At 39.0% G+C, this 102029-nt stretch overlaps 1 protein-coding gene across 17 annotated transcripts; it reads right to left on the bottom strand.

Moving 5' to 3' along the window:
• Positions 1-4139: 4139 nt before the first annotated feature.
• Positions 4140-100276, bottom strand: Mga (MAX dimerization protein MGA). Of its 17 annotated transcripts, none has more exons than XM_008762120.4 (24): positions 95527-100276; positions 65596-66723; positions 52333-53272; positions 50342-50420; positions 50144-50239; positions 48318-48449; positions 47983-48087; positions 45952-46619; positions 43663-44008; positions 38031-38257; positions 37282-37464; positions 36696-36765; positions 34116-34633; positions 30894-31188; positions 28744-29367; positions 23974-24264; positions 22320-23782; positions 19293-19420; positions 17508-17559; positions 13024-13230; positions 11195-11306; positions 10689-10919; positions 9251-9427; positions 4140-8285 (listed from the first exon to the last, which is right to left on the bottom strand). In XM_008762120.4, the coding sequence occupies exons 2-24, from the start codon at positions 66654-66656 to the stop codon at positions 7009-7011; spliced, it is 9282 nt and encodes a 3093-aa protein (XP_008760342.1). In that variant the 5' UTR covers positions 66657-66723; positions 95527-100276; the 3' UTR covers positions 4140-7008. The 17 variants fall into 17 exon arrangements, with proteins under 17 accessions (XP_008760342.1, XP_063141032.1, XP_006234861.1 ...); XM_063284962.1 differs by lacking the exon at positions 95527-100276 and adding an exon at positions 95240-95459 and having other exon boundaries at positions 28744-29364; XM_006234799.5 differs by lacking the exon at positions 95527-100276 and adding an exon at positions 95240-95458.
• Positions 100277-102029: the final 1753 nt, after the last annotated feature.

Below are 102029 nucleotides of genomic sequence, written 5' to 3'. Positions count from 1 at the left end.
TTTGATAACCACGCCCCCAGACCTAAGGTTGATATTTGGTAGGCCTAAGAGATTACGGCTGAAATTTAATTCCCAACTCATAAAAAAAGGTTTGGGATGCTGCCAAAAGAACTCCTTTCCACTCCAAGTGCTGGGGTTTAACGCGGTTGGAATAGTTTCTGATTACAGCCAGCCTAACACAATGACTCACGCGTAATAACTCAATTCACACACTTTTGAACTTAATTTAAGTTAATGGTGAAAGATTCAAGCCTCCAAATAGAGCCTTAGGTGGGTTGTGAACAGAGAAAACAATTGAGTGCACCTATGATATAATCCATCATTTCCTTAGCCGTCAACGTCCTTATAGCACTTTATTAACAGCGTTAACACTATTTTGCTACTCCAGATCTTTTCTGTCTTTTCAAAAATTGCAAACACCCCTAGGGCTGAAACCGATATCAAAGCTTGTTGCTATCAGGTTTTTTGTTTGTTTTTGTTTTGCTTTTTCTTCTAGTTCATGGAGACAGGGGAAATAACACACACTCATGCTTCATAGATATGTAAGTTGGCTAGAATTTTTCATTTAATTACTACTTCAAGAAATTACCTTGGGGTTTGGGGAGCGCTGGACAGATGGATTGGTGATCAAGAGTGCTGGTTTCTTTTGCAGAAGACTCAGATTTAATTACCATCACCCTCTTGGCATATCACAACAGTTCCCAGGGATTTGTCTCCCTCTTTTGGCCTACCTCAAAAGCACCTAGCAAAACACCCATACACATATAATTTCTTTTAAAAACAAAACAAAACAAAACAAAACATGTTGACAGGGGAATCAGGGTTGTTAACATCTGGCACCTGGAGGCCTAAAGCCTTTGCCCTTTCAGCCACACATTATAGATTTTAGGAAACTAAAATGGGACTTCCATTTTTTTTTTTTTTTTTTTTTTTGCCTAGTCCTGAAGACAGGAATGATAACCTCCAACTGTAGAAACAGGTAATTCTCTAACTCAGAATTGTGATTTGACATATTCAGAAAAGCTGCTGTACATTGCTAACAAATGCCACCACCTGGTGTTTTAATTTGTGTACTACAGATCCTGGTCTTCTCTGCCGGAATTTACCGAATTTTCTTTAATCTGTTTTAACACTTCTCAATCAATGCTAGTAAATGGGTTTGCAAAGTGTCTCTCCTATCTCACCCAAGCTGCTCTGGTTTAGCTCCTTAAAGACATCTCCATTCCTCAAACACCTCCATCTGGTTTTGAGCTCAACAAGCAATTCTAAGCACTTGCTTTCCAAATCTAAAGATGAGAGTCATCTAAGTTGTGAAAATTTAATGAGGGAACAAAACTCTTGAAATTGGGTGTTTTCAGGCTAAGGCAAAAACATCACTTTAAAAATTCTTCCCAATCCAAGCAAACCCCAGTCAAAGTACCATACTGCCTTTGAGATGCTAGTATGGGAATAGACAGAAAGTGTTCTTGTTCCTCAAAGATTCCAAGTGCAGTGTGAAGAGAAGCAATCTCTTTAGTCTCAAATATGTCATCCTGCTCTCCAAAATGCAGTTGACCTTTCTGGAAGCATTTTGATTGTGTATGCCTAAAGCTAGTATGCATGGTGTTTATCAGATTCTAAAATTCATCCTAGGTAAACAAGTTATGGAGATCCTGGGAAACTAACATGCTAGAATAAACAATTGCTTGTCAATTCAAGTATTTATTAAGCACTTTTACATGCAAGGCACTGTGAGATAGCTGAGATCAAGGAGTGTAGATGCAAACAAAATGGATTTCAAGTCAATGCTTCAAAGGCTGTTTGCCCGTTGTGTGTGTGTGGGGGGGGGACCCGTTTTATGAGTTTATTTAATAGTTTAGGATTTGTCTCGAAATTTCCATCTTCTTTGGGTTAGCCTTCTTTTTTATTTTTTTTAAATTTATTTATTTATTATATATGAGTACAGTTTAGCTGTCTTCAGACACACCAGAAGAGGGCATCGGATCCCATTTACAGATGGTTGTGAGCCACCATGTGGTTGCTGGGATTTGAACTCAGGACCTCTGGAAGAGCAGTCAGTGCTCTTAACCACTGAGCCATCTCTCCAGCCCCCTGGGTTAGCCTTCTAACACATCTTCATTGCTGTCATTTAACAGTCTCTGTAAAGCAGTTTCAAATATGCTAAAATTAGCTTTAAAAATTGTGTATATGAAATTTTATTTCTAGTATGCATTTAGATCACTTTCTTCAATAGGCAATAACCCTACCTTCCTTAGCTTCACTATGTAGCTCTGGCTAGCCTGAAACTATATATATCAGGCCATCCTTGAACTTACCTGCCTCCATTCTCCCCAACTGCAGGAATTAAAGGCATGCACCAATTTTTTTTTTTTAAGATTTATTTATTTTATTTATAGATGGTTGCAAGCCACCATGTGGTTGCTGGGATTTGAACTCAGGACCTCTGGAAGAGCAGTCAGTGCTCTTAACCACTGAGCCATCTCTCCAGCGGCATGCACCAATTTTATTTTTCCTTTCTTGAGGCAGGGTCTAACTCTGCGGTTCTGGTTAGCCTGAACTATGTAGAGCAGATTACGTGGAGGTTTGTGTGTGTGTGCACAAGTCAGTTCTCTTCTACTGTATGGCTTTTGAGGATTCGACTTTGGCCATCAGGGATGACAAGCACCTTTACAGGTCATCTTACCAACCCTAGCTTTAATTTTCTGTCCAAAGTCATTGATCAATGTGTTAATTTGTTTGAAGTTCAGGTCCATCTGAACTATGTGGGTATGGAGACTAGAGGACCACTGCTAGTGAATCCTAATGTTACCAAGTTGCTGAGGTCTCTGATAGGTCTGGAGCTCACCCATTAGGCTAGACTGGCTGGCCAGGGGACACCAGGGATCTCCTGTGTCTGCACCCTTTCAGTCCTGAGATTACACAACTAGCACTTTTACATAGGTTCTAAGAATTCAACTCTAGTCATACTTGGGAGGGAAGAACTTTTAATTAGCAATGATACAACGTTAAGTTATTAAAGGACCCTTAAAGCACTTTCTTCAAATCCAACAATTTTGTGCAACTAGTTTATTCTGATTAAGTACCGGTTATTCTCCATGAAATAAATCCTAAGTTCCTGAAAATGAGCTGCCCACACTGTCCATGGCTTAATTCTAGAAGAGACAGGTGGTATTGCTATTTTGAAGACTTGTCTTCAAGATGCACTGATCACACAATTCCACTATAATTAACTGGTAGTGAGGAAAAATGTATGGGATTTTATAAAATGTGTACATGTGCTTGATAGTATATGCCTTCAATCCCAGCAGTCAGAGAGAGGTGGATCTTGATGAGTTCAAAGCCATGTTTGGTCCCCACAGAATTCCAGGTCACAGGCTGCATAGTGAGACCATCTTAAAAAACAAACAAGCAAACAGATGTATAACTGTCTACTGTTTTCTCTGTTTAAAACATTTTCAAACTGTAAGAAAGGGCTACTATCAATTTCATCCATAATTCTGGGGGCACAAAAACTTTTATCATAAAAGTATACAAAGTGAATACTTTTTAAATAGACTTGATCTGTCAATTATATTAAATAAGTCAGAACAGTTCAGTGGTTAAAAGACTCCCATAAGAACACTTTTGTTAAGTATGAAACCCCTTAACATCTTGTCTTAAGAACATGTAATAAGCTGTCAAGTTGGTTCAGTGAGCTAAAAGTGTTTGCTGTGAATGCTTGACAACGTGAGTTGGATCCCTGGTAGGAGAGAAGTGATTCCTCAAAGTTGTCCTTTGAGCTCTACACATCCAATATATACATACACAAATTAAAAAAGAACACCTACTGTCTCTAGACACTAAAATTGTATTTCTGTCCTGTTGTTCCCCAAGGCAACAGACAGATATTGCACACAGTGGTAGTATGAAACTCTTCTCACTACAGAACGGCAAATATTTGCCATCAAATTGTACATAATCTTGAAGTCCCAAATAAAACATGCTACAAGGACTAGAATACCAAAGGTCTTCCCAAATGACAGATCAAAAGCTTTCAAATCAAGAAGCTTCTGAAAAGATCACTTCAATGGGATCCTCTCTCAAATATGTCTGAGGGCATAAAGAATTCTCCAACCAAGCACAAACCTCCCAACACCAAATTCTGCTTTAATTAGTATAACTGGTTTATTTCAGGTTCACATGTCTTGCCTTTCAACTGCCAAACTTGTTATATCTAAAAAAATAATCACTTTCAAAAGCAGAAATGAAAGATATATATTTAATATATAAAAGAAAATGCTAAATCTGACATAATTATATTCTTAAAAACATTCCATTTATTTACAGGTGTATAAAAAGGCGAGTTATTGGTCTACTGAGATCATGCTTCTTAGTTAGGGTGGGAGCTTTTTTCCAGGTTCTTCCAATGTTCTCACTTAACTTCGCTTTTCGTACTCATACATGTAATTTTAATAGATCAGTTTCTCCTAATGTAAGGTTAAAGGGTAAGAGTTTGGGGGAGATTTTGGATTTCTGTCAAGGCTACAAGATTGTTCTAAAGACTAAACCCTCCTCAAACTAGCCCTGATAGCTCCTAAATCTGTCTTAAGAACAATGTATTGTGGGGGGTTGTAATGACACCTGCAGCTTTCCCTGAACACCTAGAACCAAACTTCATCTCTATCCTTGTACATCTTTCATAAACACAACCGAGGATCTTCCAATCAAGAATAAATCCTGACCTGTTTTGTCTATGCTTTTTCAAATTAAAAAAAAAAAAAGAAAAGAAAAAGAAAAAGAAAGGAGGGAGAGGGAGAGGGAGAGGGAGGGAGGGAGGGAGAGAGAGAGGGGGAGAGAGAGAGGGGGAGGGAGAGAGAGAGAGAGAGAGAGAGAGAGAGAGAGAGAGAGAATTCATAAGCTACAATGGTCTTTTTTTTTTTCCTGAGGATTATTCACTCCCTTGTCGTGTTTCTTGTCTGACTCTCAAAACCCAAAAGGGCTCTAGGAAGCCAGAAGGAAACACGGGAAAGAAACAGGCAATAAAACCACTGGAAACTGCTATACCTGGGCTAAAGAACTAGCGTCTCTGAGGACAGCTATTAGCAAGGGCGACAGGTGCTGCATTCCTTGGCTAAGGCATTGGATAAAATCAGTTGGGTAAAGGACAGAGGACAAAGGAGAAGCTGAGGAATACTGTTTTCACTCTATCAGGCTTCTATAGTAAACAGGGAAGGTTAAGTGCTGATGACCTTTCTAGAGCAAGCAGCACAAAACCAATGAAGAATTTCCTACCACTGCATTCTGCAGTGTAAAGTTTTTCATCATTCCAATCTGATGATTATCAGAGTTAATGTAAAAAGGGAATCAAACATGGAAGTAATTCACTGGCTAGATTCATTCCAAAGTTGGTCTCACAACCTAGGTCTGAAGATACAGAGTGGGACTTAGGGTAAAGACGCAGTAGTGTAAAAGAAATACAATCACCCAGGCACAGCCCAGGCACCGGAAGCACTTGTGTTAAAGTGTTTTACAACACAAGCAAATCCTGTCATTGCAGACAGAACGGGTTACATTCCAAAATATAATTATTTAAGAAAGGCAAAATGCAGCAGCTAAATCTCAGTCTATACATTTTCAGAACAGTGATTCTTGCCCCAGGAGTTCCCGAGAGACCCCTCAAATGCACCATGATTATTTACAAACTATATAGGAAACATTTCTATACTCAATACAAATCTCTTCTAGATCGAAAACTTCATCCTTTGAGAAATCTATGAAAACAACTATACAAAAATATAAATATCTTCATCTTTACAGGTTGTCAGTCCTTCATACCCTGACAGTTAATGAGTGAAAAAGCTCTACAGATCATTGATGCCATGGTAGCAGATAAAAAATATATTCTGTGACTCAAATACTGCTTTACTTCCCTGGTAAAGATTGCTCACTCTGACTCGCCTTTTCTTTACATCCTGTGCAGGTGACAGTGAACAAAACCTTCAAGCACCTAGAGGCTGGTTTCATTTGGGTAATAATCCAGCCTCACAAATTTTTATTTTGGCTAGTCTCTGGTTAGGGGAGAAACTGCTTTTCATTTTAGCTGTTTCTTGAGTTACATGATTTAGGAAAGAAAATGGCTGCCTCTATGTCTACCTCCAAAAAACAAATGAGTAGAAATCCCTGGCACTATGAATGAATCTTTGTAATACCACAAAAGAAATAAGGGACACGTATCTCTTTTTTAGTCTCTAAAAATAAGTATGTTAATAGTAAAAGTAAAACGTATATTCCTACTTTACCAGAAAGTTTAAGCTTTTAATTATGACTGAAAGGGAACAGCTATTCTGGATATGAAACAACAGTCTGCTGAATGACAAATCCCTCCACTTTGGTATTCTATAGTATTCATCCTATCTACTGTAACATTCTCCCTTCCTTCTCCCTCCACAATTTTGTGTGTGTGTGTGTGTGTTTGTTACAGATCAAGTAGACACAAACTTGCAATCCTTCTGCTTTAGTCTTCTAAGAGCTGGAATTACAAGTGTGCACTACCATTCCCAGCTCTATCATGCTCTACTATCAAAATAATAACTAAAAGTTTTTTCTAGGTCCCTTCACACAACTGCATCACAATTCTCAGATTTTAGAGCCAAAAACTATCAATTATAGTTTAGTCCATAGTAATTCCAAGTCTCAAGCATTTTCTCAGGGGAAAAAATAAGGTAGTTGATGGAGCCAGAATCTTGTTATGAATTCCTTGGGCAAGAGGGAATCACACCTTCTTAGAGAAGATGAGGGAACCCAGCACCACAAGTGAGGTAACACATTTTTAACATGATCAGAATTTCAAACACCAGGACCAGCACCCTACATCCCCCTTTCTCCATTAATAGCCACACATAATTAAGTCAAGGATAATAGTTCCATAATACAAACAAACAAACAAACAAACAAACAGATGCCTACAGAGAAAGGAGGTGAAATTCAATTTCCCCTCATAGCCTGGCTTCTGCATGAGGATGAACAAGTTCATTTCCCTGATGAGCTTGATGGAACCCCAGAGTTGCCCAATTTAGTTACAACAGGTGCCAATGTAGGCATCATCTTGCTCCCCCGGCCTTCCTGGTCACTTCCTGTTGTGTTCATTTTGTGTCCAACTGACCCAACTTTGGCAGCTATAGGTGCCAAGGCAGGCATCACCTTGAGACTCTGACCATCAGCATCACTGGGGGGATTAGCTACTTTTAAACCTAAAGGGGCCAACTTTGGCATAGGCCTCCACAAAGTGTCTGTACTGCTGTTCTCCGGGCCAGTCTTCATGTGCAGGATGGGAGGTGAAGATACGCTTTCAGGCTCTGCAGGGAGACCAGAAGTACTCTGCCCTCCATCACTAGATTTCCTATGGGAAACAAGAGAATCCTTTATCTCAGAGTCAATAACAATCTTAAGGACATCTGGCTCAGAGGCTGTGTCCCCAAGCTGTTTTTCGTTCTCAGAAAAGTCATCATCTTCCAAGTGCAAGAGGAGAGGGCTGATGGATTCACTTTCCTCTTGGACATCAGGCAACTCTTTCACACCTGTTCCCAAGTGTCCAACTTGGAAAGCTGATCTGTTCCCAGGAGCAAGTTTACTGATAAAAGCTTGCTGAGCATCCCCTGGGAATTCTGTATCCAAAGAACCAGAGAGTTCAGCCAGGCCAGAGTCATCATTTAGTTGTTGATTAAGAAAAGCAATTTCGTTGAGCAGTGAAGTCAGCGTCTCGTCAGTGTCGTCCTCATCCTCCATGTTAGTCAGCAGCTCACTGGGATCAAGTGCTGCTTCCTCAATAGCTGAGGCTACTTTTCTCAGTTCCATCTCTATGCTTGAGTCCTTGAGATCCTTCATCTTTAATTTATGAAACTGAGACTCCTTTGACTTCAGTCTCTCTCCTCTCAACTCACACTCCTTCCATTTATGCCGATGCCCTCTCAGATCACCAGACATTTTTTTAGGTATAAACTCCTGTGCTGCCTGCATAGTAGAAACATCAGGTACATGTGGAAATCCAGAATCTTTATTTGCCAAAAACACTTGTGTTGGACCCAGTGCCATTCTGCTGTCTCTATGGTTTCCCCTGGAAGAGATTCTCTCTGTATCCTTTAAGGAGCTAGCTTCATTCCCAGAAACGTCTCTCAGGTGGTCAAGTGCTGGTTTGCCATCAGGAACTTCATGAAGGTATTTGTTGCCACTCATACCTCCCAAATCTTCCTCTGCAGCCAATGATGTTACATTAACAATTCGTGGCATCATAAATAAGTCATCGTTCTCTGAAAATCAAAAATTAAAAGAGTTCATTGGATTTACAGTAATAAAAATCTTTTCTCTCTCCTTCCCCAGTCATTCTTCCTAAGTTCACTTTTGTCAGAATAACAGCTGAAATAGCAATAGTCAAGTAAAATCTAGTCAAGACATTTATTTCATTATTCATAGTTCCACGTAATTATTTTTTAGAAAATCTCCACAAAATAAATCTTTTCTTTTTCTGGATTGGAAGAGCAGTGGGGGGAAGACTGAATTCAGGAACTTGCCTATTCTAGGAAGGTATATTTCCAGCCCTAGGTTTGAACAGAATCAGGATCTTCCTATGAAGTCCAGGGCTAGCCTCCAACTCACAAAAATCTTGTCTTGTGTCTCCTAAGTGCTGGGATTATGGCCACAGGCCACCATCAAAAATCCAGTTTGCTAAACTAATTCTTATACTGAGGCAGAAACACATCTTGCTTTTGTTCACCCAATTAATTTCTAGTTAGAAAGGGAGGGGGAGTTGCAATGGCAACAACAATAATAACAAAAACCATGTAAGTATACCCTCCTACCTTAACAGAGATTTAGATGTCTAGAACCCAAACCACCAAATAATACTTTAGCAAAAAGGAATGGTTCTTAAAACAATGCATTAAGCCAGTAACATAGGAGTGCCCCCATTCCAAGTATAACCCAAAACAATGATCAACACCAAGAACTTAAATATTGACCCTTCTACAGCAATCATTTCACTTGGACACCATTTTAATTCTTCCTCTGTTGAGAAATTTCACTAGAGTTCACAAAACAGTTTCCTATCCCAGGTAAACCACCAATCAAACCAAGCTAGGGCCATTTCTTAACAAGGCAAATGCCAAAAGAACAGCTCTGAGTAACTACAGATCAAATTTAAAGGCTTCCTGTATTGTTGGACAGTTCTTTACTAACCATAGTATATAATTACGAACCATAGAATACCATCACATACCTGACTGAGCCATAGTACTGCTTGCAACTTGAGGCTTTAGACCAGCTTCTAAGAGAGCAGGAGAAACTGCTACCACTGGTGCTGAGAATAGGGGGCCTTTTAGGGTAAGCAACTGCCCTTGTGGTGTCATCACCAGGTTGGCAGAAGAGTGTGGAGTGTCAGAAGGTGAAGCATTTTCTGCAAAGAAAACAAATGTCAATTAATGTTAGTGTACTCCAGAGAGAGGCTGACTTGAAGGGTATAATGTAAGTTTACATGAGGGCATGCACAAGTCTATTCACAGGCTTCCTATCCTATACACTCCTTTTTTTCATTTTTTTAAAATAATTTTTATTTTATTTGAGTACACTGTAGCTGTCTTCAGACACACCAGGAGAAGGTATCAGATCTCATTACAGATGGTTGTGGGCCACCATGTGGTTGCTGGGAATTGAACTCAGGACCTCTGGAAGAGCAGCCAGTGCTCTTACCACTGAGCCATCTCTCCAGTCCCTCCTATACATTCCTAACAAAGTTTTAAGTTTCTAAGCCATAGTTTCTTTTCATTGTGAATTCAGGTCATTTATTTTATTCTGTAATGTTAAAACAAAGTCTTCTGGTCTATACACTGAGCTGTCAGAAGAATTAAAACAAAAAACAAAAAAACAAAAAACAAAACAAACAAACAAACAAACAAAAAAACCCACACCTTTCTCTAAAACATGAGCCTACCAAGTAACATTAAATTAGTATAGCTACTTCCAAAAACAAGGTAAAAAACAACTTAAGCAAGTTTACTTTGTTCCTTAATTAAGACAATGAAAAATGGACAAGTTCAAAGAAATTACACTATTCCTTTGTAAATTTTTACAAACACTATAACACTATAACACTCTGACTCTGTTACCTAGACCAAACTCAATTCTGAGCCTCAAGCAATTGTCTGTCTTAGTCTTCCAAGTGGCTGAGACTATATATAGATACACACCACTATGCCGACCTTAACTTTAAAAAAAAAAAACCCTTAAAAAGTTCCAATTTATTTTTCAACCTGTAATAAATTTAAGAATATCAAGAATTCGGGGCTGGGGATTTAGCTCAGCGGTAGAGTGCTTGCCTAAGAAGCGCAAGGCCCTGGGTTCGGTCCCCAGCTCCGAAAAAAAGAACCAAAAAAAAAAAAAAAAAAAAAAAAAAAAAGAATATCAAGAATTCACATATAATAGCAGTTATGTACTTACTAGAAACATGTTACATGTAGACTGTTATCAGAACTAGGATTTACACAAGCTCTTAGGAGTTATTTGTGCAAAACCAAAAGTTCAAAGTTACTACTTAAAGTTAGGTTTCTTAAAAATCATCTGTAATTCATTTAACTAGAACTATAGCCAAGAGATGTTCAGTCCACTAAAATAAATTGATGTTTAGCTACATTAAGAAAAGCAAAAAATGTTTCTCTTACCTGTAGCCTGGTCTCTTCTTCTGGAAAGAATCAAAGGTTTCCCCCTTCTATTACTCATAAACATCTGTCCAAGATCTACAGATGATGAAGATCCCTCCAGCTGTGTACTAATTCTGGGAGACAGACCAAACTCATCTGACCCCATCTTCTTTTTTCTTTTTTGCGCCTCTAGTGCTTGTTGTTTTGCATAAATATACTCTAGCTTCTTCAGGACCACTTCTTCTGTTTTCCCTGCAGGTAAATAGGAGTAAAGCATCACTCTGTGCATGATACCACAAAACAATGAGAAATACAGTTAGTTGAAATCTAGTTGATTTAATTATATTCCCCCAAACTCTGAGAGGCAAGTGATTACAATTCAGAAACTATGATAGGCTCAGTCAAAGCTAATCCTGCTGTAAGCCTGAGATGCCAATCCTAAACCTCAACAGAGTCTGAAAGGCTTGGAGTCCTTGCTAATGCTGTCACTGTACTCTTTCTTTCCCAGAGATGCTTATGTAGCTTACCTGAAAGAGATGATACTTTCCGGATTAAAATACTTCGTTTTCGACTCAGGAGATTTTTCTGCCCTATCAATTTATCTGCCTGGTCTGTTAGTCCTTGAATTTCACTGAATGCCTAGAATAAAAACAGTAACGTCAATGGACCATTTACTTGTACTCCAAAAAGTACAGGAGGCCTACACAATTTATTTAATGAAAGTATTTTAACGTAGTATTTTAGAGAACATTATAAAACAACTAATCATGTTTCAGAAATTGAATAATACATTGAGCCACTGGTTCTGGTGCTGGGAATAGAACCTCAGGGCCTTGTGCATGCTATGTAAAGAGTTCTATCTCTGAGCTACACCCCCAACTCAACAGTACTTGCTAAATTATTTTCTAGCTTATATTTTTAGGGAATGTAGAGAATGATTATTTCCAAAGATCATCACTGAGTGGTGAACAAGTTTTCCACTACTGCAAGGAAAAATATAAAATACTCATGTTCTGCTTAGATTTTAATCAAATTTAAAAATGTTCACAAAATCTGTTTCATTTCAATAAATATAAATGCTAGATGTATACTTCCCCAACTTCTTAAAAGTAATGAAATGATGTTGCTTTTGATGGCCTATATGCAAAGTTAAAACTTTACTAAGCTGAGTAGTTCATTTTCTTTTTAAATATCTTTATTAGATATCAAGAAGTGTTACGGATTATGGATGCAATTATTTGGTGGTAAAGTGCTTGCCTCACATGCATCAAACCATGTTCCATCTCTACTGGAAAAAAATGTGTGCACTAAATTATTTTTGTACTATGCACTTTACACTATGATAAACTGTACTAAATACTTTAAGGAATAATATAGAGACTAGCACACAGACTTAGTCTAAGTTTAAGACATGTATTATTCCTCAGCACCATCTTCCTTTTCTTGACATGATCTCTCACTGCCCTGGAGCTCACCAAATAGGCTAAGCTGGCTGGCCAGTGAGACTAGAGAATCTGCCCAGCCAAAGCTGAAATTAAAAGTATGTGCCACCACATCTCCCTCTCTTTTTTTAATGTAGACTCTGGAGTTATGGAAATCAAGTCTTCATGCTTGCAAGGTAAGCACTTTGTTAACTGAGCTATCCTACCACTCCTCGGCTTCTAACTTAAGACTTAAATATTTGGGGCTAGGGAGATGGCTCACCGGGTAAGACAACAGCACAGCACTTACCTTACAGGCATGAGAACCTGAGTTTGAATGCCCAGCACTCATGTAAAAAGCTAAGCATGGCTGCACAATCCTATACAACCCAAGCACTGAAGATCCCAAGAGTTCCATGGCCACCCAGCCTAGCCATAGAGTCAAGTTGCCAGTTCTATGAGAGACCCTGTTCAAAGTAATAAAAAAGATGCCCAACATCCTGCTCTCATTTCTGCATACACACACATGGGAACATGTACCCATGAGCTTGCTTGCTTACCATCACCACTACCACCACCACCACCTCCACCAACCCCCATCAATCTTCCCTGTTCCCCTGCCTCCATACTTAACAGTAAACGTGAAGTTATTTTGACTTAATTTTTTTTCTCTGTAGTATTTATTGCTTATTTACTAGTCCTGTTTGTGATACAGCATCACTCTGTAGCTCATGGCAATCTTTCTGTTCAGCCTCTCAAGTGCTGCCATACCAGGTATAAGCTGCCATGACCAGCCACTAACTTCACTCAACTGTTAAATAGAAGTAACTCTGCTTCCATTTCTCTCATATGATAATGAATTTTCTTTCTCATCGTATCTGTAAGTTTCTCTTAACTGAACTTACATTTGTGTATGCGATTTCCACAATACTTACCCGATTAAGAATGAGACTTTTGGAAACTTTGGAAGAATGAAGTAATCCTAATGTAATCTTCAATTTTTCAAAGAGATCCCTCATTTCACCACGCCGCCGCCGCTCATTAGCAGTGTGTGTCCGCCGGTAATATGCAAAAGCTTCTGTTTCTTTGTGTGGCTTATCACTCCAACAATCATCTTTCAATTTTGAAGAAATTAATGAAACCTGTCCAAAAAGAAAGTTTCCTCAGAACCTTCCTCCATCCCAAAGGATACTGTTCTAAATACATACACTTTGTCTGGACTTTTGTAAGGCTTCTCAATTGCTCATCGTCCCAATCTATCTTTCCTTATTTCAACAATACCAACAGTATGAATTCTGATAAACACTAATATAGTCATATTACTTCACAGCTCAAGTTTTGGTGATTCTCAAATGAGGGAGCATCTGGAGTTACAGGAAATATCTGGAATAGTTTTTTAAATCTAATTTATCATTAAAACTAGTTTTTAGGACTTAACAATAACAAACCCCCACAATCTTTTTTCTTTAAAAAAGAGGTCTTACTTTTTAAATTTTCATTCTTTATCTACATTACATTCTGACTGCAGTTTCCCTTGCTCCCACCCCTCCCTCATACCTCCTCCTCCCCCCTAGATCTACAACTCCTCAGTTTCCCTTTAAAAGGAAAAAAAAAAAACAAAAAAACTTCCCAAGGATATTAACTAAACATGGATAACAAGTGACACAAACCCTCATATCAAGGCTGGACAAGGCAACCCAATAGGAGGAAAAGGGTCCCAAGAGCAGGCAAGAGTCAGACACACTCCCCACTGCCACTGTTAAGAGGAGTCCCACAAAAACACCAACTATGCAACCATTTGCAATTTATGTGCAGAGGACCTAGCTCAGGCCCAAACAGGATCCATGACCGTTCCTTCAGTCTTTGTGTGCCCCTATGAACCATGCTCAATTGAAAAATCACAATCTTGATTGGCAGAAAAAAATATAAAACAAAACATTTTTTGAGACAGAATTTCTCTGTTTTACAGCCCTGGCTATCCTAGAACTCACTTTGTATACCAGGCTGGCCTCAAACTCACAGAGATTCACCTGCCTCTATCTACTGAGTGCTAGGAATAAATGTGTGTGCCACCACTGCTGACAGAAATGCATTGGAAAAATGTAGACAGGCAAATTTTGGGGGCGTATAGGCCAGTCAGCTAGCCAAGCTCCAATAGAGATTTCCACACTTAGTGAGAGAGTCTATCTCAAATGACATTTGACATCCACCCATGGCCCCAATATCTGGTAAGCACGAGCTCCCGAACATATCCCTCCCCATACAAAATTTTAATATGGGTAAGACCTTTCCCATTTTGTGAAAGGATCAACTGCCACTCTCTTATAAATAAACTTTCTCTCCAAACCTTTTTTTCTTAAATAGACTTAATTGTGCAGGTGGTGGTGGAGAGGGCAAGCATGACACACTGTACATGTGGAAGTCAGCTCTGTCCTTCCACCATGTGGATCACAGGGTTAAACTCAGATTACCAAGTTTAAAGCTAAGCCATCTCACCAGCTCCTTTAGTCAGGAAGATTTGAAAGTACAGTAAAACATGTATTTTTGGCAAACAGTTGCTATTTTGGTAAATAAAGAAGCTGATGGACCTATCATTTTCTTGTGTTGTGGTGACTTTCCTGTATGAAGGTGTGTTCCTGTACCTGGAAGAGAGCTAAGTGCCAGGCGATTTTGGTACTGTCATTTCTATGGATCATCTACCAGCCCATAGTATTCCCCTGAATTTGTTATAAAGAAGAAACTGAGGAAATTGAGAATGTTAACCAATTTAACAGCTGTGAAAGAAACTGACCAAATAGTAATAGGAAATATGTTAGAAGCTTCAAAATCAGATTAAAAAAAAACAAAAACACCATGTTAACAATATAGGTTTAAAGAAAAATTTCTCTATCACCTGGCAACAAGCCGAGAAAATTATAAAAAAAATGTTCAACTTGTTCTTTGTATAACCAAACTCCATTAACCTCTGGAAGTTACCCTAAGGGTAACGGATTATTTCATTGTGTAGAATTTGAAAAACTAAAATTTATACACCTTACCATTGATATATACTCTGGGTTTCAATGGGCAACTGCTTTTAGTTCTGAAAAAGTTGATTCTGTAATTACACATTTACTGGAAGTAATGGCTATTATGGGGATACCTGTATAAAATTAAAACTAACAATACTCCACATGTTTCCAGTAAGATGGAGTAATTCTTTGCAGACAATACAAAGCACATTACAAGTATAACACACAATCCTAGGACAAGCAAGTGTAGAAAGAGCTAATAAAGGAAGTGCTTATAAAACAAAAAAGAATAATAAAGACCCCCTGGGATAGACTAAATAGTACTCCATTAACCTTAAATTTTCTGAACGCTAATGAGAAAGGAACAATAGCAGCTAAAAGACAACAGGTTATATAAAAAATTAAATCAGCCTAAAATCTATAAGGATATGTTAACATCAGAATGGAATTCTCTGTGTTGAGGATACAGATTTGTTTCTATTTCCACAAGAAATGAAAAGCTGTGGATCCCATCAAAACTGACAAAGCTTAAAGGTAAGCAGGGGAGGTCTCCTGAAAGCCTTGTCCACTGACCAGTTACTGTCTTCCCCTGACAGCCAGAGAAACCTGGACAAGAAACATTCAGCACCTCTAACCACTGGCAGGCCTATGAGTAGGACTTTGGCCTGCTGCAATACAGAACCTTTACAATGCAGAGAAACAACAGGTTTAGGAGCAGGACTTTAAGACAGACTATATATACTGAATACTGCATCCTACATGCTCAAGTCAGGTTCACATAGCTGGGGGTAGAAATTAAGAGAATTCAGCAAGGAACTCCAGAATACAAGATGCTAGAAGATAAGACAGTCCAGGAGTATAAAAGGTACAGGAAGCCGTACCCAAGTTAAAGGAAAGAGAATCCTTGTTGTCAGGTGTTTATCTCAGTTGTGGATGTGCTGAGAAAAATATCGGACACCTGAGAACCCTGGGAAAGACATTGGGAAAAGTGGAGACACAAAAAACAAACCACAACAGTAGCATGGCTACAGAAAGCATCCAGAGCAGCTTCAAAACTGGATTAATAACTAAACAAATGGGGAGAAACGTAGTATGATTTATCTTATACACCTGGCTCTGTTTAATGATCTCCAGTTGCTAGTCAACTTGTCCTTTAAGAATTCTTAGCTGTTAGAAATGTTTAACACTTCAGTGTTGGTTGCTTTTTGGATTTCTGGGAATAGGACAGGAAATATATATATATATCTCCAGCTGATCCTGAGAAGGGGAGGGAGGTTAGGGCTAGCAGAATGAAAGCAAAGGCAGTTGGTGATAAGACATTAGGAGACAGTTGAGGCAGGAAAAGCTACGCTGAAGAGATAGGCTAGAACAGGTGTTACAGTTTGGAGCTGCTAGTATTGGGAAAACTGGGAGAATGGATTGTTTAAGCAGACTGCTGCAGACCTGAGGAAGGAACGGTTGGGAGAAATTTAAAGGGGCTAGGCTGGAAAGGACTAGTAAAGAGAACTAGTTACTATTCTAAAATAGTCTTTTTACATGTGTGTCTTTACATGTGTGTAGGCGTGTATACCCGAGTGTGGATGCCAGTAGAGGCCAGAATTATCAGATCCCGATGGAGCTGGAGCAGGTGACTGTAAGCCTACTGTGGATGCTGGGAACCAAATTTGGGTCTTGTAGAAGAACAGTATATGTTATAAACTGCTGAGGCAACTCCCTAGCCCTAAAATAAAATACATTTCCTAAAAAGAAGTTATTGGCATGTATTGAGCTGTAAACATATGCCAACCTTTTACTAAATTGAAAATATGGCTATTACCTCTAGCAGAGTCCTCAGAAACGATGTGCTATTTGTGTGTAGCTTCTTTTGATTCCTAATAATATAAACTTATTTATGCTGTTGCTGACTTCTTGAGATCACAAGAGGATTCTGCTCACTTTACTCTTGTGTATCTTAGCACTCTATCTAAATGTAATTTAGTTTTTCTGCTGATCCGTGACTAACGTGAATATAACTTGTCTATTTTCTTTATAAAATAATTATCAATGTATTCTTCCTTTTTGCAGTTTTGAAAATTTGATTAAATCTTTCATATTTTACTCTTGGGTTGTAAATACCTTAATTTTTAAGTTTACTACTATTACTTTACCTTATGTATATAGGTATTTTGCTTTCAAATAAACAAATCTATTTTCATAAACTATATTTTAACTCCTCTAAATTTATTCTATTCTCCAAGAGGACTAAAATTAACACACACACACACACGGTACCAAATTTGTAAAGAGAAGGCAAATAAAATGACCTAAAATAAGTCCTTAAAAAATTAGTGAGTAAATCTTATATTTTTAATCATAAAACAAATGTCACCAATTTTAGTAAATAATTTCATTACATTCATTCTAAATACCTTTCGACTCTTTTCAGAAGCTTTTTCATCCGCAGAGATAAGGCTATGACACCTAGATTTAAAAAAAAAAGTACTTTTAATATTTTACTGAAATTCAGTAATATCAGATCTATTTCATTTCACAACAATTAGGAAACTACACCATCTCAAACTTCCTAAATTACAGTTTCTTTTCTCTAAGGTATACTAGAAGGCCACAATTTATTCAACAGTAGTTTATTTATAGTGTTTAAATAATTTCTAAAATTACAAATAAATCCATTCATTCATTCATTCATAGGCAGGGCCTCAGTGTAAAGTTCTGGCTGTTCTGAACTTGCTACGTAGATCAAGGTACCTCAAACTCAGATCTGTCTGTTTTCTGCCTTTAAATTTAATTTCTGTTCTTTAGTAGTTTGTGCTTTGTATATAGTGGTTATTCTTGGCTCTTTTATTATCCCAACCTAATAACATGGTATCTACTTATTTTCCAATGTCTCTTAATACAATTTTCTTCAAGCTTTGCACATTTGTTAGCTATATTATATTATATGAGAAATATATACACAGTTGTAATCATTTCAAAAGTAACACCATGTAGCCCTGACTGGCCTGGAACAAGTAATGATCCTCTTGCCTTAACATCTCCAGTACTGGGATTACAATTAGGAGCCACCAGGGCAGCCCCAAACCAATTTTTGATATGAGAATATTTAGACACATCAAAATTCACTTAATGAATCACAATATCAGAATAGTATATTCATTCAGTGATTTCTTTTTAAGCATTCATAGCCTATGGGGCCATATTAATTCCAGAAAGCTTTTATTCCTGTCGCTGACTATTTTTAAAAGGAAAATTTATTTTTAAAATTACATTTTTCTTTGTTGTTGTTTAGGAACTTGAGTTTAAAATACAGGACTTCCCATCTGTCTTCAATACTACTGAACTTTAGTAAATATAACTAAGTTTTAAGGGATTTAAACTCTCACCTTAGTAGGTGACTGAAGGAGCCTGTAAACAGCCCTGGAGTGAAGATAGTCACTTAAGAAACTATCTCAGGAAACAAGACAAAAACAGTTGCCAATTTCCTTCTTGACTCTCTCACATGCCAATTCCTAATCCCTACAGATCTTCCTACACAGGGGTAAGACAACACACCTGAGTTTTCTCAGTGGAATAGGTAAAGTATCTCATATTTGTGCCTCACCTGTTCAGCCTACACAATAACTACATCTATAATGCTTTTAAACTGAAATATAAAGGCGCTAACTCTGTTAAACAGTCAGTTCTTATTAGCGACTATGGACAGTATGTACACTATTTCACCTTACACTCTCAATGGGGAGCATACAGACTTGTCCAAGGTTATTTAAATTATCACAACTAGCATTTACTTATTATTTTAGACAGAGTCTTACTACATAGCTCTAGTTGGCCTAGAACTCATCATACAGACCAGTTTGACCTCAACTCAAGAGAGCGCCTGGCTCTACCTCTGCTTCCCAGGTGCTCCAGCCAAAACTAGTATTTTAATACAAGTGTATCAGTCTCTAAAAGCTTCTTAACTCATATTTATATACTACTTGTTAGCAAAGGCCAAACCAAGTAAATTATTAAATTTACCAAGTAAAATATTAAATTATTTCAAAGTCTCATCTATACTACCTCGGAGAAAAGAAAAACAGAAAAATCAACAATCCCTACAGGAATAATGAAGTTAGTCTGTTACCCGGAGCTTTTAAACAAAACGTTTGGTCTTGTTTCTGTTTCTGAGCAACAACCCAAAGGTAAATACGACTTACTGCTGTCTGAAGGACTGTGTGTGAGCTGCTGTGGTCTTCTTGTAGGTGAAGTTAATTTCCTCTGAGAGCTCTTCTACTGTCTCAACGTCCACCTGCTCATCATCCTCAATGTAGTCTACATAGTTGTTCTGAAATAGATGATTAGGACAGTAGATAATGTACTGGGTGACACATAAACCTAAACTTTTCAATCACATGCTGCCTTATTAAACCAACTAGTGATCTACCCTGAGTACTAATAATGCTGTTTGTTAATTACACAAAGAAACTAAGTTAGAAAGACAACATGATTAGAATTAATATCAACAGCTACATTATTAAGTCATAGATGTACACTAAACAGGTACCACTAACTTTAGGCTGGACAAAGTTTCTATAGGCAGGCTATATTTGATGCTCTGATGTTATTTCTAGAGGACAGCATTTGGGAATGATGCCTTAAAGCTTTAAAAAATATCTTGACTATACATGCTGAGGCCTTGGGTTTAGTACCAATCCCTAATCCCACAAACCCACAGAAAATTGTTTTGAACAGGACTTAATAGCTATTATCTGATCAAATGTCCATAAATCAATACACATTAACTAATATAAGGCAGACATGGAAACGGGATACAACTCCATACAATAAAAGCTTTTGAAAAATTTGTTTTCAAAAGTAATCTCAATTATAGTTCCTTACAATACAATAACAAAAGCAACTGAGTAAACACTGAGCACTGAATCCTTTTACAAAGTTGCATGTGTGATGTGGGATAAACAGGTATTTCCAAGTCCATCTTTAAAAGTAGTGTTCATTATGTCAGAAACTTAAAAAGGCTAATAGACACTAAATAGAAGGTGTCATTTATGGTGCCCACTTTAACTTAGGCATAAATTAAGCAATATACATTAAATTTAGATAAGCTATATTAATCCTAAGGAACAAAAATTAATAGACTCTAAAGTTACTAATGTAGATTTGATTTATAATACTTGAATTGAAAGGGGTATGCTTCCTTCATAGATTTATGACACAGGGTATGTTATGTATTCCAGGACAGCTCAAACCTGCAATCCTCCTTCCTCTACCTCCTTACACCCATCTATTGCATGATCTTTTTTTCTTTAAGATTTATTTTATTATTTATTTTATATATGTGAGTTCATTGTCACTCTCTTCAGACACACCAGAAGAGGGCATACAGATCCCATTAGAGATGGTCATGAGCCACTATGTGGATGCTGGGAATTGAACTCAGGACCTCTGGAAGAGCAGTCAGTGTTCCTAACTGCTGAGCCATCTCTTCAGCCCCACTACTGCATGATCTTAACTGTAGACTTTGTAATTGTATCCAATAATCTCAAGAGAAGACAAATTAATTATTCATAAATTTCCTCATATAATTCAAATACAAGTCTAGCAATAAGTGTAAAGATAATTTTGGCACGGAGCATGAATGTAAACATGATACAGAATTTATATTTTAGAGATCATTCACATAATGCTTTGAATTTTTTTTAGAAGTCAGATTAGTATATCCAAGCAAGAGTAAGAGTAAGGCATTCCACAGGCTCTGCAAAAGCAACTTCACTGAGAGTTGAAAGTCCTCACTAGTTTTAGAGTTAGACTGTTTTGTTTTTGTTTGCTTGTTGATGTAATGTTTACTCAGACTGATTACAAAAAAGTAGACTGTAAAAGTACAATAAGTTGTATAATACAACCATACACACTCCATATTTTTAGATTTATGTTCCTAAAAAGGATTAACCTACAGAGAAAGCATTAGGCAAATGCATATATAAATTATTCAATGTTAGAGTGGTATCCTTACTTGTAAGTCAAACAATTGAGGCACTGGTATAATACAAGGTTAAAATGTTTTAGAAGACTTTTTGAGGGAACCATTTTTTGAGACAGGTTCTCAATGTTGAGCAGGCCAGCCTCAAATTCAAAAGATCTGATATGCACCACCATGCTCAGATATTTAGTTTTAAACTACTACCTTTTTATTTTAAGTAATAAAGCAGTTAGTTATTAACAAGGAAATACCAGTCAATATAGGAGCTAAATATATCTCAAGAAAGAGAGATTCTAAAATATAGCTGGTACAAAGGCTTCTATCATTTGCTCCTGAAGAAGAGTTGACAATTTAATTTCTGTGTTCCTGAAGCAGCTGTCTATGAGCTCATGTTTTGTATCTGACCTTATGCTGTAGTTAGGAAACCACAGCCCACCGCTTACTTTGTAATTTTATTAGAATCCACCCTCATTCTTTCACTCAGGTGTTTGTGGTTGCTTCCATACTACCTCAGCAATGGAATCATTTAACCTGCAATGTGTAAAATGTTTACGATCTGGCCCCTTATAGAAGAAAAATGTAATCTAACTCTTGCCCTATATCACGTCTGGTCCTCAATTCCTTAATTCAGATAATAGTTCCATAAATAGGAAACCTATTAAGAGAAATCTCAAGAAAATTAAAACATAAAACTATAAAGGCTATATTATAAAAGACAATGATCAAAGTCTAGAATATATAAAAAATATATAGAAAAAAACAGAGAATGTATAGTTCCAACACAATACTAACAGATACAAAGCAACTTTCAGGTAAGATTAAACAAAGTATTAGGTGGAACTTTGCAGGTTTTCTCCAAGAAGAAAAATTTTCCTCTAGATGGAGACAACTCCTCTAATTTTAAAGACAAACTTTCATTGTTTACTTTATCTATATCAGATAAGTGTCAATCATATCACAGACAATGTGACAGAAACCACTGGGATCAAATGACTGTAGGGCTTTCAAGGTATCCTTAAAAATTCAACTTAGTAGGCGCTTTACAGCATCTATACTTGAAAGGATCAAACTACCTTTACAAGAGTAATGAGCAAGACACAAAGTGTTGCCTTAAACACTAGTCATTTAATGGGATGAACCTAGGCACCCAAATGAATACATTAGGTATTAGTGATGCTCTGGAAAAGCTATCTCTAGTCATTTAAATCCACAAGGTTTCAGTCACAACAAAAAACGGGCTCACCACCTTTTCTACATCAACCTCCTCACTCTGGTAGCCAGAAACAACATCCACAATCTCATCAATAGAATCATCGGTTTTCTCATTCTCATCTTCCTCATCCTCATCTTCCAAATCCAAAACTGTGAAGTCAGCACTGCTTCTCCCACCATTTGCCTGTTGCTTTGGTTTCATGTGTTCTTTTGAGAGCAGGAAATGACCCTGAAAACGTCTGCTCCCTCTTCTTCCTTTTGTTGCTCTCCTAGGAATAATAGAGAAGGCCGCAGAACTAGAAATGCCACTCCAAGAACCATCCTCAGTTTTAAAAATTCCACCACTCTCAATAGTTCCACTTTTTCCAAGTAATTCAGAGATGTCCCGTTCAGAATTGTCTTGACATGGCTTCATTTCTGTAAACAACTGAACGTCTGCCTCTTTCTTAAAGTCTTGTGAAATTCCAACGTACTTGTGAGTTAAGGGGCCCTTCAGGTGTTTTCTCCATCTCTCCCTAAGACTGTCCTTGCCCAGAGAATCCTCACAATCCTTCTTGGCCTCTGTCTGTGAGTTAGATTTCTGTTCCTTAACTTGGCTCCCCGATAATTCAAATTTACTTTCCTCCTTAGAGAGGACTAGAAAATCATCTGGGTTCTCTGACCCCTGCTGCTGTTCAACCTTCACCTCAACATACTTTTGAGGGCGTACTTTTCTGACGTTTTGGAGTGTCATAATATTGATGTTTTCAGAGCCAGCCCTAACTTCTGGAACAGTCTGTTTCTCTTTTGGACTGTTCTCATTCTTGTTCCCAGATTCTTCATCACCATCTTTGTCTTCATCTGTGTGAGACCCAGTGCTATAAGAGTATTCATAAGGTCTGGTATCTTCCCTAAGACTTTCTTCATCCAAAAGATCACCTCTATCATCCAATGAATTATTGAAGGTATCTTCTGAGGCAATAATTCCTGAGTTCTGCTTCATTATATTAGCCTCAGGATCTACAACTTCATCTTTTGATGATAGAGCTTTCTTAGTTTCCTTCTCTCTTTTGATAGAGTTTGATTCATCTTTCTGGTCTGTATTCTGAGATTCCTTTTTTATCTGAAGGGAAGCAACATGCTGAAGAACAGAGTTAGGAACAGGCTTTTGTCCTGGGAGCTGCAGCAAGGCAAAGCTACCTGACTGCAGAGGAATGAGGCTAGCAGTGCCCACAGGTTGTCCTCCAGTGCTAGGTGTTATTTTGCTTTCAGAGGCTGTTTTACTTGCAAGGTTTTGAGTTTCAGGAGGAGAAATCCGCAGAGTCAGTGTACCAGCCTGAGAGACAAAACTAGATCCAGAGGAAAGCAATGAAGGTGCCTGAGAAATGACATTTACTGTTGGAGAAGACCCAACAGCCTGAATTACAGGACTCATGACAGAGAAGGCAGAGGATGAAGAAGATGATGGAGTCTCCGAAGATTTGCAAGGAGTTGGTAATCGGATTCCCACCACAGATCCTGGTAAAAAAAAAGAAAGAGCTTAAATCATCAGAAGATCAGAATGATCAGAAGATGCTCATACCATCAAGTCTTTCAAGGAATGTCTCCCAGTTTAGGAGACTAAGAAAGAAAAATTCTGGTGTTCCAAACACATCACATAGACAAGAATTTAATATCAAAACTCATCAGAAAGATCTCAAACTTTATACCTGGGTTTCGAAACACCACAGGCTGTAAGCTGGGCTGGGTATTAGAGCCTCGAATCTGATGTAAAGGTAGGAGTTGGACAATCTGCCCATTGGGGTGCCTGAATAGGTTCATTCCACTTGGACTCCTAACCGGTTGTAAGACCATCCGCTGTCCCTGAAGCTGGGGGTTTGGGATTGGTCTAAGCGTAGGAGAACCCTGCTGCACTGGGATCAACAACAATCGAGGTCCAGTACGTTTCACGTTGTTAGGAGAGATCTGTGGGGTAGTCACTGGAATTTGAGGGGCATTTTCTGGAAAACAGAAAAATGAGACGCAATTGTAAGAATTATCTTTAAAAATACATGGATTAAAAAATAATATAAGATCTAATAATGCTGCAAGTAACAGCTTACTTGAATTGTGAAATTAGTGAAATTCTTTCCCACTATCGTATACTACTTATAGCTAAGAATAATCTATAATTTGTTTTATTTTTTTTGAGACAAGATTTCTCTATATAGCTAGCCCCTGACTATCCTGGAACTCACTATGGAAAACAGGTTGGCCTCAGACTGAAAAGAAAATCCCTGGCTGTTCTGAGAGTTAGGATTTAAGATGCGAACCAATACACTTGACTCCTCCTCATCTTCCTCCTCCTCATCATCATAAATTTGGTGGTGATGATCCACACTTTTAATTCCAAAATACGGGAGGCAAGGCAAATCTCTGAGTTTAGAGGATAGTCTGGTCTACAAAGCGACTTTTAGGACAGCTAGACCTATACAGAGAAAGCCCTGTCTCAACAAACAAATAAATCACATTTATTTGTGTGTATATCTGTAATTGCATATGAATCAGAGAACAACTTGTAGGAGACAGTTCTCTTCTTCAACCATGTAGGTCCTAGGAATAGAACTCAGATCGTGAGGCTTAGAGGCAAGTATATTTTTTTTAAAGATTTATTCATTTATTATATATAAGTACACTGTAGCTGTCTTCAGAAACACCAGAAGAGGGCATTGGATCTCTTTACAGATGGTTGTGAGCCACCATGTGGTTGGTGGGAATTGAACTCAGGACCTCTAGAAGAGTAGTCGGGTGCTCTTAACCGCTGAGCCATCTCTCCAGCCCCGGCAAGTATCTTTTATCTACAGAGGTATCTTGCTGGCCAAAGAATAATGCATTTTAAACTTGAGTAATTGCCCAGACATTGTAGAACTTTAGATTCAAAGTAGTTTAAAGGGAAAAGCATCACTTTTTCAAGAAGTACATTTCAAAACATTATATCTAATGAAAAGCAAAGGCGGAACTCTAAATCTGAGTTCACATTTAACCTCAAGAGATTATAATCTAATACTCTTCTTTACAATTAGTCCTATGATTTTTGTTTCACAGCTTGTACTACAGAAAGGAATAGGGTTAGGAGTAAATATCATGAAGTGTATGCAAGTGTTCTTTGGTTTTTAAGTAACAAATAAAGAGTTTAACTTGAGGCTGCAAAGATGTTTCACTGGTTAAGAGCATTGGGTTTTCTTTCAGGACTCAGGTTCAATTCCTAGCACCTTACAGCCGGCTGTAACTCTAGTTCCAGGGAATATGATCTCTGTTCTGGCTTCCGTAGGCATTGCACACATGTGGCACACAAACACACATGCAAACAATAACCGTACACATGAAATTAAAACAATTTTTTCTTAAAAACTACAAAGAAAAGCTTAAACATTTGTGGAAATAATCTTTAAAAAAAAAACAAACAAACCTCCTAGTCCAATGGTATGAAACTAAAAGATATCAAAGAAGCAGAGAAATAAAGCCTGCTTAGAGAGAAGCAAAAAGGTTGGTTTTTTGTTTTTTGTTTTTGATTTTTTTTTAAAAAGTAAAAAATTAATTCAGAAAATGTGAATTAAAAGACATTTCAAGCTGGGTGGTGGTTGAGCCTAAGGCAGGATGATATGAGTTTGAGGCCAACCTGGTCTACAGAGCAAGTTCCAGGGCAGCCAGAGACACAAAGAAAAACCTGTCTTGAAAAACAAGAACAGTAAAGACATTTCAAACCATTATTAGTAGTAAATGAGGCTTATTGTTTAGAAGAGCTATTTGGAAATAGAAGATAAGAAAAGACTATTTTTTAGTGTTAGTTCTGGGGTAAAGAAATAGGTATAATACTCATAGTAAGTACAAATAAAACTGATCTAATTAGTTCGCTTATCTGATATTGGCAATAAAATATGTTAAGTTTGCCAATTTACTACCTGTAAAAATAATACTTTGCAATTTGAACAAAAATATGCATCTGGGGGCTAGAGAGATGGCTCAAAAATTGCTGCTCTTGTAGAAGACAGGATTTCCTGGAAATCATATTGAGAAGCTCAAAAGAAATCCAGGGAATCTAAAGGCCCTCCTACCCTCCAAGAACATAAACATAAAGGGAGATAGACACCCCCTACACACACACACACACACACACACACACACACACACACACACACACACACACTTTTAAAAAAAAACATGCATATAGTGGCTAAAGAGACTGCTCGTGTTTAGAGCACTAGCTGCTCTTCTAGAGGTAGCTGAACTGAAATATAAAAGATCAGGAGATAGAGACAGCTCAGCACTTGTTGCTTTTGCAGAAGACCTGGGTTCAGAGGATCTCACACCCTCTTTTGAATTCTGAGGGTAAGAATGCGGTCCACTAACATGCACAGATACATCAAATATATGCATAAAATAAAAAATTTAAAAACTAGCAAAATAAGCTGGTATTATGGTACATACCTTTAATTCCAGCACTCAGGAGGCAAAGGCAGGCAAAATCTCTGTGAGTTTGAGGCCTGCCTGGTCTAAAAAGCCAGAGCTCTGTTACATAGATAAACCCTGCCTCAAAAAACAAACCAAAACAAAAGCCAAAATAAAGTTTATCAAAATAAGTTAAGTATATTACGCTAAATTCTTTTAACCTAATCCCACTTAAATCTGGGGTTGGTGAGATGGCTAAGTGGTCAAGAACACTGGCTTCTCTTCCAGAGGACCCAGGTTCAGTTCTCAGCCCCTCCAAGGTAGTTCATAACCAGTTGTTTGTAATTTAATTCTCAGGGATCTGATAACTTCTGGTCGCTGTGGGTACTGCAAGAAAATGATGTACATGCAGGTAACACTCATAACGTTAAAACAATTTTTATTTTGTTTGAGACGGGGTTTCTCAGTGTATGTAGCACTGGTGTCCTGAAGTCACTCTGTAGACCAGGGTGGCCTCAAACTCAAGAGATCCACCTCTGCCTCCTAAGTGCTGGGCTTAAAGGCCTGCACAACCACTGCCAGGCTAAAATAAATTTTTAAAAAAGAGAAAGAAAATATAAATTTATTTAAAAAGTTGATGAATACAAAATATAAGTACTAAACATAGAAATGTGTCTCCTCATCTCTTATTAGTTACATCTGTATCAGTTTATGTGGACTGTCAACTTGATGGGATTTAGAAATACCTCGGATAACGACAGCCTTATGGCCATGTCTGTGAGGTTATTCCTTGGGAAGTTTAACCAAGGAGGGAAAATCCATCATGAATGTGGATGACACCACCCCGCAGGTTTGGGTCCTGGATAGTATAAAAGGCATTAAGTTCCAGACACACAGTGACATAGTGACTCATACTCCTGTTGCCATGGTTTTCCTGACTACTAAAGACTGTACTTTTGGTTGGGGATTTAGCTCAGTGGTAGAGCGCTTGCCTAGCAAGTGCAAGGCCCTGGGTTCGGTCCTCAGCTCCGGGGGGGAAAAAAATAAAAAGACTGTACTTTTAAAACCATGAGCCCAAATAAGCCCTCTATTACTTGCTTTTTTGGTCAGGTTGTTTTATCAACTAAGTATAATAATGAGAGCTAGAAATGAACCTGACACCTTTTAGGAAAGCAGGCAAGCAGGTCAGCCGGCCTCCAGTGACACACAAACAGGCAAAAGACTATATACATAAAATAAAAATTTAGAAAAACATCAAAATATAACACTATGGGAAAATGTCACTTGCTGTACATTTTCTTTTTTTTCTTTTTTTTTTTTTGGGGGGGGGGGTTCTTTTTTTCGGAGCTGGGGACTGAACCCAGGGCCTTGCGTTTCCTAGGCAAGTGCTCTACCACTGAGCTAAATCCCCAACCCCGCTGTACATTTTCTTATAATTGCAGAAACATTTTCTTAGAAAGGGAGGGAAGGAGAGAGGGGCAAAGAAAAAAGTAACTCACCCAGCAGCTGTAGATGAAGTTCCCTCCTTAGAGATGTATAACTGTAGCTCTCATCATATAGCCTTTTATTTGCTCTTTCTCCCATGTCTCTTTAAAGACTGTTCTTTTAAATGGCTCAGAGCTCTGGTCCTATTTACATCATTTTGTGCCCTTCAGCCACCATCTCCACTTTGTTTTTGAGTGTTAGTATTCCCTGGATTAAACTTTAGTCTTATTAACCTATCAATTAGATAATCTCCTGAAGACAGTTGATTTCCTGTACTAAGGAATCTGGCTACAGAACTGTATAGACAATGGTCATTGCTAATCCTACAACTAGCCATATGCTCTGGTATTGTTAGGGTTCGGTTTTGTAGAATTTTAAAGTTTTAGGAATGTTAACATGTCATACTATCACTGAAACTTGAAAATGTATCAGGCTATCTAAACTGTAGCCTGAATGCATCTCAAGATAGTTATGAATACAGCTCAATGCAGTTAAAAATGACAAACATCCAAACTAGAAACTCCTAATTTTATTATAACTGGAAAATTCTAAGAACTAGTCCTTACCTGGTCTCTGGCTCACTGGTGGACTTCCATTAATTCCTGAGAGTATAATAGGTACAGAACTCAGTGATGAAGTAGGTGTGGTTACCACGGAGGAAGATGCAGCTGTGGTCACCATGACTATGGAAGTAGAGGCAGTGGAAGCAACAGGAAGAGTTATGGTTGGAGATGCTACCAATGGTTTAGGAAACGAAACTGAAGCCACAGGGCTAGTAGTTATCCCAGTCGTTTTGGTAAGGTTCACAGTGGCTGTAGACTGGGTAGATGTTACAGGGGTAGTGTTATTAGTTTCAGAGATCTCAACAACCCCAGCAGTGGAGGCACTAGAAGAATAAGTAGCTTCTTTAGCTCCCATATCAGAATTAGCAGTCAGAGACGGCACAGCAGTAACATTTTCTAAAACCACTTGAGGGGAAGTAGTGACAGCAGCAGTTACAGTGCTGCACACCTGAACTTGCTCAGAAGAAACCACAGGTGCGACGACCATTACTGGAGATGGCCTGATACTGAACTTCTGTGGCCCTGTAAGGGGTTGAGGTGTGCGAACTCCAGGTATCTTCTGCTGTAAGGCGCCAACTTTGCTCATCACAAATTGTGTGAACACACCACCAGGAGAGGGCCGAGCTGCTGCAAATAAAAATTTGCAGGTCAAAATCTTCATTTTCTCTTATTGTGCCCTCCTACTAAGTGATTGTGCTTATAACATTAGTTGTGTCCTCTGGGTCAATTTCTTAAAGGTAAAACCCACTTCTAAGTACCAATTACTACCCACAAAAATCAAACACTGTCCTCCACCAAAAACAAAGCTTTAAAATTCTATTTTTGATTTTTGTATTCTGAGACAGGGTCTCTCTATAGACCTGGCTGTCCTGAACTCACTCCGTAAATCAGGCTGCCCTCAAACTCAAGAGATCTACCTGCCCCCAACTCCTGAGTGCTGGAATTAAAGGCATGAGATACCACTGCCCAGCTATAATTCTAATTTTTAAACAAACAAACAAAAAACAAACTAATTAAATAATTAAAATTGAATGCTCTGACTAAAACTTCTTTAGGCTATACAATATATCTCAATTCTTAGGACACTTAAAAAAAATGAGAGCAAACTGAACCCAGTGGATCACACATGTAGTCTTAGCACCAGGGAAGCAGAGGCAGAGGCAGAGGCAAGTAGATCTCTGTGAGTTTGGGGTCAGCCTGGTGTACAATAATGAGTTTCTGGACAGCCAGGGCCACATAGAAACCATGTCACAAAACACACACACAAAACAAGTTACTAACCTTATCACCTAAAACAGATGAAAAGGGGAAGGACAAGATTCCCAGCACACACCCTTACTTTCCCCATTGAAAATTTAAAGTATGTTTCTAACATTTCCCTCTTGCCTCAGCAGCTCCTTCTTTTACAAGATAGTTAAGTACTATATAATTTTTAAAATATAAACACATTTTTAAAAGAAGAGTAAGGCTGCTTTGTTTTAAATTCTAACTAAAGCTGCATTCTAAAGAGGCATAAATAGGTCTCTTAAGAGCATTAACTGCCCATCTTCACTCCAGCCTTCAGTCATATTTCAATTTCCTGTTAGAAGAATAAAAATGAAGACAAATTGACACCTTTACTTAACATTCCTAAAGGTATTTGAAACAAGAAAAGAGAATTCCATAAACTAGCCATACAACTTTCAACTAAAACAATGTTTCACGATTTAATACAGACCACACTACTAAACTGTTAGGCAAAAGTTTTCATACACAAGACAGAAACATACAGAATGCTGCATTATTTTAAAATTTTTGTTTTACAAGAGCTTTTTATTTCTAGCTTATACTAACCCATTCTACTAGCTCTTGTTTGCTTCTTAGATGTTTAAGTATAGGGAATATGCATATGACTAATATTAAAAACCTCAACCATCTGGAAAAATAAAGAAAATATTTTAAAGCAAAACCTTGGTTTTTCTATGTTAATATAGTCTCAAACTAAAATTTAATTCATATCATAAGTCATCAGAAGAATTATTTTTAAAATATTTAAGGGTATTAATAGTAACACCAAATTCTGTATTTTGCTACTTTTATAACCTTCCTATTATATTCACTGGCCAAGACTAAATTACAGGCCTTTCCAAATCATATGCATTCTCTTAACTTACCAATTGGCCTTTTTGCTGGAACAAATGCCTTCAGATTCTTCCCAGAGCGATTTGTTGTTGGGCCAGAGGATGCCATTTTGGAATTGGATGTTGAAGGCAACAGGGTGCGTGGTTTCCTGGATGCAGCCACCTTGGCATTGGATGCTACCTTGGAGATGACAGTACTGAGGGTTGAGAGGTCCAGGACTGAGGGTCGCAACCTGCCTGTGATATAAGCAGCTAGCCTATTGGCTGGATGCAATGCCCCCATCTGTCCCAATAGCAACTTAGCCTGCGGGTAACTCTTACCATTAACCTGAAACAAGTGGCAAAGAGAAATTCTGTAAAGATAAAATTCTCTTGCTAGCTCCTCTCCCTTGACAGGGGTTTCATTTTTATAAGGTGTTTTAAAGTCTATGCTTTAGATGTAAATGGGAAAAAGAAATGAAGCTTTTCTATTCAGGAGTCTCAATAACTAGATGTTGTCATCTGATAGCTGAACTAACTTCAACTGCACTTATAGTTGGGAATAGAGAATTCTTAGAGACTAAACTCATTTCTGCATTATAGATATGTAAAAGATTAACTATATCTAACAATTCATCTAATTATTTTACTTTAATAAGCAACTATGGTTATTAATGAATCAGCAAAAAGATTAACCATGATCCACAGAATCTCTGAGACCAGAGAAGTACAAAAGCCATAACATGAGGTCTTTTTATGTATCCTTCATATTTTAAAAAAATAAAATCTGCTTTTGAAGTTACAGGACACTGACTGTTATAAGAACCTACGCTATTAAAGTCACACCAGTTTTTGTTTTTCTATAATCTTAAGATTTTATTTTTTATTTTATGTGTATGAGTGTTTGTCTGTGTACCATGTACATGCCTGGTGCCCACAAGGCCATAAGGGGACACTAAAATTACAGACCACTCACTGTAAGCCACCGTTCTAAGTGCTGATAATTGAACCAGGGTCCTCTGGAAGAGCAGTCAGTGCATTTTTTTTTTGTTGTTGTTGTTGTTCTTTTTTTCGGAGCTGGGGACCGAACCCAGGGCCTTGCGCTTCCTAGGTAAGCGCTCTACCACTGAGCTAAATCCCCAGCCCCTCAGTCAGTGCTTATAATTGCAAAGTCCTACCTGTTGCCCCAGTTTTTGGTTTTCAAAAGGGGGCAACTCTAAAGATATTTTAAACAGAACATGCTCAAAATAAAATGTTGGCACAAACTCAGACTATTTCTGCATGCAGTCACTAAATAAAAGAATAAATGAGGTATACATTTTTTGTGCTGTCTGAGTTGATAACTGCTCATTTTAGGCAGCAACTTACAAATGCGTGTGTGTGAACACAGAGGCCTCCATAGTCTCTCACTCATGTTTTCTAGTCATATACTAACAGGTAGCATTTGGAGAACATAACCTTTTTTGTCTCCTCATCATTTACAAATAGTAGATAGAAAATGGAGCTATCTAGTATTCAAATTTATAGGGGAAGAGTAAAGAAACTATCTATAGTAACCCACTCCAAAACTTAAAATTATTCTTTGCTACTTAATTTTGATTATTCTCAGGAAGATTAGCAACCTCAATCCTTCATATTAGATATCAAAAAGAAAAAAGGGGGGAGGATTTTTTTCATCCAAAAGTAAATAATACTAGTTTTTTTAGCTGTACAGACTCTACCTGTTATAGAAGATTATTTATTATCTTCCCTATAGTCTACACAGGTTAAGCATTTCTTATCCCAAATTCCTGGGATAAAAAAGAACCATTTCAAATTCTCAGACATACATAGTAAGCTGTCTTGAAGACAAGATCCAAGTCAAGCACAAAAGTTATTTAGGTTATATATAATTATATATACATAAGAACCATAGGTAACTTTACATAATAGTATTTAGTGTGCTAGCATTCTGATTATAACCCATCACAAGAAGGCAGTTGTGGAATTTTCTATTTGCTGGCGATCATAATGTCAAATTTAGGTATGGGGATTAACAATGTTCAAAATGAGACTGGAGAGATGGCTCAGCAGTTAAGAGCACTGACTGCTCTTCCAGAGGTCCTGAGTTCAATTCCCAGCAACCACATGGTGGCTCACAACTATCTGTAATGGGATCCAATGCTCTCTTCTGGTGTGTCTGAAGACAGCTACAGTGTACTCATATACATAAAATAATCTTTAAAAAAAACAATGTTCAACATGTATTACAAACTGACTGTGCATTCAAGTTATACAGTTGATTTTGTTTCTTTTAGTTTTTTAAGACAGGGTTCCTCTGTGTAGCCAAAGCTATCCTGAAACTTACTCTGTAGACCAAGCTAGCCATGACCTCAGAAATCTACCTGCCTCTACCTCCTGTGCTGGGATTAAAGGCATGTGCTACTGGGCTTGCATATAGCTAACATTCAATTCACAACTTCTTTCTTCAGAGAAAATTCTACAAGCCAATTTACTACTTAACTTACTAACAGCAAGGAGTTATTTTTATCTCACAAAATTTCAAATAAGAAAATAACTACAGTTCACTAGAAAACAACAACAAAAAGCCTTTATGTGTTTAGATAACATCTTACTGAATTACATTTTTCCCTGAGGTATCAATGTAGCTTAGTGATAAGAGTACCTAGGTTCAACCCATTATTGTAAAACATGCAAATGAAAATAAGCAACTCCCCTCCCTATTACTACTCATATATAGTACCTGACTTGGTTGGTTTTCTTTTTTAAAGGCAAGGTTTCACACTGTATCCCTGGATGTCCTGAACTCAAGAGATCCATCTCTCTGCCTCCCAAGTGTGGGTAGGATTAAAGGCATGCACCATCACCACCTGACTTATAAAGCCAACTTCTCTCTACTATACTTGGTAATCTATATATTTCTGTTTTGAAAATTTTATGCCAGTAAGATATTCTAAGACCCAAGCTAAATGCCTAATTTTGCTTAGTTAGGATCACTAGAGCTTATAAAAAGAAACTTTCTGAAAAGAATAGAAAGAAAACCATAAGCTATGTAAGGCTCCATATCTGTTTATATAACAGTGTATAAACTTTGCCTTATGTATTTATCTAACCTACACTTATCACAGTAAGAAATAATGATTTTATTAGCCAGTTCCCAGAAAAATTGAAGAAATATGACCTAAGGTCAACAAAGGGCTTGAGTATTAAAAAAAAAAATCAAGATATCGGCTAAGTATAAAAAGGAACTATGCCCAGATTAAATATAATTCTCACCTGGATAAGCCCAGATGTAGTTGAACTGGGTTTACGTTTATAGGCCACAAGCTTCCCCGAAGGAGAAAGCCCTGCATAAAAAGGCAGACCTTTGCCTCCATGTAATCTCTCCCTCACTGAATCCAGGGCATCTGTCTGCACAGGAGAGATATCATCCATTTTCCCCGGGGACAATGGACCATCAGGAGTCTCTGATCCAGATTTCTCAGCCATATCATCTTGGTCTTGACTTGATGGCATAGAGATTTTCACACGGGAAGAATAAACAGGAGGGGTCTTCTCACCCCGACACTTCCGCTGAGAAGCCAACTCAATGATGAAGCTGCCCACCTTAAGTGACTGTGGCATGTTGCTATTGATGTGCTGAGATAAAATGCTCAAAATCTTGTTTCGATCTTCTTCCCAGTTGCAGTCTGAGATGATCTCTATCAATTTGGTGGGACCACCAGGTGATCTCTGATGTACATAAGAGGTAGAAGAGGACTCTCCTTCATTGCAAGAGGATTTCCAAGTCTTTTCTGTTTAAAAATTAAATAGAAAAACCCTCTACAACACAGATCACAGACATTCTGTACTAAACTTTGATAAGGGTTGTAGGAAAATCCTTTTTTTTTTTTTTTTTTTTGGTTTTCCAAAACAAGTTTCTCTGAATAAAAGCCCTGGCTGTCCTGGAACTCACTATGCAGATCAAGTTGGCCTCAAACTCCCAGTGACCCATCTGCCTCTGCTCCTTGAGTGCTGGGATTAAAGGCATGCTACTGAACTTTGAAAGAAATTCAAGTTTCTCACTTGATCATTTCAGTGTTAACATTAGTGTATAAACTCAACATTCTGCAGTTTTCCAGGAAAAAAAAAACTCACAGAACTAGACACTTGTCTTCACTATCCATAGACTAAATTATCTCATAAAAAGGAAATTTCCTAAGCATTTCTCTAAAAGGCCACAAACATAAAAAATACTGCCTTGCAAAGTATGACCTATAAATAAGGTAAAGTTTCCTTAATAGAAGTTATTGTTCTGGGCTGGAGAGATGGCTCAGCAGTTAAGAGCACTAGTTGATCTTCCTGAGATCCTGAGTTCAATTCCCAGCAACCACATGGTGGCTCACAACCATCTATGTGATCTGATGATGTCTTATTCTGGCATGCAGGTGTACATGCAGATAGATCATTCATATACATGAAAGAAAAAGAGAGGAGGGAAGAGGGGAGGGAGGAAAGGGGAGGGAGAGGGGAAGGGACAGGGAGAGAAAGAAGAGGGAGGGTGTGTGTGTGTGTGTGTGTGTGTGTGTGTGTGTGTGAGAGAGAGAGAGAGAGAGAGAGAGAGAGAGAGAGAGAGAGAGAGAGAGAGAGACTGACAGTCCTGATATCCAAACAGGCCAAACACAGATCCTTGATAAGCCTGCTCTGAAACATGTACACTAAATAGTTAAAAGGTACGTTTCTGTTTACAAAACAAAAGTGACAGTGAGATAGCACTGTGACTAGGCCTGCTGATCTGAGTTCAATCCCTGGACCTGTATGATGAAATGTGAGAACACACTCCTGCAAGCTGTTCTCTGACGTGTGTGCCACGACAAGCATGTACTTGCCTCACACACATAAACAAATGTAGTTAAAAAAGAAAAAACAATTTTTAAGGCATATCCTTTGACTAGTTTCTACTACAACTCTGCTATGTCTCTAAATATGGTTGTTCCACTGTATACAGTTGATTCATGTTCTTAATGTATCCCAAATCATAGTGACATGCTGACAAGATACATATTTCATAAGACACCAAATTTCTACAGTGGAGCTTCTCAACCAATGTGCTAGAGTCGTGTCAAGGATTTAGCCTCCAGCTCATCCACAGAATGCACATGGTCGCAAGCAGCCTCCTCCACTTTCTTAAATGCAAAACAAAAACCATTTTATTTACTGCATACTATGTTATTATAAGAAGAGTGCTGCTGCTCTCTTGTTCTTTGTTCTCTTCTCTTCCCTGCTCTTTCCCTCTTCCCTGTACCTTCTCTCTACCCACCCCCCACCTCCCTCCACATGCTCATGGCCGGCCTTTCGTCTCCTCTACTCTTCTTCTCTCATTAAACCTCTCCACATGGGTGGGGGAGGCGGGTGTGGGGTGCTGCTGCGTAGGTGCTGCATACCCAAAAACAAAGAGCTAACTTTCTATTTGTTAAGGTTATAATCTCTTCATAGAAATTCTGGCAGTTGAGACTTCTAGATCATCAGTGATAGTTATTCTTCTTTTCTCTCCCTTTACAAATGCCCAATGGTGGTGGCTATGGAAAACCTAAGGTAAATTTTAATAGCTAATGATCCCCTTATCCTTGAGGCTTGAAAAGAGAAAATTTTTCAGAGATGATTCTTTTATGTTCTCTGAAATAAAATACCCAATCAACACAGGCAGACCTTCTATGGCTATTAAAGCAAATGATGAGGAAATACTTCTGCTTGTGCAGAGGTTAGAAAAAGCACAGTGTCATATTAGGGATTAGTGGTTTAAGAATTTTTGCCACTAAATAATTCATAATTACATAATAATTACTATAACTGTTAATATCTAGTTTTTATTCTGACCTTGGGATTTATCAGAATCATCCTCCAAGTCACAAATAAGCTGCTTTAAGGTCTGTTCAGAATCAAGTTCCTAAAGAGGGAAGCAATACAGAAATACTTTCATTAAAAAAAAATTTATTATCTATAGAGTGGACATAAATTAGCAAAATAATCCATAACTTCACATCTGCCCAGTTGTATTATCATATTATAAAATCCTGCCCCCCAAAGTAGATAAATAAAATATAGTTTTATTATCTTCAACATTCTTTTTTTTTTCTTTTTTTTTCTTTTTTTCAGAGCTGGGGACCGAACCCAGGGCCTTGTGCTTGCTAGGCAAGCGCTCTACCACTGAGCTAAATCCCCAACCCCTATCTTCAACATTCTTAATAATGACTGAGTTATTTAGAAAATAATTTAATTATTCATTATCAGGATTTTAGTAGTAAACACAGAAAGATAGATTACTTAAGTAAATGTGAGGAGAAATGGGTTTATTTATACATTATAGGAAACACAAAGAAGATTATGAAGATAGTAATAAAAATTTTAATACCAGCGACAGGGAACTAGAAATTAAAAGGTTATTGTGAAACAAGCAATTCACCTTTGTAGCATGGTTCTCAGGACTAGAGTAACAGGAACTCTGCTGTTGAAATGATGAGGATGGAGACAGGGGTGGAGACAGTTGTCTCTGTTCATCTTTCTTTCGTTCATACACTCGAACTCGGGCACAAGTCATCATACTTTCAAAGTACAAATAGACTGGATCTTTGTCCTCTTCTCGGATCTGTAAGTTTCAAGTAACAAAACAGACCATTTTAATGATAGAAGGAAAAACCTTATCCTTGAATCCAAAGAAAGAATTTAATTTTTGTTTCCATTACAAAAGTTGGGTTTTTGGTTTTGTTTTTGATATAGGATCTCTCTGTGTAGCCCTTGCTATCCTGGAATTCCCAATAGTAGCCAGGCTAGAACTCTTGAATTCAGAAATCTACCTCTGCCTCTGCCCCACAACTGTGTCTGACTCAAGCTCCAGGGGATCCCATAACCATATCTGAGCTCTAAGGGCACCTATATACATACACATACACAAAAATAAAGAACAAATTATAAAAAAGTTCACTTTCTATGAACTTCAAGAAAAACTTGGCTATCTTCAATTATTACTACTCACCTCCATTTTATCCATTTTATCACATTGTTAAAGTGAGAGCAAATTAACTGAGCCAGAGAGAAAAGGTCTTTCAAATACACTACCTAAATTCTTAGCAGAATATTAACAAAAGCTCTACTTGGAATCTATCACCTTTACAAATGACTTATGGAACTTACGACAACAACAAACATGCTTACCACAGGATTGGGCTTGGGAGTATATGCTCGAGTTGGTTTAATTCCTGGGGTTAGTTTGCCCTTTATGGTAGTAGAAGATGCATCCGGCTGAGGCAGCACCAGTGGTTTTATAGGTTCAATGACAGAAGGGGTTGGGATATAAACCGGCTCTGGATCTACCTCACCGTCTACTTTCACCCACAGTGGGTAATGTCGGACAGGCTGCTCAGGTTCTGCCTCACACACGGCTGAACAGAAGACAAGGTAAGATATTTAAGGTACTTTTGGCAATATGTAAGTTCAGCACAGAGCAAGGCCAAAACAATATATGCTCCCTCACAAAAGACAGTAACTTGTATCAAACAGATGCTCCCTAAAAGCCATTGATTTATTCATCTATTAATCAAATATTTGTAGAGTACCTACTCTCCAACCAAGAGGATAGCTAAGATTAAAACAAAGTGTGTGTATGTATACACAGATACATACATCTTAGTATCTTCTGCTAAGTGTATCATGCCTCATCTCTTTAGCTATGATTTCAGAACTGGGGGTGGAGGCAGACCTGCATAAAACGAACATGTGTAAAAGTCAGAGGGTAACTTTTGGGAGTAGGTTCTCTCTCCACCATGTGGATTCCAGGGATCAAACTCTGATCATCAGGCTTGACAGCAAGTTACTGGCTAAGCCATCCCACCAATCCTTAAATGTTATTTTAAACAATAATTTTTATTTCAATTTCCAACTGTCTGATGCTTTTATTACTTATGCTAATGATATATTCTGTGGTCTGACTAAATTAATTCATACTTCTAGCAGCTTGCTGTAGCTGACCTAGGATTTTTCTCTCTATAGAAAAAGTTCGTTTTACTTCTTCCTTTCCCATCTGGATACCTTACATACCTTAATACACCAGCTAGGAGGATCTTCAGTGTGTAGTTTTCTAGAAAAAGGTTGTGGCTGTTACCCAGGCTGGTCTTTAGTAACACTCCCACCTTAAGCTCCTGAGTGCTGAGACTGCAGGCCATGGCAGTACACTTGCCTGTTCAGTGCAATGTTATGCAGATGTGACTTTTTTTTTTTTAAATGATAGGGTTTCTCTGTGTAGCCCTGGCTGTCTTGTAACTTGCTGTGTAGACCACAAGCTAGCCTCAAACTCAGAGTTTGCCTGCTTCTGCCTTATGAGTTCTAGGGTTAAAGACATGAACCATAACTGCCCAGCAGAAGTAACAGTACATACATCCTAATTCTGTCTTTGGGGGAAAATGAGTAGCAGCTTGGTCTTTCATGATTACTACACATTGTAAAGTGTTTCATAGATCTCATTATTAAAAAGATAAAAGGGCTGGTTTCTAGTGTTCCCAAAATAAATTTTGCCAATTCTTTTTTTAATCTATATTTTTGAGATAGGTCTCACTACATATCTCTGGCTGTGGTGGAACTCACTATGTAGACCAGACTAATTTCAAATTCACAGAGGTCCATATGCTTATACAGGTGTGTGCCACTATGTCAAGCTGGCTTTTGTCAATTTTTTTTTTATTTTAAAAATACTTATTAAAAAAAAATAAAATAAAATAAAAAAAAAGAACACTGATGGGTGTACCAAATAAAATGGAAGATGAAAAATATTAAAAGAGAAATGTAATATTAAAAAAAAAAAATACTTATTGTGGTAGAGCACTTGCCTAGCAAGCGCAAGGCCCTGGGTTCGGTCCCCAGCTCCGAAAAAAAGAAAAAAGAAAAAATGGAAAAAAAAAGAAAAAGAAAAATAAATAAAAATAAAAATACTTATTGAGAGGATTATATGCTTAAAAGTCTATTCTGGTCATGGAAAACTATGTTAAATTGATAAATTGATATCTCTCTCTCTCTCTCTCTCTCTCTCTCTCTCTCTCTCTCTCTCTCTCTCTCTCTCTCTCTCTCTCTCTCTCTCTCCACTCTTACTGTGTAGCCTGGAGATCTACCTGCCTCTACCTCCTAAATGCCAATGTGCATTGCCATGCCATGCCTGACTGTTGATTGGTTTTCAAATGTTAATCCAAATTCAGATTCCTGGGATGCAACCCTGTCCTTGTACTCTACTCAGTCATGATACATAAGCCTTTCAATACATAGTTAGATTTATTCTGCTAAATTGTGTTTAGAATCTATACTCACAAGAGATACTGGTATATATTTTCTTGTAAGATCAATGTGTAGGTTAATCATGAGTGTAGCCTCCTAGAATGAGACAATTTTACAGGACAGTTTTACATGTGGGTGCTATTTATTATCTCTGTATGTACAGGATTTCAGAGTAAAGTAATGTAAACCTGATGGTTATTACAGGTGCTTTTACTAATTCTTTAACAAGATGAAATTATACTTTTCTGAGACAGGTTTGGGTCTCACTATGTAGCCCATATTGGCCGTGAACTCTAGATATTCAACCTTAGCCTACTGAGTGCCAGGATTACTGGCATACACAATTGTTCCCATTGGTTCTTCTACTTATGAGTTTCATGTCTCCCAATGAATTGGACTGTTGTCTTCTGAATTGTCCAGTTATCAGCATGGAATTGTTTATAACAATCTGTTGCTATCCTTTGGATGCCTATAGTTTAAGTCACCTCTGTTCCTAAAGCTTTTTTTTCCCTTAATCAGAATGAATATAAGGATCAATTATTTTAATCTTCACTACAGATTCACTACTTAAGTAAGTGTTCTGTCTCCAAGAAAATTTTAAGAGGGCTTGAGAAACAAGAATGCCAGGTTTTATCCTTTTATGTTTGATATTGCCCACAGCAAATAGCCACATGGTCTTTACACAGGCAGCCATACTTTTTGATAAACCAAAGGATAAACAGGTGACAGAGAAAGCCAAAAGATAATGTAAAGAGGTAGAAATAAAAACTCAAAAAACCATACTTTAGATATCACAATAGAAAACACATGGAGCCTTGTCAGAAAAACTATATCAACTTGGATAGTAAACTGAGATTAAGCATCTATTTGCAAAATGAAAAGGCATCCTTAGCATATATAAGATTAACTAAATTTATATTGTATCCCACAGTGTCCGAAAATGTTAGTTTTCCTCCACATGCATGGACTAATGAGTTTTTTAACTATATAAATCCTTTAAGTCTATCATAATTTCAAAAAGAAATGAGTAATAATGGTCTAGATTTCATGCAGGGAGAATAGAAAGATTTCATTTATATTTTAGCTATAACATATAAACATGTAAAAATTAAAATCGTACAAAGAAACGAGCAAAAGTAAATAAGTTTTCTACTGGAGATCCACTGTCATAGTCCCTACTGGTAACTAATTTTTGGGGGGCTGGAGAGATGGCTCAGTGGTTAAGAGCATTGACTGCTCTTCCAGAGGTCCTGAGCTCAAGTCCCAGCAACCACAGGGTGGTTCACAGCCATCTGTAATGAGATCTGATGCCCTCTTCTGGTGTCTCAGAAGACAGCTACAGTGTGTGTGTGTGTGTGTGTGTGTGTGTGTGTGTGTGTGTGTGTGTGTGTGTGTGTGTGTGTGTGTGTGTGTTTGTGTGTGTGTGTGTGTGTGTGTGTGTGTGTGTGTTTGTGTGTGTAAAATCAATCAATCTATCTTTTAAAAAAAAAAACTAATTTTTGTTTTGTCTTTTGGGACAGTTTCTCTGTATAGCCCTGATTATCTTGGAACTCACTCTATAGACCAGGCTGACTTTGAAATCAAATCCAATAATTAATTTTAACTATTTGTAATTTTAATGATGACTTAAATTTAGTCATGATTTAGTGGAAACTAAGTCACCAGGATGGAAGAAGGTGGGGATCTTAACTTTGCCCCTTCTACCTTGTCAGCTCTAATATTCTCACACAGCCATTGGGTTTATGCTACTGATTCCTGTTCTATAATCATGTTTAAGTATTCAGTCATTTGTATATAAGCCACTATATTCCAAAAACCATAAAGCCTATCAACTCATCGTCAAAGTCATGCTTATGTGATTAATCCTTATAGAACGTATACAAATAACCATTTAAAGAGGAAATGTAACTGTGCATCACTACATCTATTCCAACTGTTCAGATGGATTATCTTTACTTTTACTAATTGCTCAAGTTTTTACCACAATGCTTACTGATTCAGTTACTGAATTTCCTTGTACCAAGATCTTCGCCTTCTTAGTCTTCTTGGTTTTCATTGCCTGTGGTTTACATCTTCTACTCTTGAACATCACCTAACTTCCAAAACATGGTCTTTTTTAAAATAAATCTAATACATTTAAAAATATATTTGTATCAATAACTTGTAATTTCTACTTTAAAGATATTATTTTCTAGTCTAGCAATGTAACTGATATCCAGAGATGTTTTCCTACCTTGTTGGTAAAGTCTACTTTCTATTAGATGGCATTTTATGCTTTTCTTTGGTGGAGAGGCAACTGAGACAGAGTAACTAGCTCTATTAACTAGGCTAGACTTGAACTCAGCCATCCTACCTCAGCATCTTAAATGCTGAGGTTACTGGGAGCCAGCATGTTTGGGGAGATGTACAGTGAATACACAACACAGGGCTCAGGAGACGACTCATAAGCGCTGCCATTCAAGCATTTAAGACCAGAGTTTGAGTCCTTAGAGCCTAGAGAAGTTGAGACTGGGAATCCCTGGGACCAGCTGCTAAACTCAACAAGAGACCCTGCCTCCACAAATAAACCAAACCTGGGTTCAGATCCCAGCACCCACATGATGTTTCAATCATTTGTAACTCTAGTTCAAGAGGATCCAATGTCTCTTCTGACCTCTGAGAGCTCCTGCATACAGATGGCATAAACATTCAGGCGCACACACACACACGCACGCACACACACATTTAAAAAAAAACATTTTAGAGGGGATTAAAGATTTAGTTCGTAGACCACCAACCAAGGAGTGTAGAGGGAGGGATCCAAGGCCCCAAATACATATGTAGCAGAGGATGGCCTTGCCTGACAGCAATAGGAGGAGAGGTCCTTGGTCCTGTGGAGGTTTGATGCCCCAGCGTAAGGGGATGCTGAAGCAGTGGAGCAGGAGAGGGTGGGTGGGTGGGCACACTCATAGAGGCAAAGGGGAGAGGGTTTGTGGAGGACGTAACTGGGAAGTGGGATATCATTTATTTGAGATGTAAATGAATGAAATGATTAATTTAAAAAAAGAAAAAAGGAAAAAAGATTTAATTCAACTGTAGAGTGCTTTAGCTAGCAAGCAGAGTCTTGGTCCTTAGTGCTAAGAAAATGGACAAACAGCCCACCCACCCATCCCCCCCACACACCCTAGAGATTTGTTGGCCAACCAGTCTACTACATTAGTGAGCTCCAGTTTCAGTGAAATACTCTCAGCACATCAGGAACTTGCCATCAAACCTGACAGCATAAGTTCAATCCCCAGGACCCACATGGTAAAGAGAGAGAACCGACTTCTTCAGGTTGTTCTCTGATCTCTACATTCACACACATATAAAATAAGTTAAGTGTAATGTTAAAACTTATTTCAATCAAGTGGAAATCAACTAAGAAAAATACATGACTTCAACTGGCCCCTCTACATATATTCACAGAAACAAGTACATACACATATAAAAAGTAAACTTTTACCAAAAAAAAAAAAAGTCAAGTTTTAAGTCAACTAATACTCACTGTATTCAAGCTTCTTTCTCTTCTTTTTCTCCTTCAATTGTTCCTCATCTTCTCTGACTCCTCCTCCTCCTTCCCTTCCTCCTTCTCCCAGTGTGTCATAAAATAATGGATCCCGATTAGCAGCCTTCTTATGTAAATGCTTTGTTTTAGATCCCCCTTTAACCAACACAACTTTTCTTTTCAAACAAGTGCAACCAAACATGCAGTCTGGTCGGCGGCAGTGAGCAGGTTGGCGCTTCTCTAAAGCTAGGCTGGAGCATACACAACCCAGGCGGCAGAAGTCATTGTTGCATGGAGGAGCTCGTTTCCTTATGATTGTGTGGATAGGTTTAGTTTTGAGAGATGCCTAAAGTTAAAGAAGAACATTAAAATTTACTAAATCATTCCAATACTACCACCAACTTAAGAGTCACATACAGATCTACCTTCTGATTATAAGCACTAATAACACAAGACTAACAGAGAGTCAAAGGTCAGACAACACATATAATTAGGGCTCTGAATAAACAAGTTGCCATTCTAATGCATTAGCAAAGGAGACTTCTCATTAACTGACATCAAAAATACCAAATACAGATTATTTACTCAACAGAAACCACATATAATGTTCTTCTGCAGGAACTGAGAAGTCTAAGGTGCATAGGTCAAACAACGTTTCATATGGTTTTCCTGGAGCACAAGCAAGCTCATATTGCTTAGAGTAGAACAGCCTAGCAATAACTCTCCAAGAGCATATATGGTCTGCAAAATACAAAATTATTACTACTATTTATACAAAATGCCCTAGTAAACAATAAAAATTAAAAAAATCATACATGCTTGACTCTTTATAATGACTAGAAAATACAGGACACGGGCTAGCGAGTTGACTCAGTGGATAAAGTGCTGACACTTAAGCATTTAAGACAGAGTATGGATCCCTAGAACTTACATAAAAGCTTGGGCAGGCAAGACAGCCACATAGGATCCCTAGGATCCCAGTACTTTGGGGGCAGAGATGAGGGATCCCTGGGGTCAGCTGGCTAGCTAAACTAGCTTGATCCTGCTTCCACAGATTACAGAGAGGGGCATGTGACATATGAACTTTTACCTACAAACACATATGCATGCACAGATGTATATACAACTGTACACGTGTATGTATGATAATGCATAGAAACACACTATACATGCACATACCACATAAACACAATTACAGGAAAGCATTTACTACCAACATCTCATGATATTCAGCTCTAGAATTCAGTATAGAATTTTATTTTATTTTTACTTATTGTGTGTATATGATATATGAGGGTGCACGTGCCACAGCACAGAAGGCAGTCAGAAGACAAGATTATGCATTATGCATTGTTTCTGGGAATTAAACTCAAGTCACAAGGTTTATACACAAAGCAAGTTTACGCGCAAAGCCAGCTTGCTAGCTCCAGAATTTTCCCCCCTTCAGTATTTATTTATTTGTGGCACATGTACAGTATAGGCATGTACAAATGTAGAACTATGCTACCCCATGGATATATATGTGAAGTCTAGTGATCAGAGTCAGGCACCTGTATGACTTTCCATCTTTTTTTGTCTCACGATGTAGCTTGGCTACCCTGGCGTTCACTATGTAGATCAGGATGGCCCCAAACAGGCTCTGTCTCCTGAGTACTGGGATTAAAGACATATGCCAAGCCAAGTGTTGTATCCCACACCCTTAATCCCAGCACTTGAGAGAAGAGGCAGGCAGATGTCTCTGAATTCAAGGAGAACAAGTTCTATAGTACAAGTTCCAGGACAACAACATAGTGAGACTGTCACCGTCACCACCACCACCACCACAACAACGAAACTAAAGGCATATACTACCATGCCTAGCTTACCTTGTTTTTTGATATAGTCTCTCATCGAACCTGAACCTCAACATTTGGGATAGACTGGCTAGCCAATAAGATCCACCTATCTCTGTCCCCAACTCCCAAGTGTTTGAGTTACAAGCAGCCACACCTGGTTTGTGTGCAGTGCTAGGAATTTAAACTCCTCATACTTAGACAGCAAGCAGTTCAGTACAGAATCAATCTTTCTGTCTGTCTTTCTCCCTTCCTCCTTCCCGCCCTCTACTGGCAGAAGAGAGCTAGACTCAAAAGATTAGCTCATAGAGAATAAGTGAAGACATCCCCTGAAGATATCCCCTTAATTGTTACCTAGGTAATTAAAATGCTAAACCCTAACTTATCTGCTTCCTAAAGTACCAATGTCTAATTTTTAGCTAAGTACCAATGTTGACAGAAAATAGCAAATACTTACTTGAGCAGTAAGCAGAGTTGTCAAGGAGACATCTGCTCGCTCTTCAGTAATATAGGTCCTGGGTTTTCCTTCCCAGAGTGCACAGTCTTCCAGGTCCATAAGCTTTACTTGAGATTTAGACAAGCCTGGAGGGCGAGTTCCCTGCTGCTGAATGTGCTGCTGCTGGGCCTGCCGCAAACTAATCTGCTTTGGAAATGCACTTTCATCTATAGATGGCACAACCAAGTTAGTCACCTGATTATCTGAAGCCGAACTTAAGGAATTCTTGGTAATTTTATCTCCTGGGCTTACATGAGAGTTTTTCTGCTTTGGTGAAACAGGGTATGGTAAAATAGACTTATAAGATGATTTAGTTCGGCCACTGACTGTTGTCTGTTTGTTCTGAGCCTTTGTTTTTCGAGAAGCAGTGGTTACAGAATGAGGCTTCACGGAGTGAGAGGTAGAAGGGGAAATGGTAGATTGCTTCTTTAGTACACTATCAAGAGTTCGAACATAGCTGGTACTCTTGGTGGGTAACTGGTACACTACTGGAGATGTGGGAGCCGTGGGAGCATTTGAAGAGAAACCCATGCTTGTTTCCATCAATTTGCCTTCATTTTCCAAGTACTCATCTAGCTTATCACTACAGAAAGCAGAACGGTTTTTCAGTGAAGTCTCTGAATTTCCACCTAGAAAGGAGATACAAGACATTTAAACCTTCAAGGGTCTCAGCTCTCTAAGAACTTTCTACAGGGTTAGGAGTACTGAGCTATATGCTATTGAAACTTCTGTAAACTGTTCCTACTCAAGAAAGAAGAAAAAACAGAAAACCAAGCAAAATAAAACAATGTCTCAGATACAAGTCATCAAACCTTTTCACTTAACTACAGTAATCAGTGAGGAGTAAAAACATAACAGCAAGAGAAAAAAGGAAAAAAAAAAATCAACAGAATGCCAAGGAATTATTTAAGAGTCCCTAGAGTCTGAAAAATGATGGAAGGAAAGAAAGTAGGCCATAAAAAAGAGAGCATAACCTTTAAGGGTTTTTATTTATTTGGTTTTGTTTTATTTTGAAACATGTTCTCACTAAGTAGCCCTGGATGCCTTGAATCTGGCTATATAGGAACTAGGCCAGGCTTCTTACAATCCTCCTTTATTTGACTGTTTGCCTCCCAAGTGACTGAACTACAATGGTATATCACCATACTTAGCAACATCCTATTTTTAGGAAAGAAAAGTATCAGTAAAGATTTAAATATATTGTTGTAAGACTATATACAAACTCAAAGGTAAAGATGACTTCATTTGGACAAATGATAAACTAAGTTGGTTAGGGTAGGAGCAAACAAATCCAGTGAGAAAGGAAAAGCAGGCAAACAGTTCATACTGCCAATCAAAAGCTTTGGGTTACAAGTTTATTGTGAGGCACCAGACTATCAGAACTATTAGACAGCTCTGAAGGTATATAGTCCTGAAATGATGCTTTTTGTAACTAAGTACAAGGATTATTTAGGAGTGGAACTCCAGGGTGTGGCTAGGGAGAAAACAAACACCAGCAAGACACTGTTTTTAGTTCAGTTTAGAGAGATGAAAAGGGTAAGTGGTTCTATGAGAGTGACTTGATTTGAAAGAGGGTCTCAGCTTACTATGTAACTCTGGCTGGCCTGGAACTTGCCATGTACTCAGAATGGACTAAAACTCACAGAAATATACCTGCCTCTGCCTCCCAAGTGTTGGGATTAAAGGCAAGTGCTTCTACCCCAGGCCAAGACCACATTTTTCAAAACATACATAGAATTTAAAAGTAAAACAAACACTAATGCCCAGCCAGGCTTGCTGGCATATGCTTGTAACTCCAACACTTTGGGAGGCTGAGCAGAAGGACTGGAAGCTCAAGTCCAGCATTCTACACTCATTGAGACTGCATTTTAAAACAGAAAAGAAGCTGGGCTTAAGCTGAGTAGGAAAGTACTGGAGAAGCTGTTTGAACTTTCTGAATCTGTGATACTAAAAAAAAAAAAAAAAAAACCAACAATCAAAGCATCTGGTTACCTTCATTCCTAGATGCAGAAGCATTATGAAATTTTCCTCTCCATCCCTTAATCTTAGTAAAGTCATTAGTCTTCCCTGTCCTAGAAACAAAAGGAAATCCAGCATCTATAAAAGAAAAAGCAAAAGAAATGACCAAAGTTCTAGCCAGCCAATATGTCTCTTTCTCTATTATGAATATATCTATGTATTAATTCTATGCCAAGAAATGAAAGATTCACTCTAAAATATCCTAAACTGGAAAATAAAAGTAATGTTTCAAATTTACACTACAAATAACCTAAACATTAAAGAAGAAAAACAATGTTCACTTATACAAATGCTACCTACATACTTACCAGGTGAGGCAGGGTTGGTTCCTGTAACATTCCATAGGGGAAAGCTGGTGGCTGGCGCCAAAGGCAGTTGTACTCCCAAGTATTTAAGATCAATGCTCATTGTTGGATCCACTGAATTCAGTTTTAAGCCCACTATGAGAAAAAAGGACCACAGCCCATATTATTTCCCTTCTTTCTTTAAAAAAAAGAAAAGACAAGAAAAAGAAAAAACTTAAGAGTTATTAAAGAAATGGTAAAAAGCAAAAATTATTCAGTAAACACTAGCAGCTTCACTTAAATCCTTATGCTATGGTATTACATATTGCCTACCTCTGAATGAGGACAAAATACAAAAGCTGCATGGAAATAAATTCTGTCAATAAGCTAAGCTAAGGGGAAATAGGAGCAAAACTGCTCTGAAGCAAACAATGACGAGAAAAGCATGTCTTGCCAACTGCTTCATCAAAATCTTGATAACAGCCTTGTGAGACCCTAACACAATTAAGAACACAATTAAGTCATGCTGAGACTATAAATACATAGAAAATATAATAAGTTTTAGGGGTTGGGGATTTAGCTCAGTGGTAGAGCGCTTGCCTAGCAAGCTCAAGGCCCTGGGTCCGGTCCCCAGCTCCGAAAAAAAAGAACAAAAAAAAAAAAAGTTTTAGGTTACCAAATTTGTAGTAATTCCTTAAGCAGCATAAATAAATAAAGCAAAATCCAAATTTTTTTTTTTTTTTTTTTTTTTGGAGCTGGGGACCGAACCCAGGGCCTTGCGCTTCCTAGGTAAGCGCTCTACCACTGAGCTAAATCCCCAGCCCCCAAAATTTTTATTATTTAGCCCAAGGTTCAGAGGGCTTCTAGGGTCTCTAATAAAAATTTGCCACAGATGGGAGTTTCTAACCTGATTATAGTCACTAATTGTCCAGTTATTATCAATGAACCTAAAATGAAAATTACTTATAAATTAAGAGACAACATTTTGGGAAAATATTTCACTAAATTAAAAAAAAAATTCCAAAGAGAGTTTAAAAGTTATACACAGCAATACTTTAATGAATAAGTTACCACTAAAAACAAAAAAGGTCATATATTAAAGCAGGCATGAAAGCACTGGAGAAATCAAGAGATCTTTCACTGAACCTAGAACATCCCAATTTGACTAAACTCACTGGACAGCAAGAACCAGGGATCCTGTCTCTTTTTTTTCAAGCACTGAGACTGCAGTTATGTACTGCCATACCTGGCATTTTTATGTATGTGCTGATATTCACACTTCATAGCAAGCACACTTCTATTAAGCCATCTCTTCAGCCCCAAGAAAAGTGTATGTGTGTGTGTGTATCCTTAAATATGTTATTTAAGAAATAAAAGTAGTGCCCAACTCCCAAAGGAAAAAAATCTCATAAATGTAGCCATTGTTTTAAAAGGTGTGAAATATTCCCACTTTGAAGAGAAAATACTTTTTACTGATACATATTCTTTGTATACAAACTACTAGAATAAAGACCTAGATGTGTTTTTAAAACTGAAAAGAACTTTAGAAGTGGAAAAAATAATAAACTGCTAATTGACAGGTACTGAAATGAAATCAAGGATGAAAGTGAAAGAGAAAATAAAGGGAGAAATAAGCAAAAAGAGCTAGAAAAGAGGGGCTGGGGATTTAGCTCAGTGGTAGAGCGCTTACCTAGGAAGCGCAAGGCCCTGGGTTCGGTCCCCAGCTCCGAAAAAAAAAAAAAAAAAGAACCAAAAAAAAAAAAAAAAAAAAAAAAAGAGCTAGAAAAGAAAAGGGGAAGACAAAAATGGACAAAAGACAAATTGGCTTGTCCACATATTGAATCTAGTACCTTCTTGAAGAGCAGGATGTATCACCTGCTTATGCCTCAAAGACTTCAAATCTTCTATTAATTCTTTTTCCAACTGGGAAATTCTTGTTCTGGAACCTACTCACAAAACAATGATGAAATAAAATATGTACATCAGAGAGAATAAATATTCCATACGCCACTACTACAGTCCCAACAGCAAATACTGTTATGTAATACCTGAATCATTTGTGGTTGTAGTCTGAACACTAGAAGGTTCTTCTGTTGTCCCATCAACTGCATGGATATCAAGAGCCTCCTATACATTAAAAATAAAACCCAGTTATGTTGCTTCTACAATTTTTTAAAAGAAATTAAATTTTTTTAAAAAAAGATGACAATGACAAGTGGCTGGCAGGGGTGTTCAGTAGCTACAGTGCATGCTATGTAATCACAAGAAGCTGTTTTGACCCCAGTATCTATGTAATAGCTGGATATGGTATCACTTTTCTGTAACTCCTGGTGGTGTTTAGGATGAAGGAGAGACTCTCTGAAGCCCATTGGTTAGCTTAACCAATCAGTGAGCTCCAGGTTCAGTGAAGATACTCTGTCTCAAAGAACAAGACTGAAGAGAACAAAGAAGAAGGTGCCTACCTCTGGCCTCTGCACACACTCACACTGGTATACAAACTGACACCCAAGTATATGCATATATCCACCAATTACACAAAGAATATTTTAAAATTAATAATAAAGGACTAAGTGTGTGAAATACCATGTTTTAGCAATTGTTCCAAACTCAAAGAACAGGAGTAAATGTCCTCATAATTTCTGGGGTTTCTTGTCTTTTTGTTTTGTTGGTACTGCTTCATGTTACCCAAGGTGGCCTCAAACTCATTAAGAAGCTGGGAGTGGCAGTCATTTCCTGATCATGCAGCCTCTCTACCTCCTAAATACTACAATTGCAGGCACGCATCACCACATCCAATATAATGTACATTATTTTCTGCAGTATTAGCAATTACTTTAATCATCAGAGTCTAAATAAGAAAGGTAGTCTAGTGGTAGAACACTTGCCTTAATATTATTACATAAGGCCCTGGGTTTGATCTCCAATGCTGTTCTCCCCATTCAGGGTGGAAATAGGAGGGTCAGAGAAGATGAAGAGGAGAAAAAAGAGAAGGAAGAGGAGAAAGAAATATCACCACCATCAGGCAAACCAGTCATGGTGGCACACACCTGTTATCTCAGCACGTGGCAGCTGAGGCAAGAGAATTCTAAGTTCAAGGCCATCCTGGGCATATAATGAGAGTATATCAAAAGACAAACACCCTAAACATGAATATAATCTTATACTCAACCAACATTAAATTGTATTTACATACAATCTGCATGCTTATGTCTCAGAGCCTACATAAAGCAGCTTTCTCAGTAGCAGAGAAGGAAAAAGACCAGGTAGAAAAAGACACATCTAATATCTACAGTCAACTTAGAAAAGATTCTTTTAAAAAAAATCTGCATGAAAAGTAATATGCATGTAGAGTCAGAAGGGCAAAAACCAAAACGATCTATGGGTAAGGATGCTAGGTGGCATATGCCTTTAGCCCAGCTTTCAAAAGAAACAGCAGATGGATCCTGAGTTCAAAGCTAGTTTAATCTACAGAGCACATATACTAGGGCTATGTAAAGAGACCTTATCTCAAAAATATGCTAGTATATTGGTTCTCCAATACTCTACTATTACTTATTACTAACTAACTAGTATTGGAGAAATGAAGTTATCTCAGAAAAAAAAAATCGGTGAACTTTTCGTGTATTGTTAAGCTTTGGAGACTGCAACAATGAAAATTTCAAGTTCAATTTGCCAACACTGATGCTGTAGCTCACAAGTGACTACAACTCTAGTAGCTCCATGGCAACCTGACACCTCTGGCCTCCACAGGCACCTGCATTCACATACAGACACACATAAATCTTTTTTAATCAGATAAATATATTGAACAAATTATAGAGTGAGATCTACATAAAGGTACATTTTTAAAGTCTATTTCAAAGCAAGTATCTTAAGAGGAGATTATTATTAACTAAACCAAATGTTAACACTCATTCCATGTCCCCAAACACACTCACAAATAGATACATTAATAAAAGTAGATCCTAAATTTTAATCCAACTTTCAATTCAAAACTGATAACAGACTTTAAAAAGAAAGCTGGTCATTACAATCATACCTTTGACTCAAAGGAAACAAAGAGCACACCATCCACATCTTCTAGATCAGGCTTCACATCAGGGAAGGTATTTCCAGGGCCTACAGGAATATTCTTTGAAGCGGTTAAAGATTTCCCTGTGTTTTTAGGTGGTCGTCCTGCCTTAGAGAGTCTCAACTTTCTCGGCCTTCCTCTTTTCCCAGGAGTATTTGGAGAGGCACTCTGACTAGCATTCACAGTCTTTGAAGGTATTGCCATTTTAAGCATCGTTGTTCGCTTTTTGCCTAAGTCCTCTTTTCCTGAAAATGAGTCTTCAGTTGATCCTTTTGAACTGTCATGTGTTTTTTCCGTGCTACTGCTGTCAAATATGTCAGGGTATTTCCAATGAGGCTCTTTAAGTAAAGTATACTTTTGTACCATTCTGAGATCTGATGAATGTTTTCTGAGACTATTTTCTGAATCCTTGCTTAAGCAAAAGCCAGTCTCATCAGAATTTTCAATATACGCAGGCAAATATTCTAATTCTGCCAACATAGATTTATCTTTTCGAGATGTGGAGAGCATATTATCAGGCAATTCAGAAATTTTTACTGTGCTTTTAGTGACTGCACAGGGCTCCAGGTAAACTACTGGCATTTTCCCAGCATCTAATTTAAACATTTTAGCTTTTGCAACACCTGGGCTATTTGGTAGCCATTTATAAGATGAATGGTCAGCTTCCAAGTTATCAACTTTATTATGCCTCTTTAGTTGTTTCTCTAGTATAGGGTCGTCATCGCTGTTTGAGTATACATCTGTTTCCTCATCTGTCTCTTCTTGTTTCACCGTAATCCCTTCTGGGCATTCACCAAGTTCATAGTCATAATCATCTAGAGGCTCCTCTTTAATGACAACATTAAAGTTTCCATTCGGGTTTAATGGTGAGGAAATCTGGGAATTTTCTTCAAAACTGCTCACATGACTAGAGAGGTAGAAGAAGATAAAAAGTACAGAACTATCCATAAACAAGACTCAAGGAAAAACAATTCTTAAAACCAATTAATCCATCAGATTTCATGAGTCATTACTTAAAAATCCTCTGTAACTTAAAGTGCTCAAAAGTAAATTATCAACATCACACCTTTATCAATTTTTCACACAAAAAATACAATTCAAGAGCAAAGTTTCAGGGCTGGGAATGTAGTTCAACTGGTAGAATGCTTGCCTAGAACACAAAAGTCCTAATTTCAATCCCATCACTACATAAACTAACCCTGCTTATATAAATAAAACATGGAAAAAGAATATAGCTTACCCTTATCATTAAATCAAAATACAGAGGACCTTATACAATCTGTTTGCCTTTAGATACTGATCACATATACAGAACTCCATACTAAAAAAGTCAGCTAAAATCAACCAAATATCAAACTCTTAAAAATTCATGCATCGGGGCTGGGGATTTAGCTCAGTGGTAGAGCGCTTACCTAGGAAGCGCAAGGCCCTGGGTTCGATCCCCAGCTCCGAAAAAAAGAACCAAAAAAAAAAAAAAAAAAAATTCATGCATCATCAAATGCCAACAAGAGGGAAATGACGTCTATTACAGCTGAGCAGTGGTGGTGCACGCCTTTAGTCCCAGCTCAGAGAGGTAGGTTTCAGAGTTCAAGGCCAACCTGATCTACAGAGTTCCAGGTCAGCTAGGGCTACACAGAAAAAAACCCTGTTTCTAGAAACCAAAATAAACAAGCAATCTATCATAACTAGGAATTACAATAAATTAATGTGCTTTAAACCGCTAGTCCATTTCTGTATGTCAGATAAAATACCTAATACAAAACTTAACATCTTAACCAATTCATTATAGTAGCCTTCTTAGCATATTCACATTACTACCAAAACATTTTTAATTTTTCAAATTAAAAAAGTCACTTTCAAGGAATAAAGTATGTGACTCCGTAGCAGAATGCCTGCCCATTAAGTGTTAAGTCCTAGGTTCAATTCCAGCACCCTTCTTATCCCCCAAAAAGACATGTTTTCAATGTGAAGAATTTGCCAGCATCGTGGGTGTAATGATGGCATATCTTTTACCCCAGCACTCAGAGGCAGGTGGACCTGAGGTGAGGCCTGCATGGTCTTCAGAAAAATCTCCATACCAGCCTGGCCTACACAGTGAGACTCTGAGGGGAGGTGGGGAGGTGGGGAGGTGGGGAGGGAGGGAGGGAGGGAGGGAGGGATAGATGAAAGATTTTGTCACAAACTTCCAAAATCAAAGGCTAGGTTACAGCTGGGGATGCTCCGTCATCTGTAAAGCACTTGCCCAGCATGTGCAAAGCCCTAGGTCAATCCTTAGTACCACATAAATCAAACATAATAGTACATATGGGTCATCTCAGCACTTACAAAGTGAAGACAAAGAGGACAAGAAATTTAAAGTCAGGCCTTTGAGTTGGCTCAGTGGTAAAAGTACCTGAGGTTAAAATCTGATAGCTTGGGTGGATCTGATCCCTGGGATCAATATAGTGGAAAAACAAAAAAACCAAAAAAAAACCCAAAAAACAACTCCCATTAGTCCTCTGAACCACACACACACACACACACACACACACACACACACACACACACACACACCAACAACCAAATAAAATGTGAAAATAAAACAATTCAAAAAAGGTTTGTGAAACTAAAAGTCTCAAAAGGAATTCATTTCTAACTCTAATATATCTCAATGAAACACTAATTTTTCAAAACTTGCTAGCTTAATATACATTGTCTTTATAAAATCCAAATATATCAAATATGCACAACTATGTGAACAATAGTTACTTGCTCCTACAGAACTTATTCAAAAATCCTTCAAAGAGTAACTTTGATAACAGATAGCTAAGGAAGAACCCTGACTTCAGATTCTCTTGTTTTTACCTCCCTAATGTAGGTCAATCATCACCAGTCCTGGCTTTGTGCAGCACTGGGGATGGAAGCCAAGGCTCTGTACATGCTAGTAGAACAGGCTACCGGCTGATATACTTTAAATAGGCAGATTTTATGGTATACGAACATCTTAAAACATGAAAAAAAAATCCATTATATGTATGTGTATGCTTATATGTAATAGAGAATGTGTATGCTTATATGTAAACAAGAACAAGTGGTAGAAGTTAAACTTTTTCTTTCAAGATGTGGAGCTCTGGGGATCAAATTCAAATTAAGTGTCAGACTTAGCATCATGTGCCTCCATCATGCTGGGCCACAACATATTCTACTGTTGTTTCATTTAAATCAGGCTCTTACTATGCATTCCTGGCTGGCCTGAAACCTGTTATGTAGAGCAGACTAGCCTAGAACTCAGAGAGATCTGCCTGCCTTTGCCTCCAGAGCAGAGAATTAAAGTTGTATGCCCCCGCACCTGGGTATCTTAAACTTTCTAAAGTTGAAGAAAAAGAAGTAGAGGAGGAGGGGGAGGGGGAGGAGGAAGCAGCAGCAGCAGCAGCAACTACTAGGTTTGGTGGTTCATACTTATAATCCTAGCACTCAAGATGCTTAAGCAAGAGGATTGTCTCTTGAGTTTCAGGCCATCCTGGGCTATAATGGTAAGTTCCAGGCCAGCCTGGACTGTCTCAAAGAAAAAGGAGAAAAGAAAAGAAAAGGATGCTAGATTTAACAATTCATCAAGGTTAAACGCCTGTAAATAAATACACACACACACACACACACACACACACACACACACACACACACACTCACTCACTGACTAGCTACCCAATTTTATATAGAGAAACAAATAAACCCAGATACAATAATGAGTAAAATCTTCAGTGCTGTAGTCTCACCAGTAAATATAATCCAAACAAAATAATTAAAGGAACTTCAGTTAAACTACCACAGAGAACTGAATTTAACACATATATATGAATATTCCACCTAATAGCTCAGAAATACACCTGAAACTTTCTCAAAAGATCACATTTTAGGGCATACACATATCTTAACCATTTTTTAACTTCTCGTTTTTCCATATCAAACAAAATAAAACTAAGCAGCAATACCAAAGGAATCTACAGAAACTACTCCACTATTCAAATACCAGGAGAATGAGCAATACAAGTTTCAGTGATTTGGAAGGTCACTAAAGAAAAAAAAAAGGAAACTTTTAAAATTCATAGAACCAGGGGTTGGGGATTTAGCTCAGTGGTAGAGCGCTTGCCTAGAAAGCGCAAGGCCCTGGGTTCCGTCCCCAGCTCCGAAAAAAAGAACCAAAAAAAAAAAAAAAAATTCATAGAACCAAATAAAAATGAAAACCCAGTTTTATCAAAATCTTTGGGATACAATAAAGGAAGTTCTAAGAAGAAAGTTTATTGTTACAAGTGTTTATTACTTAGAAAATAATAGTAATTCAAACAGGACATAGTGTTGCATGCCTTTTATACCAGCAGAGTCAGGTGGATCTCTGTGATTTCTAGGCACCCTAGTCTACACAGTGAGTTCCAGGACAGCCAGTGCTATATAGAGAAAAATCCCTGTCATAAAACAAGACAAAACAAAACAAAATAAAATTCAATAAGGACAGTCCTCAAGCTCTTAAAAAAAAAACAAGAGAAACCCCTAAATCAATAGGCGGCGGGGGGGGGGGGAAGATCGGGGAGCAATTAATGATATAAAGATGAAAAGAATTAAAAAAAAAATCAATTAACCCTTTGCCTACTAACCATAAAGAAGATTCAAACTAAAAACAAACAAATAGGGTTGGGGATTTAGCTCAGTGGTAGAGCGCTTGCCTAGGAAGCGCAAGGTTCGGTCCCCAGCTCCAAAAAAAAGAACCAAAAAAAAAAAAAAAACCAAACAAACAAATAATGGGTAGCAATGAAATCTTAAAATTATTAGAAAGTATTATGAAAATTGGAAAATCTAGAAGAAAAGGGTAAAATCCTAGACACATACAGCCTTACAAAATTACAAAAGGATAGCTCAACTCCAATAGATCTATAGTGAGCAAAAAACTTAAGCCATATAAAAAGTAACAAGAAAGATGAGACTAACATAGTACCTGTGGATTTCTAGCAAGCTTGTAAAGAAAAACCAAAGTACTTCAAAGTGTTCTGCGAAAATAGGAAAAAAGGGAAGTAACTAGTGATACCAAAGCCATTCTACAAATCCAGTATTACCTTGATTAACAAAATAACAAAAACAGGTAAGGATATAATAAAAACAGGAAACTAAACCAATTTCCCTGCTATACGAAGATTCAAAAATTCTCAATAAAAAGTTCAACATCACCAGGCATGACGGCACAGTCCTTTAATTCTAGCACTTGGGAGGCAGGAGCAGGTGAATCTCTGTGAGTTCAAGGCCAGCCTGGTCTACAGTGTGAATTCCAGGACAGCCAAGGATACACAGAGAAACCCCATCACAAAAAACAAAACAAACATCTATTCATAAAAAGACCTACAGAAACTAGAAACAGAAGTAACACCTCAATATCATAAAGCAACATACAATTTGCCTGTGCTAAATGGGAAGAAAAGCAAAACATTGCCTCTAAAATAAAAAATTAGACAAGTGTCTACTCTGTTTGTTTTTGTCCAAGGTAGTGCTTGAAGTCTCAGACAATAACAAAACAAGAAATAAAAGGGATACAAATAAGAAAGAACAGAGTCAAATTACCCCGATTTGCAGAGTATGATGTGAAACATAAACATTTTACAAAGATGAGTAGACCTTCTATTTAGTTATTGTCCCCTTCCTCACCCTCCACCCCCATCCTCACCCCTCAGTCCCACTCCACAAGTTCTCACTATGTAGCTCTAGTTGTCCTAGAACTCACTATGTAGACCAGGCTGGCTTCACAGAGATCGGCCTGCCTCTTCCTCACAAATGCTGGAATTAAAGATATGTGCTACCATACCCAGTCTGAATCAGTGGATTCTCTATCTTCAAATGTGGTGAAAAAGAAATCAAGAAAACAACTCCAATCACTGTGGATTTTTCTTTCTTTTTTTTTTTTTTTTCAGAAAAAAAAAAAAGGGAATAAACCTAACCATGGATGTAAAGCCTTCTATAATGAAAACTATGACACTTAGAAATAAAATTGAAGAAAACATGAGAATATGGGAAAACTTTCCATGCTTATGAATTGGGAAAAATGATATTGTAAAAAATGGTTTTCTGAAAGCTACCTACAGATTTCAATGCAAGTGCATCAAAATTCCAATGACTTTCTTCACTGAACTAGAAAAAAAACAACAATCCTAAGATTCATATGGAAGCACTCAAACCTCCAGACACGCAAAGCAATCCTAAGCAGAAAGAACAATGCAGGAGATACCATGATTTCAAATAAATAACAAAGCAGTATTAAGAAAAACAACATGGGGGGTTGGGGATTTAGCTCAGTGGTAGAGCGCTTGCCTAGGAAGCGCAAGGCCCTGGGTTCGGTCCCCAGCTCCGAAAAAAGGAACCAAAAAAGAAAGAAAAAGAAAAACAACATGGTAGGTACTCACAAAAGACAGATGTATAAAGCAGTAAAATAGAACAGAGGATCCAGAAATAAACCACGCAATTACAAGTACCCAACCTTCAACAAAGGTACCAAAAACATAAATCACATGCGTACATTCATTCATGCACATGTACACACACGTACACACACATACACACACACACACACACACACACACACACACACACACACACGCAGCCTAAATAACCTCTTCAACAAAATATGGCCAAGGGAAACTGGATATTTACACACAGAGAACTATGAAGGAAATCACTGTAAGGGTTAATTTTCATTATCAATTTAATAACATTTTGAATCACCATGGAAATACATTTCTGATGTGTTTATGAGGTTATTTTCCAGAAATAGGAAATTGGTAATGAGGAGAGTGAGAACACTCATTCCAATTTGATGACATTCACAATCTCACGGGCTAGGGTACCAGGCTAGATAAATATTGAAAGAGAGAGGGGTTGGGGATTTAGCTCAGTGGAGTGGGTTAGGTCCCCAGCTCCGGGAAAAAAAAAAAAAATATTGAAAGAGAGTCAGAGGAGCACCAGTATTCACTTTCATGTACCTCCTGATAGGGGAGACAATGTGAGCAGCTGCCTCACACTACTGCCGTTATGCCTTTCATATCATGATGAACTGCATCCTCAAACTGTTAAATATTATACTAATCCTACACAAAAATCTATTCAAAATGAATCAAAGACCTTAATATCAGTCCTAAAACTCAAACAGCTAGCAGTTCTCAACCTTCCTAATGCTGTGATCCTTTAGGTTGTGCTGACCCCCAACCATAAAATTATTTCGTTCTACTTTGTAACTATAATTTTGCTGCTATGAATTGCAATGTAAATATCTAATATGCTGGATATCTGAAATACGACCCCCAAAGAGTCTCAATCCACAGGTTGAAAGCCTGTGGGCTAGACAAAAACACAGGCATTAAGTAAAGATTTTTTGTAAAGAACTATTACAGATTGAAAAATAGCAAGAATTGACAACTTGAATAAAGTTTAAAAGGCCTACACCACAAAAAGGAACAAAATAAAGAAATAGCCTAAAACAGCAGGGGCTATAGCTCTTTGGTAAAGCACTTAACTTGGTACTACCTAGCCAAAGGAAAAAGCCTAAATATAGAGTAGGAAAAAAAAATCAATATCAAAGGGAAGGAATGGAAAGGAAACTGAGAAATAAAAATAATGAGTCCAGGAATTCACAACCAGCCAGAATAAGAGTCGATCCCAGGTTTTTTTTTTTTTAAATGGGGGGAGTGTGTGTTAGGGTGGGAGTGAGGGGGAGATTTGACCAGATAGATGACTTAATAGTTAAAAGCATAGTTAAGGGGTTGGGGATTTAGCTCAGTGGTAGAGCGCTTGCCTAGGAAGCTCAAGGCCCTGGGTTCGGTCCCCAGCTCTGGAAAAAAAGATAAAAAGCATAGTTAAAAGCACTGGCAATTCTTATAAAGGACCCATGTTTGATTCCTAGCGCCTACATTCCAGCTCAAAACCTTCTGTAACTCCAGTTCAAATGCTCTCTTCTGGCGTCTGTGGGTACCGGACATGCATGTGGCACACAAACAGACATTTGTATAGGCAAAATATTCACACACATAAAATACTTTAATTAAAAAAATTAATCCCGGGGTTGGGGATTTAGCTCAGCGGTAGAGCGCTTGCCTAGCACGCACAAGGCCCTGGGTTCGGTCCCCAGCTCCGAAAAAAAGAAAAAAAAAATTAATCCCAGAGACAATTTTTAAAAGAGAATGAGACATGTATATACAAAGTGGCAGATGCCTTTAAATCTCAACACTCAGAGACAGAGAAAGGAGAATCTCTGGAAGTTTGGGGTAAGCCTACTATTCTATACAAGTTCTGGAACAGCCAGGACTACAAAGTAAGATCCTATCTCAAACAGACAGAGTAATAGAACCAAATTCTGTAATTATAGTATAGATTTTAGCCTACTTTTTTCAGTGAGAATCTACTAGACGATACATACCTTAGTGTTTGCATATATGCCAAGAATGTAAGAGGACCAAAATTCAATCCCCAGTTCTACTATCACCACCCTCTCCCATAAAAATCAGTGAGGTGGGTACAGTGATGTGCACCTTTAATCCTAATACTTGAGAGACAAAAGAAGGTAGATATATCTATGAGTTCCAGGCCAGCCAAAGCTACAAAAATACAGAAACAAAAAACAAAAACCGTGTAAAATTATTTTAAGAGTTAGGCATAGCAGTGCAGCACCTATAATTACAGCTCTTGACACACAGAAGCAAAAGAACAAGAATCAGAAGTGCCAACCCAGCCTCCACTGAGCTAACTTCTATCTCAATAAAAACAGGTCAGGTATGCATGCCTTTAGTTCGAGTCAAGTAGACCTACTGAATTCCAAACTAGGACTACACAGTAAGACCCTGTCTTTAAAAAACAAAAACAGGGGCTGCAGAAATGGCTCATCATCAGTTAGGAGCACTGGCTTCTCTACAGGACCCAGGTTCAACTCCCAGGACCCATACAGTAGCTAACGCCTGTTTGTAACTCCAGATTCAGGCAAACCATGGGCACCTGGCATACACACAGTGCACACACACACACAGGCAAAATACCCATACACATAAAATGTGAATGGAATGTGTTTATGCATACTTATATATAAAGAATTTAGACTTTAAGATTTATGGCACTGAGCTTCTTAAATATTTGACATTTTCTGATAATTAATCAAAGTAGTTTCCTAATCAAAGTATTTCATGAGCATACTGCTCACACTTAAGTTTATGCTAGACTTCATAGTGCCCCTCACCCCCAACATCCCTCCCCCCACCCCCACACACATACACACAGCTTCAATGTCAGGCTACCAAAAAGGTGAATACTGGTTAGAGAATCAGTTCAGCCTCTGGGGAGAGCAAAGCCAACAGGAGATCATTCTACTCAGGTAGAACATTTCCTGAGTTCTGTGAGTGAGTTTAGCAAGTTAAGTGAACCTAAGGGAGATTGGAATCTCCTGATTACTATCAAAAAAGGTGGCCTGGGCCAGTTTCTGAAATAAGCACAACCTTTTTTTATAGGCTCAAACCTGTAGGCCTAACAATAAAAGTTGTTTTAAAAAATGAACATTTTCAGTTGCTTGGTGGTTAGCCAAGGTACAGAAATAAGTTGTTAATAAGTTTAAAATTATAATTTTATTTTTTATTACTGTTAATCTCTTACTCTGATAATTAACTTGTACACAGAGAAAAAAAGAACATAGCAGACATGAAGCTAATTTAGCACCATCTGCAGTTTCACAAATCCTCTAGGTCTTGAATTTATCCTCTAGAATAGTGAGATCCTGTCTTTAAAGGGGTCAGAGGAGAGGCAATAGGAAATACAAACTAGTTGGGAGCCAACAATGACAAAGTTTAAAAAATGACCCTACAACAAAGGTGGACTATGTAATAGGACCATATTCTGGAAGTTGGGACTATAGAGCTCTATTAAAACAATGTAGTTTTGACCTTAATGTAGTGTTGACACAAACAACAGAAGAAAACAACAACCAAGGAAAGACTCTCCCACATATAATCTCCTGAGTGGCCAAAAGTTCTGAGTCATCAGAAAAATAAAAACTAGCGCTTGCCTAGCAAGCGCAAGACCCTGGGTTCGGTCCCCAGCTCCGAAAAAAAAAAAAAAAAAAAAAAGAAAAGAAAAAAAAAAAAACTGAAATCATAATGCTCCTGCCTTTAACAAACAGTTCCACACAATATAACATGGGAAGCTAGACCCAGAGTAACTTGGCAAGGGGGTGGGGAGATGGGGAGAGAGGGAGAAAGGGAGGAAGAGAGAACACTTAAAACAATTTTTCTTAAAGACAAGGTCTCACTTCTTTCAGGCTGACCTCAAATTTGATATATAAGTAAAAATTGCCTTGAACTTCTGATCTTTTTTCCTTCTTTCCCTCCCCAAGTGCTGGGATTACAAGCATGCTACTATGAGCAGTTTTTATGTGATATCGGAAATCAAATCTACTGCATGGCCTATGGGAGGCAGGCACTCTACTAAAGAGGTACATCTAAAGTCCTAAAATACAGTTAAATTATCCACAAGAGGGGTTGGGGATTTAGCTCAGTGGTAGAGCGCTTGCCTAGGAAGCGCAAGGCCCTGGGTTCGGTCCCTAGCTCCGGAAAAAAAAAAAAAAAAAAAAAAAAAAAAGAACCAAAAAGAATTATCCACAAGAAGCGTTGCAACACCTGTATGTTCTTAAATTAGGCGTGACAGTAGGTTAAAATAAAAAACTATACAAAAGAATTATAACAGACTGTAACAAAGGTGAATGAATTCTCCCATTCTCTAAAAGTATTTTGTTATACGGAACTCACCTTTCTTGTGATGAAGGACAAAACGCCTATATGATGATAGACATGAGATAAATAATGTAGGCACTATGCCAATAGCATGAGATAATTTATAAAGACTAACCAAATGCAACAACTATAAAACTTCCACAATGCCTTTTCTTATTTGACAGGGATATTAAGTGACTAGTGGGGAGAGACCATACACAGCATGGATATCCTAGACACAAGAATGCAAATCTCATACCAAAAAAAAGGACCACAAGGAATTTTATCCTGCTACTCAGAAGTATATACCTTAAAATCTTACAGATCGGGGCTGGGGATTTAGCTCAGTGGTAGAGCGCTTACCTAGGAAGCGCAAGGCCCGGGGTTCGGTCCCCAGCTCCGAAAAAAAGAACCAAAAAAAAAAAAAAAAAAATCTTACAGATCTTTTTAGGAAAGAAGGGCAGTACTACCTACTACTTAGAACTCTGAACATGTTAAAGTAGGCATTGTACCATTGAGCTACAATCTTCACCAGAGAACTTTCTAATAAATGCTTTAAAGTCTTTTTTCTTTAATGGTTATATAAAGGGGTGATAAGAAAAAACTGTGTTTTGTTTTGTTTTTTTAAAACAAGTCTGGGCTGGGCAGTGGTAATGGCACAAGCTTTCAAACCCAGTACTTGGGAGGCAAAGACAGGAGGCTATCTGAGAGTTCAAAGCCAGGCTGGTCTACAGAATGAGTATCAGGACAGCCACAGCTACACAGAGAAACTGTCTTGCAAAAAAAAAGGTCTGGGTGGCTAGAGAAATGGTTCAGTAGTTACAAGCCCTTGCTGCTTTTCCGAAGAACCCACATCATGTGCTCAAAAAATACCTGTGACTCCAGTTCAGGGGATCTGCCCTCTATTGGCCTCCACAAGGACCTCCACACGCATATAAAATACAGACATACATGCATACATATTAAAAAGAATAAAAATCTTTAAGTCAAGCATGGTGGTGCACATCTTTAATACCAGCACTCAAGAAGGGAGAGGCAGGCAAGATCTCTGTCAGTTCAAAGCAGCTTGCCTACATAGCAAATTCCAGGCCAGTCAAGATAGTGAGATCCTCTCTCAAAAAAAGCAAATAAAAAAACTGAGAATAAAAAGACAGATGGAAAGACGGACGGACAGACGGAAGGAAGGAAGCAAGCCAGCCAGTCAACCTGGGCTAGAGAGATGGCTCAGGGGTTAAGAGCACTGACTGCTCTTCCAGAGGTCCTGAGTTCAATTCCCAGCAACCACATGGTGGCTCACAACCATCTGTAATGGGATCTGATGACTCTTCTGGTGTGTCTGAAGACAGCTACAGTTGAAGACAGCTACAGTGTACTCACACACATAAATAAATCTGAGAGAAGATAGAAGAGAGAAAGAGGGGGGGGGGGAGCGTGCGCACTAACCATGGGTGCACATCTGTAATCCCAGTGGCCAGGAGGAGACAAAGGGATCCCGAGTTGGCCAACCTGGGCTAAACAGAGCAAGCTCTAAGCAAGTTAGGCTATATACTAAAACCTTGACCAAAAAGTTTGGAATGGAAGTATGTGCACGCATGTGCTCGCGCTCTTGCTCTCTCATGCTCTCTTTCTCTCTCAGTGGATATTACTTAATCTCTTTTTCAGCTGCACATACAAAAAGTATTAAAATGAAGTATCAGTAAATAATATAAAATATACAAAAGTTGAGTACTTCTTACCTGAACTGTTTGGTATTAGAAGTATTTCAGGTTTTGGAGTTTGTTTGTTTTTTTCCACTAAGGTTCAATTATATAAAATGAATTTATTTTTAGAAAATACACTAGGACATTTTCATAGATAATTTTCAAATTATATTTTATTGGACCATTTATGAGTTAGGATATACTTACAGCAGTAAATTCAGCTTATGAGTACATCTTATGCCTTAATTGGATAAACTTTCAGTTATAATTTAGTTTTTCCTTCTTTTCCACAAATAATCATGAGTTGTCTACATATGCTAACAAGGATCAAGTCACAAGTAAATAAAAGCTTCCTGGTTTGACAAATTATCCAATCTGCCTGCAATTCTAGATCCTGAACCCAGTGTACATTCATCACAAAAAAATAAGCTGTAACAACAAAAAATTAAAAGCGGGTATGGTTTACTTTATAGTAACTGATATTAATCAACATCTATAGCATTCCACAGAACCAACAAATCATTTCCAAAATCTGGCCTATCTCAATCTTTTTATCTCTAAGAACAGAAAAATTCCCCAGCTCAGAAAAAAAGAAAAAAAAAAAAAAAAAGAACAGAGAAATTATTATCCAACCAGTGAGATGATCAGTGGGTAAAGGTGTAGAATTGGATGTTCCAGATGCACATGAATATCAATTCTCTAAAGTTGTCCTTTAACCTACACAAATGCACACACACCAAATAAATATAAGTTTTTAAAAAATTACAACTTACCTTTCAGAAATCTCACGTTTCAACTGAGGAACTTCATGTGTAGAATCAGTATTCATGAATCCAAGAAAGTCTTGTTTTACATTATTGGGAGCCTTCTCTAAACCTAGGCTTGATGTTTCATGACCCCTTAACACAGGATCAAAATCACCTGAATGTATCTCTGACCCCTCACCTTCTGTAAGACGAACACGATGACCAGGAGAACTAGAAACACTATTCCCTTCTTGATCAGAGCTATTCCTTTGTTTTCCATCTCTCTGAGGCTTACTGCTCAACCCATCATCCCGAAAGCCTTTGGCAAATGGATTGTAATCTATTTTCAACTGGGTAATCTGAATATTCTGATAAGCTGTTACTGCAAAGAATTCAGTCTGGGGGAAAGTAAAAGTATGAACACCAGGGCCATTTAACTGTATCACTTCTGTAGCCTTTTCTGCAGGCACCAAATGAAGCCTTGGCAGGTAACGATGCATAGAGTGCAAGATAATATGTCCTTCCTGGTCCAGTGTATTGTTGGTAAGTTTGAGTTTATAGAAAGATACTGGTTGATGCATCCAATAATGACCTGTGGAAGGAGATTCTGGATGAATGAAAACTCTCCCCAAAATATGGGGTTCAGCCTTCCCACTGGGTTCCCACCAACGACCATTCCACTTATACCGATGACTATCCACGGGAGATATGTCCATTACAAGGATATACTTTAAATTTGAATCTAAGCCTGTTATCCAATATCGACAATAAGGAAACATACGTCTTCCCTGTTTGGTCAGAATCATTTCTGTGCTTCGATTATGGAACTCATTCCACATACTATTGTTATCAAGGGTAACAGTGATTTTTCCCACAGTACAATCAGCCGGAAGGCAAATTTTCTCTTTAGATTTTCCTGGTGATGACTCCCGACTCAACAGAGCACGGGCATCTCGATTAGTAACCAAAATTCCTTGATCAGTTTTGCCATTTCCTGGCTGTTTCAGAATGACAAAGAAGGTAGGTGCTGCTCCTGTCACTGTCCCTCCATCTTGATTGGCCAATATGATTTGTTGTTTCTCTTCCATGATTCCAGTGAGAAATTCAGTAGTAAGAAAACTGTAGTCAATACATAATTACAAATGCTTTTTCATCCTAAAAACAAAACAAAACAAAAAACTTTTAGTCAACTCAGAATTTTTCTAACAAAAAATACAACTGTTAGGGCTGGAATTATAACTCATCTGGTAGAGATTTGTCTAGCACACACAAAGCCCTGGGTCCAATTTCCAGTCCTGCATAAGACAGGAGTAGTGACATAGATCTGTACTTTAAGCACTTGGGAGATGGAGAAAGAGCACAAGTTCAAAATCAGTCAGCTGTATAGCCACAGATAAACTTGCTCATGCTCCAGTAAATAATCACCTACCCATAGCTCATGAAAGCAACTCTACTCAAACTTAGTAGAGGCCAGAGAGATATCTCAGCAGGTCAGGCAAGCTAGTTGATCTGAGTTCAATCCCTGAACCTTACAAAAAAGTGAATAAAGAGAATTGATTTTAAAAAAAAAAAACCTGTCCTTTGACTTGAATGTTCATTAGGTGACATGCAGATCCACACAAGCACATACTAAAAAATTATCTAAAACCTTTAAACTCACTGAGACATACACAAAGAACATTAATATTAATATACTGAAAAAAAATAGGTTTCGGTTGGAGAGGGAGAGAAGAAATGAGGGTAATAAGAAGTAGGGATGAAGGGGCTGGGGATTTAGCTCAGTGGTAGAGCGCTTACCTAGGAAGCGCAAGGCCCTGGGTTCGGTCCCCAGCTCCGAAAAAAAGAATCAAAAAAAAAAATAAATAAATAAATAAATAAATAAAAAAAGAAGTAGGGATGAAATTACTAAAAGTCATACAATTTGATGCAAGATACAAGTATGAAATTGCCAAAAAAAAAAAAAAAAAAAAAAAAGGAAGTTCAAGGGAATTCAGGATCACCCTGGGATACATGAAAGCCTGTCACAAAAAAAGAAAAGTAACTGATCATGTTATCCAAAAACATTCCTAATTCTCTTAAAACACAGCTTATAGCCTTCTTTCAATCACTGTAACATTATTTGTACTGTAATCCCTAATCACTGTTTTTAAAAAAAATTAGGGACTAGAGGTGGGGAGATGGTTTAAGACAGTCATAGTCTCACTATGCAGATCAAGCTAGCCTCAGACTTATAGCAATCTTCTCATATCTGACTCTCAAATACTGGGGTTATAGGCATGGGTCACTACACCCAATTACTCTAATCCTTTCTTTCATCTTTAATTTTAATCTAATCTAACTAGCTAAAAATTACTCACACTCTCCAAACAAAACATTAGTAACAATCCTATAATCTTACACAAACTAAAATTATGTATTTATTTTAGAAAACTATATAAACTGGGTATGGTTCTCAAGATATTATCCAATAGATTTAAAGGCTAAGACAGGAAGATTACTTAAAGATCAAGACCAGTTTAGGCTACATAGTCAGAGGCGTGCTTGGGTACTAGGACAAAAATTCCAGTGCTTGCACTTAAGTGCTTTATCCACTGAGTCATCTCACCAAGTTCTGGTGCACTTAAACTACAAATTTTATGTTAGGTGAAGTATAGCTCAAAAAATTATAAATAGCAGGTATGGCAGCACATGCCTTTAATCGCAGAACTTGGGAAGCAGAAGCAGGAGAATCTCTGTGAGTTTGAACCCATCCTGATCTGCACAACAAATTAGTTCCAAGACAGTCAAGATAGACCCTTGTCTTACAATAATAACAATAACAATAACATAATAATAATAATAGTAATAATAATAATAATAATAATAATAATAATAGCCAGGCTTGATGGCTCATACCCATTAAGCTATCAAGAAAGCTCCAGAGGCAAGAGGATTGCTCTGGGTTGAGACTGTGAGTAAAGGGGTGGTGAAGTGTTAACTGCTCTGAAGGGAGAGGTATCTGCTGTAGGGAGCCAAGAAATACCACAAAGTCACACCACACAACAAACCTCACCTAAGAGATTTATTGGGAAAAACACAGTAAGATGGCTGCCTTGGCTTAGATGAGAAACTGTAAAAAACTGAGCAGGAAACAGGTTTTATATAGGGTTTCTTGGGGGTAAGCTTTCCAGGGTGGCCCATAAAGGGACTGGGTCCAGCCATTGCTGTGCTCTGTGGGCAGAGTCTGGCAGTTGGAAGTCCTCAGGGGTGGGGCCTGGACACTCTTGTGTTAAAGGGCTTACAGGGAGGGGATCTAGTCCTTAATACTAGGGCCCTAACATCCATGACCATAAGCTCCTCTGGGTTGGAGTATTTTTTGTTTATCTTGATATCTGTTTGTTTTGAAAAAATGTCTATTAGCCAGGCTAACATAGGATGCATTCTTCAGAAATACACTGGGCTCTGGTTAAGTATGTGGATGTCTGCTTTGCAGTGCTGGGAATTAAACAGAAGGCCTAAGGTAGGTAAGGTTTAAAATAATTATTTTCTAAAGCTGCCTTAGGACTTTATCCATAAAGATGACTAGTTTTCTAAACTAGTCAATACATATCACACATGGACAAAAAAATATTTCCACAAGTCACCTGGTAACTCTAATATGTTTAAGCTTAGAGAACTCAAAAAAAGTTATATACCATGGTAGAGGTATACAATATTAGTTTTTCCTTTACCTAAACAAGGTTAAGTGCTGAAAACTCAAATTGGGGAGGGAGACGTAGCTCAGCAGAGTGCTTATCTAGAACACACACAGTCCAAGGCCCAGCACCACATTAAAAAAAAAAAAAAAAAGAAGAAGAATCAGACAAGGTGGCGCATGCCTATAACACCAAACACTGAGGCAGGAAATTTAGAAGTTCATAACTACATATCAAATTCAAAGCCAGCCTGGGCCATTTCTTCCCCCAAAGGGGGGTGGGGGAGATAGCTTTATTTCAACTTTGTATATAGGCATCTAATAAAAATGTGAAAATACATTTGAGAAACAAGGTCAGAACTTATAGACTTGCATAAAGTCTTTTCAAAAACTAAACCAAAAAACTTAAACCAAGTAATTTATTGCACCAGGTAACCAATATACATAACAAAGAGCCAATTTATGGCCCCAAGCTATCATAACCTTGAGATACACGGCTATAATTAAAAGATACACACCACCACCGCCAGAGCCACCACCTCCTCTCCCAGTCCCAGCCCCCCGCCAGTCCCCTGCCACCAATAGTGTTGAACCAGACAGGGAGTCTCACATGATATTCAAATGGGTTACCACTGAACTATATCCCCAGCTCTGTTTGATTTTTCTCATCTACAGCTTGTCACTTGGTGAATATGTTGTTTCACACATATAAATACCACTCTAAACTCTAAGGTAACCATAATGTACATTGCAATAATCAGATGTACTTTAGAAGTGCTAGGCTACTCCCAGAAAGAAAGAAGAAATCCATTCTGGCAATATTCTAAAGTACTCTGTATTTTGCTCTCTTAGGTTTTAACAAAGAACATAGGCCAGTGGTGCAAACCTTTAATCCCAGCACTGGGGAGGCTGAGGCAGAAGGATCTCTAAGAATTTTAAGCCAGCGTAGTTTTTCATTCAGCCTTTCCTCATCAAACAGTCACCTAAATTAAAGTAAGGGTTGGAAAGGCCTTAGGTTTAGTTGTAATGGGAGAAACTCTCAGTACCCTCACTACACATAGGCACAATCTCTTGAGAGATCGTTTAAAACAGTGTAGCAATTTGCATCAATTCAGAGTACCTATTTTTCTTCATCCAGTGGTCTTTGGGAAATTTTTACTATAATGGTGAGCCTGACATAACCCATAAAACATACTACGTGGCAACCCAATTAAATGATTTACATACTTAGCTACACCAAGTCAAAATTCCAAGTCAATATATTACTTTTCAAACACAAATTTCAGGGCTGGAGAGATGGCTCTGCAGTTAAGAGCACTGACTGCTCTTCCAGAGGTCCTGAGTTCAATTTCCAGCAACCTCATGGTGGCTCACAACCATCTGTAATGGGATCCGATGCCCTCTTCTGGTGTGCCTGAAGGCAGCGACAGGGTATTCATACAAATTAAATCTTTAAAAAAACAAAAAATCAAAAACAAAACACAAATTTCAAATGATGGTCAACACATTCTAAATGTTGCCCATGCTGACCATGCCCTTTCAAACAATTAATGTGTTACTGCATAGGAGACTCACTATAATGTTTGTCTTTTGGTTAAATTAAATCGCATTTTGAAACTCAAATTTTTTATGTATCTTCATTTGTAGGTATCAATTCAAGCTGACAAGCTTTTAGGTGCCCATGGGTAAAACCTGAAAAACTAACCTTTACAGCAGAAATGAACAGAAAATTTGAAATAAATATGCCAAAGCACCCAGAGAACGAAATTTCAAGTCTTTCACTTGTGTTACAACAGTTAAGTGGTCCCAACTTACTATGTATTAAAAAAAAAAAAAAAAAAAAAGCCTCGTTACTCGTTTTTCAACTACAGAAGACAGCTGGCCACAAACCAGAAAAAAAAAAAAATGTCGCAAAGAAAACTCTTCCAGGGTAGAGTCCCAAGGATCACGTGCAGCCAGGCGGAACCCTGTGTTCCTAGGGCTGTTCAGCTGCTTTCGGTTACCTTGGAGACTACACAAGTAGCCACCCCGCCAGCCCATTTCCCAGCAGCCCTCTCGCTACTCTCCTGCACCTTAACTGCAGCAGCGTCGTGCCCAAAAAGCAAGCAAGACAGGCAGGGTTGACTAGGCACTTGGCAACTAAAGCTTGGCAAACTCAATAACACCCACAGGCTGAGCATAAGTGAGCCCTAACTTCTCAAGATCCACGTGTCGGCTTCGGCGACGTGAACAAGAGTGGGTCTCCTGAGTCGGAGATTTTTCCGTTCTACCAATCAAACCACCCTTCTTTGCAAGCACTTTTCACCCATCCCTGCTTCCATCCTTTTGCCAGAGAAAAAGAGACATTCTCGGGGAACGAAAGTGAAGGCAAAAGGCTTCACTCTGCCACCAATTTCGCCAGTTTGAAAAATACTCCCAACTTCTCTATAATCTTCGAACACAGATTCCCCAACTTATAATGATAATAAGCTTCTCAAAGACCTACTTGAAAATTCAACAGAAACGGGAAGTCCTAAGAACAGAAAACCAGTCAAGGCTACCCCACAAAGAGAAAAAGAAAACACCACCTGTTCCCTACCTGTTTTCTCCGCCTTCGATTTTGCACTTAAAAATCACAGCTCCTTTGTTTACAAAGTTCTCATTCTCATTCAACTCACTCACCGTCCCCTCATTAAATTCAGGGCCTTGCCTCAATTTGACCAGAAATTACACGATAGTAAACGTTTGAAAAGGTGTCAAAACACGGCACCCAGTTCCTTGGAGAAACAGACTTTGGCTGTTTCCCTCGGAGAGTTGAAACCCCGAGAGCTGAACTCTAAAACCTGCGCTTATTCAGCACAGGTTTCGACAGCCTAGAAACCGTCACGCAGAACGTGCCATGCTGTTCCAACACCCCACGCACGCGAGGGCAGGGCCGTGCCATGGGCACTTCTCACCCCGCCCGCCTCGTGGTCACGGTCTCCGGCGTCGATGTTCCTAGTTAGTTCTCGGAGCGACACGGAAGTGAGGTCGGGGAGGCGCGCGAGATGACATGCGCAACTCGCTCAAGGGACCAAAGGCTGCACAGCCTAAGGCCCAGCCAGGCACAGGCGTGCGAAGCTCTCTCTCTGCGGAACGCTGGTCAAGCCGTTCAAATACACAAGTGGTTTAAACTCAAAAAAAAACTCCAATCGGGCCACTATTGAAGCGACGCCCTCCACCCAGGCCCGAGAGTTACCGTGCGGGGCGTGGCCGGCCTCACCCCGAGTCCTTCATATCCCTCTAGGGGAGGGTTATTCTGAAGGGTTCGCACACCGTGTGTCCGCTTCAGCAGAACAGCCTGCGCACGCACCGGATGTCCACGTCACTGCGCACGCGCTCCTACCCACTTGGAGCCGGCTGCGCAGGCGCAAAGGGAGGCGCGAGCAGCACCTCTTTGCCCCTCCCCCAACATCAGAAGGCCAAACGGCCCAGAGCAGCGTCAGGACCCTTGGGTTCCGCCCACGGAGCCGAAGCCGCAGCCTGTACACGTTTTAGTAAACGCGAAAGAACTACTGAAGCTTCCAGAATCAAGAAAGGAGAGACAGGAGAGAGGTATCCAATACCCTCAATCCTGTATTCGAAGCCTTCGTGAAAATTCTGAAGCCACTGCCCACCGGGCCTTTCTCAACAACTCTTCAGCCTTTCCCAGGGACTTCTCACCGGCCCCGCCCCTGCCGTACCCGGCCCCACCCACATGAAGATTCATAGACCGCCTGGCTTCGCAAGTCCATCAAAAAAAAAAAAAAAAAAAAAATTGAGGACCTCCTGTACAAAGTGCTGTAGGGTTAGAAAGCGCCAGAGCACTGGAAAACCTTGAAGCAAACACCATGAAAGAAGAGTAAAGCAATTTTCCAATATTCACCAACAAAAAACACGAGGAAAATTCGAGAAAGCACTGCTGAAAGCAGAGAATGGAAGTTAATGCCTATATTCTCAACACGGAGGCTAAAGCAGAAGAATTGTTGCGAGTTCGAGGCTATCCTGAATTCTACAGTGAGTTCAAGTTCCAGGCTGCCAAGATACCATGCCGAAATGAAAAGCAAAGCAAAGAAAGGTTCGATAAAGGAAAAAGAGCTGCCACTAAACTGCCTAATACCAAGATAAAAGATGTCTTAAAAAGAAGTGGTCAGGGGCTGGGGATTTAGCTCAGCGGTAGAGCGCTTGCCTAGGAAGCGCAAGGCCCTGGGTTCGGTCCCCAGCTCCGAAAAAAAGAACCAAAAAAAAAAAAAAAAAAAAAAAAGAAGTGGTCAAGGGGCTGGGGATTTAGCTCAGTGGTAGAGCGCTTATCTAGGAAGCGCAAGGCCCTGGGTTCGGTCCCCAGCTCCGAAAAAAAAAAAAAAAAAAAAAAAAAAAAAAAAAAACCAAAAAAAAAAAAAAAGAAGTGGTCAAGAAGTTTACCTGAGAATTTTATCTGAATTTATCTGAAATGCCTTGAGCCTGTATATTTTTTTGTTGTTTTTTCTTCAAGACAATGAGGCTTTATAATTTAAAGAAAACATTAACCAACAAGTATATCAGGCAATTGCCAAACTAAGGCAAAGAACAATATTTCTCAACCAAACATCAAAAAATAATTTAGTTTTTTTCTCTACCACTTACTATTTTCATGCTGCTAATCTACCAGTAAATAATGTTTAAAGTGAAAAGGAGTAAAAAGAAATAATTGAGTAGAAAAACATAAAATTCAGTTCATATTCCCATACTTTTCACTCTCAAGAGATAATAGGAAAACATTCTGTGCTGGGTGACAATACAAACACTTTGAAGGAAAACAAGATTGTAAGGATGGAGCCAAGAGGAAGGACAGGGATAGCCAACAGGGATGATCTGACTTGCTTCTTTTCACTTAGCTATTTATTACTGAGGAGATAAACAAACATAACACATAGGCAGAAACTGCCTATTCTAATTAAGCCCAGAACTAAAGTTGACAGACTTCTGAAATCATTTTGAAACCCATGATTCGGGAAGAGCATTCAAGATCTTAGACAAAACTGAAAACCATTTCTTTAACATGCTCCTCTTCTCTGACTCCAAGAACCTTTGTTATTAAACCAAGATGCCTTCTCAAAGGTTGTAATGGTTTCTCAAAAATCCCATTTTTCTGAGATGAAATTTTGAGTTTTATTTAGTATAAAAAGGTCTGCCCCTAAGATATGAATGACTCAGTAGCATCTCAAAACAGACAACTCAAATAGCATCTCTAATTGGAATATATATGAGAACAACTTGCATGGACAAGGGCAATAGAAATACTCTGGTGCTCTTTCCCTACTCCAGGCAAACATGAAATACCAGGTTTCAATTTTCACCAATTACGGATTTTCATTCCTGATTTGCCAGTTTCCTGAGTATAACTTCATTCACTTTCCCAAAATCCTAAAAATGTTTGCCGTGACATTCTGGGCTTTCTCATTGTTTTTCTGAAGACCTCTCTTCATGATTTCTAGACCTTCTTGCAGACCTCCATTGCTGACCCTGACTCAAAAGGCATGACTTTCTTACAACTCCATCTCCTTCCAGGTGACAAGATTTACAGCTTGCCCACCCTGCTTGCTGCTTTTTCTCAACTACTGAAATGGTCCTTCAGATTAATTTTTTTTTTAGGTAACAAAACAAAATTTTAAGATGCAGCACTAGATCCCCTTAATAGGTATAATACCCATAAGTTTTCAGAGTGGAGTCTACTTAACCTATACTTGGAAAGTAAGAATCAGAGTTTTTTGAGCATTTGTGTTTTTACATGCTAATCTATAATTAATAATATAGCTATACCTATTTCAGGAATTCCGTTTAGATCTACCAAGTAATCGTTTTTGCTTATAATAGAGTTTTATGTATCTCTTGCTGCTTCAAATTTACATAGCCAAAGATGGCTGAACTTCTGTTCTGGTCCTCCGGCTCCACCTCCAGATACAAACAGCCACTGCTAAACCTGGTTTTATGCATGTTAGGCAGCACCCTATCAATAGTGCTATATCCCCAGGGACCAAGTGACTGGGTTTTGTTTTGTTTTTTTAATTGCTTTTTTCAAGTAATTGTATAAATGGTTACACTATTTTCAATGGAGTGTTCCTCAAATTGTACTTAGTTGTATTATCTTTTCATTAGCCAGATGCCATGGTACATACCTTTAATCTTGCACTATGAGACACAGGCAAATGGATCGATGTTAGTTTGAAGCCAACCTGGTCTACATATTGACAACCAGAGGTACATAAATAAACCTTGTCCCAAAAAACAAAGGGAGGAGAGGGGAAAGTTATTCTTAACCAGAAATGATGGTGCATGCCTAATATCTAACATTCAGGAAAATCTTAAATCCCAAACAAGCAAAAGCTATAAAGTAAGATCAAGGTCAGCATGAACTACCTATCTCCAGAAAAAGGGAAGGAGAGAAGAGATACAGCTCAGAGGTAGAGTACTTGCAAAAGTATATCACATAACCCTGTATTTAATCTCCAGCATTAAAACCTAAAATCTAGCCAGATGTGATGGCACACACCTTTATTCCCATTACTCTGGAGGCAAAGGAAGGTGGATCTTTGTGAATTTAAGAATAGCCTGGTCTACAGTTCTAGGACAGGTTGTCTAGGAAAAAAAAAAAAAAAAAGATGCCCTTCTACTGTCCCATGACTTAGGCCCATTATTTCTCACATTTTTCCAGAGGATATTTCCTAAATCTTTCATACTTAAATGTCATTTGTTAAAGAAACTTCCTACTGACAGAGGACTAGATGAAGTATACTGTAAACAAGTATGCAGCATTCAAATATGGTAAGATTTGAGAAAAAAACTCAAAAGCCTATGGCAAAAGAAAAACACTGAAAAATTGTGCAAATATATGAAACAAATCATACTTGTTTTACATGAAGAGCACCAGTGCCTTGAAAAAGTAGATTATGGTAATCAACATAGTTTTTGCCACCAACCCTGATGACCTGAGTTTAATCCCTGGAAACCCATATAAAGAACTAACTACCAGGGGTTGGGGATTTAGCTCAGTGGTAGAGCGCTTGCCTAGGAAGCGCAAGGCCCTGGGTTCGGTCCCCAGCTCCGGGGGAAACTAACTACCACAACTTGCCATCTGAACTCCACATGCTTTCTGTGGCACATGTATGTACAAACATATATACACATGCGTACATATACATACATACACTACATACACACACATGGAATACTTTCTACTATTACTATGTTTTGTAAAGGGGGCGTTTTAAGATTAGAGAGGGCATAGCTTACAATGAACAATCATCCTTAATGCTTCTATATAAATATAATCTAAAAAACTATTCTTTCAAATATGTCTCAAGTGGCGAAAAAAATCTAATCTTAAATTCTTAGTGGTAATATATACTGCTGGTTGTAGGAATGCACTATCTAAAAAGCCAGTCCTAATGGAACTGAAAAATAACCTGGAGTATTGGAAAGCTTTTATTTCAAAATAAAAATGCAGTTAACTGCTTGGAAAAGACTAACAGATTCATACTCTTGCTATGGGCCCACCTGGGAAGAAGAAAGCACATCTTTAATCTAGCAGTCCTTCCAAGGTCAGTAAATACAACTGGAAACCAAATTCCTATGTTAATACAAACCTCCATTTTGGCTACAAGGTCCTATTTCTACTCTTTAATCCTAAAGCCCTCTAGACCTGTCAGTGTTAAGGTGACAGAGACACAGCTCCACCCTGAGGATTTTTCCTAGACTTTTAAGACCTTGACTCAGGTCAAACCAAATTGATAGCTTTAATACCTACAAGATTTCAAGACTAGCCAGTATAATAAAGGAGAGATAGGTTTTTTTCAAAGATATTTTAGCAATGTTTTATTACTTCTTTGAAGATTCCATGTATTTTGATCATATTCATCTCCTTCCCCATTAAAGATATTTTAATGTCTTTAATATTTATTTATGGTATTAAATCCAGTTCCAGGGGACCCAATGCCCTTTTCTGGCCTATAACAACATGGTATACATAAACTCACATATACTTGTACACATACATAAATAAAAATAAATGAAAAAAATCTTATCAAGGTGTCACCAGTGCTGCACTAACCTAGTGCACCTCCTTTCTTTACAAATGGACTTCTGGTGAGATTCTTAGAAAACAGCAAGTTTGTGGCTGGGAAGAGAGCAGTTTTTACTTGTGCTGGAATTCTTGCTCTTCCATTGACTGGTAAAGGCTTCAACTGGATTCCAAAGTATGGGGCTGCTTCTCCCTTCTCATACCTCCAAGATTTCCTTGCCTTTTTATCCTAACTCAGAATCACCTCAAACACCCCAAAACTTTGTTTCTGAAATCAAGACTTCACACCATAAGATCCTCTATTTCCAAGACGTGGTCATGGGCTGTGAACACTTATTAAAGGCATTTAAGTAAGAAGGGTCAGTAAAATGCAGATTTCTCTGCAGCTACTAGTGACAACTACTTACTACCTACAATAGGCAAAGCATTGTTCTTAGCACTTCATACACTTTACCTCACATCCTCAAAACAATAGGTATGATCTCCCATGTTTTTTTCTTTTTTGAGACAGCATCTTGCTATGTAACCCAACTTCTGACCTCAAGATCACAGCAAACCTCCCGATTGCTGCAGCTTAGTAATAATAGCTGCAGAATAATAGCTGTAATCAACACACTCAACTTGATGTTAAAGTAATGACAATGAAAGAAGGTAGAAAGGAAGGAAGAAAGAAGGAAGGAAGGTAGGAAGGAAGGGAGGGAGGGAGGGAGGGAGGGAGGGAGGGAGGGAGGGAGGAAAGGAGGCAGGCAGGCAGGCAGGCAGGCAGGCTGGTTGGTTGGTTGGTTTGAAACCAGCACTCAGGAGTCAAAGGCAGGCAGATATCTCTGACTTTGAGTCCATCCAAGGCTTCATAGTAAGACCCTGTCTCAAAAATAAATATAAAATAGATAATCGGGAGAGATGGCTCAGCAGTTAAGAGCACTGACTGCTCTTCCACAGATCCTGAATTCATTTCCCAGCAACCACATAGTGGCTCACAACCATCTGTAATGGGATCCAATGCCCTCTTCTGGTGTGTCTGAAGACAGCTACTCATACACATAAAATAAATCTTTAAAAAAAATAAATCCAAGCTGTGCTGTAATGCCAGCACTGGGAAGGCTGAGATAAGAGGATTGCCTTGCCATGTGTGCACACTTGTAACACACACACACACACACACACACACACAATGTAAAAGGAGATTGATTTTTAGATAGATAAATGCCAAGCTAACTAACCAGTCTGTTATAGTGGCATGTAAACATTTCACTGGGGAAAGTTGTAAAGTACTGTAATGTGAGAGCAAAATGTGGAAGCTAGGAAGATGGCTCAGCTAGTACAGTGCTTGTCATGAAAACAGGAGGACCTGAGTTTGATCCCTAGCAGGCATTTAAAAGAAAGCCAGGTAAGGTGTTCAATATCCATAATCCCAGCACTGGGGAAGCAGAGAAAGAAACATCCCTGAAGCTTGCCAGATGAATCTATGAGCTCCAGGTTTAACCAGAGTAAAATGCTTACTGTGCAATCATGAATAGCTGAGCTTGAATCCCCAGCTCCCTTTAAAAAGCCAGGCATGCTGAAGAGTGTCTGTAATTGAAGAGCAGGGGAGGTAAAAACAAGTGACTCCCTGAAGCTTACTAACTAGGAAGGTTACCACAATCAGTGAGCTTCAGGGTTCAGAGAAACACCCTTTTTCAAAAATAATATGGAGAGTAACCTAGGTAGAAACTCAACATTAACACCTGGCATCCAAATGCATAATACACATGTGCCCGTGTATGCGCACACGCATACAGGCACACGCACACAAATACAGAGATTAACAAACACATGGTGATGCCAGGAGAGTACTGTCTGAACAACGCATCCCATCATTAGAAAAGTATATGAAACAAACTGACTTCCATGAAACAGTGACAATGGTTAAGCTTTTAGTAAGATAGCCATACCACAGAAAGAAGTAGCAGGTAGCAGGGGCAGAGTTGTACAGGTTTGTATAATTAATTAATAGTAAACTCCTTAGAATATGTCCTGCATGCTATCATAAGGTCCATATACCTATTTTTCCCCCTTGAGGGAAGGTTTACTCTGCAGCCATGTAGAACTCACAGTGTAGGACATGTTAGCCTGTGACTCGAAGCAATCTCACTGCTTCGATATTCCAAGTGCTGAAATTAGATACAAACCAACACAGCTGGGTCTCTATTTTTTTTATTTTATTTTTATTTTTTGGTGGCATAGGGACTGAATCCAGGGCCATATGCATCCTAGCAAGTACTGAGCTATATTCCCAAACCTTTATTCTTTTAGATATAAAAATTTTTTTCTTTTTTTTTCTTTTCTTTTTTTTTTTTTTTTTTTTTTTTTCAGAGCTGGGGACCGAACCCAGGGCCTTGCGCTTGCTTTGGGTTGGGGATTTAGCGCAGTGGTAGAGCGCTTGCCTAGCAAGCGCAAGGCCCTGGGTTCGGTCCCCAGCTCCGAAAAAAAGAAAAGAAAAAAAAAAACTTTTTTTTCAGTGCTGGAGATGAACCAAGGGCTTTCCTTGTCCATGCCAGACTCCAGATATATGTGTGTGTGTGTGTGTGTGTGTGTGTGTGTGTGTGTGTGTGTGTGTGTGTATACCTTCAAAACAGTAACATTATTTTACATGTAAAAATTATATAAAATTCCAATTTCAGGGAGCATAAATAACTCAAACATAGCAATGTATGTACTATACATGCTACATTAGTATACCTGCTTCCATGCTGGCAGAAACAATGGGACCTACATAGCACAAAATATTTACTATCTGACCTTTTATTTAAAAGGTTTGCCAACTCCTGGCCTTCCAGCCTAAAAGTCAAACACTTGTAATATGGATAAACAAAGATGAATAAGAGAGAAATATATGGCATGAAATAAAAGTAAGATATAGGGACTTTATGGGTAAAGCTAATTGAGGGATCTAATAATTTGTCACAACTTACTTAACTTTGAAAATCCACCAAATCCCAGGACATGGAAAGCAGAAGGATTGGAAAGTCATGGTTATCTTCAGCCATAAGAATGTTCTTGCTTAAATAGAAGAAGTAAGCAAGGAGGGACTACATGAGACCCTGTCTCACAGAAACAAGACAAGAAAATGAACATAACTTTAGCCAAACATGGTGACTCACAACTGTAAGAAAGCACATGGGAAACAAGAGAATCATCAACATTCTATCTCAAAACAGTGTCATGCATAGTGGTGGGTGATGCAGAGACAAGCAAATCTCTCTAAGTTTGAGGATGGTCTGGTCTATACAGTGAGTTCCAGACCAGCTGGTGCTATATAAAGAGACCCTGTCTCAAAAGACAAAAACAAGAAAAGTAAACAGAGATGTGTCAGGTGACAAATTCATCAGGAAACAGAAGCAGGGGGAATTCATAGCCAGCTTGTTTATCTACATAAGATGCAAACCAGTCCAGCCAGATCTACATACCTGTCTCGAAAAATTAAAAGGAAAAACAGAGAAAAATGAAGAGCAGGGTACCTTTGCATACATGCTAATGCCAACACTCAGCAGGCTAACAAAGACGGCTCAAGAGTTTGAAGTAACCAAAGTGATAAGAGTAAGATAGCTCTGCTGGTAAAGGAGCCTGGGACTTACATGGTAGGAGGAAAGTAGTAGGTTAATCCTCACATGCTACACATATATAACGCACAAATACTTTTTTAAATTTTTTAAAGAAAATGAATGAGGGGCAAGAATGTTGCTCAGTTTTTAAAGTATTTACAAGCATGAGGATTGAGTTCAGATCACCAGCAACCATGTGAAAACAAAAAATAGTAATAATAAAAATTAAGTAAATGCTCAAGTGAGGACTGGAAAGATGGTTTAGTGGCTAAGAGCGCTAAATGCTCTTCCAGAAGACCCAAGTTTGATTCTCAGTATCCACATGGTGTGATTTATAAACTACCTGTAACTTAGGTTCCGGGGGATTAGAAACCCTCTTCTGGCCATACATGCAAGCAAAACACCCATACACATAAAATAAAAATAAATCTTGTTTTAAAAAAAGGCAAGGGGGTTGGGGATTTAGCTCAGTGGTAGAGCGCTTGCCTAGCAAGCGCAAGGCCCTGGGTTCAGTCCCCAGCTCCGAAAAAAAAGAAAAGAAAAAAAAAAAAAAAAAAAAAGGCAAGTGTAGTAGTGCACAGTTTTATCCACAGCAGTCAGGAGGCAAAGGCATGTGAAATTTCTATGACTTCAAGGACAGCCTAGTCTACATAGCAAGCTCCAGGCCACACAAGACTACACGGTAAGACTCTGCCTCAGAAAAACAAAACAAAATGGGTCCCATCTGTAGTCCCATTTCTGGGGAAGGTGCAGACAAACAGAACCTTGGAGCTTGTTGGCTATGCAGCCAAATCAATGAGCTCCAAATTCACTGGGAAATTCTGCCTCTAAACAATAAGGTATAGGAGCTAAGGAGACTCAGGTACTCAAATGTCTGCCACAAAACTACAAGGACAAACAAAAGAAAAGAAAAGAAAACAAGAATGATCCAATAAACACACTGCTGGGGACTGGGGTGAGGAGACAGGCAGATCTCTGAAATTCATTGGCTGGCCAGAGTAGCTTCAGGTTCAGTGAGAGACCCTACCTCAAAAATAAAAATAAAGACAGAAAGTGATCCATGAAAGAGATCCAGTGTGGATCCTGGACCTTCCTACTCATGCAGATCTCTGTACTGTGCACACCTACACAGACATTTGCACACATCCACACTAACAACTGCAGATACCAAACAATATGGTGGAAAACCACCCAAATCCATACAAACACATACCAAAAATGAGAATTCAGATGCACTAGAATACAGAGGAGAAAAGAGGAAATTCTATGCATGCAGAATTTGCAAGTTAAGTTAGTTCAAATGATGAAAATTAACTGTGTGTGGTAGTTCACACCTGCAATTCCAACACTTGAGATTCTGGGGCAAAAACACTTTGGAGTCAACCTTCAATTCAGGAAGAAGAAAAAAGCTGAAAACTAGCACAAGACTGCATAGAACTCTTGAGAACATAATTATGGATTTAAACAGTTCAACCCTTTTCATATGTACCATATCACTCTGCTTTTGCTGGTATACTGCTTGTTAATGTCAAACTACTTTTTATTGTTATGTTTAAATTTCTTCAACAATTTACCAGGATTTCATATATAGGGAATTCACTGTCTTTTTTAGGTTCCCTAGGGACAGTTCATATGTGGCCCATAGATGGCAGGTGCTCAATAAATGCTGAATGACAAAATAAATCAACTCTACTATGGGTTCACAGACTGAAATGCTCACACCTACAATTCACACCATTAATCCTCCTTCTATGCAACAATTGAAAGGACATTCCTGGGGTGAAGACTGCTGTGTCTACTGGATTTATTACATTAGGTTCCTTTTCTAGAAAAGAGCTCAAAGTACATATGTAGTGTTAAAATAGAATTCTTGACTACTGAGAAGGTAGGTGGAAAAGTGGGCAAGAGAAGGAAGAATCTATTATAATAGCCTGCCTCCAAAGAATAAGCATTATTCAGTCCTAGGGACTAAAAACACTCCTGCCATGTTTTTGAACTGACTCCCTATATTATTTCTTCAAACTTTGTACTGGCCAACTTACATCACAATGAGTATCAGTGAAACAAAACTTGCCCTAATAATAAGATTCTAAAAATCTCAGCTAGTAGACTATGATTACATAATGCAGAAAAATCCGGTTTTGTTTTTGAGAGTTTGAGACAGGATCTACAGTCCAGGCTAGCCTCCAACTTACTATGTAGTCAAGGATGACCCTAAACTCCTGATCCTTCTGCCTCCACCTCCCAAGTGGTTGAATTAGAGACACACCTACCATGTTTAGTTTATAGTGGTTCTGGGAATTGAACCCAGAGCTTTGTTCATTCTAAAGCACTCTAGTAATTTAGCTACAACCCTAGATGTAATTTTAATTTACTAGTTTGACAAAAAAAGTCATAAACTAGCCATTATCATTAAGCATCTACTACATGCCAAGAACAAATAAATAAGACAATGAAAATACCTACTAAGTGATCTTATATGTGCTATAAGAACAAATAAGACATTGAAAATACCTACTAAATGACCTTATATTGTGCTATAAGCAAAAGTACAAACAGCTTTGGGAAGAGAAATGCAGTATCAACTTCTACTCATCCAAATTTGGAAAAGTTATATTGTTACCTAATTTTAATTTTTAAACCACCAGTACACTGTCATTAGACTTTAGGAGAAAAGTATAGTACAGGTTCAGTAAAAAATCTTGGCAGCCAACAAGAGGAGATAAAAGTCTTGCCTTTTAAGTTGCCCATAGATAGAAATAGGTTCTGAAGAAAGGAAATTTGGTTAGTGAGATGACTAAGTAGGAAAAGGTGCTTACCTTCAAGCCTGAAGAACTTCATCAATCCCTGGGATGCACATGGTAAAGGAACAAGTGGACTCCTGAAAACTGTCCTCTGACTTCCCATATGCCCATCCGCACCCAAGTACGAGTGTATGAAAACACACACACACACACACACACACACACACACACACACACACCCCCCCATGATGGAAACCAGAGGCATCAGGTAGCTTGGCCGTGGAGTTACAAGCAGTTGTGAGTCCCCTGACATGGGTGCTAAGAACTGAACTCAGATCCTCTGCAAGAACAGTAAGCTCCTTACTGCTCAGCATCTCTCAAGGTCCTTTCTTAACTTTTAAACTTTTAACTTAAAATTTAACTTCTAATTTTTTTAAGACAAGATTTGTCTGTTTAGCCTAGGCCTGGAACTCAGTCTGTAGCCCAGGCTAGCCTCTAACTCTTAGTAATCTGCCTGCCTCTGCCTCCTTTAATCCTAGTGGGATTGAAAGCATATGCAATCTCTGAAATTAGTCTTTATATTGGGGACACAAATGATGGGAAGGGGGCGAGTGTGACATGGAGTACATATGGAAATTAAAGGACAACATCACGAAATCCTTTCTTTCCATAAACTTTTACATGAGTTCTATCCCTCCGGCTTGTTTAAGCAAACACTTTTACCAAGCCCTCTTAGAACAGATATCTAATTTTTGTTTGGTTAGATTTTATTGTTGTTCTGATTCTTGGTTTTTTGAGACAGGATCTCTGACTCTGTGGTCCAGGCTGTCCTGTAACCTACAGTGTAACTAAGTACTTTGAATCTAAAATAATCCAGTTGCCTCAGCTTCTTCCCAAATGCTGGGGTCATAGGTAGTACCCTGGATCTTGTTTTTACAGGCAGGGTTCCCTGTGGTCAATGCTGGCATCAACCTCTTGGTCTTCCACCTTTCTGAGTTAAGCTCCACTAATTTTTGTTTGTTTTTCAAATGACTTTCTCCCAATTTTTAACTCCAAACTGGGTCCTTTTTACCTCTTGGGAACTAAAAACATGTCCTAGTTTGATTATTTTGCTTGGATGGTTTGGTTTCTGATTTCTAGAGACAGAATTTCTCTGTATAGCCCTGGTTGTCTTGAAACTCACTCTGTAGACCAGGCTGGCCTCAAATTCAGAGATCCACCTGTCTCTGCCTCCAGAATGCTAGGATTAAAGACTCTAGTCCAGTTTTGTTTGTTTGTTTGTTTGTTTTTTAACAACTTGGACACAAGCTAGAGTTTTCTGGAAACAGGAATCTCAATTGAGAAAAATGCCTCAATTAAGGTGGCCTGTTGGTAAGTCTGTAGAGCATTTTCTTGATTAATGATTGACGTAGAAGGGCCCAATTCACTAGGGATAATCCCGCCCCTGGGCAAGCGGTCTGGACTGTGTAAGAAAGGCTGAGCAAGCCATAAGGAACAAGTCAGTAACAAGTCATGACCTCTGTTTCAGTTCCTGCCTCCAAGTACCTGTCTTGACTCTAGCCCTGTCTTCCCTAACTGTAAGCTATAAGATGAAATAGACCCTCCCTCCCCCAAGTTGATTTTTGGTTACCATGTTTTATTATAGCAATAGAAAGCCAGATAACATAAAACAATAATGGGACCATCTGTAAGTAAGTAGCAAAGGAAATTTGTTCTTTCTTGATCAAGAATTGAAATGGGGGCTTGAAGAGAGCGTTCATGTGTTACAACTGCTTACTTACTGCCCTCTTAAAGGACCCAAGTTTAGTTCCCAGTAGCTTAGAACTACCTGTAACACCAGCTCCAGATCTGACACACTAGTCTAGCCTTCTAGGGCGCTAGCACATGTTGCATACGTAAATACATACAAAAGTACACAGGGCTAGAAAGATGGCTTAGCAGTTAAGAGCACTGACTCCTCTTCCAAAGGTCCTGAGTTCAATTCCCAGCAACCACATGGTAGCTCACAACCCTGTGTAATGGAATCCAATACCCTCTTCCAGTGTGTCTAAAGACAGCTATAGTGTACTCATATACATTAAATAAGTAATTACTTTTTTAAACTTTTTAAAAATACATACATATAAATAAAAATTTATTTTCTAAAAATAGAAGTGGGGAGAGAGAGAGAGAAAGAGAGAATGAGCAAGCAGGGTGGTAGTGGTGGTGGTGCACACTTTTAATCCCAGCACTTGGAAGCAAAGACAGGCAGATCTCTGAGACCAAGGTTACACAGAGAAAACCTATCTCAAAAAAAAAAAAAAAAAAGATTTTCCAGAAATTCAGACACCATCTGTTTCTTCCCTCGTATAGGTCTTTATGTGTCACAATGGCAATTATCAACTGCCATAGCAAGAGAAAGAGAGGCCATTTAGCATGCAGATGACATAATGACCACTAAGGCAGTCACCTTAGAGTCAACCTATTTTGACATTCCAAATGTATATAACAACTCTCACCTTGACTCTGAGATACAGATTTTTTTAAGACAGAGATCTTACTAAGTAACCTGGCTACCATGGAACTTCCTAAGTAGACCAGGCTGGCCTTGAATTCACAGAGTTCTGCCTTAAATTCTGGGATCAAAGGCATGTGCCACCATGCTCAACTCTGGGGTTCAAATTTGACCAACTCCCTACTCAAAAGCTATTCCTGGCTTTCTAATAGAAGTCAAGCTCAACATGTACAACTAAATCTCAGTACTCTAGAGGGAAAGGTAGGAGAATCATTCCAAGTTTAAGATCAGCCTCGGTCATACAGCCTCGGTCTATACAGAGAAGCCAGCTAAGAATACATAACGAGACCTTGTCATTAAAAAAATAATAATAGTAATAAGACCTAGCTAGTGTAGCAGCACCTTTCTGCCCTTCAGCGATTTCTTAAGTGCAGGAAGAATGAGAGACAGGGAGAGAGAGAGAGACAAGAGAGACAGACCGACTACTTTAGTGACTTTATAGTTTAACATGATCACCACTTGAACTCAGCTCCAGCCTACTGTGTAAGTGGCCCAGAGGGCAGGAATACAATACTGTGCCTCCTGGCTTCATCCAGATATGAATAACAGGGCTATCTGCCTAAAGTTCAATGTCAATGAGTCAACATAAATTTCAAACATAGGAGTTTTAAAACAGAAACCGACATAAAAGAAGGTTGTCTGTTGACTGGTTGATCATAAGTCCCAGAGCTTGGAGAGATGGGGTGACTTTACAAAATGTCACTTCTGGAAATGGTGTAAAATGGCTCTGACCTTCGTCCTAAGACTTTAGTCCATCTATCCTATAGTCCCAAGAGTTTGGGGGGAATGTGTCAGGTTTCTTTGCCTTTCTGCACACAAAATCTTCATGTCACTGACAGAATTGTGATGTTTGTTTCCCCAAAACCAATATCCCAAAGCCACTACCCATTTGATTGAGGAGCTTGATACTGTTTGTTTGCTTGTGGTCTAGGGTGGATGTAGGGCCTCACTCGTGCCTGGCAAACTCTAGCCCTGTTAATATTCCAAATGCTCTGGCCACATTTTTCACAGGTTCCCACTAACTCATCTCTTAGGCACAGGAGAGAAACTTGAGTCTCTAGGAGACCAGAGGAAAATAAACACTAAGTCAAAGCTGTGGAAACACCCAATCTTCCTTAAAACTTGTTTGCTGTTCACTCCCCGTCAAAGACTACTTTTCTTTTTACCTTTAAAACACTGTACCATGGGCTGGAGTGATTGCTCAGTGGTTAAGAACACTGACTGTTCTTCCAGAGGTCCTGAGTTCAAATCCCAGCAACCACATGGTGGCTCACAACCATCTGTAACGGGATCTGATGCCCTCTTCTGGTGTGTCTGAAGACAGCTACAGTGTACCACATCACTTGTGCTAATATAATGGCTCTATGGGCAAAGGTGCTTGCCATCAAACCTAACAATTTGAACTAAATTCCTGGGAACAACATGGTAGAAGGAGAGAACTGATTTCACAAGTTGTCCTCTGACCTCAATTTGCATACCGCAAAAATAAAAAATACCTCACCAAGTCATTGGTCAAATGATATCCCTACAGCAGCTAACCTTTCACTCAGATGCCAGCATCCCTCCAGGTAGAAGCTGGGTAGGTCCTGTGACCCCAGGGGACTAGCAGAGCAAAGGGTCAGAACACTTACCAGATGAAGACTGAAAATGCAAAGACTCACTGTGGGTGGCCAAGATGTGGTTAGGTGAGGATTGAGGAACTGCTGTGGGACAAACTTGATTTTCCATAATATCTTGTTTCCAAAGAAAATCCAGTTTGGGCCAGAATCCTGAGTTTCTTCTGGACATGCATGTGCCACTGTCATGACTGGCTATTTGGAGGTGATTCCTATGCTCACTCACGTGCCCAGTGTGTTTTCTGTCAGAGGGCCTCCTTGATTCCTTTTATCTTACATAGGGCCTCACACTGGCAAGTGTCAGCCTCCCTAAAGGAATACTGTATCAGTGGGTGAACAAATCCAGACAACCATGTTTTTCTCTGAGTTTCCCTCTTGAGTGGGGACTCTCCAGGATTTGGTTTGGCTTCAATCTTTTTTTGCAACTATCCAAATGCAGGTGTATTTTCTCTCCACACATACCACATAACACAACACATATATACACACTACACATACAATATACAATACACATACATCACACAACACAAATTATACACACATAAACACATAGACACAGACACACAGACACACACACAGAGAGAGAGAGAGAGAGAGAGAGAAAGAGAGAGAGAGAGAGAGAGAGAGAGAGAGACACGCTCACACACTGTTCAGAAAAGCCCCCAGGCCTGCATACCTGTGCCTCTGCCCCGTGTGTCCCACATCTACCTCTAGTTCACAAGTCTATATTATTATGCTGGTTGTGTTTTTTTTTTTTGTTTTGTTTTGTTTTCTGTTTTTTGGGGTTTTTTTTTGCAACTTGACACATGCTGGAATACCTAGGAATGCATGTAAATCGCAATGACCAGCATTGCATGCTAACCCGAGGACAAAGTAGTGGCATATAAACCTTGGAGGTAACCAACAGCTCTCTTATTGGACTAAAGACCTGTTCAACAAAGGGAACTCATGCCTAGTACTGGAAACTTAACCAACAATTCAGTGCTAGTGAAGTCATAAACCTTGGAGAATCTACAACTACCACTTACCTAAACTCCAAACTACATTCTAAATGTTGGTCCTTGTACCCACAGATAGGGTAGTACTCAGCCCTCATCAAGAAAACATCTCTTTGCAATAGACAGAGACCATTTCAGAAAGCTACAACCAATCAAAACACAATGTTGTGGAGCCCAGTCCCAACTGATTTATCTACAAGACAACTCCTGCACCTGAGGCTCAGGGATCATTTCTGAAGATGTGAGTAAAAGACTGTAATCATCAGAGGAAGAGAAATTGTGCTGGGAGTTTGTGTCTCCTTGAAATTGCAAAGAAGCTACATTTATGAAGTCTTATCTACATAGCTGTCTAAATAAGACCTAAGCAAGGACAACATAGCTATCTAAAAGACCTAAACAAGGGCAACACCAATACAATACATATGTGAACATAGATGGGGAAAGTCCATGAGGCCTCAACCCTACACAAGTAACTAGAGGCAATTAAGGACTGCTGAGAGCGGGAGAGCACCCTGGGGAAGAGCACACCAACTGGTTATTCACCACTAAAAACCCAGACATACAAGTAACATATGGGCTAAGCAGGTTATATTTACATATTTAGAAATATAAATACACATATACACACAAATTTATATATGTAACAACAATCAAAAAAACCATGAATTTGAAAGAAAGCAAGTAATGTTCGAGGAAGGGGGTTGAAGGGAGAAAAGGGAAGGGAGAAAATTATATAATTATAATTCAAAACAATTTTAAAGTACCTTTTTTTATGGTTAGAGTATTTGTCTTTGTGTGTGTGTGTGTGTGTGTGTGTGTGTGTGTGTGTGTGTTCATGCAGTGCCTAAGGAGTACAGTAGGAGTGTGTGTGTGTTTGTGTGTGTATCATGTTCATGCAGTGCCTAAGGAGTATAGTAGGAGCATGGGATCCTTTAAAACTGGAGTTACAGGAAGTGAAATTACAGACAGTTGTGAGTTACCATGTGGATGCTGGGAACCGAACCCTGGTCCTATGGAAAAACAGTACTCTTAACAGCTTAATCTTCTCTTCAGCCCCACATGTGGACCCTTGCTGATTTTCTTTCCTCTTGCTTCTACAGCAAAGTGATTTCTTGTTTGTTTGAGAGAAAGTCACATACCAAATTATTGGCCTAGAATTTGCTATGTGGCTCAAGTTTGCCAGAACTCATGCTTCTGCTTCTAGAGTGGTAGGGTTATTACATCTAGCCCAGCAAAGTGCTATTTTTAAGATATAAACTAGATGATACCTTTTAATACAGGAAACAGTCCAATGGAAAAAAAACAGAAACGCTTATGGTTTACAAGGTTCTATACAGTCTCAACCTGCCAACATTGCAAACATACCAGACTATCACTGCCACTTAAAACCACAGCACTCTCTTAAGAATCTCAAACTTGGAACTAGAAAAATAGTGCTCAGTGTCTAAGGGCATTGGCTGCTCTTCACAAAGTCCTGAGTATAATTCCCAGCACCTACACAGCAGCTCACAGCTGCCTATAACTCCAATTCCAGGGGATCCAATGTTATCTTCTAGCTTCCTATAGCACCAAAAGTGAAAGTGATGCCATAAATGTAGGCAAAAATACCAATACACATAAATAAAATAAAATACATATTTTTTCAACTCAAACTAAAGCCAAGCATGATGGTATACACCTTTAATATCAGCACTTGGGAGGTAGATAGATCTCTGAGTTCAAGGCCACCTTGATATACATAGAGAGTTTCAGGCCAGCCAAAGTTTACATTTCTCAAAAAAAAAAAAAAAAAAATCTGAGCCAGGCATGGTGGCTCACACCTGTAATTCCAATGCTCAGAAAACTAAGGCAGGAGAGCTGCTACAAATTTGAGGACAACTTAGTATAGACAGCAAGTTAAAGGTCAGCCAAGGCTACGAGCCTCTCTCAACAAACTGAAAAGTAAACCAGGCAAAAACATTTGGGAGGTGGAGGCAAGAGAATTATGAACTCAAGGCCAGCCTCAACTGGATGAGACCATGTGTCAAAAAGAAAACAATTACTTCAAAGATGCATTGAGGCTGGAAAGTTTGTTCAATGATCAAGAGTATAGATGATTCCCAATATACACATGGTGACTCACAACAATTCATAACACTAATTCCGAGGGAATCTAACATCTTTTTTTGACCTCTGAGAGCACCGGCACATACATTCAAGCAAAGCAGTCAATACACACATTTTAAAAATAAATAAACCGGGGTTGGGGATTTAGCTCAGTGGTAGAGCGCTTGCCTAGCAAACGCAAGGCCCTGGGTTCAGTCCCCAGCTCCAAAAAAAAAAGAAAAAAAAAAAAAAAAACAAAATAAGAAGGAGGGGGGAGGAGGGAAAAGAGAAGAGGAGGAAGGGAGGGAGGGAAGAAAGAGATCAAGATGCAGGAGAGGAAGAAGAGGAGGAAGAAAAGGAGGAGAGCAGCAGCAGCATTATCTGGGAAGTGATCTCTGAACTCAGGAGTCTGAGGCAGAGACTGGTGTCCAAGGTTAGCCTGGGCTAAGTGTGGTATTAGTTCATGCTTAGAATCTCAGCACTCAGGAGCCACAGTTTTATTAAACTAGCTTACAATGTGAAATCTATTTTAAATACTCCCCCAAAATTAAAAATAAAACTGATGACATGGCTTAGCAAATAAAGGAACTTTGCACCAAGCCAGACAACCCAGTTCAATTCCTGAGACCCACACGGTAAAAGGAGAAATAACATCCAGTTGTGCTCTAACATCCATATATGCACCCATACACACACAAATCAGTGTAATGAAAATTTTTTGAATAGGTCCATTGAGATGGTTCAGTGGGTAAAGGTCCTTACCCCCTGGCCTGTCAACCTGAGTTTGGTTCCCAGGATCCACATAGTAGAAGGAAGAACCAACTCCTGAAAGTGTTCCTCTGACCTTCACATATGTGCGCACTAATAAAAAAATAAGTGGAAGAAAAATTAAAGGTAAAGAAAGTGATTTCTGCACAGCCAGAGAACTTGAGTTCAATCACTCAGAACTCATGTTAAAAAGCTGGGCACAGCAGCTCACATCTGTAATGCCAACGCTGAGTTTAGAGGGAGGGTGTTTGTTTTCACATTTATTATCTATTGTGTGTGTCAACATATTGCATGCATATATATATATATATATATATATATACGGAGGTGCATGCCACAGTGCACATGTCCAATCAGAGGACAATTAGAGGAAGCTAGTTCTCTCCTCCTACCATGTGCCTCCCAGGGACTGAACTCAAATTTTGTCAGATGTAGTGGAAGTATCTTTACCCACTGAGACATCTTGCCTACCTACTACCTAGAGAAGAATTTCTGAGATGGAGCATCAACTTACTGTGACCAAGAACCTGTGGCAACTCTGTTTCTGCTTTCCAAGTGCTGAGATGAAGGTGTATGCCATCACACCTGCTGTCTACTTGACTTTCTTCAAAGCAGTAATCTTGTTTTTGTAAGACAAGACTCACTGGGCAGCCCAAGCTGGCCTGAAATTCATCATTTACTTCTCTACCCTCCAAAATCTGGGATTACAAGTATATAGACCACTCATTTGGCCCCAGAGTAGTAATTTTCTAATATCACCTTTTATATTTAAATAATGAACTCATCTGAACTTGGTTCAAATGTTAAGGCAACAATTTTGTTTTATTCCCCAAATGATTAGCTAAATGGTCCAATATGATTAAGGAACATTTCCCAAAAAATATGAAATGTCACTTCTAATACTAAACTATACTAACTTATATGTTTCTACATTCATTATTTTGTCCAAGTGCCCTGTCTACTTCAGGGTTAACACTTAACTTTTGTTTGTTTGTTGTTTCATTTTGATACAGGATGGCAATATGTAACTCAGACGAGCCTCCCTCCTAGAATGCTTCTAGAGTTAGATTACAGACTAACCATTTTGACTATTAAAGGGTTTTTTGGTTTTGGGGTTTTTTTTGTTTTTGTTTTTGTTTTTGGTTTTTGTTGTTGTTGTTGTTGTTATTTTTTGGGGGGGTTTTTTGTTTTGTTTTGTTTTGTTTTTTGTTTTTTTGGGTTTTTTTTTTTTTTTTGGTATTTTCACTAATACAAAAGACCCATGCTTTTCCTTTTCAAAATTGGTCCTTAAGGCAGGAGCAATGTTCAATGCAAAGAACATTTACTGGTCTTGCACAGGACCTGAGTTTACTTTCCAACAACTACATCAGCTTACAACCACCTGGAACTCTAGCTCTAGGTATCCAATCCCTCTTGTCTCTAAAGAACAATCAGTGAGAGACAGACAGGCATAGACACACAGAATTTAAAATAAAAATTTAAAGTTCTCCTACTCTACAGCTACACTTTTCCAATGAATTTTGGGAGACTTGAGATGTGGGTCACCTAGTAGAATGCTTGCCTTAGAATGTAGGAAGCCCTGGGTTCCATGCCCAGTAAGAAACAGATCAGATTTCAGTATTGTGACATACAACTATAATGGCAGAAACAGAAGAGGATAGAAGCAGGAGAATCAGAAATTCATGGTCATCTTTGGCTACATACTGAGTTAGAGACACATACCTGGCTTACATGGGACCCTACCTCCAAAAAGAAAAGAAAAAGTGCATACATGGTACTTAGGACATTGTTATAAAAATGTTAGCTATTAGCATAATTATTCAAAAGTGCAGCTATTGATTGCTCAATGGTTTCCAAATGCTGTTCCCACAAAATTCCACAACTTGATTTCTTGATAAATCAAGAGATACTATAAAATATAAACTGTAGTCCATAGGGGTGAAGTTCAAGGGTTAAGCCTTTGTCTAAGATGCTTAAGAATTCAGGGATTGATCCCTGGCTCCCTTAAAAGTTAAAATGTTAAAAGTATGTTATTTGATTAATCCCAGCACTAAGGAGGCAGAGAAAAAGGATCTCTGTGAGTTCAAGGCCAGCCTGGTCTACATGGCAAGCTCCAGGACTACATAGAGGAAGTCTAAAACTAAATATGTGTGTGTGTGTGTGTGTGTGTGTGTGTGTGTGTGTGTGTGTGAGAGAGAGAGAGAGAGAGAGAGAGAATGATATTACATTACTATACACAATATATTATATATAAGGTGTGTTAGTAATGGTTTAATGACTGGCAGTGTACAATTTATAGATTTTTGCTTTCATTTCTACAAAGCTTTGACTTTGGTAAAACAAAAGGCTGGATGTTAGAACCTTCAAAAATTTTTCAAGTGCTACATCTGGACCCTTCCAGATACTTTTATGAAACACACATACACCAGAAATGGAACGGATCAAGACAGATGGGCAGCTGGGCAGTGGTGACACACAACTTTAGTCCCAGCACTTGGGAGGCACAAGTAAGCAGATTTTTGGGAGTTTGAGGCCAGTTTGGTCTAAAAGTGAGTTCCAGGAAAGCCAATGCTACATAGAACCTGTCTTCAAAAGGGGCGGGGGGGGGGGAGGAAGGAGGTAGATATGGCCACTGGGCATGGTGGTACATGATTTTAATTTGAGCACTTAAAATCTCTGTGAATTGGGGGGGAGGGGGAGGATGAAGTGGTTGAGAGATGAAGGTCTTTAAGAGAAAAGGTGTCTGGTAATAAATATTAATAATTTGCTCAATGATATAGAATCAAGGCCCTAACCTAAGCAAGCATTCTGTCACTGAGCTACACTTCCCCGATCACCACCTGTTATTTTTGTTAGCTGCATGTAACTGAGGCCAAGGAATCTTGGGCCTTAATAAGAACGTAAAAATCAATCCTCTCTACCTTTCTAAAATACAAATAGAAAGATTACAAAACTGGCCAAAGACGGAGACCCTGTACCTAGGCTCCCAGATTAGGGTCATTCCACTGCACCGCATGGTTTCTCACGGATGTTTGCCTAGCTTCGAAAAGGGAGGGGTAGAAGTCGACCATCAGGCCTCAGCAAAGTCGCTCGAAATCACAGGCTCGCGAGCCGCGGGCACGTGACTCGCCACGCCCAGTGCCTCCCCCTTCCCCGCGCCAGCAGCACGCGCTGCCAACCTCGTCATGTGACCTTCACGCGGCCCCAACGTTGCCCCTGCTAGGCGACTGTTTCCAGCAGCCATTTTGCCGAGAACTTGTCGTCCGTGCTCGCGCGGGAGCGGAGCGCACGCAATGTCGCAGCCAGACTTTCCAGGCCGCACACGCGCTTCGAAAAAGCGCTCAGACAGTGAGGGCCCGCCCGAGCCTCACGGAACACGTCGCACTCCGGGGCGCCAGGAGGGCTGCGGGTGAACCTCGGCCTGCGATAGGCTGTGGCGCGCACGTGACGCTACGGCGCCCCCACACACACACACACCTTCGCCGTCCCCCTGCCCACGAGAACACCCACGACAGACTCTCAACGCCTCGCGCCGAATTCATGATACTGGGCGCGTGAGGACTAACGGAGCGCGTGACAAGAGGGGCGCCTGCGCGTACCTGCCGGGTGGACGGGAGTCGACCAACACCGCGCTCTCCGGGGTCCCGGGACCGTCGCGCAGCCGGACCACCCGACTGGTCATTGGCCGCCAGGCCGAGTCACGTGCTGCTCGCAGGCCCGCCCACGGCCGCTAATCACCTGGCACGGTGCTCGAAGCGGCACCGAAAGTGACTTGCACGCGCAAGGGGAGCGTGGTCACTAGACCTCCTTCTGCCCTTTACGGGGTGGCATCAGTACAGGGGAACCGAGAAAGCAGGGTCCCGAAACCAAGAATGCTCACACCTACCGGCATAACTTCGCCTGCCCCTCCAGGAGCCGTGAACCATCGCCCTTGGGCGCTCCCCGTTGCACGCCGGGATGCGTCTGGCGCCCCTCAGTGTGCTGCAGAGCATGCCGGGAAAGCCACCTCTCCCGTTTTCCTGGCTGTCACCTCTCTGGCTTTGCATTGGTGTCCCTTTGAAAGCCGGCCCCAGGACGAGACGGTTTGGGTAATTACCAGACTGTGACAGTACACCAGCACTTTCAGTCCCTCCTCCCCTACTTGTTTGATCTGTGTGTTTTCGGGAAAACCGTTAAGCCTTCCTTCGTGGAGCGGTGCCTGCTGACTGTGGATATTGTAGAGAAATAGCAAGAACCACCAGCCTTTCGGGGTCATTGGACTAGAACGATAACTTGAACACTGTTTACCACAATCTCCACTTAAGAATGGTTGTAATTCGTAGAATTACTCTAAGAATAGCCAACCTTTCACAATATGTTTATTGTTGGGGAAATAGGAGTAGAGTTGTTTGGTTTTGTGGTTTTGGTTTTGTTGTTGTTGTTGTTTCTTTTTTTTTTTTTTACTTTCAAGATGAATGTCCCTAGCTTAGGGACATTGCTATGCCCATGTATAAGACACTGGAACTACAAATAACACTAAGAAAAGGTGGGCTTACATTACAACTAGTTGGTTTTATAACACATTACAAATTTACCACTGAGCCAAAACTAGTGTTCCACCCACAATGAAGTCCCTGCACAAAATTATTCACACAGTTAGGTTAGAGCTATACTTGCCAGCTTGATGATGACAAAAATGTTATAGGTCTGAAAGGCTGATCCACTTGAAAATTTTGACTAGTCCTCCTCTGATACAAGCTCATATTTATAGACTGAAAGTTAGTTAATACATGTATGTTAATAAGTGTTAAAGGCCAAAATCTAAAGAACAGGGCAAGCTCCTGGGTGCAAGATACTTTATCTTTCTAATTAAATATTACAAAATTAATTAAAGCATTAAATAAAATGTACAATATGATATTTGTTAAACTTGAAATTTACAGTTAATCCTAGCAACAACTGGGACAGAAAGCTACTGTACTTATATTATCATCCCTCGGTGTTCCTTGGGAATCAGGGATAATATATTTTAATATATAATCTAGGCAAATTGATGAAGTGGGTTTAAGATCTACTGTGCAGCACGAGTTCATTTGGTAGAGTGGTTTACGTAGCATGCACAAAGCCTTAAGTTGAGTCCTCTGCACCCCAGATAAGCCATGTACAGTGGGACACATCTGTAAGCCCAGCACTCAGGGGGCAGAAGCAGGAAAGTCAGAAATCCTCTATCATCCTTAGCTGCAACCAGTTTGAGACCACTTAAGGATATATATGTGACACCTTATCTCAAAAACAGAACCTATGGGCTGTAATAGAAAGCCTTAAAATCTGATAGATGTGGGTTGGAGAGATGGCTCAGTGGTTGAGGGCACTGACTGATCTTCCAGAGGACCCAGGTTATCCCAATACCCACATGACAGTTTGCAAGTGCTTGTAACTCCAAGATCTGACACATTCACATAGGCAGGCAGGCAGGCAAAAACCAATGCACATAAAATGGAAATAAAATATCTTAAAAATCTGATAGATGTGGACAGCTTGTGATTCCCTTCCTGGGCTAGGACTATGAAGGTAGTTTAGAACTTCTTTTTAAAGATTTATTTTATGTATATGAGTCTACTGTAGCTGTCTTTGGACACACCAGAAGAGGGCATCAGATCCCATTACAGATGGTTGTGAGCCACCATGTGGTTGCTGGGATTTGAACTCAAGACCTCTGAAAGAACAGTGGGTGTTCTTAACTTCTGAGCCATCCCTCTAGCCTGGAACTTTCTTTATATCTAGTTCCTTTAGCAAAAAACTAGAGACACTCTTACCTAGTATTTGTATTGTCATTATTTTGAGAAAAAAAAACCCAATACCTGTCATAGTTCATTGTTACAGAATATCCTAAGTGACATAGTAATTATTGGTGAGGTTATGTTTGAACTACAGCCCTGTTCTCTTCCAGCATAGCATAGTCTGTGTTTGTTTTTAAGATTCTGTCTGTTTTTAGACCAGGCATGGTAGCACATGCCTTTAATCCCAACATTCAAAGGAAGAGACAGGCAGATCTCAGAATTTGAAGCCAGAATGATCTACAGAGCAAGTTTCAGGACAGCCAAGGGCTGTTTCAGAGAAACCCTGTCTTGAAAAACCAAAATAGAAAAAACAAAAAATATGTATGAGTGTTTTGCCTACATGCATGCATGTGTACCACATGTGCACCTAGTGCCCACAGAGAGGCCAAACGGGATTTCAAACCTGGAACGGGAGTTACAGACGGAGGTTGTGATCCTCCATGTGAGCCCTGGAAACTCTGCAAGAGTAACAAGTGCTCTAAACATGGCAACTAGGCTGAGGGGAAACTCACAGAGATCTGTCTGCATCTACCTCTAGAAGGCTGGGATTAAAGGTATACAATACCCTATCTTGCCAATACAATATTTCTTTTCTTTTTCTCGATGTTTTATTTTGAGACAGGGTCTCTCCTTGTAGTTCTGGCTATCCTAGAATACATGATGAACTTCCTGTTGGCCTTGAACTCACAGAACTCTGCCTGCCTCTACCTCCCCAGTACTGATATTGAAAGTATGCCACACCTAGCCTAGTACAACATATTCTTAAATTTTTTTCCACTTCCCTGTTGTTCTCTAGACAGTGCTAGAGAAACACTAACAGATGTCTTGTTTGTTCAATTGTTTCCAAGACAGAGTTTCTTTGTGTAGCCTAGATTGTTCTGGAATTTCTTTGTAGACTAGGTTGATCTTGAACTCAGATATCTGCCTACTTCTGCCTTCCAAGTGCTGAGACTAAAAGAGTGCACCACCACATCTGGCTAAGAACATTAACAGTTTTTATACTGTAGATCACTTGAGATTTCTTGGTGATACCGCCCATCTGTTGGGAAGCATACAGTTCCATTACTTCTAGCTGCCTCCTCCTCCTCCTCCTCCTCCTCCTCCTCCTCCTCTTCCTCCTCCTCTTCCTTCTCTTCCTCCTCCTCCTCTTCCTCCTCCTCTTCTTCCTTCTCCTTCTTCCTCATTTATTTTATTAATCTTTGTTTATTTATTTGTTTGAAACAGGATTATATTATGTACTTCTGGATGTCCTAGAACTCATTAAGTAGACCAAGCTGGCCTCAGACACACAGAGAGCCGTCTGCTTCTGCCTCCCAGTGCTGAGCTTAAAGCATGTGACGCCACACCCAACTACTAGTAGTTGAAAAACTTAAAAGTTTCTTTGTTGTTTGATGTTCTGTTTTGGGGAGTGTTGTTTGTGTTTTGGATTTGTGTTTTGAGATAGGGAATGGTCTGGTATCAAGCCCAGACTGACACAAATTCTTGGCACTTCTCCTTTCTCAGCTTCCTGAACGTTGAAAATAATTGTCATGCTATTCTCAAATAATGTACTTATCACAGCCTCAAAGAATAAGATATACTGCTTCATCCTAGTGCTTTCGGAGTGGGGAGTGTCTACATGACCTTTTACCAATAAACCAGGAATGGGAACTTCCTGAATCGCTTCTGGAAAAAAAGCTTTAACTACTAGTACAGAGTTCAACCATTCTGTCTTCCCCTCAGCCACAGCTATGCGCGCAATGCTCCATCAACTTTGTGTTTCATGAGGATGACACAAAGCAGATTACCCCAGTCAGCCCTCAATGAGTATACAGTGTGAGCAAGATACAACTTGGGATAAGTGCTCAGATTTGCACTTGTCTGTCTAGCACAGAACACATTCTGTGGCACAAAAGCAGGAGAGCATGCTAGAGAGCAAAAATCAAATATTCTGGTAAAGAAAGGTGCTGATTGTCTGTGTCAACATTGTGACACAAACTTAGAAGGAATCTTGGTGTGGTGTTGTTGACACACTTGGAATCCCAGGTTTAAAAGGGCTGAGGCAGGAAGAACAAGGGTTTGAGGCCAGTCAGGACTACATATCAAGAAGTCTCGGGAAACTGAGGTATGTAGCCATGTGGTAGAGCATGTGGCTAGCCTTCCTAAAAACCCCTGGTTTAACCCTTAGCACTGCTAAGGAAGGAATGGCCAGGAGCCAGGGACACAGCTCATCCATAGACTGCTTATGTGTGAGACTTTGGATCCATAGAACTGCAAAGGGGAGAGAAGCAGGGGAGGACGGTGGGAGGAGGAGGAGCACAAGAGAGTATCAAGAAACAACTGTCTGAAGTAATGCAAACAAGCCCGAAGAAGGAAAAGTCACTCACTGGAACTTGGGATGGGGATATTTTATTTTGGGTAGGGTTACATTTAATGGCTTTTAGTTTTACTTTTTATTACATGTATATATGCATGTGTGTAGTTAGTGTGTCAGCATGATTGCCATGGCATAGGCCACAGATGTACAGTCAGATCTTTGGAAGTTGGTCTCTCCTTCCATCCTGTGGGTCTGGGGGATCAAGGATCAGGCTTGGTAGTAGGCACTCGCTGAGCCATCTTGCCAGCCCCATTTTTTTTGTTTGCTTGTTTGTTTGTGTTATTTGTTTTTTTTTTAAAACCATCTCACTATTTAGTCCAGTCTGGCCTTCAATTTGTGAGCGTCCTGCCTCTGCCTCCCAAGTGCCGAAATTGTGCCTCTGTAATAAGCCAGTCATTTCTATGTTATGACCTTCTTTTCTTTTCTTTCTTTTTTATGGACTACAAATAAAAGTTTATTGTACAAAATTAAGGGCTTTGTATTTCAATTTACTAAGGCTAGAAAATACCCCTACAAAATATCTCTGGCAGCAACAACCTACACATCTGTGTGTCTGCCTGTGTCTGCCTCTGTGTGTGTGTGCGTGTGTGACTTTTTTTCTCAAAAGCCATATTTTATTGATTTTTCTGAACTAAAATCCCACAGGAAAATCCAAAGTTTGTTTTCTTTTCCCTAATTTGAAGATCATCTTTGATTTGGTTAGACATGAATTTTTAACAACATAAAAATGAGGACAACTTGCCTAAAAATAACCATTGTGTTCACTGTGTAATTTTTTTTTAATGTATACAGGATTTTTGTCTGCATGTTTATCTGTGCACCACTTGTACGCCTGGTCCCTACAGTGATCAGAAGAGGGCTTCAGCTCCCACGGAACTGAAGTTACAGACAGTTGTGAGTGGCATTGGGGGTGCTGGGAATTGAACTCAGGATCCTCAGAAAGAGCAGTAGACAGCATTCTTAACCACTGGGCAATCTCTCCGAGGCAAACTGTATCGATTTTTATTTATTTATTTATTTATTTTGGTTCTTTTTTTCGGAGCTGGGGACCGAACCCAGGGCCTTGCGCTTCCTAGGTAAGCGCTCTACCACTGAGCTAAATCCCCAGCCCCAATTTTTTTTTTTACTTTGAATAAATTTTTTTCACCTTTTTTTTTTTTTTGGTTCTTTTTTTCAGAGCTGGGGACCGAACCCAGGGCCTTGCGCTTCCTAGGTAAGCGCTCTACCACTGAGCTAAATCCCCAGCCCCTCATCTTTATTAAATTGGGTATTTCTTATTTACATTTCAATTCTTATTACCTTTCCTGGTTTCCAGGCAAACATCCCCCAACCCTTAGTGTTCCCCTCCTCATCCTCCTCCCATTACCACCCTCCCCTGAAACAATCCAGTTCACTGTGGATTCAGTCTTGGCAGGACCAAGGGCTTCTGGCACCCCTACTAGGATATTCATTGCTACCTATGCAGTTGGAGCCCAGGGTCAGTCCATGTATAGCCTTTGGGTAGTGGCTTAGTCCCTGGAAGCTCTGGTTGCTTGGCATTGTTGTTCATATGGGGTCTCAAGCCCCTTCAAGCTCTTTCAGTCCATTCTCTGATTCCTTCAACGGGGGTCCCATTCTCAGTTCAGTGGTTTGCTGCTGGCATTAGCTTATGTATTTTCTGTATTCTGACTGTGTCTCTCAGGAGAGATCTACATCCAGCTCCTGTCAGCCTGCACTTCTTTGCTTCATCCATCTTATCTAGTTTGGGCTGTATATGTATGGGCCACATGTGGGGCAGGCTCTGAATGGGTGTTCCTTCAGCCTCTGTTCTAAACTTTGCCTTCCTATTCCCTCCCAAGGGCATTTTTGTTCCCCTTTTAAAGAAGGAGTGAAGCATTCGCATTTTGGTCATCCTTCTTGAGTTTCATATGTTCTGTACATCTAGGGTAATTTGAGCATTTGGACTAATATCCACTTATCAGTGAGTGCATACCATGTGTGTTTTTCTGTGATTGAGTTACCTCAGTCAGGATGATATTTTCCAGTTCCATCCATTCACCTATGAATTTCATAAAGTCATTATTTTTGATAGCAGAGTAGTATTCCATTGTGTAGATGTACCACATTTTCTGTATCCATTCCTCTGTTGAAGGGCATCTGGGTTCTTTCCAGCTTCTGGCTATTATAAATAAGGCTGCTATGAACATAGTGGAGCACGTGTCTTTGTTATATGTT

Source organism: Rattus norvegicus, chromosome 3 (assembly GCF_036323735.1).
Source record: "Rattus norvegicus strain BN/NHsdMcwi chromosome 3, GRCr8, whole genome shotgun sequence".
In the NCBI taxonomy this organism is placed as follows: domain Eukaryota; kingdom Metazoa; phylum Chordata; class Mammalia; order Rodentia; family Muridae; genus Rattus; species Rattus norvegicus.
Note: the sequence above shows the minus strand (reverse complement) of the source record. Positions and strands in the feature narration are given on the sequence as shown.

Coding starts and splice junctions, on each gene's coding strand:
- Mga (XM_008762120.4), bottom strand. CDS start 66,656: ATGGAAGAGAAACAACAAATCATATTGGCCAATCAAGATGGAGGGACA. Junction 44,009..45,951: donor CAACTCTGCTTACTGCTCAA/GTAAGTATTTGC, acceptor CTTTAACTTTAG/GCATCTCTCAAAACTAAACC. Junction 38,258..43,662: donor GAGAAAGAAGCTTGAATACA/GTGAGTATTAGT, acceptor TCTTCTGTTCAG/CCGTGTGTGAGGCAGAACCT.